At 38.9% G+C, this 144179-nt stretch overlaps 2 protein-coding genes across 4 annotated transcripts; both read left to right on the top strand.

The window, feature by feature from the left end:
- The first annotated feature begins 27814 nt into the window (after window positions 1-27814).
- On the top strand, window positions 27815-51188 carry RAB39A (RAB39A, member RAS oncogene family). The gene is made up of 2 exons (XM_016218200.2): window positions 27815-28058; window positions 48237-51188. The coding sequence occupies exons 1-2, from the start codon at window positions 27832-27834 to the stop codon at window positions 48661-48663; spliced, it is 654 nt and encodes a 217-aa protein (XP_016073686.1). The 5' UTR covers window positions 27815-27831; the 3' UTR covers window positions 48664-51188.
- Window positions 51189-65578: 14390 nt separating this feature from the next.
- On the top strand, window positions 65579-138595 carry CUL5 (cullin 5). Of its 3 annotated transcripts, XM_087821560.1 has the most exons (20): window positions 65580-66039; window positions 79073-79140; window positions 86014-86123; window positions 90964-91063; window positions 96102-96278; window positions 98978-99119; window positions 100480-100625; window positions 100708-100788; window positions 110651-110744; window positions 112327-112457; window positions 112714-112821; window positions 114904-114968; window positions 125567-125699; window positions 126536-126667; window positions 127824-127947; window positions 128282-128457; window positions 129005-129166; window positions 129892-130010; window positions 131231-131354; window positions 135078-138595. In XM_087821560.1, exons 3-20 carry the CDS (start codon window positions 86053-86055, stop codon window positions 135270-135272), a joined length of 2280 nt encoding a protein of 759 aa, XP_087677686.1. In that variant the 5' UTR covers window positions 65580-66039; window positions 79073-79140; window positions 86014-86052; the 3' UTR covers window positions 135273-138595. The 3 variants fall into 3 exon arrangements, with proteins under 3 accessions (XP_016073687.1, XP_087677686.1, XP_087677687.1); XM_016218201.2 differs by lacking the exon at window positions 79073-79140 and having other exon boundaries at window positions 65579-66039; XM_087821561.1 differs by lacking the exons at window positions 65580-66039; window positions 79073-79140 and adding an exon at window positions 73795-74050.
- The last annotated feature ends 5584 nt before the right edge of the window (window positions 138596-144179 follow it).

Here is a 144179-nt window from a genome sequence, read left to right as displayed (position 1 = left end):
TGAAACCATAGTTGATATTTATAATTTTCTTCTTCATTACTCATTCCATGTTCCCTTTGCCCTCAGCTAGCACTTCAACTGGTTTGGGTCTTACCTGGTAGGATGATCCAATCTAAGAACCAGTAAAATGCAGTTGTTAAGGGCCTGGCTCTGGAGTTATGTTTTCTCGGTTGGAAACCCAGCTCTGCCACTTATTTATTATGACACCTTGGTCAAGTCATTTAATTTCTCTGTGCCTTGATATTCATCTGTAAAACAAAGATAATGAAAGTATCTCCATCGTACAGTTATTGTAAGAATTAGATGAGTGGATGCACGTGAAATGCTTAGAACAGTAGGTGACACATCTTCAATGCCATGTAAGTACAAGCTGCTGTTCATTTCCTGAGAAGTCCTGCCTGTATTAGATGGCTTAGTTTTCCATCTAATACCTTGATCACTGGCATGACACATAAGAAGCAACCCAGAGGACTCCTTGATTTCATAAAAACTTTTTTTCTGTAAACTCTTTTTTTGGTCCCCTATATTGCTAACAGCAACTCTATATCTTCTTGATGATAAAGATCAATCATCCCATAAGTGTAGTGACCCTTTATTAGCCAACAGTGAGCAACTAGACACTGAAATGCTGTTGCCAAAAACCCCAAAGCCCTCACCACCTGTGCTCAACAGTAGATGTTACAGATGGATGACCTCTACCTCACCTCTACCTTTCACGTCTTGATCATGATCATCTTGCAAGAATCTAGCTGTTGTCAATATTTTTTAATGTACTTGTCAGTTAGAGATGCCTTCTGAAATATTTATAGGTACAAAGAAACAATATCTTAGATTTGTTTTTAACAATTCCAACCAAAAAAAAAGTGTTGGGGGCCCGGGTGGCATGGCTCAGCGGTTGAGCATCGGCCTATGATCCAGGAGATCGAGGTTTGATTCCCGGTCAGGGCACATGCCTGGGTTGCAGGCCCCATCCCCAGCAGGGAGCATGCAGGAGGCGGCCTATAATGACTCTCTCATCATTAATGCTTCTATCTCTCTCTCCCTCTCCCTTTCTCTCTCTCTGAAATCAATTTTATATATATATTAAAGTAGAGGGGGATAGATGAAACAAGATTGGCAAAATGTTGATAATTGTTGAAGCTGGATGATGGATAGATATGCAGGGTCCAAAATACTAGTCTTTCTACTTTTGTAAATGTTTGAAAATGTCCATACTGAAGGTTTAAAAAACACACACAAAACAGCCACAAAGAAGTCTAGAAATCTAATGTTTACCTTTCAAGCCTTTGCTAAGCAGGAAACTCACTGGAAGGAAATCCAGTGCTAGGAAGGATGGAGGTCAAGTGCTAGGCCATGGTGTTACCACATAAATGAAACACAAAAGGGTCAATATATAAATTAAAAAGAGGGTCCATCTCTCCAGTATTTCTTTCAGTATAAATATATATCTTGGAAAGTGCTGAAGGTTATAACTTTCTGGGCTATTTACCAGCACTAGGGTTATAGTCTAAGCACAGTGTTTGTTAGCCACAAACACAGGTGGTGTCCACTGCAGGAGTTAAATAATTCATGCATTGATTCTTCTTGTTTTTGCTCTCAAAGCCAACAAACTTTGGGGAAGGCCTCGCTGTAGCCCTCTTTATACTTATCTCATTCTCACTGGGGAATAACTAAGGCACTTTATTGAAAATGTCAAAGGAAAAGAAATTAAGGAGAAAGAACGCATAAGGAAGCTAGGTTCATTACGTAGAGTTGTTCCACATAAAATTTACATTGCACATTACTGTATTATTGCTCAAATACTGAAGTGCTTTTGAAAAAAATTCCATGCGGAAGTAAAAAGAGTAGAGGTTTGAACATTTAGGATGTAATGGAACATCATTTAAAAGTACTGCTGTTGGAAAGTAAGTAGGTAAGCACTTGAGAAATTTGGGTATATAGCATCGAGTGCATATAAAGACGATATTTTAAGCTCAAGAAAGAACTAAAAGTCTTATTGAACTGCTGACAGTTTTGAAAAGTATTGAAAACCTATAGTAGCACAAAGAATTGAAAAGGGAACTACAGTGCCATCCTGCATCAATTGCATAGGCACTGTCCCCTAATGTGTCTTACGATTATCCTCACAAGCTCAACCCACATGTCAGCAAAAATTAAATGGCAGAGTTATAGTGCTGTTATTACTGAGATGCTGCCCACTTTTACAAAACATTCTTCAAGACGTTTACTAATGCACTACAGTGTGTGTTATAAATAATTAAAATCAAATAAATTCAGAACAGCTAAATAATTTAAACACTTGTCAAAATAAATCAGGAAAGAATATTTTGAGGTTTAATATATTTGATTTTCATGCTTTGATTTACTTGTTTTCTCATTATCAGATAAAGTAAAATTAATAAAACAGTTAAACTTTTAACTCATATATGCCGAGTAATATCACATTTACTGTCCTGTAAAGCTCAGTTGGTAGAAAACAAACTTAAATGCATCAACAAAAAGGACTTATAAAGTTTGAAATTTGAGTGGATTTCTATGAGTCATGAGTGTCCCAAATTCAAATACCAGTTCTCTCCCCGTAAGTACACATTTTCACAGGCTGTATGTCCTAATTTGTTTCTTAATGTATACAGTCCTTAGGCTCAAGACATCAGTAAATGTATTAATATGTATATGTGTCCTTGGCATCAAGAAATTAGCACCTTAGTGGCGAAATATAGGATGTACAATAAAAGTTAGCTGACAAAGTAAGACATGAAATATCAAGTACCGTAAATCGTACAGGGATTCTGAATTAGGTGAGATGGTTCCAGGATCAGAGAAAACTTCCTGGGGGGAAAATATCCTTTTTTCCTGAGCTTTAAGTTATGGTTAGGACCTTGGACAGGTGACAAGTAAGAGAGCATTTGGAAGCAAGGTAAAAAGAGTATTACGTGTGACCATGGAAGAATAAGCGAAAGAGCCTGGCTGTAAGAGGGGACTTTTTTTTTTTAATGTATCTTTAATGATTTCAGAGAGAGGAAAGGAGAGGCAGGGAGAGAGAGAAACATCGATGATGAGAGAGTCATCGATCAGCTGCCTCCTGCACACACCCAACTGGGGCTCCAGCCCAGAACCCAGGCATGTGCCCTGACCGGGAATCAAACCGTAATCTCCTGGATCCTAAGTCGATGCTCAACCACTGAGTCAGGCCAGGTGGGGCTGTAAGAGGGGATGTTTGATAAGAAACAGAAGATAAGGAAAGAAAGGTAAGTAGACTGGGACCAAATCGTGAAGGGCCTTGGAGTTCAGGCCGCTAGTTTCAGTTTCATTCTATGGGCAGTCATTAGAGGCTCTTTGAGCAGTAGAGTACTAAGAAGTGCTCATGTAGAATAAATTAGAAAGAAATGATTCTGAAGGCCGGGAGAGCCACTGGAAGGTAATGACTGTAGCACCGCACTTAGAACAGGGCCCACTTAAGTAGTGGTGATAGGAGTGCAAAGGAAGAAATCAAAACAAAGGAAGTAGCTATAGAACCTGTAGAACTTGGTGATTTCTTCCCAAGAGGAAGAAATTAAAAATAACCTGAAGGGCCCAGCCGGGCATGGCTCAGTGGTTGAGCATCGACCTAGGATCCAGGCTATCGGGGTTCAATTGCCGGTCAGGGCACATGCCCGGGTTGTGGGCTCGATCAATGGCTTTCTCATCATTGATGTTTCTATCTCTCTCTCTCCCTCTCCTTTCCTCTCTCTGAAATCAATAAAGATGTATTTATAAATAAATAAATAAAAATAACCTGAAGGTTTTAAGAGTGTCTGAAAGGCCAAGGACAGAGAAAGAGAAATCAGGAGGATTCATTTGTGAAGAAGAGAATGAGTTTGATTTTCAAACATGTTGTACTTCAAGGAACAGTTAAGCTTTTATCTTGTCTGGGCCTGTTTAAGGTACACAAAGAAGATAAAACTAGAGAAAGAGATTTGGGGTTCTTTTGCCTCGAAGTGGTAGCTGAAACAATGAAACTAAATTCCTGAGGATGAAAATGTAAATAGAGTCAAACAGAACCAACCTAGCAAATGCCCTCACTTAGAGAATGGAAAGAGGAAAGGAGAGGCTATCATGAAGGTCAAAACATTTCACGGATGTTGATGCAGAAAAGGAAAATATTTAACATGAATGACAATAATGATTATTATTTTAGAAGTTTATTTCTCAATATTATTCAGGAAAATATAAGATAGTGAAAATCTGCAATACAATAATGCAGTGATAATAAAAAGGCAAGCATGACGCCAAACCCTTTTTCAGGAATTCTGCCAATAGAAATTATAACATATTAAGAGAAAGATAAATGTTGCAACGTTTTCAAATTAAATGTGTATCGCTCACTTAAATGCAATGGTTAATAAAGTATTTGTATACAAATATTTGAATTAAGAATGAATACAGAATTTCTAAGAAGGATAAGATGCAATTGTCTATAATAATGACATTTATGAATGGGAAATAAATCACCTCTGCTAGCTACCTGAGTCAATTAACTAACTGGTGGATTTTTTTCAATAAATTGATCAAGTTAATTTAATTAATGTATTTGATTGGTTGTTTAGAATTATGGGTCATGTGGACAAAGCCAAACATATTCAAATATATGCTTAAATCCTAATTATTCACTGACACTATGTAAATAATCCTCAAACCTATTCAGTTGTGGGTGCCTGAACTCTGACGGGGTTGATCCCATTTCCACAGTATATAAAGCAATAAAGTAATGTTTGAAAATAATTACTTGTATAAGTATGAGACTATTAATAAATTTTTATAGAACCACTGAATTATTAGAAGAATTTAAAGAGGTTGATATTAAAACCATGATGCTGTTTGGTAAAATAGTATGGATTTGGGAGTCAGGCAAACAAAACACAGAAAAGATTATGTGATTGCATATATGCACATAAAAAGTACTTAGTTAATGTTGTTGAATAATTAGGTAAGGAAGTTCTGACTTCAGTTGCTCATGGGCGATGGAGGAAACCAAACAAAAAAGCCACCAATTAAAATAAAGTAAAATAATGCAATAATAGCAATGCTTTATTACTATTATTATCAATTATCATTAAGTGCTTACCATGGGTAAATTATTATCCCCATTTTATAGAACAAGAAACTGAGGTTTAGAGAGGTTATATAAATCGCCCAATGTTACACAGTTAATAAGTGATACATTCAAACCCAGCTTTGCTCGCTCTAAAGTCTGGGCTCTTAAACACAGATGTATACATTCTCCTGATAGAGTTGAGTGGAAGGTGCTATGGAAGTGGAAAGAAGAATGTTCTGTGGCAGGGAGGCAAGAGACATCACCCAGAGGGTAAAAAGGAGATCAAGACTGATATTACTGAGAAGGTGACAAAGGCAGCATCTTCAAAAGTAGGAGTTTGATAAACAAGGATATTATAGGCACACACACAAAAACTGCTAACACACAAAGAGTGGCTCACAGAGGACATATGGAGATATGGTAAATAAGCAAGTCAGAAAGGTCAGCAGGAACATGCCATAAAGAGCTGCACCACCAGGAGGCACGGGAATGTCGTGATCATTCTACCATTAATGTGTGGCAGAGAGGAAGAGGCAAAAGACACTAGTTAGAAGGCAACTATATCCCTGGCCGGTTTGGCTCAGTGTTTAGAGCGTCAGCCTGCGGACTGAAGGGTCCTGCGTTCAATTCTGGCCAAGGGCACATACCTTGGTTGTAGGCTCCATCCCCCGTCCTGGTCGACATGGAGGCAGGAGGCAACCGATCGATGTGTCTCGCTCACATCAATGTGAGAGTGCTCTCCCTTTTCCACTCTCTCCAAAAAGCAATGGAAAAAACATCCTCGAGTGAGGATTAAAAAAAAAAAAAGGCAATTCTAATACTCCAGACAAAAGATAATGAGAGCCTAAACTAAGAACAGAGAGGAGGGAACAGAGTTTGAAGATATTTAGGAAGTAGAATCAACAAGATTTAGTACTGACTGAATGTCATAGATAGAGGGGATGAAGGAATCTAGGCTAATTTCTGGCTTTTGACTAAGGAAACTGTATGAAAGATGGTTTATTCCTCTTGAAGAATTTAGGGAGAGGCTCAGGTCTGAAATGGGAAATTATGATTTTACATTGGACTTTTTGTGTTTGGAGTGCCTCTAAGACATCCAGATGGGGATGTTTAGCAAGATAGTAAAAAATACGTGTCCGTCACTCAGAAGTGATTTCTTAACATCTAAGTGGTACCTCAGTTTTTCAGTGTCTCCATTGATGAACATTTCAGTTTACGAATGCTGTAAACCCAGAAGTAAATGCTTCGATTTTTGAACATGCCTCAGAAGTTGAACATGCCACACGGCTTCTGCTGAGGGCAAGATCTTGAGGCCTAGCTGTTCACTGTTGATCCCTTGTTCACTGTTGAAATGTTTTCAAATGTTTCAGAACTTGAATGGTCTTCCAGAACAGATTACATTCGAAAACCGAGGTACCACTGTATTACTTTCAAATTGAATTAGCTCTTACAAGTGTACAGTATTCTTTTATAGTTCCAAAAGCATCCTTTTATATATAGAAATACAAAAGTATAAATTTAATAGTTTAGGCCAGTGAGCATAATCATACAACTAGTCAACAACGGATCTCAAATGTCAATGTCATTTTGACTCCCAACCTTGGACTCTATTCACTAAATTGTACTGCTTCCACGTGTACCCAAGTTGCCATAGCAGAAGGAAAGTACATCACTTACTACGTTGTTTTAGGAAACATTATACATATTCAAACACTTGGCAGCCAAAAGTAATCCAATGGAACAGATTCTTAATCTACGTAACCTTTTGGAAAACCTTTTGAGAGCTCAGGGGGGAGCCTGCAGAAGTCCGAAGTCACCATTACTAGGATGGCAAAACAAGGTGGCCAGGTTTCCCAGCTCACCCCTAAGTATTGTGGCCACACTGACAGCGACAAGAGACACAGAACTAAAAAACTTGTGGCTCAGTGCCACCTACTGGAAAATAATAGAAATGCGTCTTTATAGTAATTTGCTAGAGAAGTGCCACTCATATATAGATGCCTAGACAGAGAAGAAATCAATCAGATACCATGAATAACCAAGGTAGCGATGCAGCTCAAAGAAAATGAAAATCTCCAGAAAACACACTTAAACATATGGAAATATATGATATTAATGACAGAGAATTCAAAATAGAAGTTCTCAAAATACTGAGATGTGAGAAAATAGACAGGCAATTTGATGCACTCGAAAAACAAATTAACAAACAAAATGAGCACTTTACCAAAGAGATTGAAACTTTAAAAAAGAACCAAATAGAAATTCTGGATGTGAAGAACTCAATTAAAAAATCAAGAGTGAACTAGTGAGCATAGGAAATAGAATAGACCAGATGGAGGAAAGAATTAGTGATATCAAATATAGAAATCTAGAAATGATGCAGAGGGAAGAAGAGAGAGACTTGAGCATAAAACAAATGAAAGACCTCTACAAGAACTACCTAAACCATCAGAAAAAGCAATATAAGAATAATAGGCATGCCAGAAGAAGAAGAGAGGGAGAAGGGAGAGCCTATTTAAACAAATAGCTGATGAGAACTTCTCAAACTTATGGAAAGAGCTAGATCCTCAAAAACAAGAAGCAAACAGAACAGCTAAAGAGGCCTTCTCTAAGGCACATTGTATTAAAACTGTCATAAATTAAGTAACAAAGAAAAGAAGAAAGTAAACTATAAAGGAAAGCCCATTTGGTTACATCGGGCTTCTCAGCAGAAACTCAACAAGCCAGAAGAGAGTGGAACCAAATATTCTAACTACTGAAAAAGAGAAATGATCACCCAAGCAAGATATATCCAGCAAAGTAATCCTTTAGATATGAAGGAGAAATAAATACTTTTCCAGACATACTGAAGCTGAGGGAATTTATCACCAGAAGACCTCCGCTGCAGGAAATACTCAAGGGGGTTATTCTATCTGAAACAAAGAACAAAAGGTCACAAAACTACGAGTAAGATCACCAACAAACTTACAGGATAAACAGGGATCATTTGTGACAACAACGTAAAGGGGGAGGGAGTTTGAATCTGCAAAGGAGCATGGAGATCAAATGCATTCAAAAGAAAAAGGACTATTGTACATATGAAACTTTCTTTTTCATAAACCTAATGGTAACTACACACAACAAACCCCAAATTGAGACACATAGCTTAAAGAAAGAGGGAAGAGATGAAAGAAGTATGGGATACCACCAAACAAAAACAACGGAGAGAAATACAAAGGAAAAGAACCAATGGAGGCACAGAGCTACCAGAAAACAAAAGATAAAATGCCTATAGGAAATTCTCATATATCAATAATTACCCTAAATGTAAATGGACTGATTTCCGCAATAAAGAGGCACAGAGTAGCAGACTGGAGCGAAAAAAAAAAAAAAGCCCAACCATATGCTGCCTTCAGGAGACACATCTAAGCTGCAAAGACAAAGTTAGACTCAAAGTGAAAGAGTCAAAAATGATTCTCCAAGCAAATAGCCTCCACCGAAAAGCAGGTGTAGCCATACTTATATCTGACAAAATAGATTTCAAGTTAACAAAGGTAACAAGAGGCAAAGGTGGACATTTTATAATTATAAAGGGGACACTACATCAAGAAGACATAATGCTTCTTAATATATATGCACCCAATCAGGGGCACTGACATATGTAAAGCAACCACTCACAGAACTAAAAGGAGAAACAGACCATAACACAATCATAGTTGGGGACCTTAATACTCCTTTGATAGCTCTAGATAGATCATCCAAACAGAAAATCAATAAAGAACATTGGCCTTAAATGACATACTGGACTGAATGGACATAATTGGCATTTACAGAGCCTTTCATCCCAGAACATCAGATTATACATTCTTCTCCAGTGCACATGGAACATTCTCAAGGACAGACCATATGTTGGGTATTAAAACTAGCCTCAACAAATTCAAGAAGATTGAAATTATACCAAGCATATTCTCTGAGGCCAACGTAACCCTGATACCAAAACCCGGCAAGGATAACACAAAAAAAGAAAACTATAGACCAGTATCTCTGATGAATACAGATGCAAAAATCCTAAACAAAATACTAGCAAATCAAATACAACAATACATTAAAAAATAACACATCACGATCAAATAGGGTTCATTCCAGGGGCACAATATGGTTCAACATATGCAAGTTGATCAATGTGATACACCACATTAACAAAACAAAGGATAAAAATCACATGATCTTATCAATAGATGCAGAAAAAGCATTTGATAAGATACGTCTATTTATGATTAAAATACTCAATGAAATAGGCATAGAAAGAAAGCACCTCAACATAATAAAAGCCACATTTGACAAACCCTCAGCCAATATCATACTCAATGGTGAAAAAGTGAAAGCTTTTCCTCTGTAATCAGAAACAAAACAAGGATGCCCGCTCTCACCACTCTTATTCAACATAGTACTGGAAGACCAAGTCAGAGCAATGAGGCAAGAGAAATAAATAAAAGAGATCCAAGTGGGGAAGGAAGAAGTAAAAGTGTCATTTTTTGCAGATGACATGATTTGTATATAGAAAACCCAAATGGTTCCACCAAAAATATTAGAAACAATAAACAAACACAGTAAAGCTGCAGGATACAAAATCAATGTACAAAAATCTACTGCTTTCCTATATACTAACAATGAAACTTCAGAAAAAGAAATGACCCCTGGTGGATGGCTTGGTTGGTAGTAGCATTGTCCAGTATGGAAAAAAGTTGTGGGTTTGATTCCTACTCAGGACACATACCTAGGTTGCAGGTTCAATCCCCAGTTGGGGGATGTAAGGGAGGCAACAGATCTATGTTTCTCACATCGATGTTTCTCTCTTTCTCTCCCTCCTTCTCTGTCTAAATATATCCTATAAAACATATCAGTAAAAACATATCCTAGGGTGAGGATTAAAAAAGAAGAAGAAATTTTTAAAAACACAATTCCTTTTGCAATTGCAGCCAAAAGAATAAAATACCTAGGAATAAACTTAACAAAGGATGTGAAGGACCTATATACTGAAAATTACAAAGCATATTTAAAAGAGAAAAAGACACAATGAAATGGAAAGATATTCTGTGTTCATGGATTGGAAGAATCAGTATAGTAAAAAGACCATATTACCCAAAGCAATATAGAGATTTAATGCAATCCTCATCAAAATCTCAATGTCATTTTTTAAAGAATTAGAACAAAAAAACATCAGATTTGTATGGAACCACAAAAGACCCCAAAGAACCAAAGCGATTCTGAGAAAAAAGAACGAAGCCAGAGGTATCACACTACCTGACTTCAAATTATACTACAGAGCAACAATAATCCAAACAGCATGGTATTGGCAGAAAAACAGACACACAGACAAATGGAACAGAATTGAGAGCCCAGGAATAAAAACCACATATATATGGGCAAATAATTTTTGACAAAGGAGCCAAGAGCACACGATGGAGCAAAGAAAGCCTCTTCAATGAATGGTTCTGGGAGAATAGGAAAGCCACATGCAAAAGAATGAAACTAGATTACAATTTGTCCCCATGTACAGAAATTAATTCAAAATGAATCAAAGACCTAAATATAAGATCTGAAACAATAAATTACATAAAAGAAAACATAGGTACTAAACTTGTGGAACTTGGTTGTAGAGAACATTTTATGAATTTGACTCCAAAGGCAAGGGAAGTAAAGGCAAAACTAAATGAATGGGACTAAAAAGCTTCTGCACAGCAAAAGAAACCAACAACAAAACAATCAGGCACCCAACTGAATGGGGGATGATATTTGCAAACAACAGCTCTGACAAGGAGTTAATATCCAAAATATATAAAGAACGCATACAGCTCAACACCAAACAATCCAATTAAAATATGGTCAGAAGAGCCCTGGCTGGCGTGGCTCAGTGGTTAGAGCACTGGCCTGCACACCGAGGGGCCACGGGTTCAATTCCCAGTCAAGAATACTTACCTGGGTTGCAGGTTCAATCCCTGGCCCCCAATCAGGGCACAAGCGGGAGACAACCAATCGATGTGTCTCTTTCCCATCAATGTTTCTCTCTCCCTCTTTCCCTCCCTACTTCTCTTGAACGCTCTCTTAAAAAAAAAAAAAAAAATCAATGGAAAAAGTATCCTTGTGTGAGGATTAACAACAAAGTGGGCAGAGGACATGAACAGACACCTCTCCCAGGAAGACATACAAGCAGCCAATAGATACATGAAAAGATTTTCAACTTCGCTATCTATTAGAGAAATGCAAATCAAACGTACAATGAGATACCACCTCACATTTGTTAGAATGGCTATTATCAACAAGACAAATAATAACAAGCACTGTAGAGGTTGTGGAGAAAAGCGAACCCTCTTCACCGCTGGTGAAAATGCAGACTGGTACAGCCACCATGGAGAACAGCAGAGTGGTTCCTCAAATAATTAAGAATAGAGCTACCATATGACTCAGCAATCCCTCTCCTGCGTGTCTACCCAAAAAACTCGAAGACATTTATTCTCAAAGATATGTGCACCCCTATATTCATTGCAGCATTATTCATGGTGGCCAAGACATGGAGACAACCAAAGTGTCCTGAGATAGAGGACTGGGTAAAAAAGATGTGGTGCGTGGACGCAATGGATACTACTCAGCCATAAGAAAAGATGAAATACTGCCATTTGCAACAACATGGTTGGCCCTTGAGACTATTATGTTAAGAGAAATAAGTCAGAAAAAGCTAAGAACCATAGGATTTCACTCATGTGTGGGATAGAAAACTGAAACTCATACACACAACAGTACAGTGGTTATCAGAGGAAAAGGGATAGGAGAGTGGGTGAAAGGGTCCAAATATATGCTGATGGAAGATGGTTTGACTCTGGGTGGTGGGCCCATAATGCAATATACAGATTATGTATCAGAGAAATGTGCACTTGCAACCTATATGATCTTATTAACCAATGTCACCCCAATAAATTTAGTTTAAAAAGTAAAGTACGATAGCAAAAATTAAAAATTCAGCAGAGCACACTCAGCCTCTCGGGAGCATGTCCACACCTTTCTTCCCTCTCAGGGGTGTATCTCCTAAACTCTAAGGGTTCCCACGAGACTCACAACCAGGGGAGGAATGGGCAGCCAGCGGCTCATCCTGGGATAACTCCCTTTACCTGTCTCCATGACCCCTTTTCTCTGACTTTCCAGTGAGCTAAAGCAGCCCCACCTAGTCTTATTTCTTTCCTATAACATGTCTAGAGAGCCAAAGCAGCTCTACCTAGGCTTTCCTGCTGCTTCTCCTATCCTAAGCCCTTCCTTGTTTCATTGCCCCCAGCTTTAATAAACGTACTCTCAAAATCAAAATAAATAAGTTAAATTAAAATTCAACAGAAATATTGAAACATAAAGTTGAGAGACTCTTCTAAGAAGTAGTAGAGATAGAAAATGGGAGATAAACAATAAGAAAATCAGAAAATATGTCCAAAAGATCTTTCATCCAACTTTTAAATCAGGCATTTCAGAAAGAGAACAAAAAAAAAAATGGAAAAAAGGAACTTCTCAAAGTAAAAACAAATAGAAAAAGCCTTAGAATTTAAAAGTCAGAGTATCCAAAATGAAAGAGCTCATACTGAAACAAAAAAGTCACATCATTGTAAAATGTTATGAAGCCATATAGAAAGAAAGGATCCAAAAAGCTTCCAGAGAGGAAAAGCAGTAGTCTCTGCGCAAACATTTAAGAATGAAAACGGCACTGGACTTCTCAACCACTACACCGGACCCTGGGAGACAATGCAAAGAGGTCTTCAGAATTCTGATGGAAGTTAGTGCCAACCATAAAATACTATATTCCAAGCAAACTGTTAAGTAAATATGATAGTAAAATAAAGACATTTTTAGACATGAAAAGTTCTCAAGAAAATTTTTCTGTCTGTGCATCCTTTTGGGGGAAGCTGTTGGAGAATGTGATCCACCAAATCAAAAAGTCTATCAAGAAAGAAAAAGAGATGGTGGAGTGGCAGGTGGAGTGGATCGGCTCCCTAAATCACTATTCTAACTGCCCTGTGTGCCTCTCTGGTTGTGTAAAGGCTGTTAAGCTAAAAACTGCATTTGCCCAATCCTCTTGAAGATGCATGCACGTAAGACTTGAATTCAGAACTGAGTTAAGTGGAGAATGAGTATTTAAGATGCATGGCATCTGTTTGTGTGTTTTTCTTTAAGATTTTTAATTGGTTTTGAGAGAGAGAGGAAGGGAGTTGGAGAGAGGGAGAAACACTGATGTGAGAGTGGAACATCAATCGTCTGCCTCCTGCACGTCTCCCATCAGGGATCGAGCCTGCAGCCAGGCATGTGCCTTGACCAGGAATCAAGCCATCAACCTTTGGGTGCAGGGAATGACATCCAACCAACTGAGCCACACCAGCCAGGGCATGGCATCAGCATTTTTGCTAGCAAGTGTGACATATTTTTGCTCTGACAGTGCAGTGTCAGCGTCCTGATTTCTGTGTCAGAGCTAAGAGGATCTGTTCCTGTAGACAGTCACAGCATGGCTTCCTGATTCCCCAGCATCCTTGTCAGGGCACATGTGGCAGAGCTCCAGCAGCCAATCTTGTTCTGAGGGTGCTCTCCGGAGGCCCAGCCTAGAGTCTGCTCCTCCAGTCCTCTTCATTATTTTCGCCACTGAATTCCTGTATAAAATCATTTTCTGCCTGCCCTAGCCAGTTTGGCTCAGTGGCTAGAGCGTCAGCCCACAGACTGAAGGGTCCCGGATTAGATTCCGACCAAGGTCACGTACCATCAGTCGCAGGCTTGATCCCCCATCCTGGGTAGGGGTGTGTGCTGGAGGCAACCAATCAATGGGTCTCTCTCACATCTCTCTCTCTCCCCCACCCCCAAACACACTCTCTCTCAAAAGCAATGGAAAAAAGTATCCTCAGGTGAGCATTAAAAAAAAAAAAAATCATTTTCTGCTTAAAATAGCTGGAGCGCTTTCTGTTGTCTATCTGTACCCAAAAGGACTGTAGGCAACAGACATTCAAGGAAGGAGTCTGGGATTATGTGACCTGGACTTATTTGAAAAGAATGGGGATTTGCCCGACCAGCAGGCCCAGTGGTTGAGCATCGACCTAGGATCCAGGAGATTGCTTCAATTCCCCGTCAGGGCACATGCCCAGGTTGCGGGCTTGATTCCCAGGTGGGGGCGTGCAGGAGGCAGCCGATCAGTGACTTTCTCATCATTGATGTTTCTCTCTCTCTCTCTCTCTCCCTTCCTCTCTCAGAAATCAATAAAGATATATTTTTTTTAAAAAAGAATGGGGATCTGTTACAATTAGAAGATGGGGTACTGATGGTCCATGTCACCCAGTGGCATATTACTTAAATTATCACTTGTGTTATAATGAAGTGCCTTTTGTAGTCACAGCTTTGGTGGAATGAGTAGCCAAAGCTATAGCACAGTGTGATGTGCATAAAAAAATATAAATACTGAGAGTTTCAGGTTATTTTTTGACTCTCTGGGTTGCTTTAAATCCACTCTACAGCACTAATTTGCCTTTTACCTCCAGATAAAAACTGAGGCCATGGACTTTTCAAGCCACCCTTTTAGTCACTCAAGGTCACACAACACACACCCAATTCAATAATAAAAATCTCCTGTTCCATGATTCAAAGTTGTGGCTTCTCCCCTCGCCCCCACCCCCTTACCCTATCCCCACCCCAACTCTGGCTGCAATCAGGGAAGGGGGAAGGCAGCTTCTGTCTCTACACAGCCTAGTGCTTCTTCTCCTCCCGCATCTTGCCAGTCCTGGGTCTGGACACTCTAGAGTGTGAGTGCATGGAAAGGGAAGGGGAGAGGGAAGCAGAAAAACTCATACCTAACTGGCACTCTCGTGGTGATATGGCAAATGCTCTCTGGTCAGGGGAGATTTGAAACCAGCTCTTTTTTTCCCAGGCACTTTGGTAGATTTGTGGGCTCTTCATAAATCCCACATCACCAGGAAGCTTTCACTCGCCAGTCCCTTGCCATGGGCCCCTTGCCATGGATATTCCAGCCATTTATTTGCTGCTCCTTCCACAGTCCATGGGCATCCAATGGTACACCTCCACAGAGCCCTTCTGGATGGGACCTAAGACACTTCCATGCTGGCTCTCTCATGTGCATGATTTCCTTCCAGAAAACACTTACTCATCCTTTGCCCAAATGAAGTAGAGAAATGCAGGTTATAAAAAAAGAGAAAGGAATAAATAATAAACAGATGATAGATTGATTGATAGATGATGATGATGATGATGATAGATGATAGATAGATAGATAGATAGATAGATAGATAGATAGATAGATAGATAGATAGATAGATAGATGATAGATAGATGATTGATAGATAGATGATAGAGATAGATTAGATAGATGATAGATAGATAGATAGATAGATAGATAGATAGATGATAGATAGATAGATAGATAGATAGATAGATAGATAGATAGATAGATAGATAGATGATAGATAGATAGATGATAGAGAGATAGAGAGATAGATAGATGATAGATGGATAGATGATAGATAGATAGATAGATAGATAGATAGATAGATAGATAGATAGATAGATAGATAGATGATAGATAGATAGATAGATAGATAGAAGATAGATAGATAGATAGATAGATAGATAGATAGATAGATAGATGATAGATAGATAGATAGATAGATAGATAGATAGATAGATAGATAGATAGATAGAGATAGATAGATGATAGATGATAGATAGATAGATAGATAGATAGATAGATAGATAGATAGATAGATAGATAGATAGATAGATGATAGATAGATAGATGATAGATAGACAGACAGATAGATAGATGATAAATAGATGCAGGTTAGTCCCAACATACCAGCAACCCCTCCTTTGCTCTTGAATTGGAACACATAGCCAGCAAGGCTCTCACTCTAGATTTCTCAGGCGGAGCTCAATATCCCCAAACTACAGGGAGTAAGTATTGAGCTCTGTGAGTGGTCTTGTCGAGGCCCTTTCCCTGCACTTGAGATGAGGGGTAGGCATCCCAGGGGAGGGGAGAAGAAACTCACAGAACACTACCAACTCTCTCCAAAACTCTCCTCTCATCGCTAGTGATCAATGACTTTTTATACTCCCTTTATAGGTGATTTTTATATTCTCTATATAGGTAGAGGTTTAGGAGTTGAGTGACCAGGTTTGGGTGTCTCCTTTGAAGTTTTCTTATCTTGGTCTGAAGACTTACTTCATAGTATGACCTCTGTTGTACAGGAGATTCCGTTGCAACTGCCGTTATATCTTGTTACATTGTGCAAAAATTTAAATTTAAATGATGGATTTTCACTACACTAGATACTTTTTAAGGTCTCTTCCAGCTCTACAAACTGATGTGTGTGGGTGGGGGAAGGTGTGTTTGAAGAGGAGAGGAGGAAAGGGGGTGCAAGTGTGGGGGGTGTTATGTGATCGGGAAAGAGTGTAGCAGCAGGCCAGGTACATCCTGTTTACCCTCCCTGAAAGACTCCAAAGAAGAGGCTGAAAGGATGGCCACACAAGATTTCAAAGAAGTCTGGCCAGCCACCATCATTTGAAGATAGCTCAAGAAAGTGTTTTGGGGCGGGGGGAGAACCCTCTTTTTCTCCACTTTGAGATCTTTAGGGTGTGAGGGAAATGCAGTTCAATATATTTCACTCTAGGGAGGACCATAATAGTGACTCTTTTATAATATTACCAGGTCTCTTGGTTTTTAATAAAAATAAATGGGCCCTCTTTTGCAGTAACTCCATGAATGCATTATTGAAAGATGCAGGCTACTTTCAGGTTGCCTATTCCTAATGAAATGTTGCTTGGTCGAAAATGTAGTAAAAGCTAAATCATTTCTTAAGGAATAATCAGAGCCCAAGCCTTTAGCTCTGATGAGGTGAATAGGTCCTAAACAGCCTTTGGTAGACTTCCAATCAGAAATAACTGGCATACGGGAAGGCTTAGAATTGGAAGAGAGCCAATTCTCTTTCCTCTTCCTCAATAATATTGATTTCTGAACATATTTGTAAAGCAAAATTTTCTAAATGTTTTAGGCTTGGTTCTAGAGAAAAATTTGCTTTTATTTTCACAGTTCAGAAATTCCAACAAAATTGCTTTCAACGGTCTTGAAATTCATTGTGATGATTTATATACTCTGACCTTTGATTCATTTAATTTCCAGTGATGGGAAAAGTGAGGGAAGGAAAAACTAGAGTGATCAATCATCAAGTTAGTCACCCTCGGCAAAACTGTCCATTTGACAGGTAAAAATTGCATAACATTGATTTAATTTACATTTCCTTGATTACTAGTGAGGTTAGGCATTTTTTTCAGTGCTTAATGGCCATCATATTTCTTCATTTGTAAATAACTTGTTCACAGGTAGAATGGTCTTTTGATAAATCAGATAGCAGTTTCCAGTGGGGTAAAGACAAACTGGCCCTTTTCTTTTTAAATTTGCTTCTTAATGATACTGCTCTTGGGTGAGATTACAGGCCCCTAGCCATAAAACAAAACAAAACAAAACAGAAGTACCAGCCTTCATCTCAAATGTAAGTCAGTTTTAGTGTTTTTGCTATAACTGATCTGCTCTCTATTTTCAGAAAAGAAATGTTTCCAGAAAGTCAACTATTCTAAAAATAAATTCATACCCTTGAAAGATAGATACCAATGTTTAACTTACTTCTATCATAAACTTACACAAGTTAACTCATTGAGTTACCTACTTGTATTTTCACTTTGAATGGTTGAGATAGGCATTAGTTTCACCTAATTTTAAAATTTTCTAGGTTAAGTTACGAAACTCATGCTCTATTGTATTGAACTGTGGGTTTTGAAGACCCTTTCACCTATGTGCTAAAGTGAGTTCCAAACTAGTTCGTGAGGAGAACCTAGGCCCTACCGAAGAGTAGTCTCTTGGCCTACTACCATGCCCTTATAAGGCTCTTCTGTCTTCAAAAGAGGTTGTCGATTCTATTCCCAACTCAGCTGACTATTAAAATTTATGACTCTACCTTTAACTACACTACAGGTGCATGGCAATGACAATAACACTGAATTCACAATACCTGCCCAAAATGAAACAAATAATAATTTATGGAAGATTGACTGAGTGGTCTATTCTTCTAGTTTATGCTAAGATCTATTATTAAGAAAGACCAAATCAGTCCTAGCCAGTTTGGCTCGGTGTTTAGAGCATCGGCCTGTGGACTGAAGTGTCCCAGTTTCAATTTCAGCCAAGGGCTAGTACCTCAGTGGCAGGCTCAATTCCCCAGCCCTGGTAGGGGCGCATGCGGGAGGCAACCAATTAATGTGTCTCCCTCACCTCGATGTTTCTCTCTCTGTCTCTCTCTTCTGCTCTCTCTGAAAAGCAATGGAAAAAAATATCCTTGGGTGAGGATTTAAAAAGAAAGATTGAATCAGAAGGGAGCTGACCCTAGCCTCTCAGCATCTGTTCTTGCTGAATTAAGCTCAGACATGATGCCATTGGCCTACACCGAGGGGCATTTATGTGAAACAATCATATTCACAGGCCTCTCAGTTTCCTGGCCCCCTCATTTCCATGGACATTTTTTATCTACACGACCTGAAGTACCTGCTCTCCAGAGTCACATCCTAGATGTCCTCACCAGAAACTGTACCACTTCCAAAATGACAAATCTAACAGCCTCTTTGCTCCTTTACTCAAGAAGCATATTGCCACACTCTTCATCTCCTTAAGAGCAGCTATCCATTGACACCATGACCACCACTACCACTTTCAATCTATCAAGGTTTTCCTGATTTTCTCTCTTATCCACCTTAGGTAACATGGCCTAAATTTATAATCATTTAGGCATATCTCAGAGATATTGCCTATTCGATTCTAGACCACTACAATACAGCAAATATTGCAATAAAATGAGTCATAAAAAATTTTTGGTTTTCCAGTACATATAAAAGTTTTCCAGTACATATAATATACTGTAGTCTGTTAAGTATGCATACCATCATGTCCAAAAAACCAATGTAGATACATTAGTTTAAGAATTTAAGAATACTTTATTGCTAAAAAATACTACCATCATCAGAGTCTTTAAGTCGTCGTAATCTTTTCGCTGGTAGAGTCTTGCTTCAGTATTGATAGATGTTGGTTAGGGTGATGGTTGCTAAAGGCTGGGGTGATTGTGGTAATTTCTTAAAGTAAGACAACAATGAAGTTTGCCATATCTATTGACTCTTCCTTTCACTTGAACACCTAGAGACCATTGTAGGGTTATTAATTGGCCTACTTTCAATGTTGTTGTGTCTCAGGAAATAGGGAGGCCTGAGGAGAGGGAGGGAGATGGGGGAACAGCTGGTTGGTGGAACAGTCAGAACACACACAGCATTTATTGATTATATTTGCCAACTTACATGGGCAGGGTTTGTGGTGCCCTGAAAGAATTACAATAATAACATCACAGATCATAATAATGAAAATTTTGAAATATTGCAAGAACTAACAAAACATGACACACAGAGACAAAGAGAGCAAATGCTTTTGGGAAAATGGCACCCATAGACTTGCAGGGTTGCCACAAACCTTCAATTTGTAAAAATGCGATGTCCACGAAGCACAACAAAGGGAAGCTCAATAAAACAAGGTATGCCTGTCATTTAAAAATCCAAGGATAAGTCTTGCTTTAGCTTGATCCTGTGGATCAGACCATATCAAAAGAACTTAGTTTCTTTTCTGGGTTTAAGAGTCTCTGCTTCCATCCTAGCTGGTTTGCTCAGTGGTTAGAGCGTTGACCCGTGGACTGAAGGGTCCTGGGTTCAGTTCCGGCCAAGGGCACATAACTCAGTTGCAGGCTCAATCCCCGGCCTTGATCAGGGTGTGTGCAGGAGGCAACCAATCGATGTGTCTCTCTTACATCGATGTTTCTCCTTCTCTCTCCCTCCCTCCCTCCCTCCCTCTCTCTCTCTCTCTCTCTCTCTCTCTCTCTCTCTCGCTCCCTCCCTCTTCCTCCCTCCCTCTTCCTTCCACTCTGAAAAGCAGTGGAAAAAATATCCTCAGAAGAGAATCTGGAAAAAAAAAAAAAAAGAGTCTCTGCTTCCACTCTTAGGCTGCCTCTCTCCTCATGATGGCAAGGAGGCTGTACTCATTAGCCTCAAAACTTCAACTCCAATTGCAAGAGATATTCCCTTTACTAATAGCTTTCCCTAAAGTTCTGGGATTCACTAAAAATCATTCTAAGGGTGCGTACTTCACCCCTCCCTCTTCTGGCTTGCTAGAATATGGATATGATAGCTGGTGCTGATGCAGTCACTTTGGAGTAGAAACCACATATAGAGCACGGCCAAGCCATACAGACAGAGCCGGGGTCCCTACCTTTGGAAAACTGCCCTATTAGTCCTGGACACCCCTTTATACTTCTTTGACATGAAAGAGAAATAAACTCCCATCTTGTTTAAACCATTGTAATTTTATCATTTTTCTTTTTCTATCATTCACAGTCTAATCTAATCCTCACCTGTGCAAAGAGGATGGTGTTGAGATAGACCATGGCGTTCAGGAGCCACAGATGGTATAATAATGTAAGCGCAGACAGAAGTAGGCGGAGGAAAACCGAATGGTGACTAAAGCACATCTTTTACGCCATCCTAATTCATTTAAATTTTATTCTTTAAGCACTGCGTGTGTGCACGTACAGGGGGGATTTGAAATAGCTGGAGCTAGGCATAATATGATTAGATTATTGAATATGTTAGAAAGATTCTTCAGGTGATATGATGGATATTTTAGAGGTGGGCAAGACAAGGGGAATTGAGTTTATAGCAACTCTAGCAAGAAATAAGGAACAAAATCAGGGCAACCAGTGTTAGGGAAAGCAAAGAGGGGACAGATTTGGAAATATATAAAGGCAGAGTGGGCCAGAATTGTTCAACCTGAACAGCTTCTGAGGCACTAGAGGCAAACAGGCACAGTTACGAGACTACCACTGGCTGATGCAAGAAGTCCAAAATGGTCGTGCCACAGAGTCAACATGAAAAAGCATAGCTACTGGTGGTGTAGATCTTTCATTTACCACTTGTGTCTATAGTTTTCATGAAAGTCTTCAGACTCACGTGCATATTGTGTCTGAGTAAATATGCACAGTTTATTGGAGTGTTTTTAGCAGGCAAGATGCCTTCAATCCACTGCCTCAGGCATGCAAGTGAACTGTAACTTCATCCTTCTACAACTCAATGTCGTCTTTATTTTTAGCCTTCTTAACCTAATGTAGTTCTTTATTTTTCCCCAGCCATTGTAAGTTTAAACTTTTGTCAATTCATGATTTTTTTCCCTCCCTCCCCATATTTGTTCAGGCCATTTAAACTCCTAAGTGTTTATATGAGCTCACTGTATTACAGGTAGGCTGTAGAAATGGACATTGGTCCAACTGAGAGATGACAAAAGCCTTCACTAATGCAATGGCTGTAAAGTCTTATCTTTTAAGTACAGAGGACTATATAGAGGCAATTCCACTACTCAGATGCCCCTTACGACAAATATAATAAAATCAAAATAATGCCCACACAAGTTAGAAAAATATTATTACATTTTTTAAAGTACAAATTGACTTCTAATTCACTTTGGATGGCCTGTCCTCTCCAGGAAAAAAAAAAAATTGTAAAGACACAAATCATAATTTTTTAGAGCACTGAGAATGGCATGAACATACATCTCAAGCTGACTTCTAATTTTATGCAATTATTTCCATCCATGCTTTTCATATATTTTGGAAAAGCTCTATTTGACTCAAACAGTCCCATTAGATAGTTAAATAAGAGTTAAATGAGGCTAGTTAACCAGTTCAAATCAGAACTTTGGTTTTAGTTTAATCTGCCTCTGATTGTGAGGATCAGGATATTTGAGGTACTGAGGATCTTAATCACTTCATGTGGACCCCACAATAGTCTGCCTCAAGACTCCCTGGTGGAATCTCTAGGAAAATATCCAGTTTTAACATCAAATTTAATTTATTATCAAATTAATCCTTGGTAGCAAAAGATTATGAAACACTCAATTTATAAATACAAAATTATAACTAATAAAACCCTGTCTCGACTCTCCATACCCAGAAATTTTTTCTTTAATTCTCATATAAAGTCTAAAAGAATGGTGCTTCCATTTACTAAGCTGATGAAGACTGAGAGAGGAGCAGACTCTTCTTGGTGTTTTCTCACTTGTATATCATAACACCCATGCTGAGTATATAAAGCACTTCTTAGTGTTTAATGTAGTAAACACAAAACACAAAGAGCACATGGAGGGTTTCTGAGCATTTTAAGAGACTCTCAAAGCCAGAAGATGCATTAGAGATCATCTAGCTCACTGCTTTTTGAAATTTTTTGCTTTGATCCAAAAGAAAGAAATTTTACATCTTGACCCAGAGCAGCGAGAGCACGCACACACACACACACATACACACACACACTATTGAAACAAAAGCTTCAGGAAGCAAACATCCCTATTATGAACAATATACACTGGTGTTTTCTTTTGTTTGAATTCTGGTAGTTACCTATAAAATTGATTTTATTACCCCCAGTTTCAAAAACATGGAGGAAGCTCAACCTTTTTACTGTCTAGATAAGGAAACAGAAACCCAAAGAGAGTAGGTGATTTATAAAAAACTCCCAAATTTAGTGACAATACTGGGACCTGAACACAGGTCTCTTGACTCCTGATCAACAAACAATAGAACGAGGTTAGATCCTCCTTCCCAGCTCTTCCCAGATTTTCACTTCCTTTTAAAAATATATCTTAGCATAGCCTGAGTAACAGCTTAAGCAGTTTTCTTAAATGTGTCCTACCTACCTGCTTTGTTTTCTAAATTTACACTTTTATAAACATAAACACAACATAACATTTTAATTAAAACATTACATAATTTATACTCAGCATGCATATCCAAATATAATTGAAATTAAGGTTACTCATGGATTATTCAAAGCCAAATTTTAGTAATCATAAACTTAATTTTAGTTCATCATGAAGCTCATCAGGTTGTATGCACACTGCACATATATAGAAGTTCAGGTTCATAGAGAATTATAATTAAGTTTGTTTCCACTTGATGAGAATTTATAGAGCACCACTATGTGCTAGTTTTGTGTGTGCTGGGGAAATAACAATGAATTAATAAGTCCCTCTGGCCTTGGGGAACTTATAAGCTAGCGAGAGAGATAGTCAAACCAATAGCCATAATTCAATATGAGATATATTATAGAAGATAAGTACAGAGTAGTCTTTGCTTAACTGCTGTAAGACACAGATGAGGAAGAAATCGATTCTCCTTGGGGGTATAGATGGTTTAGGAAGACTACAATGGAGAGGTAATATTTGTTCTGTGCCTTGAAAGATGAATAGAAATTTGCTGACCAGATGAAGGGTAAAAGGGATATAAGGAAGGAGACAATAGCTTTGGGGGAGGGAAAGTGTAGCATGTCATGTAGAGGAATCACTACCTAGATTACAGGTGCCACATTATGATTGGTCATATTTGACATAATTAGGTATTTAGATTTTCTCCTAGGGTGAATGAGCCATCAAAGGTGTTTAATAAACTAATTCTAGAAAAAACGTAGATACTAAATGGTAGGCTATTGTGGTTGAATTGTATCCTCCAAGAAAGATATGAAGTCCTACCTCCAGTACTTCAGAATGCAGCTTATTTGAAAACAGTCTTTGCAGACCAGGTGATCAAGTTAAGGTGAAGTCATTAAAGGGAACCTTAATCCACTATGACTAGTGTCCTTATAAAAAGAGAAAATTTGGACACAGACACAAACATGCACAGAGGTAAGACTATGTGAAGAGACACAAAAAATGCCAAGTGAAGATGAAGGACTGGAGTGATATTCTACACTCCAAGGAATGCCAAGATTGCTGGCAAACCACCAGAAGCTAGGAAGGAGGCATGGAACAGACTCTCCCTTACAGCCCTCAGAAGGAACCAACCCTGCCCACACCTTGATTTTAGACTTCTAGCCTCCAGAAATGTGAGACAATAAATTTCTGTTACAGTTGTCCCTCGGTATCTGTGAGGGATTGGTTCCAGGAGCCCTTTGATATCAAAATTTGAGGATGCTCAAGTCCCTTATATAAAATGGCGTATTTGCATATAACCCACATACATCCTCCCATATACTTTCAGTCATCTCTAGATTACTTATAATACCTAATACAATGTAAGTGCTATGTATATAGTTGCTATACTATATTGTTTGGGGAATAATGACAAGGAAAAACAAGTCTCTGCATGTTCAGTATAGATGCCTAGGTCTAACTACATAGTACATGTCAGCCAAAAGGTAATTTTTTTTTATCTGAATAATTTTGATCCAAGGTTGGTTGAATCTATGGCTATGAAACCCACATATACAAAGGGCTAACTTTATTTTAAGCTATTCTGTTTCTGGTACTTTTTAAAAAAATTGATTTGAGAGAGAGAGGAAGGGAGGGAGAGAAACATTGATGTGAGAGAGAAACATCGATCAAACAGTTGCCTTCCATATGTGTCCCAACTAGAGATCAAACCTGCAACCTGGGTATGTGCCCTGACCTGGAATCAAACCCGCCACATTGTGGCGTACAGGACAACAATCCAACCAACTGAGCCACACTGGCCAGGGCTGTTTCTGGTACTTTGATACAGAGCCCTAGGAAACTAACATAGGCTATCCAGCACTGCAGTCTAACGTGATGAGACTGAACAAAGACAGTGACAATGGGGCATTCAGAAGTATAGAAATCTGAAAGATATTGATGAGGTAAAAGCAACAGGATTTAATGATTGGCTGAATATGCCCAAAGAGAGGGAGGAGTCCAAGATGGATACACAGCACAAACCCCCAGCCTCCAAATTCAACACCACAAGCTCTCACTTGTCTAGGGAGCTTGAATAGATACTAAAGCCATTAACCAATCTGTGACTATATAAGAGAAAACATGGCAAGAAAGCTACTCGGTTCACTTTTGAACATTAAAGAGAATATATTTGTAACACAAAGGGAAGGCATTGATCTACCTTTTCTCCAGGACTGCTAGTACCCCAGATACCCCATCCAAAGGGATTGGCCTGCTGCGTGATTGTGTCTCACTGGCCATATCTCTTTGGTATGAACACCTGTTCCAAACTGGAACAACTAGGTTGTCTCTGCAGAGTAATGGAAATCAGTCTTCACATGTATCTAGATGTCTAACATGAAAACTGCAGCAACTTTAGTATTCCATAGAGACTAAGTAGTAGAAAAAACTGGTTTGCAGAGTAATAAGAATTAAGCAGATGTTAGTAGGAAGTAAATATGAGAGAGACAGAGACACAAGCTGCTTGGTTTCCTTACAGCTTTCCCTTTCCTGGTTCCAATCCCTTTCTAATACCAGGTGCACTCCTTCCTGTGGATTCTGTGAGAAAATACTTCTGTATCCTTATGATAAGTTCACTCATCTTTTTCTGTCCCCCTAACTGGAGTTTGTTTCAAAGATACCTAACCAACAAAAACATGTTGAGTCTCAATGTGTATCCAACATCTAAGAGGAGAGAGGTAGTTGGAAATGGGGGTCTGAAGACAGAGCTGAGGTTGGGGGAAGGTCATACGGTTTGGGTAAGGGGGTAACCAAAATCAGGAGCAGATGAAGTCATCTGAAACAGCTCAAAGTGAAGGGGGGGAAGGGTAAAGAGAGGAAATACCGATCTCTTAGGAACTTCAATATACATACTAGAAGACATAAGTCACGGAAAGAGAAGTCAGTGAAGAAGTTTAAAAAGAACAGGAAACTAGGAGAGAATGTTTTTATAGAAACCAAGAAATAAGAGTTTTCAGGTTGTACTTGTAGAAAATCCAACGAGTAGCTTAAACAGGTATTAATTTATTTGTCGCAAACAAGAAGATGTCCGGAGCTGGAACAGCCGATGGACAAGTCCATCAGGGACTTAGGCTCTTCCTCTCTCTCCTTCCACCATCTTTAGCATCCAGACTTCATCTTTATGGTCAGACGGTGGTTGATAACACTTTCCAGGTGGGCAGGAAAAGGAAAGGAAAAGGGAGAAGGGCAGTAAGGGTGCCAGAGTCTTATCAGAAAAGCAAAAAACGCTGCCAGAAGCCCTACTTATGTCTCATGGGCCGTCCCTAACTGGAGCACTAGAAGAACTGGCTAAGAGCTGGGTCAGCCTCTCAGCTTTTTGTAACAGAGTATGATCAACAAAAGCTACCAGGAGGTCAGGAAGAATGATAGAGAGATGGGGGAGACAGACAGGAGGACACAGCTGTGTTGGAAAACCCCTGGTAACCTTATCAAGAGCAATTTCAGGGTGTATCAGGCCTGGGGAGGGTTGTTGAAGATTAACGGGTCGGTGAGAAGTGAGAATAAATGGTTCTTTCCTAATGTTTGAAAACAAGGTTAATGTAGGAAGCAACAATCTAAAGGAGAGGCATAGTGGACAGATACTTTGGTTTTAGGATTGCGGGTGTTTGAGCATGTTAATAGGCTGGGGAGTAGAAACATTTGGAAAGGGGGAGATTTGAGGTATAAATGCTATGAAACAAAGATCAACCGTTGGAAAACCGTCCAAGGTGGCAGGGGATTGAGGATATTCTCTTCCTCCAAATCAAGAAAGGAAGAATAAAGGCGATGGTACAAGTTTACACGCGGACAGGAAGAAACGTGAAATTGTTGAAAATTCTATTTTGGCAAAAATACACTTTTAAAACTGGTGCAAAAGATAAAGTTCGACTCCACTACAGTATTTCCCAGTTTTAAGAAAGGCATGAGAAAGTAGTCAGACCTCGTGGGAATTTGTTTATTTAGACCCCCTGGCCAGACAAGCTAAGTTGAGGCCACTTTAGGATTTTTCTGACTTATATAGAATGGAAACCGAGAAGAACGGCATCTTTTCTGAGCATCTTGATTTCAGTTTGTTGTTTTTTTCCTCCCCTTTTCTCAGGCTGGGGGGACCCAGCGAGTATGGAGATGATACCTGGCGTTTTTCTCACTCCTCTGCGGTACTGAGCAGTGAGGAAAGGATGCTGGCGGCAGGAGCAATGGCCCTGCGGCCGCCCCCGGGGCTCGCTCGGCACGTTTACTCCCGTCGCGCTCGCCGACTCCCAGCCTTAGGACGCCTCGGCGGTGACGCTCGCCGGGGCCGAGAGCAGGCGGCCGCAACTAGAATCTCCAGAAACCTGGGAAGTAACGGAGGCCACAGAGCGGGTCCAATCCGTTCACGAAGCAGCAGCTGCAGCGCCCCAGGTTCGGGCCCCCGCCACTTCCAAAATCAGAGCCGGAATCTGACGAGCCCGCCCTGACGCGCGTGAGAAAATGCTTCTCACTTTTCATTGGCTGGCCATCCCGGAGAGAGGCCCTGGCTTCATTCCCATTGGTTGCTGATTCTGTCACGTCCTTTGACCACACCCACTTCCGCGTCGGCGCCCAGTGAGCTTTGAGGGAGAGTGATTTCCAGGTGTCGGGGCGGGAGCCCGCGCGCAGCCCGCGCGCAGCCCGCGCGCAGCCCGCCTGCTCCCCCCTCCCCCGCGCCGCGGTCCCGCCCCGCCCCCCGGCCCAGGCCCGGTCGGCCCCGCCTCTCCTTCCAGAGAGGGCGGGGACCAGGCGGCGGCCGCAGCCGCTGGAATATGCTGGAAGCCGGCGGGCGGGCACCCAGAGGTGCTGAACGGACAGTTCCCGCCGCCGAACTTGCGGGGCGGCGGTGCGGAGGGTGGGGCGGCCCCGGAGCCCGCGGGGCACGCGAGCGATGGAGACCATTTGGATCTACCAGTTCCGCCTCATCGTGATCGGGGACTCCACCGTGGGCAAGTCGTGCCTCCTGCACCGCTTCACCCAGGGCCGCTTTCCCGGGCTGCGCTCGCCCGCCTGCGACCCCACCGTCGGCGTGGACTTCTTCTCCCGCCTGCTGGAGATCGAGCCGGGCAAGAGGATCAAGCTGCAGCTCTGGGACACGGCGGGGCAGGAGCGGTTCAGGTAGGGCCGCCGGCGCCGGGACACGGGGGACCTCCGCCCCGCGCCGACCCCTCCGTCCGCCCGGGCGCCCCTTCCCCAAGCGCTCGCCGCGGGAGCCCGCGTCCGGAGAGGCTCGGTGCCCTTCCCTGTCGAAAGTGCACACACTCCATTCTCGCTTCCCCTTCGCCCCTCCTCTTCCAGGGGCGACTTCCTCCTCCGCAATTTCTCACTTCTTTCCTGCGCCCCCTTTCAGTTTTTCCTTTACCCTGGTCACCCTCACCGAACCCCTCTCCCCCAACCCTCTCTGCCGCTGCTGGTGGTATTCTGATCCCCAACTCTTCGGCGCCCCTTTTGCCTTCTCCCCAAACTTGGCGCCCTCTGCGCACAGCCCGACCCGCCGCCCCCCTCCGAGCTCCCCTTTCCCTCCCTGAGCCCGCTGCTCGCCCCCTGCGGCCCCCCGGAGAACTGCAGGGTCGGGCGCGCCGCGGGCGGCTGATCCCGGAGCTTCCCGCCGGCAGCGCTCGGGCGCAGGTTGCTCACTGCAGGAGCGCACTGTGCGCGGCGCAGGCGAGATGCGCGCGGTGACCGCCCGAACGCCTCCCGCACCCGGTGCGGTCATCAGCATGGCCCGTGGCGGTGCTTCCTGTACAACAGCTAGATGCAGCCTCGGGGACACCGGCACAGCTGAGGGGGTTTGGTTTGGTTTGGTTAAGGGTTGGGGGCCCTTTTAGAAGTTTGTCCTCCTGGATGCTTTGGTGTTTGGAAAAAGAGATGTACTGAGATTTGTCGGGAACTTGATTGTATTTGTAACGTAGCAAGGTGATGATACATCAGAATATACGTTTCTAAACAGAGAAGGAGAGAGTCCAACGAGTAAGTCAGTCTCATCCTAAATGTCCGCTGAGACCCTGGAAGGAGGGTTTCCGCAAAGGCCATTCGTGTTATGTAAATAAAAACTGTCAATTGTATGCATTTCCCGGATGTTTAAGACTGAACCAGATACAAAGCACATTTTAAGTGTCTAGGATTTTTATTTATTTATTTTTTAGAGGAAGGTGGGGAATGTGATATACTGTAGTCTTTGGGGATTTTTAACAATTTCGAAACCATAAGCAAGCATTTTGCAGTCTTCAGCAAGCCCTGGGCATGTGAAACACAGTCCACTGGCATGCGGGGACTTCCCAAACGTGGTTTCCCCTCACACACACACACACCCCCTCCAGCATCCATTCCCTATGAGATCAGCCTACTTTTGTGAGATTGTTCCAGCTTTTAAAGGTTTGGCTTCCAATCCCAGCTATGACACGCAGTCACAGAGATAATAAATGAACTACTTAGCTAGCTTATACCTTAGTTTTCCTATGTATGAAGTGTAAAGATGATAAGGCCAACCCTTCAGAAAGGTGTTAAAGGCTATTGATTTGAATTTTACAATACATAGAATTTCATGAAGATATTTTTTCCCTCTTCAAGAAGCTTCCGTTAAAATATGTGTGTGTGTGTGTTTATTGATTTCGGAGAGAGGAAGGGAGAGGGAGAGAGAGAGAAAAACATCAGTGATAAGAGAGAGTCACTGATCTGCAGCTTCCTGCTGGCCCCCCACTGGGGATGGAGCCAGCAACCTCACCAGGACCAGAAACGGGAGCATGACCTCCTGGTTCATAGGTCAACCCTCAACCACGGAGCAACCCAGGCCTAGCAAGAAGCTTCCTTTAATGAAAATAATTTTCAAAGTTCTGATTCTTCATCTGTGAAATGAAGGAGCCATTATGATCTCTAAGATTCCTTGCAGTTTTACCATACTAACATGGATCGCAAATTCCTTTACCTGTGATTGAAATCAAATATAAACTCTAAAATATTTCAGGATCAGAAAAAAAGCATTTACTACTGTGAATTGCAACTACAAGAAATATGGGTGGTAAATTTTATTGTATCTAACTATTTCCTTAAAAGTAGTTTCTGAACTTATTGACAAAAGAGTAAAGGATAGTTACTTTGATCTTAAAGACCTTTCTGCTAAATAGATCATTACCTTTAAGAAGAATGTAAATAGTAATTCATTTTATATACATTATTAAAACCAGACAGTAACTCCCATAATGCAAGGACATTTAGGAAATGTTTACTGACAATGAGTCATACTTTATTTTGTCTGGCTCTTTACCAAAGGTATATATTTATAAATACATACATATTTCAGTAGCTACCTCCAAATAGTTGATTTTCTCTCATTTAGCAGGATGTTTCACCATAAAATTGCACTTAAAACAATTACTGTTAGCCCAACCGGCGTGGCTCAGTGGTTGAACATCAACCAGGAGGTCGCTGGTTCAATTCCTGGTCAGGGCATGTGACCAGGTTGCGGGCTCGATCCCCAGCAGGGAGTGTGCAGGAGGCAGCCCATTGATGTTGATTTTTTTCTCTCATTGATGTTTCTCTCTCTCTCCCTCACCCTTCCTCTTTCTAAAATTAATAAAATCATTTTTTAAAAAAAACAATTACTGTTAGCCCAGCCAGGCGTGGCTCAGCAGTTGAGCGTCGATCTAGGATCCAGGAGATTGGGGTTCGATTCCTGGTCAGGGCACATGCCCGGGTTGCGGGCTGCAGCCGATCAATGACTCTCTCATCATTGATGTTTCTATCTCTCTCTCTCCCTCTCCCTTTCTCTCTGAAATCAATAAAGATATATTAAAAAACAAACAAACAATTATTGTTAAATTATTCTGTATCTCTCTTCAAGAAACTATAGATACTTATTTTGAATAATAGATATCCTTGAACATTTATTTCATAGGAAGATGCTATAGTTCATGAAGATATATTCCTGTCAGTCGTAATCATTCCATTAGGAATTTGGGAAATTTTATATTTGGAGGTTTGTTAGTGATTAGATATAAACTAACAAAAAGGACCCTCCTTTAGACAGTTTGGCATGTAGCTTGAAAACATAGACAAATATGTTACAAAATAACAAAATAGTGAGCCAATAATTATAACTACAATTAGCCTTAGTTTTCTCCCCCCCCAACTTTATTAAGATATAATAGGCAAATAAAGCCTTTGTTTTCAATCTTCAGATTAACATACCCGCAGACAATAACTACTTGCAAAAAATAAAAGGGGGAAAAAAATCAAGAAGGTTTAGAACAGCGATTTTCAACCCATGTGCCACAAGAATTTTTAAAACATGCAGTATGACTAGTCAGGGGCACAGACCTCTTTTTCCTTAGATTGTCAAAAAATAACAACAGCCAACATAACAATAGCTGTCTGGTGTGAATGAATCAGAATTTACCTATTTTTCTTTTTGTCAGATCAACAAAAAATATATTTTTTGTACATGCTGCAGAATTTTAGTAATTAGTTTATGTGTGCCATGAGATGAAAATTTCTGGTTTAGAAAAATATATAGGTGAGCATAATGTAAGTTGTAATATAACATTCAAATGTTAAGTTTTTATTTACACTGCTTTAGCGAGGATAAATGTTAAATCACTGTATTAAGGAGAGTCAAAATTACAGCACTGTCATTAAAGATGGGAATTTATTTCTCTTGTGTAGCAAACAGTCTTAGGGGAAGTGGTCCAAGTTGGTGGAGTGGCTCTCCTCCAGGCCATCATTTAGGTACCTTCCTTCTGTTTTCTGTTATCTTTAGGACATAATCATCTTCGTGGACACTGTGTTCCAGCTCAGGGGAAGGGAAAAGAAAAGATCTAAATCAGGCGGTGTTCCTTTTAAGCAAGTGAGACTGACATGGTGCAAATCACTTCAGCTCTCAATTCACTGAGAAGAAATTAATTGTAAGGTCACACTTAGACTGGGCTACCATGTGCCCAGGAAGAAGGGAAGATGGATTTGGCGTGGCAGGGATTGCAAGGAAACTAGCAATCGCCACTTTTAATTTTTAATCATCATAGTGGAAAAGGCTTAGCAAGAAGGGAAACAAGAATATTGCTTAACACAGTGTTAATAAGGATAAATATTGGAATGGCTAGAAATATGGAGAGAATCAAATGTAAGAATATAAATTTTATTTTCTTATTTTTTTAAATTTTTATTGAATTTATTGGGGTGTATATTGTATTGTGTGTTCACCACCCCAAGTCAAGTCTCCTTCTATCATCACTTATCCCCTTTCTACCCTCTTCTCCCTCCCCCACCTCCTGTTCCCTCTGGTAATCACAATACTGTTGTCTGCGTCTATGAGGGGTTTTCCTTTGCTTAACCCTTCACCTTTTTCACCGAGCCCCCCAACTCCCCTCCTCTCTTATAGCTCTGTCTGTTCTCTGTATCTGTGACTTTGTTTCTATTTTGTTTGTTAGTTCATTTTGTTCAGTAAATTCCACATATAAGTGAAATCATGTGGTACTTGTTTTTCTCTGCCTGGCTTATTTCACTCAGCATAATACTCCCCAGGTCCATCCATCATGTCCCAAAGGGTAAGATTTCTTTCTTTTTTACGGCTGCGTAGTATTCCATTGTGTAAATGCACCACAGCTATTTTATCCACTCATCTGCTGATGGGCACTTGGGCTGCTTCCAAATCTTGGTTATTGTAAACAGCACTGCAATGAACATAGGGGTGCATATATTCTTTCGAATTAGTGTTTTGGGTTTCTTCGGATATATTCCCAGAAGTGGAATCGCTGGGTCACAAGGCAGTTCCATTTTTAATTTTTTGATGTAACTTCAAGTATGGAGTTACTACAAAAAACAGTGCATGAGGGCTCCCTTTTCCCCACATCCTCACCAACACTTGTTTGCTGACTTACTAGTGATAGCCGTTCTGACAGGTGTGAGGTGATATATCATTGTGGTTTTAATTTGCATTTCTCTGATGATTAGTGACATTGAGCATCTTTTCACATGTCTATTGACCATCTATATGTCCTCTTTGGAGAAGTGTCTTTTCAGATCCTTTGCCTATATTTTATTTGGATTGTTTGTTTTTGGTGTTGAGTTTTATAAGTTCTTTATAAATTTTGAATATTAGCTCCTTATCAGATGTTCCATTGGTGAATATATTCTCCCATTCAGTGGATTGTCCTTTCGTTTTGTTGATGATTTCCTTTGCTGTGCAAAAACTTTTCAGTTGGGTGTAGTCCCATTTGTTTATTTTTTCTTTTGTTTCCCTTGCCCAAGGCAATATATCAGAAAAAATATTGCTATGAGAAATGTCCAAGATTTTCCTGCCTATGTTTTCTTCTAGGATTTTTATGGTTTCGAGTCCAATGCTTAAGTCTTTAATCCATTTTGAGTTTATTCTTGTGTGTGGTGTAAGGTTGTCTGGTTTAATTTTTTTGCTCATATCTGACCAATTTTCCCAACATCATTTATTGAATAGACCATCTTTACCCCATTGTATGTTCTTGCCTCCGTTGTCAGATATTAATTGACCATAAAGGCGGGGGTTTATTTCTGGGCTATCTATTCTGTTCCATTGATCTATATTTCTGTTTTTATGCCAATACCATGCTGTTTTGATTATTATGGCCTTGTAGTATAGTTTGACATCAGGTAGAGTGATTCAAACTTTTCCCATAAATAACACTTTTATGAAAATAAAATGAGGTAAAGAAATAGCAATATTGGCTGTAGGGAATAGGAAACCTCTAGACTTCAAACCAGATTTGACCTTTCCTTTTTCCTTTCATATTGTGTGACCTTTGAGGTGTTATAGTTACAGCACTGGTTATAAAGCTCAGAGCATAATTTCCTCCTAATGCAGTGCTTCTCAGAGCGTGTTCTGCAGAATACTCATCCCTTGGGATTCATTTTACAGGATGGGTTCTGTGATCAAGTAAGTTTGGAAATCCCTGTATTCCATATGGCATTCTCTTAGATGCATATCATTAAGGCTCTAAGAAGTATTGTGGCAAAGAAATCTGTTTGACTTTGATTAATCTAGCATTTTCCAAATTTATTTGAGGGACTATTTTTGTTGTTGTTGTTAATCCTCCCTCGAGGATATTTTTTCCATAAATTTTTTTTAGAAAGAATGGAAGGGAGTGGGGAGGGGGGAGAGAGAGAGAGAGAGAGAAACATCGATGGGAGAGAGACACATTGATTGGCTGCCTCAACCCGGGGGATTGAACCCACAACCCAGGTATGTGCCCTTGACCAGGAATCAAACCCACAACCATTCTGTCTGCTGACTGATACTCTAACCACTGAGCCAAACCAACCAGGGCTTCAGGAACTATTTTTAAATGTGAAAATCTATGATAACTGGTGTTCTAAGGAGTATAGTTTAAGAGACACTGCCTTAATGAGTGGCTTTAGTCACATTCCTTGAGCAGAACTGCTCAACTTTTGAGGTTTGGAGCAATGGGAGAACCTGCGGACATTAGTTAACCAGCAAACTAACTTAGCAAAGAGCTGTAAGCAGCAAGTGCTATATAAGAGACAGCCTTCCCCCATTCCTTCCCACCCCCCAAAAAATTTAAGGGTGCCTCTCATGCTAGGCCTCTCCCTCTCCGCCTGCCTGTTGCCTCTCTTTTCCTTTAGCTCCTCTTCACTGTGTATCTTTCTCTTCCCCAGGAGTCTTTCCATCCTTCACCTTCTGATTTTAATTTTTCCTTTATCTGTCTGTCCCTACGCAGTTTCCTCTCACCCTTCTTTTTCTCTGCTTCCTTTTAATTTTAATGTGTCTCCTACTCTCATTTATTTTTAGCTCCTCTCTCCTTATTTGTCCCTCTGGTTCCCTATGTCTCTGTTTTTCCCTCTACCCTTTCAAAATATTCATATGAAGTTAATGTTTAAAGGTGGTTTATGTTTTCTGCTCATAATTTTAAAAGCAAGCAATGTGAACATTTTATGTTTCTCCTAAAGAGAACTTTTAAAATGCCTAAGCTAAACAGTTTTGTGTGTGTGTGTGTGTGTGTGTGTGTGTGTGTGTGTGTGTGTGTGTGTGTTTAAAGGGCCCTCATTTGATCCCTACATGGATAGGCAGGTTTATGATCACATAGGTGACAGAGCAGAGATTGTTCACAATTAAGTATTGTAATCGTTGCCATCTACTGTAGTTCCAAGGTTCCAAGTTATTGGAAACAATGGAAACCTAGGCTGTCTTTTTATAATGAGTAATCAGGTAATACAATGTCTTGGTTAAAATTAAGTTGTGATGTGTAATAAGTAACAGAAATCTAGCCAAATGGGTTTAGATAACAAGGGATAAATTATATATAGTGCAGATCTCATGAAAGACAAAAACTCACTGATTACACAGGTGTCTGAAAGTATGGAAACTCTGACAACGAGAGTTTGTGGATTTTCTGTCCAGTTTATTTTCATTTTTCAGCTTGTCAGCTCCCAACTCTTTTGGTCTCTGAGCCTCTTATTCAGTTTCTTTCAAGAAAATATCTCATTGGCTGGTCAAGTAGACCAGCAAAGCAGCTCCTCCACAGTCAGGTTAGCAAGATTCACTTACATATAATACAAATATATTATAATACAAATATGTTAGGTATGTGTTGTGTACCTGTGTACAGATCTGTAAGGGTCTACCCTTTGGGAAAGAAAAATTCCCAGATGAAGGAAATGAGTGGTCACCACAAAAAGTGTCTATTCATGGTGTTTCAGAATAAAATGCTATGTCAGAACGAGCCAGCATCATTTCTAGCAAGTGAGGTAGAATGTAAAAAGATGACCCATGTAGCCAAACATATTTTATACTCTAAAGATTTTTGCTGTCCACTCAGGCAATTCAGACCATTTTGAGTGATTGCATAATCAGCACATTCAAGAACCTAACCAGTAATTTTAAAAACCTGTAATTGTTTTTCTTAATTTCTTTTTTTCTTCAATAAATCCATTGATTTAGCATATGTCGCCATGGCCTCAGTGCTGCATTGAGATACGAAGTCGATTATATGTCCTGAAGTAAACTAAATAGTGTACACCAAATGTCTAAAGGGCCTGGGCCTGCAGTAGGCAACATTGCTAAGTTGATAAAGCCCATTCTTCGGGTTTTGGGGGTTTCCCACTTTTCTTTCTTCCTGTTTTTAGATAGTGAAACCTTGACCTACTCTTCCTTCCTGTACTCTCTCACATCTCAATAAAAAAGCCATCCCCAGATACTCCATATTAGCTTTAGAGAAAGAAGTAGCTGGGAAACCAAGACACAGAATTATTAATAGTTGAAAACAACTTAATAAGGGTCCTACCTATAGATATGTGGCTGATGGGTGTTGGAATTTCCTCTCACTACACTACAGTGGTGACCACCTATTCTGATACATTGGCCCACACTTAGCTTTCAGAGCAAGGGCTAGAGAAAAGTTCGAGATGAAGTTGTGAGTGTATGGATCACCACACTAGAGTTTTCACATGAATGAAAGGGCTTTGATCAGCCTGAGAGAAAAGAAAGAAGAAATTTTCAGCCATTTTATCAGTCAGTTTGGCTAACACAAAGATTTCTTACCTTCCATAGCCATGTTACTTGAAAGTTTAAAAATATCTTTGAATAATCTGAGACTATTAATTTTGGTATATTAAGAGCCAGTTATTTTTTAAAAATATATTTTTATTGATTTTAGAGAGAGAGGAAGGGAGAGGGAGAGAGAGAGAAAAAAAACACACACATTGATGTGAGGGAGAAACATTGGCTGGTTGCCTCCCTTATGTACCCTGACCAGGGATAGAACCTGCAATCCTGGGCCTGTGCCCTGACCAGGAATCAAACTAACGACCCTCTAGTGCATGGAACAACACCCAACCAACTGAACCACACCGGCCAGGGCAAGAACTGGTTATTTTTATCTAAGTTAGAGGAATTCTGCTTTCTTCCAGTCTGCTCTGCCAAGCAGTGGAAAAGAAAGGCGAGCTACTGAAGTACCCAGGCACGCACACATATATCAAGGAACATAAGATATTGCTTTAATAAGATATTTTCAATCGTTCTAAAGTGAAATGCCTACAAAACCAATACTGTATGATTCTAATTCAGTAACTTTTAATCAATTCTGATAATACATAGTTCTGGGAAGTTCACTTTTAAAATTGCCACTCCACACAATCTGTTTTGCTGCTATAATCAGAAAACAAACAGGGAAAGGGCCTTCTACAAGAGACGTGGTGCCGGTGACCGACAGCAAACACCTCTGTCTGCAGCGGCACTCACCCCTCCCCTTCGGGCAGTACTCAGGGCTGCAGTGCTCCACTCAGAACAGAAATGAACACTGCCACTGCTGTGGAGAAATTTATATGAAGTCTTTTGCCTTGTTAGACAAGGAAAAGTGTCAGGTATTAGGCAAAGCTACACATAAATACTACCTATGACACCCTAAAGTTTCAAAAATACTATGAAGTAAAGTAGCTTTCCAGCCTTTCAACACTGCCCCATTTTTTTCTGGAGAAACTAAAATCAACCAGGACAATGATTTACTTGTGGAAATTCATGCATTTATTTAGCTTAACTGTATGTCAGGCACTAGATATAAAAATAATTAAGATCTCTCACATTCAAGGTCCATGCTGTCTCTATACGGGCTAGAGTACCGACTACCTTGCTGTAACAAAGAGACTGCCCAAATATGGTAACTTAAATAATATAGAACTTTGCGTCTCTCTCCCATGACACTAGTCCAGAACGAGCAGTTGTGGGCTTCCAGGGTGGCTCTGCCTCCACCTCTGTTCCCAGGGTTCTCCAGGCATTGCCATTTCCTTGCAAGCAGGAAGGAGGAAGGAAGCCCAGGGCAAGTGGCTACTACAAAGAGATGACTCTCAGGCGGCACATATAACCTCTGATGTCCCACTGATCCAAACTTAGTGACATGACCAAAGCTAACTGCAAGCGAGCTGGAATATAGCCTCTGGTGAGTTGCCATGTGCCAGCTAGAACTCATCGAGTTGTGTTTTCCAAGGAAGACAAGAGTAGATACTGGGGGCCAGTTAGAGGCTTTTCTCAGACTCGTGGCACAGAAAGATGATAATAAAATAATTGCAGTAAATGCTGGCAACGACTAAAATAACTTTCAGTGGCAGACCAAAGGGAGGACCTGTCACCTCTGCCTAGGGTGGTCCTTGAGGCGGGGACATGAAGGATATGTCAGTAATAAGAGAAAGAGCCATAGTATGCTTTACAAATGTGAGAAAAGGACCTTATATATTCTCTTGCTTGGGGTAACTAATCACTGTGAATTGCAGGAAACAGAACTTGGTAAAGCTTCTTAGCAAACCAGGTCTGTGTCTTGTCCGGTTTGCTGAGTGAGGCTGTGTCAAATTGGTACTTGAAGAGGAAGAAGAAAAAGTGTCCTCCCCCCTCCAAAATAAAAGACAAATTATAATAAATAGTAAGAATAAAAGAGTTCTTTTCCTGGAATGAGCATTTCTTATTCCTAGTTGTAGGGAGCCCTATTTTTACCTCCTATTACAGTGTTGATTCATAGGAAATAATGTTACATTTATAACTTCATCCGTGTGGGGTATTTATTTGCAGTGATGTCTGAATACTGTTGTTGTTTTTTCTTTTCTGTGCATTGCCTTCGTGTCAGAGTGTTATCTTTTAGATCATATGCATGTTCTGTCAAAGAAGCTTTGCACAGACCCAAACAAACAAATAAACAAAAATACTTTTAGATTCTGAGAAAATGAGGCAGAGACTGGAAGAACAGTAAGAAGAAATCAGTCATACTTGGGACACAGGCATGGTGTGAAAGTCTACAAAGCCAATGCACATTGGAACAGTGGGCCTGGGTGAAGGGCCACACTGGCAGGACCAAGAAATAAAGAATAAAACAAAGACACACACAGGAAGAGTAAGGACCTTCAATAAATTTGAGCACGTTGGACACTAAGACTGTCTAGTCTTTCCCACCACTCAGCTCCCTGAGTGCTGGCAATCAGGCCTTCACCCTTCAAACAGGACACTGGTGAAATCATTTCTGATTTTTGATGGAAAGACCCTGGAATTATAAAAGAAAACACTTTTAATGTTTGTATGTATAAAGAAAAATATAAGCCCAGGGCTGTGTGACTCAGTGGTTGAGTGTCAACCCATGAACCAGGAGGTCACGGTTCAATTCCCAGTCAGGGCACATGCCAGGGTTGCCCACTCGATCCCCAGTAGGGGGTGTGCAGGGGGCAGCCGATCGATGATTCTCTCTCATCATTGATAATTCTCTCTCTCTCTCCCTCTCCCTTTTTCTCTCTGAAATCAATAAAAACATACTTTAAAAAAAAATAAAATAAAAAGACAACAACTTTCTTTAAAAAAGAAAGAAAAATGTAAGGTATAAGCTTCAAGTTTCAGAATCTTAGGCAAGGGCAGGGACTGTTGGCATCAGTAATAATAAAGGAACAGGGAGACTTGTTTAGTCTCCTGAAAGCAGTCAGAAAGGCCCGGATTACACGGCAAGAGGCAGGTAAATAAAACATCAACATGACGTCTGTTCCCAGAAGGGCGGAGAACTGTAATGTCATGGTGAACGGAGTCTCTCATGAGACTAATGCTTTCATAGGCCGCTTGCTGCCAACAGCCTTTGGCATCAAAGTGCTTCTGTCCTCTAGATGCCGGTTTTACAATTGGCAAAGCCGCAAGAAGGGCTTTTCCAGGATGGAGCATCTGGCTCACTTTACCTAAGTAAGTAGCAAGTGCTCTGTATTTTGTTGCTTTTTAAAGAGGCCTGTGCACATCCAACCAAGATCATAATAACAGCATAGCAGATTTATATAACCTTGCTACTTTCAGATAAAATTTTATATGTAAGTAACTAGTATAAATAATTTTGAACTTTCTAGGGCCTGTGGACTTCTGTCCTGTGTGTGACAGAAGCATCCTGTTTCAAGCACCTTCCGGAAAACTAGATAACTGTTTAATTTGAGATATTGTTTACATATCTTAGAGTCTCAGGAATCATGTCATTTGTGTAAAACAAAAATTCCAAATTCACCAAGGGATATCATTCACACTTGATTGCATAACTCATTGTAAATGTAAGCAAACTTTTGTACTCTCAGTATCATTCGTCTGTATTTCAGAATAAAATTAAAGGGGAACATTAGTTAAAAATGTTTACATAAACAAGGTGACCACTTTTTCTACTCTAAAGCAAATATATAAGAATAAATCTTGTGGACGAATATTCATTACACATGATTGAATATTATTTGGCCATAAAAAAAAAAAGCCTCTAATATGCTACGACATGGATGTATCTTGAGGACCTTATGCTAAATAAAGTAAACCAGTCACAGAAAGGACAAATAATTCCACTTATATGAGGTATCTAAAGTAGTCCAAGGGGGTGGGAGGAGAAGGAGATGAGCTGCTGTTCAGTAGGTATAGAGTTTCAGTCATGCAAGATGAAAAAGTTCTAGAGACCTACTGTACAACACTGTGCTTATAGTGAATAATTCTCTACTTACACTTAAAATTGTTAAGGACAGACCTCACGTGTTTTTCAGCACAGTAATTTTAAAAAATAATTTGGCCTCATGAAACTGTTCAAAGTTTAAAAATATTTTGACTTTGCTTTTCTTATAAAATATATGCAGATCATATCAATCATGTCTTTGGTTGCCGGCAACAAAACTACCTTTGAGGACGTTAATAAAAAATGAAAGTAACTGGAAGCATGTCTGAGGCACAGAGACTTGATGGGAAACTGGAGGGACCAGACTTGGAATGAATCAAAAGATCCCTGGGGTTCTGGGCAGCAAGAGGCACAGAAGGCCAGTGTGGTCCCCACGTCACTGTTGTCCCTTTTTTGCCTATTTACGCACAGCCATAAGAATCCCCAAATGGCCCGTTGGCAGCCTCAGCTAATTCAGTAGAAGCATCACGTAGTTCCCTAGTGAAAGCATTTATCCCTTGGACACTAAAACCTTTATATCAGCATAGCTTAGAGTTACAGGAATTAGGAGCAACAAAAAAATTTAGTGACTCATTAAGTGTAATTGTGTGTGGCGCCATCACCCCACCTTCACCCCTTGTTTCCCAAACCACAGCATCTATTTATGGGGGGGAAAATACCACCTACTCTATTCCTCACTGGTTTAGAACATACACACCCTGAAGGATCATGCCAAAATTTTACAAATCTGGACATGGGCATAACTGAATCTTAATACCCATTCCACAGTTTTGTAGGGCGAGATGCCTCTACGTGACAGTGACAAGATCAATGAATTCCATGGCATCGGCCCATTTCCCTTTCTTCCTCTGTTAGGTGAAGTCTTTGGTCTGTATCAAAGTCTGGAGACATGACTGTGTGAGGCATTCCATAAGTTCATGGGTGCTGGTGCTAGAATCACTTGAGTCCAGACTAAATGTCTGTTACGGTGAGGACATGTCAGTGTCCCGTCCATGAGGTGCCTCCCAGAGTAAAGTACCATATCCAAAGTGTCAGCAGCTGCTGGAAAATTGCGTATTAAGCTGTAACAGTCCAAGTAAGAGGAAGTCTGTGTTGAGCCCAGTCACAGCCTCCATCTCTCCACCATGACCACTTTGAGTCCAAACTAGGGTGAAAGTGTGCTGACTGTTAACTCTAGGACAGGACACTTTGTTTCACCAATTATTAGGAACCTCCATAGAGGAGTTTTTGGTGAATATTCACACAGGATACAAGTATTCACACACCCTAGACCCATCAACATACCTCTTCCCCAGTACCTCCTTGTTACCAGTCCTCCGATGTTGTTTTTTCCAACATGCCAAACCCTTATCCTCTGCTCATGAATTGGTGTCAGTTCTTACCTATATCTCTCCATTTCTTCCACAAATGGGAGGGTTTGTTTCTCTTTTCCACTGGGCTTCAAGTGGAGTGGGGCTGACCAATGCCAGCTTATTGTTTCGAGCCACCTGTAAGGAAGACTTGAATTTTTCCCTCTTCAATTATAGGGAAACGCACAGAAGGCCATACACTGAGAGGGTGCTGCAGGAGCAGGCACCCTGGGTGTTTGAGCCTGGTTACCTAGGTCCCCTCAGGTTCCACTCCTGCCTGCTTCTGCTTGGTGACAAAGTTCCAGTCTGAGTCAGAATATATAGCGCTTTTTGTTGTTGTTGTTCAAAATATGACAGAGGTCCCTTTTTCTCCCCAGTGACCCACTCCACCCCTTTGCACCCCCCTCCCCAGTCCCTCTTCCCACCATTGCCCATGTCCTTGGATTGTACATATATACATATAAGTTCTTTGGTTAATCTCTCCCCCTCCACCCACCCGATCCCCCCATCCCTCTGAGATTTGTCAGTCTGATCCCTGCTTCCATGTCATTGAATCATTTCTGTCCATCAGTTTATTAAGTTCTTTAGATTCCACATACAAGGAAGATCATGTGATGTTTGTCTTTCTCTGCCTGGCTTATTTTGCTTAGCATAATACTCTCCAGATCCCTCCATGCTGTCCCAAAGGGTACGAGATCCCCCTTCTTCACAGCTGCATAGTACTCCATGGTGTGAATGTCCCACAGCTTTTTCATCCACTCATCTACTGATGGGCACTTGGGCTGTTTCCAGATCTTAGCTATTTTAAATTGTATGGCACTTTTAAAAAAACTTTTTAAAATTTATTTCAGAGAGAGAAAGGGAGAGATGGAAACATCAATGATGAGAGTCATTGATCAGCCGCCTCCTGCTCGCCCCCTACTGGGGATGGAGCCCAAAACCCAGGCATGTGCCCTGACTGGAATCAAACTGTGACCTCCTGGTTCAACAACTGAGCCATGCCGGCCGGGCAGAACACATAGCTCTTGATGAGCACTTAGATTGCAGTCACTTGATGTTCCATAGCCAGGCGTTTTGTCTCTTATCAAAGAAAGATTGTAAGCCAAAAACGATTTCTCAAAAGTGAAATAGCTCTTGACAAAGACAGCATGCCTTTATTCCAAAATATCACTCCTGTAATTTGTCCAGCGGAACCTTCCCCAGGCTTGACAGAGCATACCAGTCTGTCAAACCAAGTGGCAACGCTGCTTGCAGTGTAGCTTGGACCAGCTGAAGGGACTTCCCTGGCTTTCAGCCCCAGTGAAGCTGGTAGCCTTTTGAATCTCCCACCTAATGGGTCAGAAAGGTACATCCAAATATTATACAAGTATCCCCCAAAACTCCAAAAGGTCCTCCAAGTAGTATGCTTCTTTCTTCTTGGTAGTGAGCATAAGATAACCACAACTTGTCTTTGGAGAGGTTTTGTCAACATGCCTAGATTAAGGGATTCCCCTCCCCCCCCCCCCCGTGCCCAAAGAAACTTCACAGAGATTACTGGCTACTGTATTTTCATGGGATGTATATTTAGGATGCATGTATGTATATTTAATTTATTCCCCCTTCATCCAACATTGACATGCTCATAGCAACTTAGTGACCTAGGGTTGGGCACCTTTCTTTTTTTATGTACTGCTAGTATCTCAGTCCCTCAAACTTCCTTACTCCCTGCACCAATTCTCCTGTTTCCCCAACAGCTGTGTCCATGGTTCCTACCAAATCAGCCATTCACCCACTGACAATGTGTTGAGTGCCCACTATGTGCCAGGCACTTAAGAACCACTGGGTATTCCGTGATGGGCATGGACATGGCTGCTGCCTGCCTCTCATAGTTAGCAAACCAATATCCAGGATTCAGAAAGTGGGCAGGAGAGGGAAAGGAGCACTGACCTTGATCACAGATTCTGCCCGCCCGCCTGAGAAACAGACCCTAACCAGACAGAGCAGCCACGTTTCCTTCTATGGAGGAATCTAATAAAAGAACTAAAATGTTCCTCCAGTTTTCCTGTGGGGAGAAAAAAGTTGGATGGAAACTCTGTTTCTTCCTGTGGTAGAAGCCTAAATGCAAAGAAATAGGGAAGAGACTTTCTCCTGATACCAGCAGTATCCTTGGCAGTGCTGAGTGCCCACTGGTTATAATTGATTCACAGTGCCACCACCCTGCCTGGTTGAGTGATTTCTGCATGCTGGACCGATCCGGATACAGTTTTCCCGAATGAATAGGACAGAGGAAGAGGGGCTTGGGAATTGAGATGTTTCCAAGAGAACAATCATAGTGAGGTTTCCTAGAACTAAGATACGGAAGGAGGTAAAGATAGCAGGGTATTGATGGGTAGAAAGTGATAGAGTTGGTCAGTGGCTTACAAACCTTAATGAAATTAACAAATTATCACAGTAAAAGCATGCTGGTGGGCTGTGAAATTCTGATCCAAAAAATAGATGAAATTTGCCGTTTTTGAGGTCGTGAGCATTTCTGATGGTGAGAAGGAAGTGGATCGGAAAGGCAGAATGGATGGGAAAGTTCATCAGAAATGAGGAAGTCAAGAAACTTAGAGATGACACCAGACAGTTGAAGGGATGTTGAAATCAGTGAGCAGAGTGACAGGAGCTGAGACAGGAAGGAAAACAAAGCAGAGGGAATGACCAAGCAGATGATAACAGATGAGCTGGATGGCATAAGCCTCAAAGGAGCAGGGGCCTTTTTTACAACAGTGTTGGGAGAACTATTATCTGGAAGTGGCAATGGGGAGGCAGAAGCCACCTCCTCCTGCTGCTGCTGGATGAGCCACCTGAGCAGGCTGCAGGGACAGCCGTGCTCCCCGGGACCGGCCGGTTTCAGTCAAGGCCAGGAGGAGGGAACATTCTGAGAGGACTGTTCTTTGACAATGGGATAGGAATTGCTCATATGTACCTTTCTGGGTATAAAAGAACCAGTAGAGTTTTTTAAATGTGTATAATCGAAAGCAGATCTTCCACCTGGGAGGGACAAGATATGGCTAAGAGCTTATAACCCTGGTCCCTGTGCTCCGTAATTCACCTTCCCTGTCATCCCACCATCACACTGGGCTTAGGGGTGCAGCCTCCCCTTACCAGTATGGCCAGAGTGTGGTCTCAAAACTCTTAATTCTCCCATAACACGCCTGGGACCAGACTGTGATCCTTTCCTTTATTTCTCCCTTCTCTTCCCTAATTTTTTCGCTTTCTTTAAAGTATCCGTTCTATTCAGTGAGACTTTCAAAGCCCAGAAGGAAATAGATATAACATAACATGCCACAAGATGTCATTGCTTATACAGAATTGTCACTCAGTATCAACTCTTGAATTCTTTCCAGGGAGCCCCACCTACCCAGTTCTTTTAGGATCTGTCCCCTACCTCTTTGTAATTCCTTCAAGAACTTCTAGAGATGGAAGTGTCCGGACTCAAGGGAGGAGATCCAAAGAAAGAGCTGCTCCCTCCACCTCGCTGTAAGAGCTGCCTTTCAAGTTCTAGTTTTCAGTCTGGAGGCCAGTCTTTTCCCCTAAACCAGTGATTTTCAACAGGTGTGCCCCAAGAATTTTTACAACATGTAATACCTGACTATTTAGTCAGGGGCACTGGCCTCTTTTCCCTTAGATTGTCAAATTAAAAAATGACAACAGCCAACACAACAGCCATCTGGTGTGAATGAATCTAAATTATACCTTTTTTTTTTTTATCAGATTGGCAAAAAACATAATATCATTTTTGGTGTGCTGCAGAATTTTCGTAATTAGTTTATGAGTGCCATGCGATGAAAAAGGTTGAAAATCACTGCCCTAGATGATTGTCAGCAGGGATGCCCAACTGCTTTAGGGAAAACCTACTCCGCTCGGGCAACTGTATCTGAATCTGAAGCCTAACCATATCAGAATTGTAAACCTAATGTCTGTATCCACACACAGAAACTGGACATCAACTAATTATATAGAAAATGGCAGATGTCATATTGAAACCCTTTATTCCAACTAATCATTAATAAGTGCTGTTTTATAGCATAATTGCATATCCTTTGCTGTAACTTTTAAAGGATTATTTGCAAAATTAAATACAAGGTACTAGAAGAAATATAAGACATGCCTCTGCCTAATATATAAGCATTTATTTCAACACTGAGTTTTCAACCACAAAAGCAAGTTTGTTTGGTTTTTTAACCTCACCTGAGGATTTTTTTAATTTATTATTGATTTAGAGAGAGAAGCATCCATCGGTTGCCTCCTGTATGTGCCCTGACCAGGGATCGAACCCACTAACCTTTCAGTGTATGGGACAACCAGCCAGAGCAAAAACATGTTTTTAAAAATTATACTGATGGGGGAACATCTGTAATACTTCCAACAATAAAGATAAATTAAAATATATATACTGGTGGTAAATTAAGTAGGATGGGGGATAAAAATAATGCAGACTTGATGCTGAATAAATTAAACCTTTCAATCTAATGACATAACTTTAGCTAGATTTCTCTTAAGGCACGGTACCTCTGCTAAATTCACACATATAAAGATGAGTAGCAAAACAATAACAAATTAATTATCCTTGAGAAAAATGTTTAAATATGTAATCACTTGAGAATCTCTCTGGTGGGAATTCTGAGGAGAAACAGGAAAGCAAAGGAAATGGCAGAAAGAGGAGGTAAAATGCTTTCTTCACAGCAAATGGTACTTGTGGTGTTGGGTCACAGAACTGAGCTGTAATGTCAGCAGTAGAGATAATGAAAGTGAGCAAAAGTCAAGAGTACCAGGTAACCACTGGTCCCTCATAAAGATCTTTGATGCATCAGCAAGTAACAGATGAGTTTGCTTAAGGATGACCTCAATGCTCAAAATCATTGACAACTTGGAAACTGAGACACATGCAATCTCTGACTCATCTAACGCTTAATGCTTTCCCTCCAATAAAATTAATCCAGTATAACAGATATTAAGTGACATCTATCGTTTGCCAGGTAGTATGATTGTTGGGTACATAGATGAAAAATATTTGACCCTCAAGGAGTCCTGAATTTAGTGGGAGACATACCAGCACCTCCAATCAGAACATTATGAAAACTGATATAATCATAATGGCAGCATGCCAGAGCTCTCATGGAATATAAGAGGAGTGCCTAAGAGAGGGGAATGGGGAGAGGTCAATGGTAGGAAAGGATTGTCAGATATATGATTTTTGATCTGACTCTTGAAGGAGAAATAGAAGTTTGCTAGGCAAAAAAAGATAGAAGACATTATAGGTAGAGAAAACAACATACATTCAAAGGCAAGAAATATAAAATAGTATAGGCCTTGCCGCCTTGCCTCATGAGTCAGTCAGAAACAAATGGCACGCTTGAAAGCTAACTGAAAAGAGTTTAATGAAATACCTGTTTACAGAAATGTAGGAAAGGTCAAGGACACCAACAAAGCTCTTCAGGGATAGCAAGAGTGGGAAGCCACTAACCACCTGGCCAGAGGGGCGAGGGAATGGGATGAAAGGGCCAGAACCTGGTGAAAGCCATGGCCATGGGAGTGGAACTGCCCTACAGGAACCTGGACCAGAAGCAGAGGAAGACAAGCACTGCCAAGTCACAGCCCAGGTCAGCGCCAGGGGGTGTCAATTCCTGTCCTCTCTTTCTTCCAGTCTCCAGCAGGCACCTCCCATTGGCTGAACCCCACTGCAAGCCAGAAGGAAAGGGAGTTTGGGAAAGCTTTCTGTTAAGGGTCAGCTTCCTGAGGCCCAGAGAGCAGAGACTAGATCTGGAGAGGCAAAAAATTATCAGCATACCTCATCCCAAGTCCAGACCACGTCCTGTTTCTTGAACAGGTATAGCATAGGACTCTACCTGTAATTAATAGTATAACAAGTTTGCTCTTATTTCTTTCTTCACTGGTAGAAGAGGGGCTTGTTGAATTAAATGACTGGGAGAGATTCATAAGATCTGGTTTGCTAGCAATCTCTGTTCTTCACATCTTTCTGTGTGCCTATTTTTAATAATTATTAAAAATAATTACTATTCTTTCAGATATTTAAAAATAAAAATAAATAATCCTGCCCTGCTGGCGTGGTTCAGTGGTTGAGCATTGACCCATGAACCAGGAGATCACGGTTTGATTCCCAGTTGCGGGCTCCATCCCCAGTAGGGGGCGTGCAGGAGGCAGCCAATCAACAACTCGCTCATCATTGATGTTTCTATCTCTCTTTCCCTGTCCCTTCCTCTCTCTGAAATCAATAAAGACATATTTTTTTTTTAAATAATAATAATCCTAAGACAGAGCAACGTGACATACCATGTAAGTGCTTATTTGTCTATCTAAACATAACTTTTGTTGTCAGTAGTTGAAACTGGCTTGCATATTTTTGTTCACTTAAGACACGTCATGCTTGATTTATAAATTCTAGTTAAATCACATTAAGGTATCGTCATATTTCATTATGGGGCTACATTGTTTGAAAAGGGGGGATGAGAACAACTTGTCCTTTTACAACCTTTTTCTCTATTTTTCAGATCCATAACTCGATCTTATTACCGCAACTCAGTCGGTGGATTTTTAGTATTTGACATTACGAACCGACGATCTTTCGAACACGTGAAAGACTGGCTGGAAGAAGCCAAAATGCACGTACAGCCGTTTCAGATTGTATTTCTGCTAGTGGGACACAAATGTGATTTAGCTTCACAGCGTCAAGTGACAAGGGAAGAAGCTGAGAAGCTGTCAGCAGACTGTGGTATGAAGTATATAGAAACCTCAGCAAGGGATGCCACAAATGTTGAGGAATCCTTCACCATCTTGACAAGAGACATATATGAGCTCATCAAGAGGGGAGAGATTTGTATTCAGGACGGCTGGGAAGGGGTAAAAAGCGGGTTTGTTCCGAACACTGTGCACTCTTCTGAGGAAGCAGTGAAGCCCAGGAAAGAGTGCTTCTGCTGACTGCAGACGTGCCGAGGAGCTACCAAGAACAGGCGGGAGTCGTCTCAGGACTGGTACCAACATGAACAGGAAAGCGATGCAATGAAAGCATTAAAAAAAGTGATAGGCCCATGTGAACACTGTTTTGCAAGGTGTTCGACCTGGAGCACTATGCTTACTTGTTACACCGCAAGACTGGGTATTTTGCTAAAGTATCAGGCAAAGCAGACAACTTTTTCTTGAAACTACCAAAATTACCCCCATTCTCACTTTGTTAGTATATAGCTGAACTTAATGTCCAAATATGTCAATATAACTCATTTTTCTTGACAGTTTGAAATGGAGTTTTTGTGCACATACCGTCTGATTGAAAAGATTTTATCAGGAATTACATTCTCTTGAGTTCACTTAGTAACATTGGATGGTAAAGTAGATTTAAGAATGCGCTGTTCACTTACAAATTAAACAATCTCAGAGGTATCAACTACGCTAAAGTAGCAGTTCCTTCTTTAAGGTACCAGGTTTTTATCCATTCTCTGAAATATTTATCTTCCCTTAATTTTGCCAAACATAAGAAAATTAGTTTTGTACTCATTTTTGTTCTCTGATTTATTGCTCCTGAAAATTTTATGGTTTTTGAAGCTATGCAAGGATCCAAGCAAAACATTTTATTGCAAATATTTGTAAAGATAAAAACAAAGGACCACTTATGAACAGAGGTTTTGATGCTATAATATACTGTCCTTATTCAGACAAGAAAAACAAATGTATTTCTATACTGACATTTTCAAAAAAGTAAATGCAGTTTACCTTGAACTATTGTCAAAATTATCAATATAGGTAAATATAGAATGCTTTTAGTAATAGCTTTTTTGCCCAAGTAAATTTCTAAATTTCCCCATTTCCAATACAACATGAGTGTAAGAAAGATTTTTCTGGTTAGTTGGTTAGACGTTTGGTACATTTAGCATTCAATTTCTATTTTACATCTCATCAGTAAAAGTAAAGATAAAATCATGAATCAAGGCTGCAAAATGACTTTTGAGTGTCTTAATTTTTAACTTACTGGTTAAATTCCCATCCTGGTAGGGACATTTTGATGCAATGTCAAATTTTATATAATATACATTTCTATTCTGTTCTGTAAACCATTCCTATTACAAAGGGGCACCATGAAGCTGCCTTTTTGGAATCATGAGGTTTTTACTGTTAAACTGTAGTAGCTTCATTTTTTTTTTTTTTTTTTTAAGCCAAAGGGATATGGTAGAAAGAATATTTAAGGAGAAATAAAAAACCTGGGTTCTGAGCTTGCCTTTGCTATACCAGTATTTTTACATGAGTAAGTCACTTAACCTCTCTAAGCATCCGTTTTCTCACCTGTAAAATGAGGCTAATAACCCCATTTATGGAATTACTGTATGGAATTATTTTGAGAATTAACTGAATCATGTGAAAAAGCTTTGTAAATAGAGAAAGCAGCATACAAATGTGAGATTGGTATCAGCTGCTCATGGGCATGCTGTTATATTTACAGTGGTTTTCTCATGTTCTTTTCCCTGCATTCCCACATTCTGCAGAGAGAGCAGAAAAGGTCCATGCTCTCGTGGACCTGGGGGAATTCTTGGTTTGATGTCTACCCTCTGCCCTCTTAACCTGAAACACTGCTCCTCCGAAGTGGAAATGATAGAAAGGGAAATCCCAGAAGACTTAATTGAAGCAAAGTCATATTTGAATCTAGTTTTTGTGCATCTTCAAAGTAGATATTTAATTATATGTTTAAATACTTGTACATTTTCTAGGTTCATGTATTTTAATAACACTATGAGAATATAAATTATAACATCACTATAAAATTTTTGAATATTTATATTGTCAACATTTTCTTGATATCCTTAGATTAATTCACTTGAGTGAGTTCAAACTATAATTGACCAGATAAGAAAATACCTGTCTCCCAAAATGTGAAGTAATCTATTTTTACTATTAAAATTTTAAATCTTGTATTATAATTTTTCATCAGTCCAAAATGGCATAAACTCAAAAACTGAATATCTAACAGCAGTTTAACGTATAGGTCACCTGTGCCTACTTAAAAAGTTAAATAGCTCAAATATAAAATGTGATTTAACTTTCAGTGGACACCTTTTGTAATACTAAATAAGAGTAATATTTGGGCTAAGATTCAGAGTAAAATTAAGAAATCAGAAGAAACAAATGGGAAGTCAGGGCCCCACAAAGTTGATTATGACCAAGGTTGCACATGAGCGGAAAGCAAGCCTAGAACTCTGGTTCTGCTTACACCTTGGTCCTGGTTCTTTCCATGACCATGCTGTGTCGCGTGTGTATATGTTTGTGTGTGTGGTGAAGAAAAGGGGAAATGTGTTCTAACTAAATCCACAAAATACTAAAATTGGGCTAAGTCATTTTGAGGTTATAGAGGAGCAATTTCTGGTAAAACAGTTTTAAAATGAACAGTGACTACAAAGATCTGAGTTCTTATACAAGATTGCCAAACGATACAACCTTAGCCAGATATCTTTTATCCAGATATATGTATATATATATATTATGTATACATATATATGGATATTATACATAGACAGATATAAAATAGCTGACCTATTTTCTTACATCATTATAGAGAATATGGATAAATAATGCCAAAGTAGTAAAAATATATGTTCCAGGCAAAACATTTTGACTAAGCGTCTTAGAAGTCATATATGAACCAGATATAACTGAAATTATTTAATTTAATTTAAAATTAATTTAATTTTAATTTAAATCTATCTAAATTAAAAAAAAATTTAACTACTGAATGATGTAGCTAATTACTAAATATTTTAAATAAATGTGATAAAAAATGAAATGGGAAACTATCCAATGGTATGATACGCTCGTCCCTGGCAGAAATTGCTCATCTTGAGTGGAATTAACACCTTTAGTGCATGTGGTGATGTGATGGTTCATTAAATGGTAAGCTTAAGCCAAAATGATTATGTAACCAGAGTGCTTTTAAATGTGGCTTTTGTATACATAATAGTAGCAAACAAGATTTCTTGGGCCTGGAAACTTGAGAGTTTAGTCTAGGTTTCCCAAAGCCGCAAAGTACTTCATGATTTTTGTGTGTGGCAACCAAAGCCATCTTTATTATTAAGATAATTTTACCAATCTATTTATACAACTTCACATCATCAAAAAACTGAATCTGTGGATTAATAAAATCATTTTAAGAGTGCTTTTGTCAGATTTTATATTGCCCTTGGTTCGATTAATTACAAAGTTTCCATTGACTTCAAAAAGTATACTATAGTTGAATAATTTCCTTAGGTCTGACTTAGTGAGCAGGATTTGAAAGACTAAAGGCCCATTTTATAAGCTAGCTCATTTTTCCCAAGTAACTGCCTGGAGAGATTTAGTTGGAATTGCAAAGGAAACGTGTAATCTTTAAGGAAAAAATAAAAAACCAAGACTATAAAGGCTTTAAATTTAGATTCTTTATATTTTAATATAGACTACATTCCCAACCAGAAGCTAACTCCTGGAAATTCTACAGCTGATAAATAGCTATCTCTGCTTCAGAATCTTTCTAAATCCAGTGTTTTCACTAAACTTTAAGAGCGACCAATCTTCACATGATCTTAAAATAACTGACAGACTGTTCTCCTAAACCTGAATGAACTGCTGCATGACTTGGTATTTCTATAATCTTAATAACCAATGAAAGTAGACACATGAATGATGAGCTATGACAATCTCTATCAATCACTACACTATCTAGCCCGCTCACTACACATAATCACGATATAGAATAAATAAAAAAATTTTTTAAGATTTTAAAAATTAGTGTTCTTTATTGTTATCTTATCTGGGTAAATTTTTTGTCTTTTTTTAAAATAGTGCCTAAAACATTGTGACATTCTGTGACTTCTAATCAATTGTTATTATGTTGAATTAATCCTATTAAATTTGGGTTCCATATACATGGTTCTAATTTATATATTCCATGGAATAAATATGTTTTGCTACAATCATATCTTGTCATTTTTTTTTAAAGAATGACAGCCAATAGAACAAAGAGATGGTATAAACTTTTCGAAGTGTGTTATTAGTGTTATTTTATTTTAAATAATGAATAAAAGAATGAGAATGAGGACTATGATTTTCACAAGATTGTTACATTATCCATTTTTCATGGTGCTTTTATTTTTTTTATTTTTTAAGGTGTCATTCCTTCCATGACTGCTTTTTTTTATTTTTTTCCTTTTTTAAATATATCTTTATTGATTTCAGAGAGAGGAAGGGAGAGGGAGAGAGAGAGAGAGGGAAACATCAATGATGAGAGAGTCATTGATCGGCTGCAGCCCGAAACCTGGGCATGTGCCCTGACCGGGAATCGAACCCCGATCTCTTGGATCCTAGGTCGATGCTCAACCGCTGAACCACGCCAGCTGGGCTAGTGGTGCTTTTAAAAAAGAAGCAACTATTTAACTGCAATTAAATGCACATGTGTGTATTCACAAGCGAAGTACAAATAAGAATCAATTGAACATCTGAAATTTCTTATATGTAACGTAATTCCCTAGTGGACGGTGGGGTAGAACCTCATAACCAAATATTAATATATATGCAGCCAAATATACGAATATTCACGTTAAAAAAGACAAAATCTAATGAGTTCATGTCAGATGTTTTTGCTGCCAAATGAATTATCTAAAGAATTTTAGGCTCTAGCCAGTTTGGCTCAGTGGTTAGAGTGTTGGCCTGCAGACCGAAGGGTCCCAGGTTCGATTCCGGCCAAGGGCACATACCTCGGTTACAGGCTCAATTCCCAGCCCTGGTCAAGGCGAGTTTGGGGGGCAACCAATCTCTCTCTCTCCCACTCTCTGTGAAAAGCAATGGAAAAAAGAGCCTTAGGTAAGGATTAAAAAAACAAAACAATTTTAGGCTTTCAGGGCTTTCTGGATTGCAGAATTGTAGAAAAGGGATCGTGGTCATGTACTATACCTTACCAGATAATTCAGATTTTGACTTTCTAGTTGTTTCATCTTTATCATGCTTCAGCCTTGCACACAGTAGGAGCTTATTAAACTTTGAATTGAACTGTTAAATCACACACAAAAAACTTTCAAACCTTCTGCATGTATAACCAGTTACACATGTAAAATACAGGTTGGGGCAAAAGTACATTTACAGTTGTGAGTGTGCAAAACAGAGTTTATTCTTGTATCATTACTTATTAATTATTGCATTATTTTCCATACTAACAATTGTAAAGCTACTTTTGCCCCACCCTGCATTTACAACAGCATAAGTACTTGATAAATGTCATCTTTTAGTTTTGTTTTACTTTTAGTCTTACTCTTATAACCACCAAGTTGCCAATAAGCCAGTTTTAATCCCCATGGTGTGCCAAAAGCTAATTTATTTTTATTTTTATGTTGTTTTATAGATATCCCCTTTTTTCCCCCACTGATCTCTTCCATCCCTCATTCACCCCACCTCCAGGCCTTCCCCATACCAATGTCTGTGTCCATAGATTATGCACATAAGCATATAAATTCTTTGATTACTCTCTCCCCATCCACTCCCCCACCCCTGCCTTCCCGCTGAGATCCCTCAGTCTGTTCCATGCTTCTATGTCTCTGGATCTACTTTGTTCATCAGTTTATTTTGTTTATTATATTCCACATATGAATGAGATCATGCGGTACATGTCTTTCTCTGCCTGGCTTATTTCACTTAGCATAATACTCTCCAGGTCCATCCATGCTGTGCCAAAGGCTAAGGGATCCTTCTTTTTTATAGCTGCATAGTATTCCAAGGTGTGAATGTCCACAGCTTTTTTATCCACTCATCTACTGATGGGCACTGGGGCTGTTTCCATATCTTAGCTATTGTAAATTATGCTGCTAGGAACAGAAGGGTGCATAAGTTCTCCAAAAGCTAATTTTTGATAATGGCTGTCTTACTGGTTCATTATAATGGTCATCACTCTTTGAAATGGTCTCATTCTCAGAGTCAAGGAAGAATGCCTTAATAGGACAAACAGGAAATAATACAGCTCTTGGGGATAGCTGGCAATGACCAGCATCATCTGGCCAGACTAATAGGTGCTCAAACGAGTGTAGGCCATCCCATCTCAACAGCATGCTGGAGATATTTATCACCGGGAGCAGTAAATGCATGTGCACAGTGTGGTAAGGACTGTGAGTCAAAGAATTGGGCTTCTTCGTCTGTTATATATAAAATGATGATTAATACCATTGTTTTTTAAAAGATTTTTTTGTGACAGCTTTATTGACACATAATTGACATGCCATATAATTCATCCATTTAAAATGTACAATTAACTGTTTCCTCATAAACTCAGAGTTGTGGAACCATCAACACAATTAATCTTAAAACATTTTTCATCACCTCAAAAAGAAATCCCCAAACCCTTTAGCTATTATTCCCAACACCCCTCCGCACTCCACACCACCTGAGTCCTAAACAACCACTAATCTACTTTGTGTCTCTATATTTGCCTATCCTGGATATTTCATATAAGTGCATCATATAATATGCTGTCTTTCATGACTAGGTTCTTTCAATTAATGTTCTTAAGGTAGTACCATCATTTTAATAAAAGTTCCCCCATTATATAGAATTTAATAAACTGATGAACAGAATAGATTCAGTAGCATGGAAGCAGAGATCAGACTGAGGAATGTCAGAGGGATGGAGGAGGGCGGGTGGGTGGAGGGGGAGAGAGTAACCAAAAAATTTATATGCATATATGCACAACCCAAGGACATGGACAATGGTGGGGAGAGGGACTGGGGAGGGGGACCGGATGGGGTGGGATGGGTCACTGGGGAGAAAAAGGGACATCTGTCATATTTTAAACAAAAATAAAATTTTTAAAAAAAGTTCCCCCATTATAAATACTAGCTCATTGTACATTTCAGCTCTGCCTTTATTCTTTGAAGTTATTTCTATATTTATTGATTGAAATATAGAAATATAGAAATTTCATTAATAATTTCTTACTGAAATTATTAATTTATACTTGCCACCAGGGGCCAATTATTTCAAGGGATGATACTTTATCAACAACTCAGTGTTGGTCTCTTCTGCAGGTAGATTCGCCTTTCAATGGTGGACATTCGACCTTAATAAGGGAGCCCATGCTGTCGGGTCTAAGCACAGCCTCCATTCCTGCCACCGTGACCACTTGGCTCATGTGGCCTTCATGCCAGAACTGGGTGGCCAATGACAGAGGTTGGTTGATGCCAACTCTGGTGGGGTAATTTTCTCTATTTGGTTGTTCAGTGCCTCTCCTGAGGTAGCTGCTCTTGTCAATAGTCGCTTAATAAAAAGACCTTCCTACCTTACGCCGCTTCCACATGTTCACCCTCTGCCTCTATCTCAGACTCCTTTGTCCCACGGTGTCCTACTGTCACACTGCTAGTCAGATAACCAAGCCATTCACCACTGCACGAGAGTCTGTATATTCTAACTTCATTCCATTTCTCGTCCTGCATAAAGTGAAAGACCAAATTGCCAGAGAAAAAACAGAACTGGACAGTGATTAAAGCAGTAAAAACAGATTTTACTCAACACCCATTGCAATGGAGGAAAAGAATCCTCCATATAGAACTGGGTTTCATACCAAATTCAACAAGGAAAAGTGGGGATTTATAGCCAAGCAACAGGGTGGGACCAGTGGGTGGAAAATGACTAAGAAGAAATAGCCGGGGATTCTGGCTAAACCGACCTAACAGGATTCTGCTGAAGGCACACCAGGGAGACCAGATGTCACGTTCCAGAGGATAAGTGATGAGTCATTTGATCAGGTATCAAGAGTTGTGGATTTGATCTAAACAGACTTAGCAGGGCTCTTGCTAAAACTGAGCTCTGGGACATGCCCAAGGTTGAGGCCTACTCAGCGTCAGAGGAACCTGACTAAGGTTTGGTCAAAGAGAGCATCTTGGTCAAAGCGTACCACCCAAAGCTCTGCCCGAAGGGGAGTTTTCCCTAACGACTGCCTTTCAAGGCTTTGGTGCACCCGCTGTCTGTTTTGGCCTGCACACCCATACTGAGCCAACCCTTCATGAATCAAGCCTGGCCTTTCTTCTCCATCAGTTAGTCATAAGGCCCTAGGTGTGAGGGAAGATAAAGGTGCTGATGCACTAGTTGGATGACAGAGGGCTCCAAGCCGCCTGCCGACACGGCTTGCTTCTGCTTCTGGGATGTCTTGTGCTCAATACTGGATGCATCACTTCTTCCTTACAAAAGTGTCTCTGTACTTGGCGGCTCTGATGGAAACCAACTCATGAAGGGCTGTTGTAGCTACATGGTCGCTTGGTGCTTCACAGCCAGGCTTTTCACCTCTACCAGTGCCGATTAGCATGCCAGAAGTTGTTTTTGAAAAGGCATACAATTTTCTGCTAGAGATAGAACAACTTTAATTCAGAACCCTAGGGGCTGTCTGTGATTCTGCCATTGGGTCTTGCCATAAACTCCACAATGTCTTTCCCACCATTGATATGTCTAATGGTATAGAGTCTGCTGATCTGGGCCCAAGCAGTAGGGCCACTTGCACCACAATCTGGTATATGGGTCAGAGGAGTATTACCTGGTGTGGACGAAGTTGTCTTCAGCACCCAACAGGCCTACCAGGATTTGCTCTTCCTTCTCCATGGTAACAGGAGCAAGATGCAGATTTGTTCTTTACTTTATATGGAATGTCTCAACATTTATCTGATCACTTAACCCTTAAAAAAATTCTACTCTTGTGGCAGGTTCCTGAATCTTCATAAGGTCTACTTCCCACCTCCAAGGTACATGTGTCTTATAAGGGTTTCCAGCATAATAGCCAGTCAGTTATCATAAATTATGTCATTTATCAGTTAATCAGATGATGTTGGGCAGATCTCTTTGGACTATAGTATGACAAAGGACAGGAGAGTTAACATAGCCCTAGGGCAAAACTATGAATTTTATTGTCCATACCATGTGCAAACTCTTTGATTCTCTTTTCTGATATAGGTAGGAAAGAATGTATTCACAAAATCAAAAGCCTCATGCCAGGTATCGAGGACTGTGTTAATCTACTCTAGCAAAGATAGCACATCTGGGACAGTGCTACAGTTGGTATTATCGGTGCTGCAATCGATTGAGTTTGGTAGTCTACTCTCATTCTCCAAAATCTGTCTGGAGTATTTAGGGGCAAGACTGGTGAATTAAATGGAGATGTGATGAGAATTATCATCCCTGAATTCTAAAATCTTTAAGAAGAGCCCTAATTCCCACCATCTCCCTCAGGATGTAATGTTTACTCTCTTGGCCAGGGCAGAGGTGCACTTTGAGCGCCTACTACGTGGCCTTCCCCACTGTGCTAGCTATTACCCCACAGGCAAATGACCCAATATGGTGCTTGAGAACTACCAGGTATGGGTTTCCTGGGCTTAGAGAAGTCAGGGGAATCTAGTGAGTCAAGATTTTCTAGGTCATCAAACTAGGTGTCCTCACTCCACGTGTCAGGTTCCCATTCTTTTTCAGTTAGCCCTCTTTGGAGCTTGACTACTCTGACGGTTAAGTCTTGGTCCTGGTCCTTGGCTTTCTCTATCCTTCCTCTGTAGGAGATGAAAGCCTCTTCGTAAGCTATCAGGGAGACCTTCTGGATTTCACTCTTAGTTCCCAACTGGCAATTAATGCTCTCAGCTTTTCATTATTTTTTTCCCATTCTTTAGTGATAACCAATATCATTGTCCCTAGAGTTACTATAGTTATCCCTCAAATGCCTCATGTATCTCACCAGCTAATGAATTCCCTTCCACCATATATCAAACAATTCGCCACTGGAGAAAGTTTTTACAACCTGGGATGTGTCCTTATCATACTAGTCAGAAGTGGTTCAGTTCCAAAATTTCATTTTATAACTGCTCCTTTGTTGAAACCCTCCTGGCAACAACTGTCGCAGGGTGGATTTTTCAGGAAGTTGACTCTGAGACACAGTTCGGCTGAGATGACCAGGCCTTTATTCATTTTTGTTGAGAAAAGCTGTCGTGGATGGGCCTTTGGGAAGCGGTGTGGCACTGGGTGAGGTGGCTCTGCTGCTGAGGCAGTCCCTGGGGGGGGGGCTGACAGCTGGACGTTGCCTGCTGACAGCAGAGCTGGGACAGAAGTCCTTCAGCGAAGGGGACTTGGCGAGAGTATCTCAGTGCCCGCCAGAGAAGCTTGTAAAAGAGGCTTAAGGGCCACATCAAGCATATGTATCATGTTGATCCTTAGGCCAAAAAGTCAACGAGATCTCGGATGGCAGCTCCTGCCTCCGCAGTTAACTGATGCACCGCTCGGGGGAGCAAGAAAGACAGAGTTTTGAACGCGGCCCATCCCAGCGGCTGCGTTCCCAGCAGCGGTGGTTAGAGGAGGGCACCAGAATGCAAGATTGAGGAGCCCGGAGTTCAAATTTAAGATTTGTCTACTCTTCCCGTGGAGGAGGCCTTCTAGCTGCCGGAGAATGTATTTAGTGGGGGGGTAAGGGAGAAAGGGCGAGCAAACAGGTCCAGCCAAAACGTCAGGAAACCTGGGACCGACTCAGGCTGAACCACTGCTGCCCTGTGTGCAGAGAGCTGGGGCTGAGTGTGGACGGCCAAAGGACGCTAGAGTCTGCGTCGCCAGCGGGGCAGCCTCACAAGAGGAAGGAAGAATCAGGTCCAGAGAAAAGATCAGCCTCATGGGACAAGTGAAACATTACGTGGGCTTTTTGTCTGTTTTCTTGGATGCTTTTTTCCCGAAACCGTCCTTGACATAAGAGCATTAAACCACAAATCGGAGGACTTGGATCCAGTCCCACTTCTGTTAATCAACAATACTAACTGATATAGTGGAAGGTAATTTGACCCTAAGCAGGTTCAGAGGATGCAAGTCGGTCAACGCAACAAGCTGTTTAAAAATACCTATTTGTCCCAGAAATCATACACCTAATCACTGTGCTTTTCCCAAAAAAAAATTAGTGATTCTGGGGCCTTGCGGTGTTGTTTTGCGATATTTTAAATCTTTATACACTTTTCCTATTTTTCAGCATTTGGGGGTTATATTGCATTATAGGTATATAATATTATAAGCCTTATATTATTTAATTCATCCTAGTCTAGAAAATATAGTTGAGGCATGAGTGTCAGGCATTGGTTAAAAATTCTTAAAAATAATAGTGAATAGGTGACTATTCACCAGTTGGTTTCAGAAGACTAGCCCCAAACTAGTTACTAAAATTTATTCCCCAGAATTCTCAGTATTTCAGATACGCCTGTCTCTCTCCCTGGGATCCCTGCCTCCTCCAGTAGAGGCCAAGAGAATTCCCCCAAACCCTGTGGATTAGGATGGAGTAGGAGTGCCCCTCCCCAGCTTCTACACTTTCAACTGCAGTAGAGAAGAGGGGACCCTAGCGGTCTGTGTGTTTCTGGCAAGATACCCCTCCCTACTGCTGGTCACACCCCCACTATCTGCCCTTCCACCATGACAACCAATCTCATTATGCCTTTAGCTTTATTTCGGTCTCTGCAAGAAGCCCCAACACCTAGGTTACCCCTCACCTGAGTACACTTCAGCACTTAACCCTTCCTGAGTCCATCTCCCATTTCTCCAACCTCCAAGCTTCTGGACAGGCAGGGAAATCCTCTGCCTAAGTGGAACTTCCCTATAAATAAAATACAAGCAGTCAGCTTTGAGTCTGATGTCAATGGACTATCCGTTCAACAACCTTCCTTGTCACAGTCGTGTACTGACCCCCCAGGTCATACTCCCTCATTCCTTAATTAACTCAGGCCCAGATTCACTGTCATTCTCTCCAGCATGACTCCTGTCCTAGTTCTTACTGATTTCAATAGTCACATAGAAAATTATTAATGCCCTGGTGTTTTAGAAAGGTTTTTCCCGAAAATGACCCTGGAACAAGGACTTGGGAGGCAAGTGGTTTATTTGGGAGATAATCGAGGAAGCAGGAAACAGGGAGCAAGGAGGGGAAGATGGGGAAGGAGGGAGGGGAATGGCACCAAGGTCACTACCATGAACAAAGGGGACTTGATTCCACTGAGATCTCTGGGAAGCATCCTGAGTGCCCCCCCCAAGATTGTTGGCCAGAGGACCAGAGGCTGGAGCACGTATTCAGTGGCTTCTGACCCTGCTGGTTAAGGGTTGTTCCCTAAGGCATTATCTTCCCCATACTCTGCTGTACTTGCCTGTGAACCTAGCAGGTCCCTTGGCCTTTGGAGAAGACCTGGGGTGGAGAAGAAAGGAGAGGTGCCCTTTTCAGGTGGGGAGCTGTCAGGGGGAGTCTGAAATGTCTACTTTAGCTGCTGCTGAGATCAGAAGTAGGCCAAGCGGATGTGACTAGGACACCAGAAGCATCTTGACCTCCTCTTGCCCAGTGATCCTGTTCCCTGCCAGACCTCAGCTACTCTCCTTCGATCTTAACTCAGCCCTTGTCATTACCAATAACTGCAACCATTAACAACCTAAGCTCAATTTCACCCTCCAGCCACCTCCCTCCATCCTTTTGGTATCGTCATTCCGGCAATCCTCAAACGCTCACCTGGGAAGACAGCACTTTGATCCTATTACCTTTCACGCTTCTTCACCCTCCGGATTCAGCTTTGATCCCACAGCCAATCGACATCCTCTCTTACATACACGCTCAACTCCCCGCAACCTCCTCCCTCAACAAAACCCCAACCTGGGTTACATCCACCTCAACACCTGTTCAGCGCCAGCACCTGATGTGGCTTTCAAACCAAACAGGTCCTGCCACTCACCAGCCAGCAGGCCTTGGGCACCTTGCTTTAACCCTGCTGCGTCTTAGTCTCCTTAGCAATGCCAAGTGGTCCCAACTAAAATTCAGGATTACTGCTCTCATCTGGGCATTTGGGGCTGCCCAGGAAACAAAGCATTTCCTCTGTCCCTTCACTCTCCCTCCACCGTAGACAATAATTTCCTATCTTCTTTTCTCATTTCTTCTTAAACCTCACAGCATCTATTGTTGAGGACATTGGCAAATTACGTAACAGATATAAATTGGACTGTGGGAGTTTCACTCCTCGCCTGGTCCCATGGAAATCTCAGGATGGTTCTGTTCAGTTTCGCAGAGCTGCTAGGAGGGCCTTCACTTCCTTACCTCCCCCAGCCACCCATCTCGTCCAGGGCCCCACTCTCTGGAGACGCGAGCAAAGCTTAGAAGTGTTTTGGATCATGGGAGAGGCGGTCATCAAAATAGAGTAGTTTCATGGGCTGACACAGACTTAAGGTTCGGGTGACCGTCTTATTGGCAATAAGGAGAAGGCAGATGCCTCTGAGATACCGTCTCTCCACAGAGACAACTAACACACCTCTCAGCACAGGCAAGGTGCGGCATTCCCTGGCACAGCAAAGAAGGGTCTTCAGGTTTAGGAATAAGGATAGTTATTGACATAGGGATAAGGCCAGGCCCTACTGAGAGTTAGGCCTGGGGTTGGCTCCCACGGGTCCCCTGGTGCCAGGAAGTGGTGTAGCCTTCTGAGGGGACTCTTTTCCCACGTGATAGACCTGGGAGGCCTCGAGGGCCACCCTCCTCCATCTCCAGGATGTCTCTGTCCCGCTTCCATCCAAACTCTTGTAAACCCTGGGTGCCCTATTTAGTTTTCACCAATCTTCTAGTCAATATGCATATAGTTTAATGATTGAACTTTACATACCATCTTTACATGTGAAAAAGCTGTTTGGTTTTTGCTTCTTACAAATCAAAAGCTTTGACTTTATAGCCATTGTATTTAAAATGCACTTCAAGAGCCTATTTTAATAATCCCAAACACCCTGGAGGCAGTGGATGCATTAGGGTCTGCGGGTAATTGTTTGAATTTCTATAACAAAGTGTGAAAAAAATAAGCACAAACATATTTTCAGTGGTTTATATCATATGGCTGAATTTAAAAAGATGTTAAGGCCAGCTGGGTGTGGCTCAGTGGTTGAGTGTTGACCTAGGATCCAGGTGATCGGGGTTCGATTCCTGGTCAGGCCACATGCCCAGGTTTCGAGCTCGATCCCCAGTCAGGGGCATGCAGGAGGAAGCCGATCAATGACTCTCTTATCATTGATGTTTCTATCTCTCTCTCTCCCTCTCCTTTCCTCTCTCTGAAATCAATAAAAGATATATTTAAATAAATAAATAAATAAAGATGTTAAGAGCCTAAGTAGTGTGCCATTATTTGTGGGGAGAGAGAAAAAGCATACAAACCTGAGTGCTTACATATGCACAGAACATCCTAGGGATTCACAAGAAACTTATCATCAAAGTCTCTGAGGAGGAGGAATGAGTATCTGGGGGACTGAAGGAAGGGAGGCCTCTTTTTAAAAAAGTTTTCCCCAACATTTATTTATGAAGAGTTTCAAACTTATAGGCAAGCTGAAAGATTTTACACAGAGAACGTAAGTATATCCACCACCTAGATTCTGTTATTAACATTTTACTATGCTTGCCTTGTTAACCTTTATATGCAACCATCAATCCATCTTATTTTTTGGACACATTTCAAGCAAACTGTAAACATAACTTCATTTATCCCTGAAGTCTTTAGCATAAATATCATTAACTAAATTTCAAAATTTGTTTACTTTTTTTTAAATGAGATGCAGAACTCTTAAGGGTACATGGGCTGAGTTTTGACAAGTGCATGCATATACCTGAATAGCCCACATCCCTACAATACAGAATGTTCCATTACCCCAGAAAGAAGGCAGCTTACTTTTAACTGTATTCCTTTTAGCACTTCCTGAATTTTGTACGATGTGCTTGTGTTCTTTATTTTTAAATTAAATATTCAAGCATTTTAAATACTTAAACACTCCTATACTGACGAACCCTGGAATCTAAATTGGGTGAGGAAGAAAGTGAAAACAGGAGGGGATGGTAGATAACAGGGAAGCGTGGGGTCAATGGAGCGGAGAACTCACTCAAGTCAGAATCATAGCAGTGGTGTTGCCAGAACAAGTGAGTTAGGGGAATGGAATGTCTTGTTAGACCGTGGGATGCCTGAAACTGAGTTTTCAAAACTAGCCGTAAGGTTCAGAGTTTGGCCATAGAATGGTGGCAACTGGGATACTAGCTGCCCTCCCTACTGTATGTTCTCAAGTGCACATTGTAGTTTTCCTTTGCAGTATTTATCATAATCCCAATTAAGTAATATTTGATTTGAGTAACTACGCTTAATATCTGGCTCCCTTATAAGACTATAAGCTCCCAGAGGGCAGTGTTCTCTGTCTCATTTATTTCTATTTCCAGTGCCTAGTGCATACAGACATGCCTCAGAGATTTTTGTGGACTCGGTTCCAGACCACCACAATAAAGCGAGGAGGAATCTTATGGCTGGTGGAGGGTCTTGCCTTCAATTTGTAAAAAATGCAACATCTGTGAAGTGGAGTAAAGGGAAGAGCAATAAAACAAGGTATGTCTGCAGTAGGTACTCAAACAAGTATTAAATAGTTAATTGGATTCTTTAAGTAGGGTCCTACGCTCATTCATTTGTTATATCAAAGCTTGTCACCCACCTTTTTAAGAGTACATAAAGCTGATTATAATTTAATCTAGAGTCTTACATTTTAAGTTAAGCAGAAGAGCTGGACGAGGGTTGAAGATAACTTAGTTTCACTGGAAAAGGGAACCATAACTATATGAAGTTTACTTTGAATGAGGGCCCTTCTCTGACCTAGTTGAGTGACCTTGGCCAGATCACCTCTCTGAACCTCATTTTTCTCATCTGTAGAACAAGGATGACCTCTAAGAGTCATCCCTGTGGTAACATTCTGCCAGGACATTACAGGCATAGTAGCTCTGAACCCTTGTTCTACCACTTATTTAATAGTGCCTAGATTGCTCTCTACTAAGTCATTTGTAAAATGGAGACACCTAGGTGACAGGATTGCTGTGTTGATTTAATGAAATATTACAAAAGCTTTCTAAATTACCCTTCTGCTTCTATTCACTATGCAACAATCACAGTAATCATGTTAAAATGCGAGTCTGGCCATGGCAGTCCTCTGTTCAAAAGCCCGCAATGATGCCTTACCTCACTTGGAATTTTTAAAAACCAGTCTTTACAGTGGTCAACAAAGCCCTATACAATCTTAAGCTTTCCTTACTTCTCTGCTCAGGACACACCAACCTTCTCACTGTTCCTTGCACATTCTGGGCAACCTGCCACCTGTGAGTCCAGGGACTGGGATGCTCTTCTCCCACATAGGCCTGGCCGCCTTTCTTACCTCCTTCAAGTCTTTGCTCGGATGCCATCTGCTCAGTGAGGCCCACCTGGGTCACTCTGTTTAAAATTTCAGACTGCAGCCCCTTTCCCTGGCATTATTCTACTCCATAGCTCTTATTTATTTCTAGCATAGCAGGAATGACTACTCTTTGTAAACATGCATAATACAGTATCAGGTATACACTGTAGGTTTGACATATAAATTTTATTCTCTTTCCTTGGCCAGTGGCTCATGAACTGAAGGGATAAAGCTTGGGGGCTTATGGTTTAGAATCTTCTAAAATAATGTGCCTTCAGGAAATCCAAGCTTAATATTTACTGCCTGATCAATCTTATACAGATTTCAGTGCCAGGCACTCTTGAATAGAACAGTTAATACTTTTGCTCACTCATTCATTCATTCTCATTCATTCGTATATTCATTCAACAACTATTTATTGGGCGGCTTCTATGTGCCAACTCATATTGAAGACAGCTGTCCTAAGTACTTCATTGGGGATAAGATACTTTCCTTAGCACCCAGTCGCCGGATTTGGCGCAGCGGAGGAGGGAAGATGCGCGTCCCGCCAGCAGAGGGCGCGCTCCCGCCCCCTTCCCCGCCTCCCAGCCCACCGAGGCTTCCAGGCTCCCACGCTCGCTCCCGAGCGCGCCCCCGCCCTCCCGTCACGTGGTGCGGCCGAGGAACCTGAGCTGCAGGGCCTAAGCCCAGCTAAATTCGTTGCGGGTGGCCGCTGCGGGTGCGACCACAAAGGCTGATCCGAAGGCGTGGGGGAGTTCGTGGAGTCCATGCTTCCTCCTCCAGTCCAGGTCGGCTCCCGTTACCTTCTCACCACTCGCCGGAGCCGTGCCCCTGAGCGTTTGCATGAGCGCTTTCGTGTGGGGAAGCTCCGGTAACCATGTAGGGGGAAAGAGTGAGAAAGCTCCGGGCACCTGGGACGAGGTCAGCGCTCTCGGCACGCCGCGCGGCTCCCACCCCACCGCCGGTGCGGGCCGGTGGGCCCGCGGGACCCAGTGGGAACTCCGGCCTCCGGTCGGGGCCTGGTCCCGAGCTCCACGAAATCTCGCGCCGTCTCGCGAGATTTTAAGTTGAAGGAACATGGCGACGTCTAATCTGTTAAAGGTAAGACCCTCGGTCCAGCTTGGCTTTTTCCTCCGTGGCCTCTCGGTTCAGCTCTTCGGGAAAGGCTCGGTTCAGGTTCGTGGGGGGCGGGGGGGGAAGTGTGGGAAGTGTCTACCGGAAGGGGGAGCCGGGGAGGCCGCGGCCGAGGACGGGGACGCGGGGCTCCGGCCTTGGGGTCGAGAGGCTCCGGTTGTCCCTCCCCGCGCGTTGACCGGTGTGAGGAAGGCCCGGCGGCGGGCTGACGGGCGGCGACGCTTGCAAGGCCCCGGCGGTGGCCTCGGGCGGAGATGAAAGGAGGTGCATGTGCCCTGACCGATTAGGCAGTTGCTCTACCCTTAGGGTCTCAGTTTCTTCTGAAACGAGAGTCTGAGCTACATAAAAGGAAAACCCAAGGAAACGCTGCCTGACCTGCCTCCCGGCTGCCCCCGCCTCCTCGGTTCCTGGTCTCAGGCTCTGCGCGAAAGCCCGCGGCGGACGCCGAGCCGCCCACCCGCTCCCCCGTTCGCGCGCGGTGCTCCCCTCGCGCTCCCCTCCCCTCCCCTCCGTTCCTGTTCGCCCCCCACGCCGCCCCCCCTCGGGCAGCTGCCCCGCGGCCGGGTCGCCGCCCGGGACCCGTCGGGCGCGGAGGCAGCGGCACGAGCGCCGTCGGGCTCCGGGAAGTGCCCTCCTCACGGAACACGGAGCAGCCGGTTCTCCGCCGCCAGCTGAACGCGGGGAGGAGAGGGAGGGAGACAGGGCGCCAGTCCGTCTGTCCCGTGCTTGTGTTTGCAGTAGGAACGCTTTGCCTTGAACGTTATGTACTAAAATGGGGGTCTGACCGGCTCGGGGGACATAGGATGAAGAGAGGACCCGTCACCCGGAGGAGCCTTCTTATGCCTGCAGACCGTGTAGATGGATAATAGGAAATAACGGAGTAGGAAGTACGTTGAAATACACAGAAGCCTGTGTCCTGTCTTCTCTAGACGCTGTATTAACCGCCCGATAGGTGGGACCGTCCTAAGCTGTAGCCCCGTGGATGCTGCACCGTGGAGGCCGCGCCCGGGGGGAGGGGCCTGCGCTGCACAGTTTTGGCCGCTTCGAAGCTGTTTGACTTTGGGCAAGTTTCTTAAGCTCTCTGCCTGGTTTTTCCTCCATAGAATGGAATTGTCAGCAGCACCTGTTTCATCAGGGCGTCCTTTCTGAGTGTAAAGTGCTTACAACAGTGACTGGCGATTAGTGCACAACACACGTAAATTACTCGAGGTACTGCTCTTGGCTCTTTAAGAAAAACAATTCGTGGGGGTCGAGCAGCCCATCGTATTCCGCTCTTTTATAACCGTGGCGCAGAGTCCTAACAGGTTAGGGGAGCTCGGGGAGAAACCGTGCTGGCTCCCGACGCCTGCTGTTAATGCCTCCGCGAGTAGCGTAAGCACCGGCTTGTTCTTCATTGAAATGCGCTTTTAAGAAACCATTGCTTTCCTGATTTTGTGTGTAGTTTTTGACTTGATTACCTGCCCATACAACAAGGTCTTTTTCCCCCAAAATAATTCCCTCTCAAAGGAGCGATTCCCTTTATTTGACCCCGTACAAGGCCCCGCGGAGGACCGACTGGGATGCGCGCGCGGCCGGAAGTGCTCACCTTGTGCCTGGGGCCGCCGCGCACCTGCGGGGGGACTGCCGGCGTGTGGACGGCGAGCACCTCGCGTTTAGGTTAACAGCGTAGCAGAGATTCAGAAGTTCTGGGACTCGGGCAACTTCTATAAGTGAAAGGAAGGAAACAGTGCTTTGAAAACCTGCTAATTGACTCGGTCACTGGTGAACATGAAAACAGATGCCAGAAAGTCACTGGGAAAATTTCAGTACAGTTGTTTTATGAAATGTTGCAGGGGGGGAAACCAATTTCTAAATATTATTGTATGTAGTATGTGATTTTAAATATGTTCAACGTATGTAACATAATGGACATTATAAAGAGGCATTTAATTCTTTTATCTGTATCACCAAAAGTTTACCTATTTAAATTGGCCAGAAAGCTTCCTTTTCTTTTTTTTTCTCTCCTTACTGGGGGAGGGAGGATTCCCTTCTATTCATATATTTAGGAGTAGCTAATTAAAGAGTGGGCAGCTTGTCTTCCTGGAGAAATGTAGTGTGATCCTGCCAGGATAGACCATAACATAATTTTTAGGATCGCTTAAATTCAAGACCGGTGGTACCTTGAATAGAGACAGGCCTGGCTAGGGTGTGGGCAGATTTGCCTCATTTCCTTTTTTTTTTTTTTAACATATCTTTATTGATTTCAGAGAGAGGAAAAGAGGGGGAGAGAGAGAGATAGAAACATCAATGATGAGAGAGTCACTGATCGGCTGCCTAGCCCGCAACCCGGGCATGTGCCCCGAATGGGAATCGAACCCCTATCTCCTGGATCCTAGTCGATGCTCAACTGCTGAGCCACTCCGGCCGGGCTCATTTCCTTTTTTGACTGAATTAATAACTGGTTCATTAGAAAAATGCTTTGGACATTGTACAATTAGATTTCACCAGGGCATGAATAGAGAGAGAGAGAGAGAGAGAAACATTGATCAGTTGCCTCCCGTACACACCCCAACCAGGGATCAAACCCACAACCTGGGTATGTGCCCTGACTGGGAATGGAACCCAGCATCGTCCAGTGTGTGTGTGGGACAAAGCCCCAGTCAGGTGAGCCACAAAGGCCAGGGGTTCTGCAGAGCACATTGGACAGAATTGTCATATCGTCTGGTCAACATGGCGAGAGGTGAGCTACATAAGAATATAGTTAGAATTTGATTCATTATCAGTTAAGTAACTAACTGCACCTGAGGACTGGTGACTAATAAATTGTCAGCCCGGAAGGGAGGCCTTCAGTGCCCTACCTCAGGAATGTCGTCCTGTTTCCAGTAACTTGGGTTGAGTTTATTGAATCTGTGGATGACAGAGTTCAGAGGGGTAGGTAGTGTGTTATGAAAGATAACAAGATTCGAAACTTAAATATGAAACTTATAAATCAGAACTCAATGCAATAAAAACTACCTACTTTTTTAAATATTGGAATTTGATTGTAATAATAATTGTATTCTCTATTTAAAGAATGTGGACTGTTGCCCTGGCCAGTTGTGGCTTGGTTTGTTGTGGCGTCATCCCGTACACAAAAGGTGGCGGGTTCGCTCTCCAGTTAGGGCACATACCCAGGTTGCCAGTTTGATCCCCAGTTGGGGGCACTTGCGGGAGGCAACTGATGGATGTTTCTCTCTCACATTGATGTTTCTCTCTCACATTGGTGTTTACCTGTCTGTCTGTCTGTCTCTCTCGCTCTCTAGCGCTCGCGCCCCTCTCCCTCTCCCTTCCTCTCTTTAAAATCAATTTTTAAAAAAACCTATTTGAAATAAAAGAAAGTGGACTGTTGCTGGATTTTGGAAATCTTTTAGATAGTACAAAGGTTTGTGTTGTACATTTTGACATGCAATTATCAGTTGCTTGGAGAGTTTATAACTTTTCAACATTAATTCTGCTTGTTTGTTTATCATCTAGGCCCTCAGTGCTCATTTTTTTTATTTCCTATTGAGTATCCTTTTTCACATAGCAATTGTTTAGATCTCATTTTGCTAAGCATCACCCCATTTAATTCTTAGCACATTACTTTATCCAGTTTTTTAGAGTGCCCTTAACTTCCTTGGTCAATATCACAAAAATTTCTGGTTCCCCCTGTGTTCTCCTATTTTCCAAGGCACCTTCTTGTATTGTCTCCTTCTGCTTATTCAGCGTGTCTCCTGTTATTTTGTTTCAGTCTCCTTTATTCTATGGGGATAAAAAAGTTCATATAACTCCTCATATGAGCTTAACCTGTACTCTGCATTGGCCTCAAACTTTTGCTCTTTTCTCTCTTTTGTATTCACTATTGCAGTTCTTAGAAAAGCAGCCCCCACTTGTTACCTTTAAAATTCTTCACCTTTTCCCTTAACTTACCATGACTTGGCTCTCTCCCTACCCTCACACAGTTATACTGAAGCTGTTAGTCTTAAGAGCTCTAGCAACCTCTGCACTGCCAAATGAGATCCTTCTCAGACACTCATCCTCTCTTCTTATATTGTTGATTACTTACTACCTCTCCTTCCCTTTTGGTTTTTATGACATTCTCTCCTTGGTCTCCTCTCTCTCAAATCACTTGTGTTTTTCACTGACCTCCCTGCTCTCCTTCCCTCCCCAATATAATTATTTCTCAGGATTTAATCTTTAGCCTTTTTCTGTCTTTTTTCCCCCTGGGACAGTCTTAACTCCCATGATTTCACTATTTTTATCTCTTAACTCTGATGTGAGCTCTAGACCAAAACAGTACTAACCATATCATTTTCCTGCTCAGATACCTTTGATGGTTCAAATTCTTTGAGATCCTTCCAGCTGGGTCTTCTCCCTAATAACACATTAATATTCCTATTTCCTTTCTCCTTCCCTTCCTCCTCTCTGTCTCTGCCTCTACCTCCCTACCCTTCTACCTCTTTCTGTCTACCTGGCTGGTTATTTTTTGGTACACTAGTATACTAGAGTCTTCAAGATTCTTTATGTTTACTGTTTCTTCTATCAGGAATGCCCCCTCCCCTCAGTGTTTGTCTGTTAAAATCTTATTTATTCATCAAGACTCAGCCCAAATCCTCCTTTCTTTTTAGTGCTCTCATTTGCTATTCGTTGTTGCCTACTCTGCACAACCATTGTACTACATCAGTCTCTTCTAGCATTTAGGATTACGCCTTATGTATTACAGGATCTGTTTACATATCCCCTTTTCTGGATTGTAAGCCTAATTAGTGCCGGGACTTTATTCGTGTTGAGGCCTTAACCATTTACTGCAAAGGGGTGATTCAGAATTGTGTAGAATTTACTCATTATTAAAATAATTTTATGAGATACATGTGCGGGGCATCATGGAGGATACAAAGATGTGTAAAACAATGCCCAGCCTATTAGGGAATTTACCATAGACTAAAAGATTAAAAAGTACTGATGGTTTTGCTCTAAGTCAAGAACTTTGAGTGTTGTCATGTACTGTATGGTCCCTCACAGACTGAGATAATTTCTGGTGGGATGATCAAGGAAAGTTTTATAGAGAAAGCATTGGAGCTGGATTTTGAAGAATGGGTAGACCTTTTGTAGTTGGTGATTAGCAGAAAATTTGGCAGGAATGGAGACTATGTCAGTATGGCTACTGTGCAGCAGGACTGCATGCTATGTTGCATTCTATATGAGTGGTTCTCCTTGAAGTCTTTGCAGCACAGTAGCCCAGAATATGAGAAACAGTGGGAGACAGGAATGCAAAGGAAAGTCAGAGTTAGATTGTGAAAGGTCTTCAGTGCTGGACAAGGGATTTTGAAATAAAGTTCCATAGATAATGAGGAGTATTTGGAAAATATGTGAGTAGATACAGTGTTAGGCCCTCAATCTGTTCTTGGCTCTCACATAAATCCTATTACTCTGTTACTTCTGTTGTGTGTGTATTCAGAATCTGATTTGTGGGGTGGCACGGGGGGCATTTGTGCTAATGAAACTATTTTCATCGAAACCAAACAGGAGTCTTTAAGTCTGTGGGAAATAAATTCATTCAACGAGTATTTAGCATTTTCTAATTCCAATTGAATAATGGCAATCTAGGCAGACATCTTTGTGGGGAAGACTGGCAATAAACATATAAAGAAGTAAGTATATACTGTGAGGTCAGGTTGTGATAAATGTTATGAAGAAAAGTAATCAGGGTACAGGATGGAGAGTGATGGGTTTCTTTGTGATAGGATGGTCAGGGAAGGCCTCTAAGGAGGTGACATGTGGGTGAGAAGGGTTTCGGGTAGAAGGAACACAACAGCCAGCACAAAGGAACTGAGTCAGGAACATGCTTGGCGAGCAATATGGATATGATACCAAGATTTGAATGTTGTCAATAAATGTAGTTAATATGCACAACTCGATCATTCTTTTTAATATCTATTTAAACATACATAAGATTCTCATTTATTTATAACCTTACTTGTCAGGTTTCATTGGGTTGATGGAAATTGCCTTCTTGGCATCTAAGAGGGACGTGATTGTTAGGGCTGCCTCCCCTCACTCCAGTGTCTTGTCCTAGAGACATGTTTACATTTGACACTCACAGCCTAGGGAGAAAAGGAATTCAGGGGCATGTATGTTGACCATGGGTAGGGGTGGGAATGGGAATAATGGACAAAATCGCTTACTGTAAAACTGTGCTAAATGTGTGAGAATTTTTCATGGCATGTGAAAATAAATGAGTGAATAATTACCATAATCTGGAAGTGATGTGTGTTAATTAAAGCTACTAACAGGAAGTCATAGTTCCAGGTAAACTTTGAGAAATCAGTCATTTATCAATGCATTTCAAGAGAATTTTAGATTCATGAGGGTATCAAGAAGATACGAGGCTTCTATCTGGTGGATAGAGGAGGAGGGTGAAGAAGAGAGGTAGACAAAGACAGGCATTTCTCATCAGGTGTTTTGCTAGGGTCCTGGTGAATCCAGCTCTGTCACAGAAAGTCATCTGCCTCTTTCCTCACTAGAGTAGGTAGAGTAAATTGGTGTCTGATAAGCTCTGTAAAGAAGTCAATAAGTTATAGCTCAGGTTAAAACATTGGTCATTATACATGGAGTATATACAGGTAACATTGAGGATATTTGATCTGTATAACTGGGGTTTGTTCATTCCACTAATATGTGAGCATCTACTCTGCTGGATACTGTGTGACAGACAAGTTAAAGAAGTAACACATTGGGTAGGTTTCATAGCAGTGAGGGCTGTGTTGAAAACAGTATAATCAAGAATGTTCAGAAGATGGGGCACTATTTTACTTATGTACAACAGAAAATAATTTTATTTGTTACCCTAAATATCACTTTTAACTATGTTCTGTTGAATTTTCCTTCCCTGCCACTAAAACATTTCAGTCAGATCCCATAGCTTTCCAATCTTAAAAAGTACTCTTTTTCAGAAGAACAAAGTTGGAGGGATCACAGTACCAGATATCAAGTTATACTACAAAGCCACTGTAATCAAAACAGCCTGGTACTGGCACAAGAACAGGCATATAGATCAGTGGAACAGAACAGAGAACCCAGAAATCTACCCAATTAATTAATCTACTCAATTAATATTTGACAATGGAGGTAAGAGCATACAATGGAGTAAAGACAGTCTCTTCAATAAATGGAGTTGAGAAAATTGGACAGGTACATGCAAAGAAATGAAACTAGACCACCAACTTACACCATACACAAGATTAAACGCAAATGGACAAAAGACTTAAATGTAAGTTGTGAAACCATAAAAATCCTAGAAGTAACCATAGGCAGCAAAATCTCCTAGCAATATGTTTTCCGATATATCTCCTAGGTCATGGGAAACAAAGGGGAAAATAAATAAATGGGACTACATCAAAATAAAAAGCTTCTGCACAGCAAAAGAAACCAGCATCAAATTGAAAAGGAAACCCACTGTATGGGAGAACATATTTGCCAATGATACTTCTGATAAGGGGTTAATTTCCAAAATATATATAAAGTACTCATACAGCTCAACGAAAGGAAGACAGACAACCCAATTGAAAAATGGGCACAGCCCAGCCGGGTGTGGCTCAGCGGTTGAGCATCTACCTAGGATCCAGGCAATCGAGGTTCGATTCCCTGTCAGGGCACATGCCTGGGTTGCGGGCTCGATCCCCAGTCGGGGGCATGCAGGAGGCTGCCAATCAATGACTCTCTCATCATTGATGTTTCTATCTCTCTCTCCTTCTCCTTTCTCTGAAATCAATAAAGATATATTAAAAAAAAAAAAAAAAAGAAAGAAAAATGGACTGAGGACTTGAATAGACATTTCTCCAAACAGGACATAGATGGCCAAGAGACATGAAAAAATGCTCAACGTCACTAATCATCAGAGAGATGCAAATTAAAACGACAATGAGGTACCACTCACACCTGCCAGAATGGCTACCATCAACAAATCAACAAACAAGCGCTGGTGAGGATGTAGAAAAAAGGGAACCCTGGTACACTGCTGGTGGGATTGCAGACTGGTACAACCACTATGGAAAAGAGTGTGGAGAGTCCTTAAAAAATTAAAAGTGGAGCCCGGCCGGGCATGGCTCAGCGGTTGAGTGTCGACCTAGGATCTGGGCGATGGAGGTTCGATTCCCTGTCAGGGCACATGCCCAGGTTGTGGGCTCGATCAGTGACTCTCTCATCATTGATGTTTCTATCTCTCTCTCTCTCCCTCTCTCTTCCTCTCTCTGAAATCAGTAAAGATATATTTAAAAAAATATATATTAAAAAAAAAAAATTAAAAGTGGAACTGCCATTTTGACCTAGTTATTCCACTTCCAGGAATATATCGTAAGAAGCCTGAAACTCCAGAAAGGATATATGCACCCCTGTGTTCACAGCAGTGTTATTTACAACTGGAAACAGCCCATGTACCCATCAGTAGATGAGTGGATCAAAAAATTATGGTACATTTACACCATGGAGTACTACGCAGCTGTAAAAAAAAAAAAAGGGAGCTCTTACTCTTCGAGACAGCATAGAGGGACCTGGAGAGGCTTATGCTAAGTGAAAGAAGCTAGTCACAGAAAGAAAAGTATCACATGATGTTACTTATATGTGGAATCTAATAAACAGAATAAAGTAACGAACAGAATAGATCCAGAGACATTGAAGCATGCAGCAGACATATTTCAGAGGGAAAGGGGGCAGGGAGGGTTAGGAAGAGATTAACCAAAGAACTTATTTGCATATATGCATAACCCATGGACAGACAACAGTGTGGTGAAGGCCTAGGGAGGAGGTCATTGGGGGGGGTAATACTTTCAACAATAAAGGTAAATTTTTTTTAAAAAGTACTCCCTAACCCTGGCCCTCAGACCGAAGGGTTGCAGGTTTGATCCCCTGCCCCCAGTTGGAGGGAGCGTGGGAGGTAACCAGTCTATGTGTGTCTCGCATCTCCTACACCCCCTCCACTCTCTAAAAATCAGTGGAAAAATATCCTTGGGTGAGGATTAACCCCCCCCCCCGCAAAAAAAAGGTACTCTTTAGTCAGAATTAAAATTTTACTCTCATAGCAAATAAACACAACTCTTGTACCAGCTCTAGACCTTGGCTCTGGATATGCAGAGAAGAAAGGGAGAAGGGCATTTTTCTTGAATTGGTTTGGGGAGTCCTCTCTGGGGTAACATTGATGCTGAGATCTGAATGATCTGCATTTTAGGCAGAGGTCTTGAGGTGCATTGGTGAGCTTCGCATATTTGAGGAACACCTTTAAAAGGGTTGTGTGGCTGGAACATAGAATTACCAGTATTCAAATTTATACTGTAGTTTGTGGTTCTTTTGGTTAATGGGGATTGCAAATGTGGTTTTAAAATCACATAACTGGGAGCACTAGTGGCTCATAGACAGTATGGGAACCCACACATTCAAATAGCTAACCTCATAATTTATATGAGAAACCTAACATATACAAATTGGATTCCTTTTGTAAGTTATTAGAATGCCACCATTGGACATAATCCATAATCATTAGATTAGGAACTTCAAAGAGGGGACAAATATAAATCTTAAAACAACTAAACTCCTTGTGTTGTAGTCAAAATGTTATGGGCATGAAAAAATACAAATGATGGAAAATAATTGCTATTAATTGTATAGATGTTATTTCTTGTCTTGCCTTCACCTTGTCCTTTCACCATAACTCTTTCTTTCACTTTTGTCATAAAGATGCAGCAAGATGATGTACAGCAATAGTAGCTACTTTCTTTATCCTCCCCAAGGATGTGTGGTTTTTTATTGTTGATTTTAGAGATAGAGAGAAAGAAAGGGAAACATTGATCGGTTGCCCCTGTACAGGCCCTGACCTGGATTGAACCTGAAACCTAGGTATGTGCCCTGACCGGAAATCAAACCTGAGACCTTCTGATGTGTGGGACGACACTCCAACCAGCTGAGCCATCTGGCCAGGACAATAACTACATTCTTCAATTTCTCTTAAAAGCAACATTTGACATCATTATAAAATATTGTAGTAATATTGCTCCTACTATTTGATGGGGTATGTTTTTTCCATGTATTATATAGGGATCTCTGGACATTTTCAGGCAAACCAATAGGTCAATATTTGTTTCAAAGTAAGTGAGTTACTCAAAAATGATTCTGTTACTTTTAAAACATTTTACAAGCCAGTGTTTTTGTTTATTTTTATGTGTTTATTTAAGCATTCCTATTTTTTAACATGGTATCAAAATTTCCACATAAGCAATTACATGTCTACTTCTTGGGATTAAATAAAATGGCATTGTTGCAGATGAACTCATTGTTTGATAAAGCACTCTTGAATTTCAGTGGGAGGGGTACGGATTTGGAGGTGTGCAGATTTTTTTAAGTGATACTATATTCTAGAAAGATCTATATAGCATCTTTGATTATTGGCCTGTAACACCTCTTCATACTCCAAATACATTACAAAAAGTTAAACTTTTTCTGTCATTTATTTTCTTCCTAATGCATTTTTTTAAACAACCATGGCTACAGAATAAGAGATTTAGGACTTTACTGTCAATCTGTTTTTATTTTTTCTTATTCATTGATTTTTAGAGAGAGAGGAAAGGGGAGGGGGAGAGAGAGAGGAACATCATTTGCTGTTTCTTGTATGTGCCCTGACGGGGGATCGAACCCTAAACCTTGGTGTATCAGGAGGACGCTCTAACCAGCTGAGCTACCCGGCCAGGGCTTTTTTAAAAAAATATTTTTTAATCAATTTGAGAGAGAGAGAGAGAAAGGGAGGGAGGGAGAAAGAGTGTGAGAGAGAAACATCAATTTGTTGTTCTACTTATTTATGCATTCATTGGTTGCTTTTTGTATGGGCCCTAATGGGGGGGGGGTTGAACCTGTGACCCTTCAGTGTGCAGGCTGATGCTCTGACCACTTAGCCACACCAGCCCAGGCCGGTTGTTGTTTTTAAACAAACATGGCTTCAGATAAGAGATTGTGTGACTTTACTGTTAATCTGTTTTATTTTTTTTATTGATTGACTTTTAGAGAGACAGGAAGGGAGGATGGGGGAGGGAGAAAGAGAGAGAGATTGATGGATTGAATGCTTTGCTGTTCCTTGTATATGCTCTGACTGGAACCTGCAACCTTGGTGTATTGGGAGGACGCTCCAACCAACTGAGCTACCCAGCCAGGGCTGTCAGTCTGTTTTAGAACTAATTCTTTCATGAGGGAATACTTTTCAGAGAAAGCTGAATATATTTATTTGGGTCTGGGCAACCAACATGTTATATTAAGACATCCTGATTGTTGATTTTTTTTAATTTTTAATATATCTTTTTATTAATCTCAGAGAGAGGAAGGGAGAGGGAGAGAGAGAGAGAGAGAGAAACATCAATGATGAGAGAGTCATTGATTGGCTGCAGCCCACAACCTGGGCATGTGCCCTGACCGGGAGTCAAACCCTGATCGCCTGGATCCTAGGTCGATGCTCAACCGCTGAGCCACGCCCGGCTGGGCCATCCTGATTTTTTAATACTGAATAGAGCAGGGAAAGGGACCTGAAACTTTGTTCACTTGTTTTTCTTTCATCTTTTATTTCTTACTATTTTCATCCTCTCTCTCATTGTTTCTGAGAAACTTGACACTGATTTTTTTCTCCCTCAGCCCTGTGAGGGAGATATTAAGCAAAAAGCAATTTAGCACTAAGTAAACTTTTATGTAAAATATAGAGAAAGGGAAAACACAGGGAAAAATATATGAAGGCTAAGAGTTATATCTTCGGTATTGACTTTTACCTGACTATATGTCTAAAACTGAAGTCACCTCTACTTCTAAACCACCCAGCTCAAGTGCATTCCTCCCTGGCATTTCTTCTACGGTCAGTGATTCCAATGGCCATTCACTCAGGTCAAACTGGGTAGGCAGAACAAGCACATGTTTATGATACCCTACCACCACAGAAAAATTGTGTTCGGAGGTTATATTTAATATTTTTTAAAGGAAACTTTTGAAAGTTTATATTTTAGAATTTATTATCCTTTGTATATTGAATCATACTGGAGAGTACTGGTGATAAGGGGGACTATATACTAGTCATTTGAGAGCTTAAGGCCTTAATACTGCTTTTGTTGAATCATTTTCAACATTCTTTCTCTCAGTCCCACATCTAATTATCACCAAATCTTGTTATTACAGAAGTAGAAGCAGTGGTAGTTCTAATATTATAATGGTAGCCAACACTATGTTTATGTCAACCACTCTTCTTAACATTTCACACATATATCCTTATAATGGCCTTTTCAAATACATTCTTATATCCATTTTATATAGATGAAGCTGGAACACAGAGAGTTTAAGTAATTTACTCAAGATCACACATTTGGCAAGTGGCTAAGTCCTAATTTTATCCTTAAAAGCCTGCTTCATGACCATCTTACCATTAGCACCTTCCTTTCTGTTTCATTGCCTCAGTTTTGAGTTTCATCATTTATTGCCTGTATTAGACTATTGCAGTAGCTTTTTACTAGACTCCCTTTCAGGTTTTCCTTCAGGGAATTTATAGATGATCTTTCTAAAAGTTGAATATAATCATGTCAATAGCCAAAGGCTATCATTCTCCCACCATCTGGAGAATTATTTTACTTAATGTGTTACAAATTGTTACTATCATTTATTTTGCTTAGATTGAATACTTTCTTACTTTCTGGCGTAGCAGTGTGTTCCAGGGTCATCCCTGCCCCAACCTTGGAATTAACATGTTCTCTAAGAAGCCTTTTCATGGAGTAGGGTATTGAGAAGTCTGGATGCTAGGTATGCTGATGCCTACTGGGGTGTCACTCCTTTAAGGCCCTCTCAGTGGACTGAACCAGAACACACGCACACCCTATACTTACTTCTATACCTGTATTAGTGAAACCCATGAGCTCACCCCAATCCCTCCAATTCCAATAAATTGAATTTTACCCTTTTGCTTTTCCATATATGTGGCTTCCTCCTGTGGCAGTGAGAAATCTGAAATCTGGCTTTTGGACTGAATTGTTCAGGAAGGAGGGATGAAGGGACTGAAGGGAGGTAGGAAGCTATTATAATATTCTTGATACGTATAGATATAAACCTCGCTATACATTTCTTAAGTTCAGAATTCTTTAATATTAAAACTAAATTTACCAATTAAATACAGAACTAAAAACTCAAGATTTAAATGAACAACACCAATGTGACAATTTTTAAACTATTGAATTATGATCTACATACAGGCATTTTCATAAAGTAAACATATATCTAGATAGAATATTAACAGCACCCATATCTAGATTGAATATTAATCATCACCCATGTCTAGATAGAATATAATCAGCACTCATATCTAGATAGAATATTAACAGTACTCCCAAAAGCTCCTCTCTTTCCCTGTCCCAGTCTCTTAACTTGCTGCCCCCTCCCCAAGATAATCACTGTTCTGATTTCTAATAACGAGTAGTGTTTTGCCTGTTCGTGAACATAGTATGTACTTTTGTGTCCGACTTCATAGCTTGACATTATGTCTATGAGAGTCATCTGTATTATTACATGTTAAACTTTTGTTGCTTTATCATATTTCATTGTTATGACCATTCCACAATTCATCCTATTGTTGATGGATATTTGGGTTGTTTCTAGTTTTTTACTATTGAGAATAAAGATACTATGTACTTTCTTTTTATAAGTCCTTTGGTATACATATGTATGCAGCTTTGTTGGAAGTATACCTAGGAGTGAAATTGCTAGGTTATAGAGTATACATATGTTTAGCTTTCGTTAATACTGCCAGATCATGTTCTGAAATGGTTATACCAATTTACACTCTTACCAATACAATGAGAGTTCTGATTTCTCTAAACCCTCTCCAATATTTGGTATTGTCATTCTTTTCTATTTTAGCCTTTTTGGTGATATGTAGTGATATTTCACTGTGGTGGGGGTTTTTTTGTTTTTTGTTTTTAATATATTTTTTTAATTGACTTGAGAGAGAGAGAGAAACATCGATGTGAGAAAGAAACATCGATCAGTTGCCTCCTGTACACACCCTGACCTGGGATGAAACCCGCAACCTGGGCATGTGTCCTGTCAGAACTGAACCTGGGACCCTTCTGTGCACTGGACAATGCTCAGACAACTGAGCCACACTGGCCAGGGCTCATTGTGGTTTTAGTATGTATTTTCCTGTTGATGAACGATGATGGGTGCCTTTTCATGTGGTTATTGGCCATTTAGATACTGTCTTTGTGAAGGTTATGTTCAAATATTTTGCCAGTTTTTAAATTGGATTATCTTATTGATTTTTAGGCATAAAACTAGCAATGTCCAGTATCCAATAAAAAATCTTGGGTATATGTATTAGAAATATTTTCTTCCCCTCTGTGGATTGCTTTTTTCCCACTCCCTTAATGGTATCTTAAGGAATGAAAGTTCTTAATTTTACTATAATACAACTTGTCTTTTTTTTTTATGATTAGCCTGGTTATAAGGTCATAAAAATGATCCACACTCGACTTGTATTAATATTTTATTTAACTTTTTAAAACAAAAACAAAATTTTAAAAATTTTTTTATAGTTTTGAGCCTCAAGAATACATCCTGGGACCCTTTTAGGAATCTGTGAACCACAATTTAAGAAGTACTATACTAGGATGTGAATTCCTTGAAGGCCTTTCATTTATGTGTCCTAGTGACTGGTATAATTTATGTACAGTAGGTACTCAGGTATTGGTTGAATGAATAAATGTAATAAATGAATGATGAAGAAGCCCCCTAAGATGAAGTCTTTTATCAGTACTATTATTTTTTGTTTTTCCCCCTCTTAAAAAATCACTTGTTTAGGTTTCAGAAAATAAAGCATTGCCAGAATTTGTTTAAAAATTTTTTTCCGCCCTGCCAGGCGTGGCTCAGCAGTTGAGCGTCGACCTGGGATCCAGGCGATCAGGGTTCGATTCCCGGTCGGGGCACATGCCCGGGTTGTGGGCTCGATCAATGACTCTCTCATCATTGATGTTTCTGTATCTCTCTCTCCCTCTCCTTTCCTCTCTCTGAAATCAATAAAGATGTATTTTAAAAAAAATTTTTTTTTTCCTCTGTAAAAGAAACCTAAAGGTTTTAAAGGGAAGTGTAATGTGGTATTTTGAATTATAGCTCAAAGAAAACAGATATTTCTCTTTTGGGAAAATAGTGTCCTCCCTCTCCTCCACATGTTTAAAGAGAAATGTCTGTTATGTAGTGATGCTTCCACCTTACGGCTTCTAGATAATTGCCACTAAATTCTTGCAATTGTAGATTTCTCCAATTTACTCTACAAACCTGATGAATTTAAGCCAAAGGCTGGATCTGCCTATAGATTAGAAGTTCCTCCATTCCTCATCCAGGAAAGATCCAGGGAGTAGTTAAGAATGTGGCTCTAACAGAACTAAACTGTTTGGATTTGAACCTCTGCTCTGCCACTATTGCCTATAACCTTAGGGAAATAACCTAATTCAGGGTTACAATTTGCAGTTTTTTTCATCTATAAAATGATAATATCACCTAACACATAGGATAGCTGTAAAGATTAAATAAATTAATACTTGTATGTATTTAGAACAGTACCTGATAAATAATTAAAGTAAAATGATCAAAGTGATGGAGTGATCTAGACTGAAGAGTATACTGAAGTTAAATAATAGAGGCTATTAACAACTGAACCCAAATTTATTTACAGATATCAGATATTTGAACTACCTATGGAATTGTAAAGGAAACTTATCTGAAGATAAAAGGAAGTCCTCTTTCATACCACAGATATTACATGTACAAAATTTGTTGGCCTCTCTTAATTCAGAATAGCCAGATGACATATATTTGTAATGAAAGAAATAGTAGAAAATCTTGCAATGGAATAATTACACAAAATAATAATGATAATAATAATAGAAAGTTTTTAAAATTCTACCCTTCCATAACCTCAGTTTCAAGCATCCTCCTGATTACTTCCTTATGTTGTTCTGACTCACTCTAATGCTCTTATTCCAATAATCTTACTCTGCTACGGCCTCCTTCTCATTAATTATACCACTTTATTGTTTAATGTCTTAGATCTGTGGGTGTTTAGCTTTCATCAAATTAGGAAACATTGACTTTTATTTCTTCAAATATTCCCTCCACCCGAGACTCCAGTTATATGTGGGTTATGTCATTTGATGTCTTCCCACAGCTCATAGATACTCATTTTAAAAAATGTTTTGTTTCTATGATGTTCATGCTTTCCTCTATCTTCTTGAATGTGTGGAGTATATTTATAATAGCTGGTTTAACGTCTTTGTTTACTAAAACTATCCATGTCATTTCTGGGTCAGTTTCTATTGATGGATTTTTTTTTTTTCTATATTTTCCTGCTTCTTTGCCTGCCTGGTAATTTTTTATTGGAAGCCAGACATTGTTAGCTTTATGTTTTGGGGGCTGGATTTTATTTTGAAATTCTCACCATAGGATATATTTATTGATTGTAGAGAGAGGAAGGGGGGGCGGGAAGAGAGAGAGAGAGAGAGAGAGAGAGAGAGAAAGAAAGAGAGAAAGAAACATTGATGTGAGAAAGAAAGATCAATTGGTTGCTTCCCATATGTGCCCTGACCAGGGACTGAACCCACAACCCAGGTATGTGCCCTGATAGGGAATCGAACTCACAACCTTGTGGCTTACGGGACTGTGCTCCAACCAACTGAGCCACGCTGGCTAGGGCAGGGGACTGGATTTATTATTAGAGAGACAGGAAGGGAGAATGAGAGATACATTGATGTGAGAGTGCAACATTGATTGGCTGCCTCCTGCATGCCCACTACTGGGGATAGAGCCCACAACCCAGGCATGTTCCCTTACTGAGAATGGAACCAGCAGCCTTTTGGTGCGTGCGATGATGCCCAACCAAACTGAGCCACACCGGCCACGGCGGGGGACTAGATTTTTAAAATTTCCTTTAAATCTTTTTGGATTTGGCTGTGACACAGTTCAGTTACTTGGAATCAGTTTGATCCTTTTAGAAGCTTGCTTTTAAGTTTTGTTAGAGTCTAGAACAACATTTAGGGTAGGGCTACTTTCACTCCACTGTAGATGCAATATCTTTCTGAGGACTCTATCCAATGCCTAGACCTTTAAAGAGCATTTTACTTTGGCTGGTGGGAACACAAACAATTCCTAGCCCTGTGTGGGCTCTGGAGATGGTTCTGTCTTCTTAAGATTCTTTCCCCAGTCTCTAGTAGTTTTCTCACACATGCATCTAGGTTAATCTTCAGTCAGAGACTCTAGGAGACCCCTCTACATACCTCCCCATAAAATTTCGTTGCTTTGGCTTCCCCAAACTCTGAAATCTGTCTTCTAAACTTAGTGGAACTGCCACTCTGTTTGTTTCCCATGCTTCTGCTGAGGCCTGGAAACTCTTTAAGCAGAATCCTTGGGCATTTGTAGGACTCACTTTATTTGTTTTCCTTTTCTCAGGAAGCACTGTCTTGTACTCACCTTTGACTTTGTAGTTGTTTAGGCAGGTAGGGAAAGCTACTTCCTGTTACTCCATCATGGTTGGAATCGGGGGTCTCTTGTCTCTCATCATCCTGATGTCCCTTCTCTCCCTCTTACCCAGCATAATTTTCTGTTCAATCATTATAGTCACTCTTGTGAATACAGTTTTGACTCCTTACTCTCTGTTGTTTTACTGAGGAAAACCATTTTCTCACCTTTCAGTGCCAGCACCTGTGTAGTTGAATGTTGCAGAAGGAGACATAGTCATACTATTTTCACTTTAAATTCATTACCACAAACTGTATTTGAGCCCAGTCACACTACACTTCCATAGTAATTTATTCTGCCACCTTCCTAGATGTCTATTTCACATCTTTTCTCTCAGAATTCCGGCACCTCCTCCCCTCTCTCCCAAGCATTTTCCTATTTCCACATCACTGAGAAACTGAAGCAATAAAAAATGAACTTCTCAGCACAGTGCCACATCTATCCTCCTAACCAGCATGTTTCCTACCAGTATCTACAGGTACTTAACTTTGCCTTCCCCTCGTAGCATATAGCCAATTCTTCCACCTATGGGTTAGATTCCATTCCCTCCTGCCTTCCCAGGGCAATTTAAATTCTATGGCGATTTCTCCTTTTTTCTCCTACATCTTTAATATTATGTCTTGAAGCATGCCCATCAGTACACATACATTGTATTCCATCTTAAAAGAACAATTGACTCCCTCTTGCTGTACCAATTACGATGCCATTTCTGTGCTCCCTTTTACAGCAAAAATTATCGAGTTCTCTGTACTTTTTCTAGTTCCTTTTTTTAAAATCATTTTTTATTTTCAATTGCAATTGACACACATTATTAAATTAATTTCAGGTGTACACTCCAGTGATTAGGCATTACATAACTTAAGTAATAATTTCGATAAATCTCCCACCCATCTGATGCCATACATAGTTACTAGACTGTTATTGACTGTATTCCCTCTCCTGTACTTGACATCCCCATGACTGTTCTGTAACAATCATTTTGTACTTCTTAGTGCATGAACCTTATCTGATACAAGTGAGCAGCACCCTTAACAACAATCATATAGTAAAAGCAATAATGGGTTTCTTAGGGGTGTGTGATACTAGTATATTAGAAAATTAATGATTTTTTTTTTCTTCTCAAATTTATGGGCAAAAGTGAGTCAGTGGCCATATTTAACTTAAAAAGGAACAGTACTAATGACTAACATATGTGGGTTCTCTCTTTTTAGTAATGTGTAATGAGTTGATTTTTTTTCTAATGTTGAGCCACTTTCACATTCCTGAGATAAATTGTGCGTGATTATGAGGTATCATTCTGTTCATATGCCACTTGTTTAATTTACTATTTATTTAAGATTTTTGCATCTATGTTCTCTAGTTAGATTGGTCTAGAGTTTCTATTTCTTCTCTGTAAAATGAAGATTTGTGAAATTACGAAATGAAATGGGTATCTTACTGGTTTCTCTTTTTGGTCTCAGTTTTCAGAGTCTGTATAGATTTTAAATATACATTTTTGAGGAGTTTTGGGCAACTATAAAATTGGAGGCCACATTCTCCACACACCAGACTACCCTCACTTCTGACACTAGATACATATTTGAGGGGTTCCCAAAACCAGCATGAGGTTTCATAATTCATTAGAAAAACTCATAGATCTTACTGAAGGCTGCTCTACTCATGGTTATGATGTATTACAGGGAAAGAAAAGACTAAAATCTGCCAAAGAAAGAGACGTAAAGGGCAGAGTCCAGGGGGGTTTGGAGCACAGAGCTTCCCTTGTTTTTCCCCCGTGTAGTCAGGTCTCACTTCTCTCCTTGGCTCAATATGTGACCATGCGTATAGAATACCATCATCCAGGAAGCTCACCCTATCTTTGGTGTTCAGAATTTGTATTGGGGCTTTGTCATGTAGGCATGATTGATTGATTGCTCACATGGGTAATCTTGGTCTCCAGGTTGGTTGACCCAAAGCCCCCACCCTCTGTCACATTGCTGATGTTTCTGGATTGGCCAGTTTCTACCCGAAGACTGTATGGTATCCTTAGTTCCCTCCTAAATCACATTGTTAGATTATCCAGTATGACCCAAGGTCCCCAGGCAAATATTGACATAACAGTCCAAGGGCCCAGAGATTACCTACTAGGGCCAAGGGCAAAAGGCAGACCTTCACTTTGGACAAGACCAAACTCTTCACTATGCAGTTTTGTACAACTGATTTTCTTTTTTATGGTTGTCTTCCTGTGATTCCTTGATACCAGATTAAGTTTCTAGGGATTCCATTATGGAAAACTGATTCTTTTAAATTTCTCTTGCTATCTTGTAAAAGATAAAAATAACGAACACTTGATTTAACTGCATTTAAATTAAACTATTATTTATCTTTTTTTTATCAAAGAATAAAGGTTCTCTTCAGTTTGAAGACAAATGGGATTTCATGCGTCCAATTGTTTTGAAGCTTTTACGCCAGGAATCTGTTACAAAACAGCAGTGGTTTGATCTTTTTTCGTAAGTAATCCATTCTGATTTCTTGCTAACATAAAGGGAATTTTGGTAATGCACTTCTGTATCCAAATGGAATGTTTACTCTAGATTGATCTGTTTGCTTGTTTAAAATTATTACTACTAGTGTTGGGGGTCCCCACGACCACCCCTAGTTTCAGTAATTTTCAAGGACTCATAGGACTGAACATGTAGTCATACTTAGAGCTATGATTTATTACAGCAAAAGGATACAAAGCAAAATCAGCAAAGGGGAAAGGCACATGGGGTGAAGTCTGAGGAAAGACAGACACAGACTGCCAAGAGTACTATCCTAGTAGAGTCCTGTGTCCCCAACAACAAGATTGACAGCGTATGTGATGTGTTGTCTTCCAGGGAAGCTCTTTGGAGACTCAGTACCCGGGATTTTTATTGGAGGCTGTTCACATAGGCAGCTTCACCTGTCGTGTACCAACAATTAGACCCTCAAATAAAGAGAGCAGGTGTTCAGTGTAAACCATACTGTTTACACAAGCAGATTATTAAACACAGTTAGCCATTCTTATCATTTCAGATGCCAGCCCAAGCCAGGCAGGCTTTTCTAAGGAATTTAGTCTCATGTCTGCTGTGTTAACTCTTAACCTTTGGCTAAATGTCTTTACAGCAAAACTATTATCAATAGGACTTCACACAGCAAGGCAAGACCAACCTATAGTATTGATCTCAGTTATACCTTTTAGGGGTCCTGGATTTAGTTAGTTAAAATAAATTCCTTTAACCATGAGGTTTATCTTAGAAAAGTAGGTGGCTTTCTCCTTCAGTTTCTGTATGGACCTTTTTACATGGCCTGAAGTGTCAGTTCAGGCAGAGTACAACTCTAGCCTATAAATTGAAGGAGACCTGAATACTTTCCAGGGCTCAGGCACTGTCAGGATAAGGTACACACATAAAGAAGTACAATTTCAGAGGGTGTACATGGTACCCCTGGAAACAAATAGTTTACAGTTATTAGGATATCCCAAGCAAGACATACATTAGTCAGGTAGTGTGGGTTAAGAACGCCCCCCAGTGTGCCCTCCTCCCAGGAAGCCTTTTCACTCTAGAGTTCCTAACCCAGTCCAGTTAATTCAGTTCTACTGGGCATCGAGCCCACAACCCAGGCATGTGCCTTGACCAGGAATCAAACTAGTAACCTCCTGGTTCATGGGCCGTCACTCAACCACTGAGCCACACCAGCTGGCTGCTCCCCTTTTCTCATAATCTATATCCTTGTTTTTCAGTAGGAGTGTTGTCGATGTTCTGGGTGGTTATAAAAGATGGCCCTGCATGTTGTAGGTTATCACTTCCTCCTTCACCCTCATAAAGTCTAGTAGTAGACACTCCTTTTGTACTCCCCACCCCTCATTATTGAAGAAAAAAGCACTCGTATGTTTCCAGATGTCCTGGGGAGGGGGGGGAACAGCATCTCCCTCACTTGAGAATTGCTGCTTAAGAAACACGTTGTTTAGTTTGACTCTGGTGTGTGACATTAAATAATAAAAAGATGGGTTTTTTGTTCCTGAGTTGGTTTTTGTGACACAACCTTCTCCTGGTTTTTATCCTGCCTCCTCTCAGTCATCTAAGCTAACTCATCCATGTGTACCCCTTAAATACTGCTTTCCTCCAGAATTCCATTTTTTTCCTTTTTTTTTTTTGAAGATTTTACTTGGAGTGCAGATATAGAGCCCATCCCTCCTACTCCTCCAAGGAGGGAGCAGGGGGCCGGATAGGGGTGGGGAGGTGGTTCCTCAAAGTATAAGCTTGCCTTGGTACAAGTTTTCCTTTTTTTAAACCTGAGTTTTCATCTCTATGAGCAATTCAGATTATTCTTCTGAATTGAACTTCCAGACTCATGCAGCCACTTATTTCCTGCCCATGTTTGTCTTTTAAGTTCCGTAAGTACTCAAAATTTAGAATCATAAAAACCTCTTATTCATAGTCTCAAGCCAAAAACCTGTCAGCTACCATGACCCTCCTGTGTTTTTTTACTTCTTCATATCCAGTTGATTGCTAGGTTTCATAGATTTTTATTAAATATCTCTTGAATTTCATTCCATCCCAGCTATCTTTTCCCCCACTGTCTTCATCTGAATGATCTAACAGTCCTACATCTCCCTACCTTCTTTGTTGTATCTGTTTATTAGTTTTCTATTGCTGCATAACAAATTGCTCTAAAACTTAACAGCTTAAAACAGCAACAAAAACACATTATCTTACAGTTTCTGAGGGTCAGGAATCTAATAACAGCTTAATTGGGTGGTTCTAGTCCAGGGTCTCTCATGAGGTTGCAGTCAAACTCTTGGCAAAAGATACAGGCCTGATTTTTTCTTGGGTAAGATTTTTTTGGAGCTGCTCAACCCCACATCCTTCACTACACCATTCCCTCTTGCCTTATGAGATGCAAGTCACGTTTGAGCCCTCTGACTTGTATCCAGTAGTGGTAGAAATCAGATATGCAGGGATACTGAGGCAGCCCTGTTTCAGGGAGGCCTGGATCTTCTCTGATGAGTGACTTTAGCTCCCAAACTCTCCAACAGCTTTATCAAACTTTCTTAGAACTGCACTGCAGTCTAAGATTTTTACTACACAACTTTCTCCTCTACTCTTCCCTGCTGGGATTAGAACAGCACTGCAGGCGTATCCTCCGTCCAGCTTCCTGTAGCTCACTTCCCCTTTTCCCTCACAGGCATTTCCCTCAATAAATCTCTTGCTCTTCTAAGCCCATCTGCTTCTTCGAAAGTCTAAACTAACACAAGTTAGTATATGTAAAGTGCCTGGCACATAGTAAGCAGTCAATTCATGCTGTTTTTTGTTATAATAAACAAGAGATGGTGATTTTGACTATGGTAGTGATGATGGATGGAAATATCCAGATTAGAGTGATATTTAGGTAATGGGTACTGTGATTGAACGTAAGGACTAAAATAAGGTTAGTTTGCCTAATTTCTTGCTTAACACTCCCCACTTCACACGTTAACCACATCCATTTGTTTGTAGTTCACTGCAAACACCATAGTAATCCACGGTTCTTTACTCATTACTTTTTCATAAAATATCCTTCCACTACCCTCTGACACATTGTGTTTATATGCATAATAATAGTTGTAAACATATTGAATTATAATCAACCTCTTTTTGTACCAGTTTATTCTTTTCAACTCTAGATTTCTTTAGTCATGAGGTGAAATTGAAGCTGTCTTATAGGGGTCAGTTAACCATTTTGTACTTTATTCAAAGAGCAACGGAAAACCATTGGAGGATTTTAAATGTAGAGGTAATAGTTGTGACTTTTTTAGTTTCATAAAGATTACTTTGGCTACTGTTTATTGGATGGATTGGAGGAGTATAAGAGTAAATTTGGGGAAATGGTTTGGTGTAGGCTTTGGAGCCCAATTGCCTGGTTCCACCATATACTAGCTGTGTAATCTTGGGAATATTACTTGGGAATGTTCCTTCACCTTTCTTTGCCTCAGTTTCCACATCTGTAAAATGGCAATAAAAATAGTACTTCTTCAGAGTTGCTGTGAGGGATAAATGAGTTAAAACAACTTAGAATAGAATCTCGCACATATGAAGCAGTTACATGTTACCTATTATGTTGTTATTTAACAAATAATTTGTGTGCTTACTGCATCCCAGGCACTGGGCCAGATACCACTATTAAGCTGAATTTAACAAATGACAAAAGCAAGTTCAAATTACTCTGCAGACAAAACTTTGGGTTATAATGACATTCCTAAAAATCTGAATATAAAACAAACTATTTGGCCATTGCTGTAATGTTACAGTTCTGGAAATGTTTTGTTGAGATTTCTATGACATTTTTTTTATAGCAGGGATTCCAGAAGGTACTGAATGAGTCAGTGGGGAGCATTTTTTGAATAAAAGCATCCTTAATCTAAGATTACCCTTTTGTTATGTTTCCCTGCTCTACAACTTGGTAACTAAGACAGTAACTTTGTAAATATGTATTAATATTAAATATATTTCTGTAATGAATGTCCTTTGGGTAAAATCTGTCAACTTTATAAGTTTAGAGTTTTATATACCAGTTTATGAGAACTTTTGTTTTTTGTTTTTGGCTTTTTTTAAATAAAGGAGACACAGTAGTAATTAATGTGTAAATGTAATGAATGTATAGGGGATTCGCTATAATGAGATTTAAATTACAATTTTTTTTTTTTCTGAAAGATACACTAATTTACATATATTGTGTTAAAGAATTAATAGGATTTATACTTGCTTTGCACAAGAAAATATTAATAGTAGTTCACTTTGGAGAATAGGATTAGGAAATAGTATACTTTTATAATTAAAAATATTTATGCAGCCCTGGCCAGGTGGCTCAGTTGGTTGGAGTGTTGTCCCGTGCACCAAAAGGTTGTGGGTTCAGTTTGCAGTCTGGGCAGGCACAGGAAGCAACTCATCAATGTTTCTCTCTCTCTCTTTCTCCCTCCCTCTCTCCCTGTCCTTCTCCCCTTCTCTCCCTCTTTCTCTCTCCCTCTCTTCCTTCTTCTCTCTCTAAAAAAATCTGTAAACATATGCTCAAGTGAGGATAAATATTATATATATACATATATATATTTGTGTATGTGCACACACAATAACTAGCAGATATTTAAAGAAAACAATGAATGACAAAGAAATAAAAATAGAAACAAATGACTGTGAAACAACTTATAAAAAATGCTTGGCTCATAGGAATGGATTCAAGCACCTTTAGTTTGGTCTAGCATGGTCCTTGGAAACTGTATTAAAACAGAAGTTAACGTGTGTTTTATCTTTGCTCTTGTTGCAGTGTTAATGTTTATCTGCTTTCTTTTTATAGGGATGTGCATGCTGTCTGTCTCTGGGATGATAAAGGCCCAGCAAAAATTCATCAGGCTTTAAAAGAAGATATTCTTGAGTTTATTAAGCAAGCACAGGCAGTAAGTTCTGCATCTTTATATTACATTTATTTTAAGGTTTTACTCAAAGAATATCATAAAAACTATTTTAAATATAGGAGTTCCTGAAGTAATTTTAAATACTACATTGATTCTTGACATATTTGTTAAATAAATTTTTTAATGAAATGAGTATCGTTTATTCCCCCCCCTGTACATTATTATACTTGATTAAAAGATGCTATAAACAAAAAATGAACAAAAAAGCAAAACAAACTCATAGACACAGACAACAGTATGTTGGTTACCAGAGGGGAAGGTGGGAGGGGGAAGGTTGAAGAGGGTAAAGGAGGTCATATATATGGTGACAGAAGGAGACTAGGCTTTGGGTAGTGAGCACACAATGCAGTATACAGATAATGTATTATAGAATTGTACACTTGCAACTTATATAAAGGTTATTAACCAAAGTAACCACAATGAAATTCAGCTCTTTATAGGTCGTTTAGATGTCCCCACCACCATTTATTTTTGGCTATATTTCAGCCCGCATAAATCTGTTTTTTTTCTCAAGACTAATACCTCTTTTCAAGCTGACAGTAATATTTTAAAAATTCCATCCATGTTCCAAATGGCAAGACATTTTTTTATGGTTGAAGAATATTTCATTGGGTATATACACCACATTTTCTTTCTGCATTCATCTATCTATAGACATTTAGGTGGTTTTCATATCATGGCTGTTGTAAATAATACTGCAGTCAACATGGGGGGTGCATATAGTCCTCTCTCAGTTTTTGCTGGGAGGGATTGGTTCAAGGAGTCCCCAGCATATACCAAAATCCATGGATGATCAAGTCCTTTAGTCAGCCCATTGTACCTGTGGGTTCTGCATCTACAGATTCAACCATCTGCACATGTAGAACCCATGAATATGAAGTGCTAACTGTATATTTTTCAAATTAGTGGGTTTTTTTTAACTTTTTAAAAATTTATTATTGATTTCAGAGAGGAAGGACAAGGGAGAGAGAGATAGAGACATATATGATGAGAGTCACTGATTGACTACCTCCTGCACGCCCCCAACTGGGGATGAGCCAGGACCCCTTGGTTCATAGGTTCATGCTCAACCACTGAGCCTTGAATGTTGGTGTGTTTTTGTTTTCTTTGGATAGATAGCTAGAGGTAGAGTTTCTGGATCATATGGTAGTTCTATATATATATATATTTTTTTTTTTTAAGAGCTAAGGATCTTTTATTTTATTTATTTATTTTTTTAACTTTTTATAATTTTTATTTTTGTTTAAAGTATTACAAATGTCCCTTTTTCTCCCCAATGACCCATTCCCCCCCGTTCCTTCCCCCTCCCCAGTCACTCTCCCCACCATTGTCCGTGTCCTTGGGTTGTGTATATATGCACATAAATTCTTTGGTTACTCTTTCCCCCTCCATCCCCCCGCCCCCCTCCATCCCTCTGACATTTGGTCAGTCTCAACTATGCTTCCATGTCATTGAATCTTTTCTGCTCGTCAATTTATTAAGTTCTTTAGATTCCACATATAAGCGAGATCATGTGATATTTTTCTTTTGCTGCCTGGCTTATTTCACTTAGCATAATATTCTCCAGGACCATCCATACTGTCCCAAAGGGTACGAGCTTCTTCTTCACAGCTGCGTAGTATTCCACGGTGTAAATGTCCCACAGCTTTTTAATCCACTCATCTACTGATGGGCACTTGGGCTGTTTCCAGATCTTAGCTATTGTAAACTGTGCTGCTATGAACATAGGGGTGCATAAATCCTTTCTGATGAATGTTTCAGGATTCTTATGATACATTCCTAGGAGCGGAATCACTGGGTCAAACGGCAGCTCCATTTTTAATTTTTTGAGGAACCTCCATACTGTTTTCCATAGTGGCTGCACCAGTCTGCATTCCCACCAACAGTGTACCAGGGTTCCCCTTTCTCCACACCCTCGCCAGCACATGTCGTTTGTTGATTTGTTGATGGCAGCCATTCTGGCAGGCGTGAAGTGATACCTCATTGTGGTTTTAATTTGCATCTCTCTGATGATTAGCGACGTCGAGCATTTTCTCATGTGTCTCTTTGCCATCCGTATGTCCTCTTTGGAGAAGTGTCTATTTAAGTCCTTTGCCCATTTCTTAATTGGGTTGTTTGTCTTCCTCTTGCTGAGTTTTATTTTTATTTTTAATGCTCACCCAAGGAGTGAAGATATTTTTTCCATTGATTTTTAGAGAGCGGAATGGAAGGGGGGGAGAGGGAGAGAGAATGGCGGGGAGAGAGAAACATCGATGTGACAGAGACACATTGGTTGATTGCCTCCCACACAAGCCCTGACTAGGGGCAGGGATCAGACCTACAATCCTGGTGCATGCCTTTGACCTGGAATTTAACCCTGACTCTCTGATGTGTAGGCCTATGCTCTAACCACTGAGAAACACTGCCCAGGGCAATAGGTCTATTTTTAATTTTTTGAGGAACCTTCATACTGTTTTCTGTAGTAGCTGCACCAATTTACATTCCCACCAACAGTGCACAAGAGTTCCCTTTTCTCCACACCCTCGCCAGTACTTAACTTCTTGTCTTCTTGGTATTAGCCATTCTACCAGGTGTGAAGTGGTATCTCATTGTGGTTTGGATTATCATTTCCCTCATGATTAGTGATATTGAGCATCTTTTCATGTACCTAGTGGTTATCTGTATGTCTTTTTTGGAAAAAGGTCTATTGAGATCCTCTGCCCATTTTTTAATGGGTTTTGTGTGTTTTTTAATATGTTTTTATTGATTTCAGAGAGAAGAAGGGAGAGAGATAAAAACATCAATGATGAGTCATTGATTGTCTGCCTCCTGCACACCTGCCACTGGGGATTGAGCCTGCAACCTGGGCATGTGCCCTAACTAGGAACTGAACCACGATTGCCTGGATCATAGGTCGATGCTCAACCACTGAGCCACACCAGCCAGGCTGGTGGGGGTGTTTTTTTTGGGTTTTTTTGCTATTGAGTTGTATGAGTTTTTAAAATCTATTTTGGATGTTGATCCTTATCCAATAAGATTTTCAAATATTTTCCTCCATTCAGCAGATTGCCCTTTTATTTTGTTGATAACCTTCCTTTTATGTGTGGAAACTTTTTAGTTTGATGTAGTTCTACTTGTTTCTTTCTTCTTTTGGTATCAAACGCAGAAAAGTCACTGCCAACACTCAGGTCAAGGAGCTTATGTTTTCTTTTAGGAGTTTTATGGTTTCAGTTCTTCAATTTCAGTCTTTAAGCCATTTTGAGTTCATTTTTGTGGATGGTGTAAGATGGTGGTCAAGTTGTATTCTTTTGCATGTGGCTGTCCAGTTTCACCATTTACTAGAGACTGTCCTTTCCCCATTGTAGACTGCTTTGGGGTTTGTGGACATTTTAACAATATTAATTCTTCCAATTCATGAGCACAGAATATCTTTTTATTTTTGTGTCTTCTTCAGTTTCTTTCATCAATATCTTCTAATTTTCAGTGTAGGTCTTTCCCCTTCCCGGTTAAATTTATTCCTAGATATTTTATTCCTTTTGATGCATTTTAAACAGGATTATTTTCTTATTTTTTCTTTTTAATAGTTTGCTGTGAAACACAAACAGTATAGAAACACAACAGATTTTTTTGGTTTTGATTTTGAATTCTGCAACTTTACTGAATTATTCTAAGTTTTTTGTGGAGTTTTCTATCTATAATTTCATTTTGAGATAGTGAGTTTTATGCCTTCCTTTCCAGTTTGGATGCCTTGTGTTTCTTTTTCTTGCCTGATTGCCCTGACTGGGACTTCCAGTGTTGTGTTTAATAGGATTGGTGAGAGTGGGCATCCTGTCTTGTTCCTGACCTTAGAGGAAAGGCTTTCAGCCTTCACCACTGAATATGACGTTAGCTGCCCATGGATTGATTTGCCAGTGTTGAACCATCCTGGCATCACTGGAATAAATCCTACTTGATCGTGGTGTATGATCCTTTTAATGTGCTATAGAATTTGGTTTGCTAATATTTTCAGTATTTTTGTATCTACATTTATCAGGGATATTGGCCTGTAATTTTCCTCTCTTGTGGCATTCTTGTCTGGTTTTGGAATCAGGGCAATGCTGGCCTTGTAAAATGAGTTTGGAAGTATTTTCTCCTCTTCATTTTTTGTAAGAGTTTGAGAAGGATTGGTATTAATTCTTTTTTATATGCTTTGTAAAATTCACCAGGGAAGCCATCTGGTCCTGGACTTTTGTTTTGTTTGTTGAAGTCTTTGATTATTGACTTATTAGTAATCTATCTGTTCAGATTTTCTATTTCTTTATGATTCACTCTTGGTAGATTGTATGTTTCTAGTAGTTTATCCATCTCTTCTAGGTTGTCAGATTTGTTGGTATGTAATGTTCGTAGTAGTTTCATGATCCTTTGTATTTCTGTGGTATCAGTTGTAATGTCTTCTTTTCCGTTTCTGATTTTATTTGTTCGAATCCTCTCTCTTTTATTCTTGGTGAGTGTGTACAAGCTTTTGTGAACATTTTTTGTACACAAATATTTATAGCAGCATTATTCACGATAGCTAAAAGGTGAAAACAACCCAAATGTCTGTCAGTGGACAAATACAAACAAAATATGATACATCCATAAAGTGAAATAGTATTTAGCCGTAAAAAGGAGTAAAATACTGATACATGCTACAACAGACAAATATATAGACACAGAAAGTAAATTAGTGGTTGCTTACAGTTGAGGGGTAGGAGAGGCAGAGACAAAGAGGAAGATAAAGTGATAGCTAATGGATGCAGGGGTTGTTTTTTAATTGACATAGAGTATTTTATTAGTTTCAGGTATACAACATAATGATTAGATATACATATTGTGAAATGATCACAAGTCTGTGTGAACATACTTTAATTTGCTCTTGTGTATATACATATGTTTTAATTTCTTTTGGGTATAAGATAGTTTGTACAATAAATAAAATATTTACATTTATAGCATAAACACTTTCTGGTATTCTTTAAAGCACCAGTATTTCAGATTGGTATAATTCTTTTTTTTTCTTCAGCGAGTGCTAAGCCATCAAGATGATACAGCTTTGCTAAAAGCATATATTGTTGAATGGCGAAAATTCTTTACACAATGTGATATTTTACCGAAGCCTTTTTGTCAGCTAGAGATTACTTTATTGGGTAAACAGGGCGGCAACAAAAAATCAAATGTAGAAGATGGTATTGTTCGTAAGGTAAGTAAGTTTTCTCATCTTTTTCCTAATATTCAGAAAGGATGATTTGAAAACTTTTTAATGTAATGTAGATATTAAGTGGGTTTTTCTACTTCACATATAAATTCCTTCCTAGCTCTTGCTGGGTTTTATCGAGCAATATTTTTTTTCTTTTATCCATTTTTAGCTTTAGTTTTCTTTCATCTTTTTATGTGGTGTTAAGCTGTAGACCTGTGTTTCAGACATTACCTATCTTTTGCTTTTCCTTTACTCTTTTCCCAGTTTTATCTTTGAGATTTTATTTACTTACTCTTTCTTTGTACTTTTACCTTCCCGTAAATTATATTACTTTTATTCTGTTTCAAAACTCTCTCCTTTTATTAGGTTACCTTCTGATATCTTTGTGTTCAATTGTGGCTAAGCTGTCATCTTTATAATTTTTTTACTTGATTATAGTGATTATAAACTTGGTATGTACTTTGTTTACTTTTGTATTTTGCACAGTTTCTAGTTAAAAGCTCTGTGCCCAGTAACAACTCATGATTTAATGGAAAAAGCTAAGCTCTGAAATTGGAGTCCCAGATTTCCCTTTCAACTCTTCAATCAGTAATGACCTAACCTCTCTGTCCTCATTTATCATGTATTTTTCTACTTGTGAGAATCAAATTGAACCACAGATTTGAAAAGTAGAAAAAGCCATTTGAACTTTAAACAACTCAGCTACTTGCTGCAATGGTTATAGCAACAATCTCAGGCATTTAAACATTCAAATAGTGGCCTGGGCATTATTTCCCAAGACTTAAAATTTATACCAGTGCTGACAGGGTTACTGTAAGTTAAGATACCCACTGGTTCCTCAGTGGTAGAAATAACTGCAGTATGAGACATTACCACCACCATCTACTCCCCAAAAAAGAAAAACACTTCTAGATGTTTTTTAATTTGCAGTTCCATAATCTTGTTCGCTCTTATTTTATTATTATTTATCTAATTTTTACTGTTCCCTATGGATTGTGCAAATCAGCATCACTTAATGATTAAGAGCATAGATTCTAGGACCACAGTTGTTGGATTCAAGTTCCAGTGTTGCCACTGATGAGCTGGGTAAATATGGGAACATTAGCCTTCCTCTCTGTGCCCCAAGTTCCTCGTATCTAAAGGGAGATAATAATACCTGTATCTGAGTTGTGAGAGTTATATGCCTTATATGTGGAAAGTATTGAGAGCAGTGCTAGGTATATAGTGAATGTTACATAACTGTTATTCTTGTTATTATTGATGCTGCTGTTATTATTAATATATTTTCTTTTTTCTTTTTTAAATATATCTTTATTGATTTCAGAGAGAGGAAAGGAGAGGGAGAGAATGATAGAAACATCAATGATGAGAGAGTCATTGATCAGCTGCCTCCTGCACACCCCTGACTGGGGATCGAGCCCACAACCCGGGCATGTCCCCTGACCGAGAATCAAACCCCGATCGCCTGGATCCTAGGCCAGTGCTCAACCGCTGAGCCATGGCCGGCCGGGCAGTATATTTTCTTTATCTGACAATTATTTGTTGGAGTGACAGTATGTACTCATGAATATGTATATATCATTTCCATCATTTAAATGGAACATCTGTAAGATGGATGGATTTATGTATTCCTTTTTTTAAGGTCCACTCTTGCACATATTTTCAGTTTAATATTTATCATGTGTTTGTACAAATGTGTTCATGAGCATTCCAAACACATACCAGTATTTCTTTGTGTTTGTTTTTTAAATTTTTATTTCTTGATTTGAGAGAGAGAGGAAGGGAGAGGCGGGGAGAGAACCATCCCTTTGTTGTCCCACTTATTGATCCATCATTGGTTGATTCTTGTATGTGCTCTGACCAGGATTCGAACCTGCAACCTTGGCTTACTGGGACAATGCTCTAACAGACTGAGCTACCCAGCCAGGGCCATACCAGTATTTCTGAAAGTCAACCTTGGGACTACAGGGGAAGTAACATTTTCCATGTGTTACCATATTTGATTTTTACAACTGCTTGAAATTTATACTGTTATTTTCAGTATTTTACAGATGGAAAAGCAGGTAAGTAAATAACAGAGCTGGAATTCAAATCCAATTATGTTGATTCCTTCTTTCTTTTTGCTTTGGTTGTACGTATTTTCATCACTTTCTGATTAAGTCTAGAACTAAGTACTGCACACCACACCACACTGTCCCATAAGCAAGAGCAATGATTTTAAACAGAAAAATGTCACCATTCATAATGGTCAATATATATAAATTGTAACTTTTTAAAATAGCCCACAAATTTCACATATTTGTTAATTTTTATTCACATACTTAAATTTTGATGTTTTGATGTTGAACAATTATGTTTGATTCTGAAGCACATATTCTTTATCATGTTTTCTTTACCACATGTAAATATACTGCTTTCCTGAAGTATTCAAGTGAATGTAGGCCTAAGAATTTGATTTCCTTTTTTACTGTTTGTATTTAATTTTTTTTTTTACTTTAGCTCAGCTGTCAAAATGCCTACTCCTCTCTTTCCAAGACTTACACGTGTCTCAGTCGTAATTCACCTGAATTCCAAAATCCAGATCCATCCTCCAAATAAAAGAAAGTACTCCATTGCTTCCCCTGCAAAAATAAAAATTTGTGTATATGTGGTACTTTGTATATTAATAATCAAAATTAATTGTGTATTTTGTTCTTTCTTAGCTCATGCTTGATACATGGAACGAGTCAATCTTTTCAAATATAAAAAACAGACTCCAAGATAGTGCAATGAAGCTGGTACATGCTGAAAGATTAGGAGAAGCTTTTGATTCTCAGCTGGTCATTGGAGTAAGAGAATCCTATGGTATGTTCTGAACTTTTATGATCATAATTTTCTTTTCATGCAGATTCTAAGAGAATTATAGAGTAGTACTATCAAAAGTGTGTATATTAGCATATAATCACATCTACTTTTAGTCCCAGATGCTTTTAAGAGTACACAAAAGGTATTAATTCTGCTTTAAAGAAACCTACAAAAATTCATATTAGTGTGGTTAATATTTTCTCCATCTCATTTCTTGACTGGTGAACCTTTTTAGCAACTTAAATTAGAGAAATGTAGATTTGAATCTATAGCTTATAAAGTAACTAGCTTGGTACTTACACATTTAGGGTGTAAGTTAATTTCATGTGTACATTTGTCTCAGTCTTTTCCGTTTCTGACAATGACATTCTCATTTGTTCTTTCAATCAGATATTCCGCTGACTAGAATATTCTTCCTCCTCCCTCTTTGTCTTCTAATTCATCCTCATGGTTCCTCATGGAGGCCTTTCCTAATACCCAGACTAAATTGGGTCCTCCCTGTCATAATAATTTTGTGTAATTAACTGTGTTGTTGACACTCTGTCTTTACTGAATATGGAATGCTTGGCACAAAATAGTTGTCAAATAAGAATTTTTTATGCTAATGAACCTTTAGTTAGCTTTGACTTGCTCTCTCCATTGCCCTCATATTTCTTTAGGTATCAAATTTAGATTTTTATTAGCCAAGTCCCTGAAATTTATTCCTTTTTACTTCACCTGCCACCAGTTTGGACTTCTTTAAACTCTACTTCGGGAATTTTGAAACAGTCTTCTTTTAGGGATCATATTGTTATCATTTTATCCAAATACTGTTCATAAGATTAATTAAGTACTGTTTTATTGGTATTTTTCGTACCCATTTAATGGTACACCATGCTAAATTCAGGTTACTTAGCCTTAGATTTGAGGCTCTCCACAACCATTCCTAACTTACCCTGATCTTCTATTAACCTTACAATCCACTCAGGCCACCTTAAATTGGCCTTGTGCTTTTGTACATCTGAATATTTACTTATTTTAGATCGATCTAGCTATGTAAATCCTAATTTATTCTTTAAGACTCATTTCAGATCTCATCTCTTATGTGGATGATGTCTTGATCCAATTAGAAGTCAGTGTCTTTTCTACTCAAAAATAAAATAGTCCATGTTCTCTATACCATTTGTCACTTTACTGGTTTGTGCTGTTATCTTTTTAAGTTTTTTATAAAGAAGGTTTTGTCTTACATTTTTTTATGTTCTTTTGAGCATTGTCCATCCCATGCACATAATGAACTCTCAATATTTGTTATTTCATTTATCGTACTCAAAATACTGATTCGAAGCATAATTAGAGTAAAATTTTATTTTCTGTTTTTCAGTTAACCTTTGTTCTAATCCTGAGGATAAGCTTCAAATTTATAGGGACAATTTTGAGAAGGCATACTTGGATTCAACAGAGAGATTTTATAGGACACAGGCACCCTCGTATTTACAACAAAATGGTGTCCAGAATTATATGAAATATGTAAGTCAGAACTTAGTGTGCGTGCTGATTTGAGCTCTTGTCCTAGTGTTCTTAAAATGATCGCAATTTTGCCTCTGGACAGGCAGATGCTAAATTAAAAGAAGAGGAGAAACGAGCACTACGTTACTTAGAAACAAGACGGGAATGTAACTCAGTTGAAGCAGTAAGTAATTTTGCAATTGTTTGTTCTATGGGATTATTTGAAGTACAGTGGCCCACGGATGGCAAATACATAATGCAAATAACATGACTTATCCTTTTTCTGTCTCTGACCAACAGTACTCATTGATTACAGTACTTCTCCAGTGAGCCAAAGCACAACTTTAATAGACACCTTATTGTTGTTTTTCAGAGCTAATGTGCAAGATAAAATTTATTTGCCATCCCTTCTCTAGACTTTACTATATTTAATGTAGTCAGTCTCCTTTATTATGTGTTATGCTTATATGAAGTTAACCATTTTAGTGACTTTCATGTGGCAAGTAAAATGTGTTTCCTAAAGATACAGTTGAGTGTCATTATTCACAGTGATTACGTTGTGTAGAGTGGCTGCAAACACTGAGTTAGTGAGTGCCGAATCATTAATATTAGGGACAGTTCTTACAGGAGGATGTTTTCAAACTTAATCTTGTCATGAGATAAAATGTTATTTGATAAATGAGCATCAATCTCTTATTTATTTTATATCCTAAGTTCCTCATTAAAAAAAAAACTGATCAGAGGTAGTAACCATGCTACACTATCTGTCCTGAGTGTTTTCTTTTACATGGAGAATGACCTTAGTATACCTTAGTAAGGAAAATAAGCAATATTTCCTCCAGTTCCTTTCAGTCTCTGGAGCCTAGGAATTAGATTTACATTCAGATAAGTAACACTCCAGTTTGCCTACAACCAAACATTTTTCAACTATGATATTTTTTTTCCTTCTGACTTTTCTTTGGCTTCTTCCATCTTGAATGGTAGTCATGTTTATTCTTTGTTCAGGAGCTGGGTTGGCTCTCCCCTCCCCCCTTGTTTTTGTTTTGTGTTGCCTTTCATAATGTGCAATATATTTCCTCTTTCAAAGGTTAAAGTAACTTTGATATTGGCCAGAAAAGGGAGCTAACTTAGGGTTGTTTATAGAAGTTCTTTATGCAAAATTAAAGCTGGCTTGGATTACTTTCAGAAGGCAGGGAAGGCCATTGATTGTTTGTTAAACAAGTATGCCATCCTCAGAGTTACCCCTCAGGAGGATTAATCTAGTGACAGTATGAAAGTTTAATTGGAGTGAGGAAGAGCTGGGAATAGGGAGTAGAAAGGAGGTTTTTACAATAATTCAAGGAAGGTGTTAGGAGTACCAAATAGGGTTATAGCCATGGGAATGAAAAGGACAAGGGTAGAGAGAAAGACTTCTAGAAGTGGAACGTTGTATCATATGGATGGGACTAGATATTGGACAGAATTGAGTCAATTTTGTTTCTGAGGGTTTGGCTTGGGAGAATTGTGCTCCTACACAGAGATCGGGTATAAGAATAAATCTTAGTAAGGAAGAAAGATGAGTTTAGTTAGAGGAATTTGAGCATTTTGAGTTGGTTTATGTGCCCATTTCATCTGGGTGAGGAATGTTACAATTGCGTAAGATAGAATTGTTCTGTTCCTCTACTCTAGTGTATACAACTTAATTGGAACATATCCATACTAAACATGGAAATTCAATTATAAAGGTCCAGCTAAGAAAGAGGATAAGAGACAGCAGGAAAAAGAGAATGAAAAAGGTAGAGATAAATACACACGACAACTTGAATGGAACAGTTAAGTCTCCCTTTCTACTTTAAAACACACACACATACACACACACACACACACACACACACACAGTAGGAAAAAATTTGAAATAGATGTGAATTTGCTCTTCTACAGTTACCAAATAGTGTGAGCATCTCACCAGCTGAATGATTCTAGATAAACTAATTAAAGATAAGTTTTTGTTTGGTTACTTTTCACAAAGGCACCATGTGCAATATAGCATGCTTCCAGAGAAATTGTACTTCACTGGGGATGTAAGAGATCTGTTTCTGTGGTTTGTTTTTATTTTGTTTGGATTTTCTGCTCATTTTTTTAAATGTTCTGATTGAAAAATGACATATACACTGAAAAGGGCACAAAATCTCAAGTATATAATAAGTTAATTATCACAAAGTGAGCATACCTGTGAAATCATTAGAAAAAGAATTAGTAGCAATTCAGAAACCTTTTATCATTCCCCCTCCAAAGGACTATTACTATCTTTTTCTTCAACGGTTATCACTCTCCCAACTTTTAACAACATAGTTTATAGCAAAATTTGGTGCAGAGAAGATATCAGGCACAAAAACTCTAGAACTAATTATGATGTTGGGAATGTAAGGCTTAATGCAGATGTATCACTATACTATATTCCTCACTGAGCTAAAGCCATTATACTATATACATAATATTTATTATGTGTTTGTTAATTGCAGTTTTGTTTTCAAAGAGAAATAACTTGTTAAAATGATGTTGTAATGGAAGGAACCATAAACCAAAAAATCACTAAGTCTTGGGTTCTAATTTAATATAAAGGGTAAACACTATTATTTGGCAGCAGTAAGAAACAAATCACTTTCCATACTAAAAACTATTGAAAACAGCTACACTGTCCTAAATTTTTTCTTAGCAGAATTATCAGTCATCAGAACATGTTATGCTATATCTTAATGCATTATTGATACTAGTTTTGTCTATACTTACCTGTTAGGCTGTTTGTGTTAATGGAAGACAGTTACATATCAGTTCATATGGGCTACAAAATAATGCACACCAGGATTTAAGATTAAAGCAGGTACATTTTTGGCACTTACGTTTTCCTCTAAAAATTTGCAAATTATTATGGTTTATCAATTACCTTCTTTGAATTTAATTAGTATGAGTCAACCTTAATCTTCTAAACCAGATTAGTTTTCAATTTATGGGAAAAAAAGTTTCTGGACTGTATTCAGTATAATAGAGCAAGTCTTACCTAAGTAGTACCAGTTATGAGGCCAGGCCTGTTGAAGGCCAGGTGCACATTTCAAGAAGTGTTCCAAGCATCTGATTATGTCAAGTGATGCTTCTTCTTTTCTAATATTAATATCTTCTATTTTCCTTCAGTGGATTAAATCCATCTAATATTAAATGGTTAATTTTAGAAAAATGTAATAATATAGGAGATCCTTGTCCTCTAATCTTTGATGGGAATGCTTTTACATTTTCACTGTTAAGCATAGTGGCGTTTCTGTCATGATATATGCATTTTACTATGTTAAGTGAGTATTCACTTATTCTTTTATTAAGAATATTATCAGGCCTCCTCTTCTACTTTATCTTATAGGAGAGCAACTTAGCACCACTCAGATTCCGTTAGACACACAGTTCTAATAAGCTTGATTATCTTTGGATGGGCCTGTAGCAAAAGAGCAACAGTATGTTAGTAAAGCTGGATAAGAGGCTTCGGAGCTGTGCTGCTGAAGGTACATTATTGACAGAAGAAGTGACACATCACAGTAAGAAAAAAAGAGAGGAAAAATTTTTAAACCAAAATAACTTATCTTTTTTCTATGGCTATTAGTATTTTAGGCAACAGTCCAACATACCTTGATATTCTGTGAGGGCATTCAGTTAGTATGTATTATGCACCTAAAACATGTCAGGCCTTGTGCTAGTTAGGCCTGGTTCCTGTCTTTAGCGTGACACTCAAGTAAAATGGGTTGTTTATGTAACAGAGGAGTGGAATAGAGTTAATTGGTGGTGTCAGGTTTTCACCTCTTCACAATGACCAGGGCACTGATAGGGAGACAGAATGGTAAGGGGCATTCATATTGGAGCCAGGTGAGGATTTGAATTCCACTGTTGTCCTTTTACCAGCTGTGTGCCCTTTGGCAAATGCTGTCAGAGTTTAATGAAATAACTATATAGAAAAAATTTAGTACTGGGTCTGGCATAGTAGTTTTTACTGTTAGGGCTCTGGTTTGGAGAAAGCTGCTTACTGATTCTAAGACAGAAACTATTTTACTGTCTGTATAAAACATTAATAAAACTGAATTTTAACTAGGTCACAGTCATAAATTATTATCTTTAAAGTGGGTACTTGTTAACTTTAGTATTTTAGTATATTAAGGGTGGTGTCCAAATAGTCAAGGTGAATTAGTCCGACTCTTCATTGTTCTGTGTAAAGAGGGACTTGTGTAACTAGTTTAGAAAGGAAGCAAGTACCGCTAATTATAATGATTAAAAAGAAAAGAAGAAGAGAAATCTAAGCCAAGCTAGAAAGTCCAAGAGAAATTAATTTTGAGAATATCCTACCACACATGGAATAAGTTAATTCTTGAATACATTACAGATGTCCATGTATGGTTGATAATGGAAAAATAGAATCTTAGAGTGGAGAAATGTAGGATAATTTTTAGTTCAAACTTCTATTTTATAGCTGAGGCAAAGCAAATTATTACTTACATTGAATTATGTAACTAACAACAATCAGAACTGTTCTTGTTGCTTTTTACTAAATTTCAGTGAAGTAGAATTGTTCAAATTGAAAAGCACTTAAAAGATGACTCTTCTATATCACTTAGCCTGCCTGTCCCACCTTTCATTTTCATAGACCTGTGCATTCGTTCATTCTACAGTTACTGAGTGCCTGCTGTTTTTTATGGCAGGCTTCATCTTTGAAGAGTTTTGCTATAGAGGAAGGTAAAACATCAAGCACATTGATAGTTAAAGTGTGTCACCTTGCAGACCTCTGGGGAGAGATTGCTATGGATTTAGAAGTTGTGCTCATCTCAGGCAAAATGCAGGAGTTGATGGCATATGGCAAACAGTTTTTTTTTCTTCACGGAAGCTAGCGAAAGGAGACAGAAAGGGAAAACAAGGTGAGAGAGATGGCTTATCACTGTCCTTTCCATTCAAGATGTATTTTTCAAATAATAAGAATATACTTAGGGCTGACTGTATATAGTACTCTGGTAAATGATGGGGAAGAAATACAAAAGAGGAATAACATGGTCTCAGCTTCCAAAACTGACCCTCTTGTTAAGACAAGACTCATTAGAGATAAGGAGAGAACTCTGTGAAGCAAGCTTCCTTTCTTCTTTCTGCCTACATAAAAGTTTTCTAAAGGATTTTTCAACACATAGGGATCTATACCATAATTATTCGCTACTTCTTTTTTAAAAAAAAAACAAAAACTTTGTTATGAAAATTTTCAAATATTTATAAAAGTTGAGAAAAATAGCATAATGAACCCAGCCTGTCATACCCAGCCCCCAGATTTAACAGTGATCATCATTTTGTCATATTTGCTTGGTTGGTCCCTCCTTCCTTCTCCCTCCCTCACTTCCTCCCTCTCTCCCCCACTTTCTTCCTTTCTCTTTCTTTCCTCTAGCATTTTGAAAGAAATTTATGACATCATGCATTTTTACTCTAACCCCTTCTGTATTACAACATTTTTTAATACCTGTATATTTTTTATTATACATATATGTGTGTGTATGTATATGTATATATAGGGTGTCCCAAAAAATGTATACAAATACTTTAAATAATTATAAAGGCAGTGTTTATTAAAATACATTTCATTTTTAAAATTGAGCTATCAGCTGTTAAAGCATGTATACATTTTTGGGTGACACCCTGTATATATATATATATATATATATATATACACATACTATAATATACCTACCCAACCCTCTAATAATGGGCACTTTAATATTCATTATTGTAGTTTATTTCTTATAAATAATACTTCCTGGAATGTCCTTATATGCCTATATCTTTTAAACATCTTTATGCATACATCTTTCTCACATGTGGCATTCTCTTGGAATAAAATTTCCTGGAAATGAGATTGCTGAAGCAAAGAGTATGCACGTTTTACAGATTGCTACTTAATACCAAATTGATCTTCAGAAATGTTACAGTAATTCTTCAGCAGTCTGCCTGGTTATCTTTCCTGATCTGGGTTTTGTCAGTCTATTAGTTTTGCCATTCTCCCAGTATCATAGATTTTTTTTTATGTTCATATATAAAATTATTAATGAGGCTTGGACATCTTTATTCATATTATGGACCATTTGTATTCTTTTGTGTGTTCAGGCTGATCTTTTATAAACATCACTTTTATTATTTTACTTCTTTATTCAAAACCCTTATTATCATAGTTCTGGCTGGGTGGCTCAATTGGTTGAGTGTTGTCCTGTTCACCGAAAGGTTGCCTGCCAGTTAGATTCCCAGTCAGGGCACATACCTAGGTTTCAGGTTTGATCCCCAGTTGGGGGCATTGATGAGAGGCAACCTGATCAATGGTTCGCTCCCTCTCTCCCTCCCTCCCTCTCCCCCTCCCTTCCTCTTTCTATTTTAAATTTAAAAAAAAAAAAAAAAAAAAGCCCTGGCTAGTGTGGCTCAGTTGGTTGGAGCGTCATCCGCTGCTCAGAAGAGTTGTGGGTTCAATTCTCAGTCAGGACACATACCCAGGTTGCAGGTTCAATCCCCAGTCGGGGCACATACAAGGAAGCAAGTGATCAATGTTTCTCTCTCTCTCCCTCCCCCTCCCTCTCTCTCAAATTAATAAAAGCATATCTTTGATTGAGGATTTTAAAAAATAATTTTTTAGAAAAGCAACAGTATCATTATTTCCTATTTCTGATTTTCAAGACCCTTTGTAATTTGGCCCTAAAGTATTTTTCTAACTTAATACTGTTAAGAGTCATCCTGCTCCAGTAAGGACTATTTTCTCATTCATATAGTGCCTCATTCTATTCATTTTTTTCTTGGATTCATTTCTGAATAGTTTTACCTTTTTAAAATGTTTAACTTTTTTCCTGCCTATTAAATCTGTTGGAATCCTTATTGCCCATTGTGCAATAAAGTTGCCCTAAATTGTCTAGCTTTAATCAATTTTCTCTTATTTGATTTCCCACTGAACCTATTTATTGTTTCTACCATTTTATTTAGTAGCATATTATAGACTGATTTGTTGTGTTATTTTATCAAACACCAGCTGTGCGTGAGACCTTGAATATGTAGCTATGGACAGAAGAGTCTTTGCCCTCACGAAGTTTATAGTGTAGTAATGATGAATTTATTTTCACTTCTTTGCTTTATTAATGAGGTTGAACTTTTTTTATATACCTCTGTTATACGTGAAGTATGCACACATTCTTAGATATGTAATTAATTATATTTCCCAACTGGATTGCAAAATCATTGAGGATAGAAACCATATTTTGTACTTCTGTATTCCTTACAACACTTAACTCAGTTCTGAGCATATAGTCATTACTAAGTATATACTTGCTCTGTTAATATAGTAACAAAAGTTGTAGGCTGTGGAGTCAAATACCTGACCTCATAATACAGCTCACAACCTTATAAAGTACCAGTACAGTATTTGCAAGTTACTTAGCTTCTCTAAGCTTTTTTCCTCATATGTTAAATATCTGCTTCATAAGGTTTTCATGTGGGTTAAATGAGTTAATGTATGTAAACCATTTAGCACAATGCGTACCTGTTATTATAATTTGTTTAACATCTCAGGCTAGGAGCTGCTTCATCAACCTTTTATTTCCCTAAGTACTTTCATCTAAGCAGTTAACCAAATTCTTCTCAGTTTACTTCAATTACTTTTTCAGTTTAGCCTCTCCTTTTAATCCACATCGTATCCCACAATAAGAAATACATTTACTTGTGTACTATATTCATTTGCAAATATTTGAAACTAAGGTTTTATGAGATAATATTATTTGTGATGCACGCTGATGTTTTTTTTATTCTGTTCTATATTATTTATTTAAAAAAAAAAAAAGGCTGTGCCCTGATCTGCGTGTCTCGGTTGGAGCATCTTCCTGTACACTGAAAGGTCAGGGTTCAATTCCCAGTTAGGACACATACCCAGATTTCAGGTTCAATCCCTGGTTGGGACGTGTATGGGAGACAACCAGTCGATGTTTCTTTCTTACATTGATGTTTCTGCCTTCCTCTCCCTCTAAAAAAAAAAAAAATCAATAAAAACATATCCTGAGGTGAGGATTAAAAATAATAATAATAATAAATAGAAGCTGGTCATAACCATTAAAACTGATTTCAAAACAGTCTGAAAAACACTGGTCTAGAATTTTGGAATGTGCAAAATTTGTACTAGTACTGAACTGGATTACGTTCAAGTGTAAATTTTCATGAAATAAAAAACAGATGAAGTGACTGGAACTTGGAACTTATTTCAGTTGCACTTTCTTCTTCATGAGTGATATAGAATTAATTTTCCTTTCTTGATCTGATTTTGCTGAATATGGGAATGTTTAGTTGTGCATTTTCCACATATAGAATGGTATAGAACAAGATTTCTCAGCAGTTGGTGTGGCAGAAATTTCTCAACCACTTCATATGTGTATTGTTTTCCTTAGGACAGAAATTAGAGTGCATAGATTTTTAAATCGTTAGCATAAGTCTCAAAGAGGGACCTGAGAAAAACTTTATTATGGAAATTTTAAAACATATTTAGAAGTAGAAAGAATAGTATAATGAATCTCTGTTACCTAAATTCAACTTCATAACTATCAACATTATGTTAATTCCAGGAGGAAATTTTAACAAAGAACTTTTAAGGCACATATAATTTCCTTTCTTGATACAGATAAGATGATCTGTCTTTCAGAAGAGATATATCAGCCTTCATGTACCTTGCTTTAGTACTCCCAGTACACTCATTTTATCTGATACCTGCAAGAAGAGTAAATAAGTATATGACACAGGTGAGCAGTGATGGAATAGGGTGGATTTTCCTAAGGACACAAAGAACACCAAACCTTGCCATCTTACTTGAAATATTTCAACAGCCTTGAATGCCAGTCCCCCTATTACCCGCTCAGTACCATCTCATCTGTCTTGCTGCCATTTGACTGATCTTTTAAAAATGACTTGGGGCCCAGCCGGTATGGCTCAGTGGATAAGCATTGATCCATGAACCAAGAGGTCACTGGATTAATTCCTGGTCAGGGCATGTGCCCGGGTTTTGGGCTCGATCCCCAGTAGCGGGTGTGCTAGAGGCAGCTGATCAATGTTCCCCTGTCATCGATGTTTCTCTCTCTGTCCCTTCCTTTCTCTCTAAAAACCAATTTTTTAAAAATACATTTAAAAAATGACTTGGGGGAAGTAGAAGCTCATAATGTCCTCTGTTGAAAACCTTCGATTCTTTTTTCCCTACCTATAGAATAAAATCCCAAGCCATGGATTTTCATTCACGATCTGGCTTCAGCCTACCTTTCTAGCTTTCTCTTCCACTGTCCGTCTCTTCCCTATGACATGCAGCTTACTATTCTCAGAATATTCAGTCCTTTTATCACTTGTAGTTATTTTTCAGGATCCAATTTAAATTTCATCTTATGGATAAGACTACCCCAGAAACAAGTATGTAGTTCCTCTGATTGCTTTTGTTGGTTGTGTGTGTGTGTGTGTGTGTGTTGCCCCTTAACTGAGTCATATTACTAGTTTATCTTTGCCTCCCTCCTCACCCTTAATTAGTGATCTCCTCCAAAGCAGTGGTTATATCTTATTCTTCTTAGTCTCCTAAACACTTCTTTGGTGCCCATACATAGTAGGCATCCAATGATGGTTTGTTGAATGAATGTATGAGTACTTTTAGAATTTTAGAATCTAATTCCAACACAGGTTCTCTCCAGAAGAGTTCATCAGAGTTTATTTTTTCATTTTGTTTTGTGTGTGTGTGTTTTTCCTCCCCTCCTTTGGGGGCTTTTGTTAAAATTTCTAAAGAGAACCTAAGTTCTATAGTCTTTCCTTACTGGGAAATATACTCTGGTAAACTAGTATAGAGTATCCGTCTTCAACATTCCTGTAGTAAAGGTAAGTAAAATCTACTTTTGGTATACTTAACTTTCTGCTGTTGTTGAAAAATAGTTTTATGGAGCTATAAAGCAAAGCAAAGTGGAATAAATTTGTGCTTATAATAGCCTTCACCAATTTTTGATATATTTCAGCTCATGGAATGCTGTGTAAATGCCCTGGTGACATCCTTTAAAGAGACTATTTTAGCAGAGTGCCAAGGCATGATCAAGCGAAATGAAACTGAAAGTAGGTAAAATATCACTTAAAGTTCTCATAATCTTTTAAGAGGGTATCTTTGAGGCAAATCACTTTTAATAAATTGCTCTTAGGTTATTCTTTTATACCTAAATATGTTTGTTAAAGTAAACTGTGCTTAAAGAAAACGATAAAATATTTAGCACAGTTAGAAGCACTGTGAAGATTATAAACTTATATGTTCTGCATCTTCCCCCCCTTAGGTATCAGTATGTACACAGACACACGTGTGTATTTCAGTTTGTTCTTCAAAGGCTGATTTAAATGGTAAACATATGGTATAGGATAGAACTAGGTATCGTGACTTTTTTGTGGAACCTTGCAGCATATACTTTTAGGAAGTAATAAGACATTTCTTGTTAATATTCATTCCTCTCCCCAAAAATATTTTACAATTTGCCCGGCTGGCGTAGCTCAGTGGTTGAGCATCGACCCATGATTCAGGAGATTGAAGTTTGATTCTGGGTCAGGGCTCATGCCCGGGTTTCGGGCTCAATCCCCAGTAGGGGACGTGTAGGAGACAGCTGATCAATGATTCTCTCATCATTGATGTTTCTATCTCTCTCTCTCTTTCCCTTCCTCTCTCTGAAATCAGTAAAGACATTTAAAAAATATATATTTTACAATTTAAGATTTCAGAAGTGGTTTTTTAAAATTACTTAAATGTTTTCTTAATAAAGATGTATTTGAGAGGGTGGCAAGTACATTACAGCCAAAAAGAACACAGTATAATATCTATGTCCCTGCTACCCAGAGATGACTCCTGGTAGCATTTTGATGTATTCCCCTCCAGATTTCCTTTTGTATAAATGCAAGGTCCCATTTAATCTCTAGTTGCATTTAAAGTATGTCTTTCATTTCACTTAAGTTCATACACTTTTTAGAAGTAATTCTGTAGTGAAAAGCAAATTGCTCATTGGCATAAATGAAATATTTTAATTCTGTATGCCAAGCTAAGTATAGTTATATCTGATCCATTTTGGACTCCCTCCAAAAAGATTTATTTAGTAGTGACCAGTTCTGTGGAGTAAGGTTTTTGTGAAGGTCAATTAAATGGTATAACATGAGAAAATGCTTTTAAACACTGAAAAATTCTTTATGAATACATCTTTATATGATCTCTACTAGACTTTTATAATCATTACTCTGAGCAATCTGATGACATTTTTTTACCCCTTAGTGATGTAGTAGTGTATTTAATATTATATCTACTTCATAAAATGCGTGAATGTTCTGCATAAACTTTTGTAGTTCTTAGAATAAGAAGTATTCCATGTGTTGACAGTCACGTGACTCACTTTTTAAAAGAGTTGGGTTTTGCTGTGTGTGATCACTTTTAATTAGAGTTTCTTTTAAAAATACTTTTTGTCATACTGACAAGGTGGATCAGGAAGTTATAGAACTTACTATAACAGCTCCTGAACTCTAATTGTAACCAAAAATATTATCAGCTTCAAACTAGTATTTCTCCAAACTCTTGCCATCATAGGCGTTCTAGACCCATGGTACAAATCAAAGAGAAACCTTATTCTGATGGTTGCAATGATTACATGAGTGTGTTCTATCCTTTCAGAATTACACTTAATGTTTTCATTGATGGACAAAGTTCCTAATGGGATAGAGCCAATGTTGAAAGACTTGGAGGAACATATCATTAGTGCTGGCCTGGCAGATATGGTAGCAGCTGCTGAAACTATTACTACTGTAAGTTTTCCTCACTGGCAATGAGAGATGTATATCAAGTTCACTTTTTAAATGGAGGTTTGGGTATTTAAAACAGTAATTGATTGGAAAACAGTGATGTTAGAACACATTAATTTTAAGGAAACATTTTTTCAGAAAATTTCCCAAATTTTAAGGCTATAGTGTTTTATTAAAATTATGTTTATATTTTCTCACTTTTTTGTCTTATTCTTTTCTTTTTTAAAACTCAGTTGAATACAATACATTTTATTTTTAGGACTCTGAGAAATATGTTGAGCAGTTACTTACACTATTTAATAGATTTAGTAAACTCGTCAAAGAAGCTTTTCAAGATGATCCACGATTTCTCACTGCAAGAGATAAGGTATATATTCCTGTATATTAACACTACTGTCATTATTTTATTTTATTTTATATTTGGAAAGATACATTGTTTACTGAACAAAAGCAAAGTACAGAAAAGAATATAGCATGATTCTGTTTATGGAAAACAGAAAGGATATGCACTTTATACTTAGTTTGCCTATAATGTCATAATTTACTTTTAATAAGAAACTTGCATCATTAAGCAATTAAATTACAAACTAAAAACCTAGGAACTCTGATTTTTCATCAGTTGAGGGCAACCACACTTAATATATTTGGTTTGTTGTACATTTTTGTAAGCATAGGGTAGGTGTACTTGTGAACTAGAATTTAACCAGAAACTTGCTCTCCTCATTTTTCCAAGAATGTTTTTGTTTTTGTTTTTTAGTATTATTGAAATACTAAGTTAAATGGCCTGCAAAGGCTTCTTTGAGGTGACATTTGAATCAAGACAGAGGGTGATTAGAAATAAGTCATGTGTCCATCTGAGGGAAGAATGTCCCAGCCTTGGAGCAAAGAAGCATAGGAGACATGTCATTTTGGCCAGAGGGGATTGAGTGAGGGGAGAATAGTAGAAAATAAAGTCAGAGAGGTAGCAGGAAGCCAGGTCACATAGGACTCTGTGGACCATTGTTTTTACTCTGAGTAGGGTTTGGAAAGTCATTGAAAGCATTTGAACAGAATGACAGGACCTGACTTACATTTGAACAGATCACCTGGCTGCTGAATAGACAGAAGGGGGGCAGGAAAAGCAGCAAGAGTATCAGTTAAGAACCTATTTAAATAATTCAGTTAAGTAATAATAGAAACTTGGCCCAGAACAATAGTGGGTACAGGTAGTCAAGAGTGGTTGGATTCTGATTACGCTATGAAAATGGACTATACAGGACTTGGTAATAAATCAGATGTGGAATGTGATAGAAAGAGATCATTCCAGGAAGCCACTCTGATTTTTGTTCTGATCAATTAGAAGCATATGCATGTGAGATGGGGAAGACTAGAACCACGTTGGGGAGAGATGATTACAGAGCAATTAGGAACTCGGTACTAGATAAGTTAACTTTGGATTGTTTATTAAATATCCATGAAGCAGTGTCAAGTCTGGAGTTTAAGGGAGGGAATGGGCCTGGAAAAAATAGATCTGGGAGCTTCAGCATATAGGTGGTATTAACGCACTGACACTGACTATGATCACCAGCGTAATGAGTGAGGATAGAAGAGATCCAAAAACTGGCCTGGTGCATCCTAAACTTAATTATCAGAAAGATGAGGAACCACCTTTCCTGAGACTCCCCTCATGAAAGGAGAATGAGTGGAACGACCAAGAGAGTGGTGTGCTAGAAAACAGGTGGAAAAAGCACTTTCAGGAAGAGGGCATGATGTGCCGTTTTAAAATGCTCCTGACAGGTCAGATAAGATGGGGGTTAACCATTATCTTCAGCAACAGGGCGGTTGTGAGTGACTGACAGTCTACTGGTGGAGTAGTGATGTGAAAGTCTGGTTGGAATGGCCGCAGGGAGATTGTAGAAAGGGAGGTAGTTCCTCCAGGAGTTTAGCTTAAAAAGAGAGAGATGGGGCAGTAGCTGAAGGTGGACAAAGCCAAGAGAGAATTTTTAAGATTTAAAAACTAACAATATGTTTGTGTGCTAAAGCTACAGAAACAATGGAGAAGGTAAAAATTGGTGATGCAAGAGAGGTAGGAGGGGATTCTGATTATTAGTTTTCTCAGTGACATAGGAAGTTGTATCATCAGCCAAGAGTGTACATGGAGGAGGAAAAAGAGGTTTGATGAGAAAAGAAATAATATCAAAATGTTTTCCAGGATAATGTGCGGAAGAGATAAAATGATATGGTTGTCAGGCAGCATTAGGACCCTGCGGGACTTGAGGATAATGATAATCATAAAATGACAGAGTATGCTGAAGTCATTGACTTGAAAAATCCTGTCAGGCCAAATATACCATTAAAAATAAAAGCTAATTTATATTTTTATGTATTTTTTGAATTGTAACAATTTATCTAACTGTATTTTAAATATTGAAAGGATTGCTTATATTTTATTTTAAATTATTATTTGCAGGCATATAAAGCAGTTGTTAATGACGCTACCATATTCAAACTTGAATTACCTTTGAAGCAGAAAGGGTAAGTTTTAAAATCATATGTTTAAAATTCTTAAATTTTTTGGAGTGTCATGTTATTGGGTGTGCAAAGTGCCCTGTTTTCTAATCCTATTAGGGTTTTTTGTTCTGTTTTTGTACTGTTATGTTTTTGTATCATTTTATTATTAAAAAATTCTCCATTTTTAATTTTGTATTACGTTATCTCCTTTTATAACCAAAAAAAGTTAACCTTATTTTTTAAGGAGAAAAAAAAGTTTTGTTTTTAATTTTATTTTTCAATTATAGTTTACATTCAGTATTATTTTGTATTAGTTCCAGGTGTGCCACATAGTGGTTAGGCAGCCATATACTTTACGGTGCTCCCCTCCCCACCCCCATAGATAATTTCAGTACCCACCTGGAAAATGTTTTGTTCTTTTTCTTTTAGAATCTCTGCTTGATTGTTTTTCCATCCTCATTAGTCACTAAAGTTAATTTATTACCTGTAAAAGCATAGACTATGACTCAGTTCACCATATGGATAAAAAAAGGAAATCAATTTTAATGTCAATTTTTATTTACCATTTTTAAAACTTGTTCTGTCATTGGTAGGATGAAGTTACTTGTGCTGAGTACTATTATAGAAAAATCAGAAAATCAAAATTTAATGAAATAGTAATAAATCTGATCTACTTATAGTATCTTCAGAGTAGTGCTAAGTAGCACTAAAGGTTAACTGGAAATATGTTTTGATGTAATTTCTAGCTGAGAATTGCTACTTTAAACAAATTTTACACTTAATGCTAAAATATTTTATCTTTACTTTTATTTTTATTTTATTTGAGAGAGGAAGAAACATCAATGTGAGAGAGATGCATTGATTGGTTGCCTCCTGTACCCACCCTGACTGGGGATCAAACCCTCAAACTTCCAATGCATGGGACAGTGGTCCAGCCAACTGAGCCACAGTGGCAAGGGCAATGATAAAATATTTTTTAAATATCATTTTTTAAGAAGATAAGTTCAGCCCTGGCCAGGTAGCGTCCTAATGTCAGTCCCTGGTCTGGGCACATACAAAAGTTAACCAATGAATGCATAAATAAGTGGAATAACAAATTGATAAAGCAAGAGAGTAACTTTACTATAAGTTTGAAATAAAAATTTTTTTAAATGTTTGGGCAGGTCCTGGCCAGATAGCTGAATTGGTTCAAGTGTCGTCCCAATAGCAGGTTTGATCCCTGGTTAGGGCACATGTGAAATGCATAAATAAGTGGAACAACAAATCGATGTTTTTTTTTTCTCTCTCTCTCTCCCCCCCCTTTCCTCTCTCTCCCTCTAAAATCAAATAAAATTTAAAGAAAAAGAAAAGTTCAGGTTTTTAAAATTTTATTTGAATCATTTTTAGGGTTTGGGGTGTTTTTTTGGCTATATAAGTTATTAGAGTGATATTACAGTGGAAGATACCTGAGTCATACAGTATTATAATAATTGACATAGTTTAGAAGGGCATTTATTATGTTTTCTATAAATGGTGAAATATATGGCACATATAACACTACATATTGGATAGCTCTTCGTATTTAAACATAAAGGTCTTCCTCATTCTCCCTTGCCCCAGCATTTTATTTTATTGATTTGAGGGGGAATAGGGAGGGGGGAGATAGAGAGAGAGAGAGAGAAACATCGATTTGTTATTCCACTTATTGATGCATCATTGGTTGATTCTTGCATGTGCCCTGACCGGGGATCAAACCTGTAACCTTGGCATGTTGGGATAACACTCGAACTAACTCAGCTACCCTGCCTGGGCCTGCCCAAACATTTAAAAATTTTTTTATTTTAAACTGATAGTAAAGTTACTCTGTTGCTTTATCAAATATATGTCTCCCTATACATTCGTCAGTCAACTCTTAAAATACATTTCCAAAGAAATTTCAGGCATTAATAACCTTACTCCCTAAACACTTCAGCTTGTAGTCATAAAATTGAATTTGGTGTTTATTTTTTGAAATGAAACTTACCTACAGCCATATGCATAAATCTTAAGTGTACAATTTTTTGAGAGTTGACAAATGCCTACATCCCTCTTAAGATGATACAATCATCTTTGAGAGTTACCTCATGCTCATTCTCAGTCAGTCCCACTACCGCCTCCTTCTAGAGACAGCCATTGTTCTCTTTTAACATAGGTTAGTTTTGCCTGATCTAGGACTTCATAGAAATGAAATTATACAGTACTTGCTTTTTTTGTGTAAAGCTTCTTTTAAGTCACCATACTGTTTTTGAGATTCACCCATGTTTTTGCATACTGCAGGGATTTGTTTTCCAAAGTGGCTGCACTGTTTCACACTCCCACCAACAGAGGAGGAGAGTACCAGCCAATCCCCATCCTCCAGTCACTCAGTGTTGTCGCTTTAATTTTAGTCATGTTGGATGTCAGTGGTATCTCATTGTAGCTTTACCTCCCATTTCCCTCATGACTACTGATGTTGAGCACTTTGTCGTGTATTTTTAGCATTACATTCCCTTTATACAGCATTCACATTTTTGGCCTGTTTTTTTCATTGGGTTGTTCTTTATTAGTGAACTGTAAGAGTTCTTTTATATCCCGTATACAGGTCCTTTGTGAGATACATGCTTTTCTTCTATGGTTTTTGCTTTCTGTGTTTTGTCTAGGAAGCCTTTGTCTACCTCTATCTTTAGGTCATGAAGATAATCTTTTGTTTTCTACTTGAAGCTTTCTAATTTTTGTTTTCACATAGGTCTAAGGTCCTTCTTAAATTAATATTTGTGTGTATGTATGTTAGAGATGAAATTTCTTTCTTTTCTTTTTCCACATGAATAGCAAGTGGTTTCATCGCCATCTGTTGGAAATGCTTCCATTCCCCACTGCATTGCTTTGGTGCCTTTTGTCAAAAATCAAGTGACTTAAATATGTGTATGTCTTTCTGGGCCCTCTATTCTATTCCATTGATTTATTGGGGTATCCTTAGGCCATTACCACATAGTCATGATTAATATATTTTTGTAGGAAGCCTTAAGGTCAGATAATATAATTTTGTTCTTTTTTTCCACGAGTTTCTCTCCTTTGTGGCAAGATTTCTAGATGTTGAATTTTTAGTAAGACTTTTATGTTTTAATTTTTTTCTTCTATTTGCTTTTCATATTGATGTAGCTTATTTTCTCTCGAAATTCTTTTTGTTCTTCAGCTTTTCTTTGATGTTTTTCCCAGGTTTCCAATTCTTTAGTTGCTTTTATCCATTCTTTTTCTTTCATATGTTCTATTCTTTCTCTCTCTTCTTCAATCTTCATCATGACATTTAGTGCCTATTTTTTATCTTCCCACCTTGCTGCAGCTTTTGCCTCTGTAGCTTTTTTTGCTCTTTCTTGTGCTTGTAAAATAGATTTCTCCCTTATCCTTTGCATCATCTCTTTGTCAGCTTAATCAGTATATTCTGAGTCCTGAAGATTAAAAAACCTTATTCCACATCTGACACAGAAAAGGTCTCCCACATGACCACTTCTTTTTTATGTAAGGTGAAAACAGTAGTGTCATTCCCAGTCTTGACTTTGCTGCTCTCATCATCTATGGGAGCGTAGAGAAACACCTCAATTAAAAATGGAGCAGAGTTGACCTTCACGTAGTTTTCTCTGCAGAACACATCAGCATCTCTCATGCAGATGCCCCAGAGGGCACAGATATAAAGACCGAAGTCTTCGTCTGCTGCCAGCTGTAATCTGCAGGGGCATCCCAGGAAGCATTGGACATCCTTGTCTTGTTCCTAATTTTAAGGAGAACACTGTCTTTCACCACTGAGTATGTTCACTATGGGTTTTTTATAACTTCATTTTTCTTAATAGCAGCATGGCATTCTGTGTGGTAGATTTAGCATGGTTTATTTACTTGATCCTTTATTGTCACATTGAGTAGTTTCTGATATACTGCTGTTGCTAATAGAGAGTAATTTTGTATATTTGTCATTGTATGTGTGTGAAAGTGTTTCTGCAGTCTAATTTCCCAGAAGTGGGCATTTCTGGGCTTCTCTTTATTTTCTGATTCTGAGGTCACCATGTCCTCCTACCTTTCGCTCCAGATTAAAGTAGAACATTCCTGTGAAATGAAATGAGTATTATTAGCTTATCCAAGCATCATCAGAACATGGGTGTTGTGGCTATTGGAAGTGGTAGAGATGATGTTCTAGAAAAGTAAAACTGCTAGTAGCACCCAGTTATTTGGGAAACTCACTTCTGAGGAGGAATGGAGTAGTTGGTTGTTCACTGGAACAACCAGAAAAATCAGGTAATTTAGAAAACAGTAATTTTAATATTGTCAAACAGCTACAGAAGCAACTAGGACAAAAGATTGGAAACTTATAGATATAAGGGAGAACCTTTCAGAGGTTAGCTGAGGATTTGTAGTTATATTTCCTCGAAAAGAAGCAGCTGAGAATTGGGTTTAGCTCAGGCTGGGCGATACTGCTGGAGGACAGTAGAGTTTCTGCTGGTCACACAGGACTGTATTGACAAAACCCACTAGGCTCTTAGTTGAAAGCCCAGGAGAGACATTCCTTAGATTCAGTGGCTAACTAGAGGTAGATTGGCCAAACCAACTCAGTTTCTGATTGGATTAAAGTTATTGACCCCTTTCTTAGTAGAACAGAGAGTGAACTGCTCTCTTTTTTTCCAATTACAGTTTACATTCAGTATTATTTTTTATTAGTTTCAGGTGTACAGCACAGTGGTTAGACAGGCATATGCTTTACAAAATGATCTTGTTGTTTCAAGTACCCACCTGGACCATACATAGTTATTACAATACTATTGACTATATTCTCTATGCTGCACTTTACATCCCCATGTCCTGTTGTGTAACCACCAATTTGTACCTCTTAATCCCTTCACCTTTTTCACCCAGTCCGCTAAGCCCCCTCCCCTCTGGCAGCCATCTGTCTGTTCTCGGTATCTATGAATCTCTTTCAGTTTCATTTGTTCATTGAGTTTGTTCTTTAGATTCTACATATAAGTGAAATTATATGATATTTCTCTTTCTCTGCCTGACTTATTTCACTTAGCATAATACCCCGTAGGTCCACCTATGCTGTCAAAAATGGTAAGATTTTGTTCTTTTTTTATGGCTGAGTAATATTCCATTGTATATATGTACTACCACATTTATATCCACTCATTTATTGATGGCACTTGGGATGCTTCCGTATCTTGGCTGCTGTAAATAACGCTGCAATAAACATAGGGGTACATATATTCTTTCAAATTATTGTTTTGGGTTTCTTCAAGTGTATACCCAGAAGTGAAATTTCTGGGTCATAAGGCAGTTTCATTTTTAATTTTTTAAAGAGACTCCATACTGTTTTCCATGGTGGCTGCACTAGTCTGCCCTCCCACGAGCAGTGCACCAGGATTCCCTTTTTTCCACATCCTTGCCAACACTTGTTGTTTGTTGGTGTATTGATGACAGCCATTCTGACAGGTGTGAGGTAGTAAGCGTAAACCAACTCTTTAAAGATTTTTTAATTGATTTAGAGAGAGAAAGGAAAAAGGGGGGGAGGAGAGAGAGAGAGAGAGAGAGAGAAAGAAACATCGATGCGAAAGCAAAACATCTATTGGCTGCCCTCTGTACACCCCCTCTGGAGAGCAAGCCCACAACCTGGGCATGTGCTCTAACTGGTAATGGAACCTGTAACCTTTTCAGTGCATGGGATGATGCCCAACCAACTGAGCCACAGAGCCAGGGCTGGAAGATAACATCATCTGGTGCTTCTCTGATTCTTTTTAAGTTCAGTGCTTACTATTCAGTCTGACATTACAAGTCCTATGAAGGGAGATAAGCATATGACCACTTAAGAGAAACATTATTTTAGAAGCAGATTCTCCGGTGATTCCAGTATTGGAGTTAGCATATAAGGACTTTAAAATAATTAAGTTTAATAGCTTAACTACTCACACCCACTAGGGTGGCTAAAATTAAAAAGGTGTTAGCACGTGTTGGTGAGGATGTGGAGACCTTATAAACATATATAGTTGGCATGCAGCTACTTTGGAAACAGTTTGGTAGTTCCTCAAGAAGTTAAATGTAGCCCGGCCGGGCGTGGCTCAGCGGTTGAGCATCAACCTAGGATCCAGGCGATCGGGGTTCGATTCCCGGTCAGGGCACATGGCCTGGGTTACGGGCTCGATCAATGACTGTCTCATCATTGATGTTTCTATCTCTGTCTCTCCCTCTCCCTTCCTCTCTCTGAAATCAATAAAGATATATTTAAAAAAAAAAAAGAAGTTAAATGTAAAGTTACCATATAACCCTACAGTTCCACTCCTGGGTATATACCCAAGAGAAATTAAAATATACATCCACTCTAAAACTTGTACTCACTATGAATGTTTATAGTAGCATTAGTATTTCTTTTTTTTGGTCTTCTTTTTTTAAATATATCTCTATTGATTTCAGAGAGAGGAAAGGAGAGGAAGAGAGAGATAAAAACATCAATGTTGAGAGAGTCATTGATCGACTGCGAGCCCACAACCTGGGCATGTGCCCTGACCGGGAATCGAACTGCGATCTCCTGGATCTTAGGCCGACGCTCAACCGCTGAGCCACGCCCGGCCGGGCAGCATTATTCTTATTAGCCACAAAAATAGAAACAAACCAGATGTCTGTTATCTGATGAATGGATAAGCAAAATATGGTGTGTCCATGCAATGAAATACTATTCAGCCATGAAAAGGAATGAAATTCTGATACGTGCTAACATGAATGAAACCTTGAGAATATTGTGCTCAGTAAAATAAGCTGGACACAAACAGACAAATTTTGTATGATTCCACTTTTATGAGATATCTAGAATAGTCAAATTCATTGGTAGAAAAAGTAGAATAAACTTACCAAGGACTAGGGGGTGGGGGATGGGAAATTATTATTCAGTGGGTATAGGGTTTCTGTTGGGATAATGAAAAAGTTCTGGACATAGATAATGGTGATATTTGCAGAATAGACTTATTACCACAGACTTGTACACTTAAAAATGGCTAAAATGCTTAATATTCTTTTTACCACAATAAAAAGATAAACGTTTTTAGAAAGAATGAACTGACACATGCTGTTACATGGATGACTTTTTTTTTTTTTTTTTAATATATCTTTATTGATTTCAGAGAGAGGAAGGGAGGGGGAAAGACAGATAGAAACATCAGTGATGAGAGAGTCATTGATCGAGCCTGCAACCCAGGCATGTGCCCTGACTGGTAATCGAACCCCGATCACCTGGATCCTAGGTCAACGCTCAACCGCTGAGCCACGCCCGGCCAGGCTAGATGACTTTTTAAAACATCATACTAAGTAAAAGTCATTCACAAAAGGCCACACATTGTATGATTCCATGCACATGAGATGTCCAGAATAAGGCAACCCATAGAGCAAAGCATCCATGGGCTGTCTCCTGCACACCCCCTACCAGGGATCTAGCCTGCAACTTGGGCATATGACCTGACCAGGAATCGAACTGGCAACCTTCCGGTACAAGAGACGATGCCCAACCAACTGAGCCACACCAGTCAGGGCAAAAAATCCATCGAGACAGAAAGTAGGTTAGTTGTAACCAAGGACTGTGAGGAAGGGATAGGTGGAGGATGGGATTCAACAGCTGATGAGCGTGGGGTTTCTTTTTGGAATAATAAGAATGTTCGAAAATTTTATTATGATGATGGTTCTACAACCTTATGAATATACTTAAAAGAAATTGAATTGCACGTTTGAAGAGGGTGAATTGTATGGTATGTGGATCATATCTCAATAATAATCTTAAATAGATAATAAGTATTAATATTAATGGACAAATAGGTGGAAATCATTACCTGAGAAAAGGTAAAATATCTATAACAATATGTAATTGGAATCATAGCAGACAGAAAGGGAAGCATAAGCAATAATTAAAGAACTATTGGTCAAAATTTTCCAAAATTGATAAAGATATTAATTCTTAGATTCAAGCTTCTCATTAATCCCATGCAGGGTAAATACAAATTAAGCCATTTCTGGGTACATCATAGTAAAAAACAGCTAAAAACTGAAAACAACAAAAAAATCTAAAACAACGGGGTGTGGGAGGGTATAAAATGACACACTACCTTCAAAGAAACAATAAAAGAATGACAGCTGTCTTCTCAACAGGATGAATTGGAGGAAGGGAGATAGACCACTGCATTTATTACAGTATTACACACAGGAGCTAGGCATTGACAGTGCGAATAGATTGGAAGAGATGGATAGAGTCTTGTGAAGTAAGTGAGTGATCTTCAGACTGGCATGTGTCTATCTTGAGAGAGACAGATTTTCTTAGAGTATGCCAGTGTGGATACTTTTAAGGAAATCAGTTTCTAAATCCTCAACTTCCACATCTAATCTTTTCTAAAATGGAGCCCTCTGGTGGAAGTATCATTGCAATTCTCCTCACTTAACCATTCTCAGTCTTATTTTGCAAAAAAAGGCATACCTCCCTTGATTCTTATTATGTTATGTTGCATCAGAATACTAAAAGCCTCCAATATAACAAACCTCCAAGTTGCGTAAGAAAGGAGTATTTTGAAACATTGGTATTGATGTGCAGAAGTGAATTTCTAGTGACTAGGTATCAGATTCTTTTACAAGTCAGATGGGTTCTAATTCTTTGCTTTCAACACAATTGATGGCTAATTTGATGCATTATTAAAAATAACTTTTTTTGTTAGATCATCAGTATTTTTTAGAAAATAACTCAGGAGATACTTAGTGAATTGAGTAACATCGTAAGAAAAACTTCCAGTTCTACCTTCTTATGTGAATAAGATTTCTTAGGGCAAAGACAAATTTATGCAAATAAAAAGTAAAGTCCTAGCCCATGTGGCTCAGTTGGTTGGGCATTATTCCATGCACCAAAAGTTTGCCAATTCGATTCCCAGTCAGGGCACATGCCTGGGTTGTGGGCTGTATTCCTGGTAGGGGGCGTGCAGGAGACAGCCAATGGAGGTTTCTCTCTCTTTCTCCATCTTCCTTCCTCTCTCAAAAAAAAAAAAAATCAATTAAAATAAAACTATGAATAGTAGAAATAAAATCGATTGTGATTTCTGGATTCATAAATGGAAGGGAAAAAAGTTTCAGCCACCTCGTTAAGAGTTGACACGTACAGTAAAATTTTTCATATTTATATGTTTTATATACACACTATGTTTTGGTAAGTTGTGCACTTACAATAATTTGGATAACTCAGTTCTGGTAAAATAACACTTGAATTTTATATATACAAGAAACTTTAAAGTCTTGAATATATATATATAAAATTTAAAGAAGTAGTATAAAAAAAGAAATGGTAGCCCGGCCAGGCATGGCTCAGTGGTTGAGCATTAACCTAGGATCCAGATCACGGTTCAGTTCTCCGTCAGGGCACATGACTGGGTTGTGGGCTTGATCCCCAGTTGGGGGCATGCAGAAGGCAGCTGATCAATGACTCATCATTGTTGTTTCTATCTATCTCTCTCCCTCTTCCTTCCTTTCTCTGAAATCAAAGATATATTTAAAAAAAAAAAAGAAATGAAAAACTTTCAAGCATAAAGGTAGAATACATTGGTTTTAAAATTTTGCTGAGAAAAGACAAGACAGATACAAATTCTTTGTTGTTTAAGAAAAGTTTGCAGTTTTTTTAAAAATACGTTTTTATTGATTTATTATTTTTTTAATTTTTTAAATATATCTTTATTGATTTCAGAGAGAAGAAGGGAGAGGGAGAGAGAGAGATAGAAACATCAATGATGAGAGAGTCATTGATCAAGCCCACAACCTGGGCATGTGCCCTGACGGAATCAAACCCCGATCGCCTGGATCCTAGGTTGACGCTCAACCGCTGAGCCACACCCGGCTGGGCCGTTTTTATTGATTTTAAAGAGAGAAGAAGGGAGAGAGAGAAACAGTAGATTGACTGCCTACTACATGCCTCCTAATGGAGATTGAGCCTGAAAATTGGACATATGCCCTGACTGTGACTCAAACAGGCCACTTCTTGGTACATGGGGCAATGTTCAACCAACTGAGCCACGCCAGCCAGGGTTGTTTGCAGTTTTTTTAATGAATGACAGTAGATACCACATTACTGTGGAATTTAGGTTACATTGGAAACATTTCAGAGAGTGAAGGAACAGTTTTATGATAACATATTAGTAATGAAAAGTTTTAAATGTTAACTTAAAAAATATGCACGGATTTACACAATGCAATAATGTACAGGTAATGTGTTATAGAATTGTACATTTAAATTTTATTAACCAATGTCACCCAAATAGATTTATTTAAAAATTTTTTTTTAATTCAAAAGTATTTTAGCAGGTGTATGAATAAAATCTTTTAAAGATCATTGGCAAGGCTACCACTAGAGTGAGGCAAGGAAGCATCTGGGGTACAAAATTTAAGGCCTCGCTCACGGAGAACCTAAGAGTGAGTGCCTCCTTAAGTTGTGCACCCTAGGTATCTTCTTGCTCACCCTCGCCCCAACCCTGATCACTGGATTAATACAACATACGAAATTTGTGAAAAATTTGCTTTAGAAAAAATATTCACGGATAGCAATCATTTTTATTAACTGCTTTCAATTTGTTTTTTAGGGTAGGATTAAAAACTCAGCCTGAATCAAAATGCCCTGAGCTGCTTGCCAATTACTGTGACATGTTGCTAAGAAAAACACCATTAAGCAAAAAACTAACCTCTGAAGAGATTGAAGCAAAGCTTAAAGAAGTGGTACATAAATTTTTTCTTATTTAAAAAATTTTAATGACCTTACTTTGAATTTGTGTTTTACTTATAAGACTTTCTGTGATAGCATCAATTTTTTTAAATGTGTATCTATAAGCAATTAATATGAAATTTTACAGTGCAAGATCTCTATAGGGCAGTGTTTTTTCTTCCTGAAAATGTTTATTCTATAGCTTCCAGAAAGGGAAATAGCATTTAATTCTCCCCCTTTATTGATTCTTTTTAGGCAATTAAATTCTAGCACCTATCAAAGGTAAAAAGTGGGGAGGGAATATGGTGCTGATAGTGCTGGAATGATTGTTGAAAGAGGGAGTTTTTCACTTCTTCGTTTTGTGTGAGTCCAAAATAGGTAACTAGGGATGAATGAGTGTAAATAAGAAATTAGCTTTCATTTTTATTTTTTCCTGGTTGTTAGTGTAATGTTATGAGCCCAGGAGTAGAAAGAGGAAAATAATAAGAAGTAAAGCTATAGAGAGAGTCTAGACACAAAGGCCAAAAGAGGAGATTAGTGTCAGAAACAAAAGTGCAGAAGAAAAACTTGGGAAGAACCTTTGCTTTTCATGTAAAGTTTTATCACATTTATGTAAAATTTGAAAAATGATGTATGTAGGAGTTAAAAGGTTATTTGGTTATTCTCTCAAATTTGCTAATTTGTAAAGTAGTGTATCAGGAGTGGTTATTTTTCAGAGATGGGCAATTTAGAAAGCCTCTCTGTATATGCTTGCAAGTTTCTGAATTTTGACAGTTGGGAGATATAGAAAGGTCTAAATGAGATAGCTAAGCGTATGTATGAATTGACAGTAACGTTGTTTTCTGTACAGCTCTTGGTACTCAAATACGTACAAAACAAAGACGTTTTTATGAGATACCACAAAGCTCATTTGACAAGACGCCTTATATTAGACATCTCTGCTGACAGTGAAATTGAAGAGAACATGGTAGAGTGGCTAAGAGTAAGTGAATACTTGGTTTTTCTAATGTAGCACCTGGTTCATATATGGGGTTAAGTAACACAGTTTGGTGATACCTTTAATGTCGAAGAAATAGGGACCATTTTATAAGCATATAGCATCAATTATATAAAATAATGTGATATCTAATAAAGTACATTTTTTAATAAACACTTTTAGTGAAATACCTTTACTCTCATTTGAACTCACCTTATTAAATAGACTACAGAACAGGTCATTTCATTTTTAAGGTGTTTTCCGTACTAAATACTTAACTATAGAGATGTTTGTAAATAAATACTTTCATATAGCAGAAAGGACCAATAGGTAAAAGATGATGGCTTATTTAGGGTAATCATTGTTAATTATGACTGAATTCTCCTATCAAAATATTTTGTCTGTTCCTTTCAGTTCATTTTAATGGAATTTTAGTTCTATTAAAATGTTTTTAATTTATATATATGGTATTATATACTGTATTATTAGATTAATATATAATAATAAAATTTTACATAAGAATTGTTTTTATTATACATGTATGTTTTATATGTCTTTCATTTATATATATTTCGAATTACAGGTTTACAGCTAGCCCTGCTTTGTAGTGTGGGATAGTAAAAATTATTGTGTAAACTGAGACTGTGTAAAGTGATCTTAATATTAACAATCAGTGGGGGGAAATACTGTTTTGTGATTGATTTCAGAAATTTTTGTCAAAACACTGAAAAGTCTTACTGCTTTATAAATATGTAGGAAAAAGAAAAAATAAGCAAAATCAATATGTATTTAGTACACTAATTTAAAACAAACTTTCAGAGTTAGTGTTTTATTTCTTTGTGAACAAACTTGAGTAGTTATGAGTAAATTGCATTACTCATATTTGACATAAAGTGGTAATTGAAAGGTGAACTGTGTTTTGGGGGACTGGTGTTATTTATCTACACTGTAGTAACTGAAATTCATGCATGTTGGAATTGTGTGACTGCCTGTACCTGTTTAGTTTCTAAAGGATCAAATTTAATAGGTATTAGATTATAATCATTGTAATGAGTAGGAGGATGGGTTTTGTATTAAAGCATCTTAGTTTTCCATTTAAAAATTTTCTAATAATGTATCAGATTATATATCATTTATTACCTCCTGTCTTTGGTTTTCATAGGAAGTTGGTATGCCAGCAGATTATGTAAACAAGCTTGCTAGAATGTTTCAGGACATAAAAGTGTCTGAAGATTTGAACCAAGCTTTTAAAGAAATGCACAAAAACAATAAATTGGCTTTACCAGGTATTATTTTATAATTATGTATATGATACACGTATTTTTTTAAATTTTTTTTTTAAAGAATATCTTTGTTTTCCAGTAAGTTAAAAATAAATATTGGCAGTAATAGATACAAAGATGTTGCAAAGACCACATTCCTTGAAGACATCTTGCAAAACAGAATTTAGATTTTCTCATCTTTATTTTGGAAACAAAAGTACAGTTTTAACAAAATCTTTAGTCTTGTTTATTTTTCACCAAAGCTTATCCTGTATATATGTATGTATATGTTTGTTTATTTTGAATTTTATTGATTGTCAAGATTTACTTTATATTTTTCTGATATTCTTGCCTATAGCTGATTCAGTTAATATAAAAATTTTGAATGCCGGTGCCTGGTCAAGAAGCTCTGAGAAAGTCTTTGTCTCGCTTCCTACTGAACTGGAGGATTTGATACCCGAAGTAGAAGAATTCTATAAAAAAAATCATAGTGGTAGAAAATTGCATTGGCATCATCTCATGTCAAATGGAATTGTAAGTAGATGTGTTAGTTAAGATATTGGTTTGACTGAAAGTAGCAGGACTCTAGATAAGAGATGTTTAAACAAGATAGGTTTGCTTCTCTCACATGTAAGTCTGAGCAGGAATAGTGGATCTCTTCTATGAACTGCTTAGGGACATGGGCTTCTGGTTTTATCACCTTCCTTAAGATATTGCCCTTGTCCGCAGAATTCAATATGATCCTTATTCTGTCTTTCAGCACAACAGAAAGATGAGGGTATGCATTCATTTAAGGGCAACTTCTAGAAGTTTCCCCTATCATATCAACTTGTATCTCATTGGCCAGAACTCACATAGCTACATTTTGTTCCAGGGAAAGTTGGGAGATAAGCCTTTATTCTGGGCAGTCATTGAGGTCTGCTAAAAATTTTAATACCATGTAAGAAATTGAAGAATGGATGTTGGAAGACAATTACCAGTCTTTTCCATATATAATCTCATGTAAGAGATACTATAGTATATAGATGGTAATCATTATAAAAAGGTTCTTATTTTTAAATAATTATTTTATCTGTTACAGATAACATTTAAGAATGAAGTAGGTCAATATGATTTGGAGGTAACAACGTTTCAGCTGGCTGTGTTGTTTGCATGGAACCAAAGACCCCGAGAGAAAATCAGCTTTGAAAATCTAAAACTTGCAACTGAGCTCCCTGATGCTGAGCTTAGAAGGACTTTATGGGTTTGTTTGGTTTTTGTTTTTAAAATTGTATCCTGTCACATAGCAGAAAATGTGTTGATTGCTTGTAGTAAGTTTATGAATTCATAACACACTCAAACAAATTTTAACCATGAAAAATATCATAATGAAGTATTTATGGAAAAAAAAGAAATTGAAAATAAACATGTTATTAAAATGGAAAAAGGCCAAAAAAAAAAGAGAAAGATTGAGTTGGTAGTTAAATATTACCTGTGAAGAGTGTGACAAAATATTTCATGAGCATGTGTTCTAAGATTGACGATGACCAAAAATCTAAGAATTAGACAACTTTTGTTTTTTTTGCTGGCTTGTAAAATGTACTCATTATCTTCCTGCTTGTAACTACATTTTATTTGTACTGTATAGACCTCTTAAAAGTTCCAAAATAAATTAATACCTCGAGAGAAACGGCTGGTATATAACTGGCAAGTGGTGTTTGCTATGGGTCATGTATGACCAACCAGTCCCTCTCATTTCTTGACTTACTGTAAAGAGAACATCGATTGCTCCTTCATAACCAACTCTTCTCATTCTCTGCTCTCCGTTATGCATTTACATTATTATATTCAGGGAGATACCAAATAAAAGTTTGAATTCTGAATTTATGCTTAAAAGCCATTCTTGCCTCTATTGGTCATGGTGGAGAATTTATCTTAGTATTTAATGCTCTTAATAGGTGCTAATTTTTTTCTCTTTATTCTTTGTAGTCTTTAGTAGCTTTCCCAAAGCTCAAACGGCAAGTTTTATTGTACGAACCTCAAGTCAACTCACCCAAAGATTTTACAGAAGGTACCCTCTTCTCAGTGAACCAGGAATTCAGTTTAATGTAAGGTTTATGTTGGTTGATCTAAAACAGAAATGCCTTGTTTGAATTTTAGTGCTTTATTTTTAACAAAATAATTATTTTTCTTACATGATATTTAAAACACATCTATGTACTCTTCATCATTCTAGAGCAGTGATTTTCAACCTTTCCCACCTCGTGGCGGCACACAAATTAATTACTAAAATTCTGCGGCACACCAAAAAATATATTTTTTGCCAATCTGACAGGGAAAAAAAAGGTATAATTTTGATTCATTCACAGTGGGTGGCTGTTGTTGTGTTGAATGTTGTCATTTTTTTACTTGACAGTCTTAAGGGAAAAGAGGTCAGTGCCCCTGACTAAATAGTCCGGAACAGTATTGCATGTTGTAAAAATTCTGGTGGCACACTGGTTGAAAACTGCTGCTCTGAATTTGTGCCACTTAGCTATTTATTAAACATTAATGAGCTAGAGATGTTTACTTCTTCACATATTTTTCATGGGTACATTTTGGTGTCTGATATTATGCTGTATTGCTTTTCATCTTTAAACCATCCTTTAGCATTTTAAAGCAGCTTTATCCACACAAAGCATTTTTTTCCCCTTAAGATCAGTTGGACCCTGGTCGGTGTAGCTCTAATGGTTAGAGCGTCGTGCCAATATGTTAGTGTTGCAGGTTTGATCCCCAGTCACGGTACATACAAGAATCCCACCCCCCTTTCCTCTCTCTCTAAAATCAATAAATAAAAAATTTAGATCCAGCTGGAAGATAATGCTGAATTACAACCCATATATCTTCAAATATCTAATCGCTTCCATGGCAATGTAAATTATATTAACTTTGTTATTGGAGGGAGTGTAGTCACCTATATGTCATTAACGGAGCCTTTATTGTGTTTGAGTGAAATCATAGGGTTTATTTTCTTTTATTTTTTCATTTATCTTTATTGGTGAGTGTATTACAGATGCCCCTCTTAACCCTCCCCCTTCCCCACTCCCACTCCCCCCCCCCCCCCCAGGCCTTCAAGCACTATTGTCTGTGTTCATGGGTTATGCATATGTGCACACAGGTTTATTTTAAATAAAGCTATATATGTTGGCCATGTGTTACTTTTCCTTTAAACAGTTCTGGATGTTAATGTTTAAAATATTTCTGACTCTTTTCTCTCAGATCTTTTTACTATAATACGATGTTTACAAGGCCTCTCACTGTAAAATATTTGATTCAATGTTTTTTATAGAAAAAATGCAAAAGTTCAGAAAAGGGGTAAAATCAACTTGATTGGACGCCTACAGCTCACTACAGAAAGAATGAGAGAGGAGGAGAATGAAGGGATAGTTCAGCTACGAATACTAAGAACCCAGGTTTGTACTGTTAAGACGGAACTTCCAATTTCTGAAAAACTATTTTGCCAGAATTTAAAAATTGTACTAAGAGATTTGTCTATATGGTAGATTCTGTTGGTTGAGCAAAACCTTGGCTTTAGGTTATGTCTTCATTTGACCACACCTGATTAAATATACCTCAGCAACAAATTACAATTCTAGGATTGAGATATTTACTTTTTTTTTTACTTCTAATTCTACTGCAGTATGAAATTAGGGAATATTTCTTAAAACATATTTTAAAGCTAGGGTTATGATATCTTCTGAACATAATAAAAAATACCTATTGCAACTAATTGCAATAATATATACTGAATATAACCATTGTAACTTTAGAAATAGTTCTATTAAAACCAAGTGTTCCACTTTTACAGTTTTTACTTAATATTGTTTGAAACTACTGGCCAGTGCCGCGAAATAGGAAACAAATTAAGAGGGAAAGGTTAATTTTTTTTATTACTTAGAGATCATATAATATGATAAAGGAACAATGATGAATAAATAAAAATTACATTTCTGTTTATCAATAAAACAAACTTTAAAACTTAAGAGGGAAATAAAAGAAGAAGCCATAAAACTCATAGGCATTTCTTTAAAAAGCAGTGTGTAGGGTCTTGTATGAAGAGAGTGGATCTTCACTGAGATTTAAAAGAAAATTTGAATAAGTAGGTCATGCTCTTTTTCTTAAAATTTTCTAGTGAGGTGTAATTTACATACAATAGATGTACCTTTCAAAGTATAGTTTTCAGTGAGTTTTGGTAAATGTATATGCCTGTGTGACCATCACCTCAATTAAAATACAGAATATTCCTGTCACTCCAATAATTTCCCCATGTCTCCCAGCCAGTGTATCCCCTCCAACCCCCTTGACTCCTACCTGTCACCATTGCTTAGCTTCGCCTGTCCCAGGTCTTCATGTAAATTGAATCAGGCAGTGTATGTGCTCCTTGTATCTGGCTTCCTTTGCTCAACATGAAATACCATATTCTTTCATGATGAGCTGAGTAACGTAATGAGTCAATTTCTCCTGTATTAGTATCAAGTTTACTGAATTTCATATAAAAATTCAACTAAGAATATTCTTGGAATTTTACATATTCTCAGTTTTATCAGAAAATATAAATGTGATTGAAAAACCTTAAAAAAATAATGTGAAGGTGGTCGAATTTGCCTAGCCAAATATTAAAACTTATTAAAATATCTACAACAATATAACAAGACGATGAATTGAAGAAAATAAGTCAGACTTAAACTTCCTATATAAGTATAGACAAATTTTACAATAAAGGAAATAATTCCATGGCCAATGAAAAGGGATTGGATTATTTGATAAGAGGTTTTGGGAAATTTTACTTTTTGGAGGAAAAGTCAGGATATATTCATAGTTTATGGCTGCACCAAGACAGATAAATTTCAGATGGATTAGAGTTGGGATGGCTGGTATAGTCATACTATTAAATATGCAGAGAAAATGAGGTTTTTTTTGTTTTGTCTTAAACTGATCCGTAGTTGTGCCCAATCTAGTAACCTAAGCTGTTCCTTTAGGTAATGCTGAGACTTTTTTGTTTCTCCCGATCCCATTCCACCCATCCCTATTATTTGCTATTTTCACAGATGGCATCTGGATGTATTGAGGGTGAGTGGAATTCATTTGACCTTGTAGAGACAGTGAAGGGATTGTCATATTTATAAGTTGTAACAGTTTCCTGAGTTCTTGCTTGTAGTGGCCACTGAGTGCTTTATCTGTCAGGTGGGAATTTGTCTTTCTTTTGCTATCTACTGCTCATGTCTGTAGCAGGTGAACTTTTATTTATTCTTTTTCCAGTTGTAAGGACCACATAGCCACTTCCCTGCTCTCACTGCCTGACCTTTGCTCTTATTGAGCTGTTGAGCCCTCTGAAACAATGCCACATCTTCTGTGTGCCCTTTGGCCTACATGGCACGTTGTCATTGTCATCTGCTCCTGCAGCATCACCCTCTCCTGCCACTAAAGGCCCTGTGGCAGGTCCATTAGCTCTGAACTCTATCTGCATCATGTGGGAATGGAGAGAGATTCAAGAGAGCAAATTATTTCCTTCACATCACTGTTCTAGTGACCTCCAGCATATTAAATGAGGACCAGCCCCTGGCCCGTGTGGCTCTGTTGGGCATCGTCCCATGCACCAAAAGGTTGCCCATTGATTCCTGGTCAGGGCACATGCTCTGATTGCAGGTTTAATCCCTGATGGGGCCATGCAGAAGGCAGCCAATCGATGCTTTGCTCTCACGTCAATGTTTCTCTTTCTCTCTCCCTTCCTCTCTCTCTAAAAATCAATAAAAAATATTTTTTAAAAATGGGGACCAGAGCCAGAGCCCCTGTGCTTTCTATTTTCCTTTTAACTTCTTTACCGCAACCACCATCTTTGCCTCTCCCAAATCTAGAAGGGAAAATCGGGACATTGACAATTGTTTTCTCCTTTCTGATTTCTGTCATCCTCAAGTGCTTGAAGGGACAGACTTTCCCTCTTTCTTCTTTTTGTCTGGACCCTTGACATAAACCCCTGTGATCAAGAGCGCAGCATCTGGATATATTGAGAATGGGAAGAATTCACTTGACCTCCTAGTAACAGTGTAGGAATTAAAGAAACCATCAAGGAAAATATTGATAAAATTGACTTAGATGAAAATGCTTACTCCTGAAGAAACTGAAAAAATTTAGTTGAATCAGTACAAACTGAAGATAATATTTATAACAAATACAATTTATTAATCTGATAAGTATATAAAGAGTAGTAATCATTGATTTTTGAAATAGACACCAACTAGCCTCTACTACTACATAAAGAAATAACTAATACAAGAGGAAAAGTATGTGTAAGGGGTTTGTTGTATCTTAATTGACTTTTAACATACCAGTTTATATACATGCTGTGTTCACAGGTAAGATAAAGTTTTTAAATGTACATAGTGTGGAAAAAGGAGTGAAAGGAATTCACCAAAACATTAGGTATGGATTCTGGGTTCCTTTCAGCAGAGGTTATAGATAATTTTGCTTCTCCTCATTTTTCCAATTGTCTGTAATCAGATTTTCTGTTACAGTAGCAAAAAAATGTTTTTATTTATTAAGTAAAAGTCACTGGTCTCAATATTAATCTCCTAGTGTAGCAATTTTCAACCTTTTTGATCTCATGGCACACATAAACTAATTACTAAAATTCTGCAGCACACCAAAAAAATTGTTACTCTGATCTAACAAAAAAAATAGGCATAATTTTGATTGATTTACATAAAGTAATAATAATAGTAATTACCCTTTTTGCTCCAAAATGACTTTAAAAAATCAGGTGCCTGTATTTGTATATAAGGATTTCAGACGCAACCTCTTTATGTGACATGACCAATAAGCTGCAACTCTATTATGTGACCTATATATTTATAGTTCAAGACAGGACGTTCACACCAGGTGGCTATTGTTGTGCTGGCTGTTGTCATTTTTTCACTTGACAGTCTAAGGGAAAAGAGGCCAGTGCCCCTGACTAATAATCAGGTATTGCATGTTGTAAACATTCCTGCAGCACACTGGTTAAAAACACTGTCTTTGTGATTGCTAATCATCTGGATAGATGTTGGATCGAGAATGAAATACATAAAAAGTCATTTTTTGTTTTGTTTTACTTAAAATAATTTGATTTATTAATTCTCTTTTGTTCTGTTTTGTTTTAGGAAGCTATCATACAAATAATGAAGATGAGAAAGAAAATTAGTAATGCTCAACTGCAGACTGAATTAGTAGAAATTTTGAAAAACATGTTCTTGCCACAAAAGAAAATGATAAAAGAGCAAATAGAATGGCTGATAGAGCACAAATACATCAGAAGAGATGAATCTGACATCAATACTTTCATATACATGGCATAACTTTGTACGTCACGGACAATATTAAGAACCCAAATTTTGGAGTGCTTGGGCAGAAAGTTGTAACAGTTTGTGCGAGGGAAAGGTTTATTTGGACTTTGATTACATAAATATGAAAATCTCTGCCTTACCTAACAAAACAACTATATTTTGCCAATCACATTAGTTAGCATGATGGCATTCCCTTCATGTGACACACTCTAACAGCATGCTGTTTTGTGGAGATACTTGCATTCATGAAGAGCCCTTTATGAACTTTAAAAAATAAGTTTGACTTATACCCACCAGAAGAAATACAGTTGGGAAGGGTGAGGGTGGGATTCTTACTGCTTTTTTTTCTCCTTTTTCCTCCCTTACAAAAATGTACTTGCACAAGGAAGGATCTTCGGATATTTGTGCACTGAAAAATGCTGTTATGTGTTGTTTTTAAAATGCAATTAAAACTAGAAATAGCACTCTTGGTTTCTTTTGATCAAAAGAGTGAGCTGGTCTACACAACATTGGAAGAGGGCAGATGTAGGTGAGAAGATAAGTATCAAATTATTTGTTCAAACACTGCTTCAGTATAATAACTGGATTTTAATGGTGACCTAAAAGTGGTATTAAATTTTTCCGACTTACAAATGTTGGCTTTCTTTAATCAGGAGACTGTTATTTTAGTTGTTTTTAAATGATAAGGAGTCTTTTTTATCTTATATGGCTGGAGAGCTTGTTTTGAAAAAGTGAAGCTTATATTAATTGTTCCTTCAATTGTTTAAAAAAAATGTATGGAGAGAGGTAGGTCATTTTGATTGCAGTCAAAATAGCAAAATTAAGTGTGTTTACTAATACACTTAATATGTATGTACCTAATAATTGTTATGCCATATCCAAATTTATTAGCAACAAGGCAGAAGTCTCCTGCTTATATAATACAGTTATATAACTGATCCTTTCATCTGTAGCATAGAAATATGTTGGTATTTTAAAGTCTCTTGATTAGGGATTTGTAGCCTCAGATTTCTGGAAAGGAAGATATTCTGCTTTAAAAGTAATAAGTATCCTCACCAAGGAGGAAGAGAAAAACCATAGGAAAGACCTGAAAAGCATAAGCAACGTTGTTGCAATCTTAATATGAGCAGTAAACTTGCCAAATATATGTACATATATATTTATATATTTTAAAAATAAACATTTTTAAAATGTTAAGAAGGCAACTCATACCTTGTTCCTTTAAGTCAACTCAAAGTAGCAACTTATTAGTTGCTATTAACTGAACAGCCAGAGTGGTGAAGATTTTCGGACTTCAGGACATTAACAACTTAAAAAGAAAAAGGTATTCCCCATTGGGAAAGTGGCCGAGCGTGGATTTCTGTTCACTATGGTACGCACTTCACATTTCCTTGCAAATCATTTTATATATCGTTTGATATTAAGTAAAATTTCTAGCATCCAGCTTTGAAGCTGGTAGGAAATGGAGTGTGGAGCCCTGAAAGGTGCACAGAACCCTAGAGCAATTCGTGGGATCTGCCCCCACCCCGAGAGGCTTTGTGAGCTGCCTGCTGAGAAAGGAGAGCAGGTGTAAAACGCTCAAGGTTTTGCTGGTTATAGTCAAATGCCTATTCTGAAACTGATAGGAAATTGGAATTTTGTTTCTAATTTAAAATCTTAAACTTGAGCTCTAAGGTAGCGTATGTCAGTGACTAGACCAAGCATATTGTGAAGAATTAATTTAGTGCTCATCATTTTCCCTAATTAAATGACTGCTGACAATGGATACATTCTTTAAAAACTGTAATATAATTGTGGTCCTTAGGTTTAACAAATACTTTGCTGTCGGCATATTTGCTTACCCAATACAAGAATGTCAAAGGAAGAAACAGTGGAAGAAGATACTGCAGGCCACTTTTCAAAGTTTGAGATGTGTTGTTTTAAATCATAACTGTTCTCAGAACTTTTTTGGAATTTCTAATCGTTTGGGTCATTTAATTTAAGAGTGAGAGCCATGATGTTTTGATTTAATAAAGGCAAATTTAATGAAAAAGTGGGTAATTCATAGCAAACTTTTCTATTAAATTTTATAAATTTTTTAATAGCTAATTATGTCCTAATTGTATTTTGGGAAGAGAACAGCAGTAAACACTGTAGACTCAAAGCTTTCAGCATTTTTTGTTATGTACACAAAAGTTGAACTACTTTTTGGTGTTTATGAAAACCATTCAGGACAAAGGTGCCTATACCATTATTAAATTTTCTTTAAGTATGTTTTGACAATAGATTTGCTAATTTAAATTTTAAAAATCTGGGGGGAAAAACCTTACCAGCAATTTGCTAAAGACAGAATCACAGTATTCTTTATAAGGTCCCTTTTCTATAATGTGCTCTTAAAATTAGTGCTATTTGAGCAGGAATGAAACCTGACATAGTTAAGGGGCAAAATATATACTTTTTTCTTTTTTTCATGAGTAGTATGGCAGTAGAACTCTTTACAGGTTAATTTAAGCTTCAAACATTCATCTTCTAATTTAAAGAGGGAGCCATCTCGAAAATGTTAACCCTTGTTGCCATCCCATTACCAGAGTAAAGAGACATGAAAACAATTTACAGAGTAAAAATACAGAACAATTTTAATGCTAACAATGAGATAAATATTAGACTATTACTGTTCCAATGATTTAATGAGGATCTTGAAATAAATTCTGAAGTCTTCCAATTTTTACATTTATTGGAGGGGTCTCTGCATTCTGTCAGCCTGTTTATCTAAGTTTCTTACTCTTACTTTGTGCATAAATGTTAAAGTTTCCAAAAATGAAATGTTAGCTTTCTTATTTTTACTTCCTATTAAATTTAATACAAAATATGACTGGGGTAGTTTAAAAGTATTATGCATTATTTGCAGTAGGATTTCATTAGCCCTGCTCAAAGGGCAGATTTTAAAAATTCAATTTGGGTGAAAGATTTGCTAGTTTTTCAGAAAGATTTGCTACCATAAACTCAAGCTGGTTTTCTATTTTCATGTGAATGACTGGATGCTACCTTACAAACTCTTCCAAGCTCGTTTGTGAAATAAACATTACACGAGAGCTTTCCTGTCGTCTACGCTATAACGTCGTCCAGAGTGTTGAACAAATTCGAGTTCCCAAGTTGTAACCTATCCTCGTATGGTATCTACGGTGTTGAATGTGTGCCACTACATACTGAGATGATAATGCTGTACAATTTTACATAGTAGCAGTTTCTGTATGCAGTAGGCTGAAATATTTTGATGAACTGCTTAATTTTTGGATTTTATTTTTTAAGTTGTATAATTTATTTTCTTGCAAAATAAAAATGTAATATAAAAGCTTTCACCTACCCAGAAGATGTTGATGTTCTACTGTAAAATAGTTTCTAAGAGTTTAAAATTTTTATAATAGGTATATTTATATATTTCATGGTGAAATTGTAAATCTCAGCCAGCCTTGGGAATCAGAAGTATGAAAAGTAACCCACTTGTTTCTTCGAGATTTCAAATTCTAGTTCAGATGGAAGCTGTGGGAACGTAGCTTTTCCACCGATGCTAGCATGTGGCTAGCATGCCTGCAAGAGGTCAAAAATTCTAACCTGAAAGTGATTAGTGCATTCACTCATCAATTTAGATAGGCCTTGTCACAGCCAAAATTTAAATCCATATTAGATAAAAGTTAAAAATATAAATTACGTTTTGTATATAGATGAAAACTTACATAATATTTAAGCTTCAGAGCTAGAGATAGTTGAGTAATAAGGTTATGAAAATGGTTCATGTCTTTGTCATCAGCTGTTGTAACAACGTATGAAGACTGCGTGGCTTATAAGCAACAGGAATTTATTAGTTCTGGAGGGTGGAAGTCCAAGATCAGGGAGCCAGCATGGTTGGTCCCGAAGAGCAGCCTCCGCCAGGGGCACTGCTGGCTTCTCCTTTTACCCTCACGGGGCGGAAAGAGGGCCTAGAATGCTCTGAGTCCCCCTGCTAATCCACTCATGAGGACGCCGTGAACTACTTCCCAAGCAAAGGCCCCCCATCTCCCAATAGCGTCACATTGGATTAGATTTCAATTTATGACTTTGGGGAAAACAGACAATCTAGAACTTCATAATGACCCGAAACTAAACTTTGGACTTTAGACTGGGGTGGGGGAAGGGTGTCTTTAAATGAAGAGAGAAATGTGTGGTCTCAGTATAAGATTCATCAGAACCTAGATTTAACATTAAATTTAAGCTTTTGGGCCCTTTACTTGCACAGGCCCCTTCCAAGACTCTGGGAAGGGCCCTAAGAATTTACAATTTATATGTTTCTCAGTCAACAAAACATTGAAAGTTGAATCCAATCCCACTGAAACTCAATGCAAAAAGAAACCTGACACAGTAGGCACTCAAGTGTTGATCGAATGAATGAGCACGTGTGTGCTTGAGAACCAAGTAGAATTCAATATTTTAAGTTTTAAGTGGGAAAACTTTATTTTGTAGTGGCTTATTCTAGGCCATAAAATACTGACTGTGTGTGTCACTAAACTGTTCTGACCAATGGACAGTCTGGAGCAGGGGTCTTACACTGTTGAGTTGCAGACTTATATGAGTGTCTGATTCAAGAAAAAGACGTACATATAAAAGACATAAAGAGTTTGTGTATAAATTTTAAGTGTTCTAACACCCAAGACTTAAAGTCTTTTTAGAGTGAGGAAAGAGAGTAGCAGTTTGCTCTGTGGGTTGGTAATGACCTAACGTCACAAATTCTGATCCAAACTTTAATTTTTGCCTGTTTATCTGAAGAATGACAGGAGACTTCCCTGGGTGTTTGGGGGTTTTGCTCTTTTCGTTTAATGATAAATGGAGTATGTCCTTTATTGAATTGTGGTTACTCAGGCAGACTGGTGCTACTTAAGATGTTTCTCCATCAGTGATGGATGGTTGAACGTAAGCAGTGGAACCAGGAAGGCACAGTGTGAGGAAAGGGCCAACTTCGTAATGAGCCAGGTTTGAAAATGAACACTCCTTGCTAAGAGACCATGGTTATCTTACCTATAAGAAAGAGTGGGGCCCGGCTGGGCGTGGCTCAGCGGTTGAGCGTTGACCTAGGATCCAGGGGATCGGGGTTCGATTCCCGGTCAGGGCACATGCCCGGGTTGCGGGCTTGATGCCGGTCGGGGGGGGGGGGGGTGCAGGAGGCAGCCGATCAGTGACTCTCATCATTAATGTTTCTGTCTCTTTTCCTCTCTCTGAAATCAATAAAGATATATTTAAAAAAAAAAAAGAGTGGGGCCTGGGAATACCTTCACAGGCTTCTTTCCTGCGACTGCGAGAGTGTCACGTTTCCCCTCCTCTGCATTACCCCCGCCATCCTCAGCAGAAAACAAGCAGGAAAAACAAGGCCTTGGGCGTGAATGTTCGTAGCTTGCCTCCCCTCCGCCTCTGCACCTTCCCTCTAACTGCGCCTCTTCACCTGCCTCGTTCTCGGGAAAGGGGCACCTCATTCACACGGCCCTTCACCGGGTCCCTTCTGCCTCCTGAGTTTTGCTCTAAAAATACCTCCATTTCCCATACTTTTCATACTTCCTTCTTTTGGTTATTTCCTCCTCAACCTACAACAGGGGTTCTCAAAGTTTTGGCCTACAGACCAGCAGCATTATCATCACTTGAGAATTGGAAATGCAAGTTCTTGAGCCCCACCCAGCCCCAGTGGTTCAGGACCCTTTGGGTGAGGCCCAGCCCTCTGAATGGCAATAGAGCCGACACGTGATGCTGGTGCACACTGGCGTTTCAGAACCACTGGTTTACAAACATTCAAGTAGCTACCATCCTGAAAAAAATAAAATTCCTTCCTCTCCCCTGATCGTGCTGTGTACGATCTTACTTTCCTCTCTTCTCTGCTTGCTAACCATCTTGAACGAGGAGTAGAGTAGCCCATAGTCTGATTGTCTCTATTTCTCCTGCATGTAGCTCCCTGGCTTACGTTCCCACTGGTCCTCCTGCCAAGGTCATCAGTGACCCCCTATTGCTTAATCAGAGGTTCAGGTTCAGTCTTCCTCTCACTTGGTCTTGCAGCATTTGCACCTTGAACACTCCTAGTTACTGAATCTGTTCCATCCCTTAGCTTTAAAGATCCCGTTCTCTCCTGGTCTCACACCTCTTGGCGTTCCTGGTCTCGTCGCCTGGCTCTTTTCTGCCTGCGCACCTCGGGACTGCGTCTCAGCTCTCTGCCGTTGCCGAGCTACATGCTCTTCCTGGGTGATTTCATCTACTTCTCTGGCTTCAACCACTCTGCATATTGACGCTCCAGACTGTCTCTAGCCCAGCTTTCCCTCCTCAGGTCAAAATGTGTGTCCAGCGATTTCATTTTATTTATTTATTTATCTTTCAATCCTCACCCAAAGATAAATATTTTTTTCATTGCTTTTCAGAGAGAGTGGAAGGGGAAGAGAGAGAGAGAGAAAATTGATATAAGAGAGACACATCGATTGGTTGCCTCCTGCACTCGCCTTGATCGGTGCCAGGGATGGAGCCTGCGACCAAGGTACATGGCCTTGGCTGGAATCGAACCTGGGACCCTTCAGTCTGCAGGCGGACGCTCTAACCAGTGAGCCAACCCGGCCAGGGCTCCAGCAATTTCTTGAACATCTCATCATCTTTCACAAACTTGCTCCACTTAGTAACTAGCTCAGTCTCCCAGGCTAGAACCCTGATGTAATTCCCATTGCTTCCCCCCAACACATAATTCCACTTCTGCCTTATCTCTAGACTCTGACCTTCGTTTACCTTCTACAGTGTTCACAGGATGGAAAAGACCATCTCATAGTATGCTTATACCGTCAGGTAGGGAAGGACTGGCTGCTGGGTTGCTCTTGGCCCACGTTTTGAAGCAGACTGACTAAATGTACAGAATGGTAAGTCGTGGTCAGTAAGACTGTTTGCTTTGAATCTGTGGCATTTCTGGACCACTTGCCTATCCCCAAGTTTTCTCTTAACTGAGCCTATACCTCAGTATCTGAGCTGAGGCCTGAGACACCAGATGTGAAATGGATCATTCCCCTTAGTCTGTGGCTGAGGGGTCACTCCAAATCTAAAGCATCAGAGCAGGGAAAGGATTTTCATCATTTAAAATTTTCTCACACTTTTTTTTAAAAAAACAGATGTTCCCTTTTACCCTCATTGATCCCCTCCACCCTGCATCCACCCCACCCCCAGGCCTTCCCCATACCAATGTCTGTGTCCATAGGTTATGCTTGTAAACACATAAATTCTTTGATTAATCTCTCCAGAACTCCATACTGCTTTCCATAGTGGCTGCATTCCCACCAGCAGTGTCCTAGGGCTCCCCTTTCCCCACACCCTCGCCAGTACTTATAGTTCCTTGACTTGTTGATGGAGCCATTCTGACAGGTGTGAAGTGATACCTCATTGTGGTTTTAATTTGCATCTCTGATGATTAGCAATGCTGAGGGTTTTTTCATATGTCTCTTGGCCATCCGTATGGCCTCTTTGGAGAAGGGTCTATTTAGGTCCTTTGCCCACTTTTTAATTCGATTGTTTGTCTTCCTTTTGTGAAGTTGTGTGAGTTCCTTATATGTTTTGGATATTAACCCTTGATCAGATGTGCCATTGGCAAATATGTTCTCCCATACAGTGGGCTCCCTTTTCGTTTTGTTGATGTTTTCTTTGGCTGTGCAGAAGCTTTTTATTTTGATGCAGTCCCATTTGTTTATTTTCTCCTTTGTTTCTCTTGCCCTAGGAAGAGCATTGGCAAACATATTGCTTAGAGAGATGTCTGAGATTTTGCTGCCTACGTTTTCTTCTAGGATTTTTATGGTTTCACGACTTACATTTAAGTCTCTCATCCATTTTGAGTTTATTTTTGTGTATGGTGTAAGTTGGTGGTCTAGTTTCATCTTTTTGCATGTATCTGTCCAATTTTCCCAACACCATTTTTTGAAGAGACTGTCTTTACTCCATTGTATGTTCTTGTCTCCTTTGTCAAATGTTAATTGAGCGTAATGACTTGGGTCAATTTCTGGGTTCTCTGTTCTGTTCCACTGATCTATATGCCTGTTCTTGTGCCAGCACCAGGCTGTTTTGATTACAGTGGCTTTGTAGTATAACTTGATACCTGGTATTGTGATCCCTACAACTTTGTTCTTCTTTCTCAAGATTGCTGTGGCTATTCAGGGTCTTTTTTGTTCCATATAAATTTTCGAAGTATTTGTTCTAGATCTGTGAAATATGCTGTTGGTATTTTAATAGGGATTGCATTGAATCTATAGATTGCTTTGAGTAGTATGGTCATTTTAATGATGTTAATTCTTCCAATCCATGAACATGGTATATATTTCCATTTGTTTGTATCTCTCTCTCTTTTTTTTTCAGTGTCCTGTAATTTTCCAAGTAAAGGTCTTTTACATCTTTGGTTAAATTTATTCCTAGGTCTCTTATTTTTTTAGTTGCAATGGTAAATGGGATTGTTTTTTAGTTTCTATTTCTGAGAGTTCATTATTACTGTATAAGAATACCATCGATTTCTGGGTGTTAATTTTGTATCCTGCTACCTTGCTGAATTCTTTTATTAAATCTAGTAGTTTTTTGGTGGAGCCTTCAGGATTCTCTATGTATAATATCATGTCACCTGCAAATAATGACAGTTTTGTTTCCTCCTTTCCAATTTGGATGCCTTTTATGTTTTCTTCTTGTCTGATGGCCGTGGCTAGGACTTCCAGTACTATGTTGAATAAGAGTGGTAAAAATGGACACCCCTGTCTTGTTCTGTTCTTAGGGGAAATGGTTTTAGTTTTTGCCCATTAAGTATGATGTTGGCTGTAGGTATGTCATATATGGACTTTATTATGTTGAGGTATGATCCCTCTATTCCCACTTTGCTGAGAGTTTTTATCAAAAATGGGTGTTGGATTTTATTGAATGCTT

This window comes from Miniopterus natalensis, chromosome 11 (assembly GCF_054644295.1).
Source record: "Miniopterus natalensis isolate mMinNat1 chromosome 11, mMinNat1.hap1, whole genome shotgun sequence".
Lineage (NCBI taxonomy): Eukaryota > Metazoa > Chordata > Mammalia > Chiroptera > Miniopteridae > Miniopterus > Miniopterus natalensis.
Note: the sequence above shows the minus strand (reverse complement) of the source record. Positions and strands in the feature narration are given on the sequence as shown.

Bases quoted from the DNA above. Each gene is read 5' to 3' on its own strand.
- CUL5 (XM_016218201.2), top strand. From the start codon at position 66,016: ATGGCGACGTCTAATCTGTTAAAG. The intron at 86,124-90,963 runs GTAAGTAATCCA...TTCTTTTTATAG, and splicing joins CAGTGGTTTGATCTTTTTTC to GGATGTGCATGCTGTCTGTC. The intron at 131,355-135,077 runs GTTTGTACTGTT...GTTTTGTTTTAG, and splicing joins TACGAATACTAAGAACCCAG to GAAGCTATCATACAAATAAT.
- RAB39A (XM_016218200.2), top strand. From the start codon at position 27,832: ATGGAGACCATTTGGATCTACCAGTTCCGCCTCATCGTGATCGGGGAC. The intron at 28,059-48,236 runs GTAGGGCCGCCG...TCTATTTTTCAG, and splicing joins GCGGGGCAGGAGCGGTTCAG to ATCCATAACTCGATCTTATT.